The sequence below is a fragment of the Zootoca vivipara genome, chromosome 13 (assembly GCF_963506605.1).
Source record: "Zootoca vivipara chromosome 13, rZooViv1.1, whole genome shotgun sequence".
Classification (NCBI taxonomy): domain Eukaryota; kingdom Metazoa; phylum Chordata; class Lepidosauria; order Squamata; family Lacertidae; genus Zootoca; species Zootoca vivipara.
Window position 1 is genome coordinate 22,219,182 of NC_083288.1, and position 121,148 is coordinate 22,340,329.

The 121,148-nt window shown below is 45.7% G+C and overlaps 1 protein-coding gene across 5 annotated transcripts; it reads left to right on the plus strand.

Moving 5' to 3' along the window:
- Positions 1 to 13,178: 13,178 nt before the first annotated feature.
- MLLT6 (MLLT6, PHD finger containing) lies at positions 13,179 to 112,951 on the plus strand. Of its 5 annotated transcripts, none has more exons than XM_035134403.2 (20): positions 13,179 to 14,043; positions 33,416 to 33,495; positions 44,370 to 44,424; positions 47,697 to 47,806; positions 48,052 to 48,155; positions 48,985 to 49,078; positions 53,757 to 53,864; positions 71,807 to 71,905; positions 90,821 to 90,995; positions 91,923 to 92,525; positions 99,374 to 99,552; positions 100,567 to 100,684; positions 101,773 to 101,839; positions 102,377 to 102,516; positions 103,281 to 103,469; positions 104,326 to 104,414; positions 104,820 to 105,175; positions 106,990 to 107,098; positions 109,300 to 109,656; positions 110,211 to 112,951. In XM_035134403.2, exons 1-20 carry the CDS (start codon positions 13,935 to 13,937, stop codon positions 110,253 to 110,255), a joined length of 3,186 nt encoding a protein of 1,061 aa, XP_034990294.2. In that variant the 5' UTR covers positions 13,179 to 13,934; the 3' UTR covers positions 110,256 to 112,951. The 5 variants fall into 5 exon arrangements, with proteins under 5 accessions (XP_034990294.2, XP_060137435.1, XP_034990292.2 ...); XM_035134401.2 differs by having other exon boundaries at positions 13,180 to 14,043; positions 90,818 to 90,995; XM_035134404.2 differs by having other exon boundaries at positions 13,180 to 14,043; positions 90,818 to 90,995; positions 103,287 to 103,469.
- Positions 112,952 to 121,148: the final 8,197 nt, after the last annotated feature.

Consider the following 121,148-nt stretch of genomic DNA (forward strand, 5'->3'; position numbering starts at 1 on the left):
TTCTGCCCACCTCCGCAACCACACTCTGAGACAGGATGCTCTTTCTGAGACTTCAGACTCTTTGAACACAAACACATATATACACATATGCACACAAAACCTCTAAGCCACTGATCTTTTCCTGTTTCTTTTTTACTTGCCGAGAACTTGCAAGAGCTGGGTGGATTCGAGGAAATGGAAAGGAGCTGAGAAATGAGGCTGGTTTTCACTTTGCCCTCATCCTGCACCACCAAAACTCCTATGCCTTCCTGCTGATGCTCATCACCCATCAACCTGCACAATTGCCACATCAGCAGAGGGAGAAGGAATATCTTGCCAGTGAGGCTGGTCTATTAGGGCAAATGGAGCCTCCTTTCTTACAGGCTTGGGCTGCTTGTTGTTGTGGAACACAACAGGGAACAAAGCTAGAATTAGGACACCATGCACACTAGATACCGTCAAAGCACATTCAAAGCACATTTCACCCCTCAAAGAATGCTGGGAACAGTAGTTTGTGAAGGGATGCTGGGAAGTATCACTCTGTGAGGGGTAAACTACAGTGCCCAGAATTCTTTGAGGGAAAGAACATGCTTCAGATGGGATGTGCTTTAAAGGTGTAGCCAATGCTGGTCCTGCCTGTCATTGCCTGTGCTTCTACCTGTTGTTTGGGCTCCCTGCACTCTGCTCCACCAGCCACCATGGTAATCTTACCCCTCATAGACAGGGACTGAATAGAATTTATTGGAATATATCCGAGTGTTGGGAATGTCGTGTCGAGAAGACTTGGTGGTTGTTTCTCACCGGGGCCTGCTTCCTAGACAAAGTGCCCACTGAGGGCCCATTCATTAAGGTGGCCAGTGTTCCCTACTTTACAGTTCTCTATTTGAAAGGCTGCTTGGAGCAAGTCTGATTTAAAGGTCACCTAGAAGAGGGGAGAGCAGAGACACAGAAGTTACATATTCATGGCACCTGGAGACTAGGTCCAGAGAAGGTCACCTGGTCACAGTCCTTCCTACTGTGATGAGATGCTTCCTTTATAGCAATCATTTTTAAATTTACATCTAAAAGGTAAAGGTCCCCTGACAGTTAAGTCCAGTCGCTCATCTCGCTTTACAGGCCGAGGGAGCCAGCATTTGTCCGTAGACAGTTTTTCTGGGTCATGTGGCCAGCATGACTAAGCCGCTTCTGGAGAAACCAGAGCAGTGCACGGAAACACAGTTTTCCTTGCCGCCGGAGTGGTACCTATTTATCTACTTGCACTTTTTGGTGTGCTTTCGAACTGCTAGGTTGGCAGGAGCTGGAACCGAGCAACGGGAGCTCACCCCGTCGCGGGGATTTGAACCGCCGACCTTCTGATCGGCAAGCCCAAGAGGCTCCGTGGTTTAGACCACAGCGCCACCCGCTTGGTTCCAAATTTGAAGGTGCTAAGTTGTTCCAAATCCCTTGCTGTGTTGTTCCAAATTTTAATTTTAGAGGTTCCCCTAAATAATGCAGAAGTGGCAAAAATAAAATAAAACAAGTTATTGGAATGTTGATTCTGATTTAGAAAGATTGGAACTATCTGTGATGTTATGAACCTTACTTCTCTGTAATTATCCTAGTCCCACCAACCCACCCACATTCTCTCTGTCTGTAATGCAGTTTTGGAGTTCTGCTACTGTCAGGAAAAAAACCAGCCCTGTATTTGAAGGCCTGTTGTAGCTGTAGGGCTGTCCCAATTCATGTCTGGTTTAAAGAGAATGAAGCCTAAGAAGGGAGCCTGCAAGTTCCTTAAAATTCCCCATCCGCAGCCAGCAGCATATGATCAGCAGAAGACATCTGGTTACAACCATCTCCGGTGAGATGTATTATATTTCTATTTAAATTATAGTAATTATTTGTAAATTTGCATCCACAGATATAAAACAGCACACGCACTTTTTTATGCAGATCTCCACCATCTTTTCTGGTGGTAACATTTCTGTGCTCTTAGTGATACATAGTGTGGTTTAGCTGGGTTTTTGATATGCTGTTTGTTTTTGAATTGTGGAAGCAATCGATTTATAAATTTCAATTGCATTTTTATTTTTATTTAAATAAAAAAAAGATCTGTTTTAGACCCAGCTTGTATGACTCTTACGTACACGATGACGATCGGGATACATTTTTTAAGCGCTGCAAGCTTTAACAGGTTAACGGTATGATTCATCAACCAAAAGCAGAATCCGTGATTCATCGTTTGGCCTTGGTGAATTGGTGGGGCTGGCATGAAGTAGTCTCTGGAATGGGAGGCTTTGAAAGGGATCCACTGCTGTGCACAGAAGCACCTAGTCTGCCTGACTTCCCTCTGCCAGATCTGATGGAACCAAATAATTGAGGTCATAATTCACATCACATGCAAATATGTGTAGCTCAGTCCCTATGGCAACTTTTCCAAATTAACACAGCCTCAGAGGGGGGCCTGTTTTGGGCATAGAAACAGAGGGTGGGGATGGGGTGCTAAAAAATTTCCTCAACCAGTTATTTTCTCCTCCATTTTCACCCTACCAAGCTGCTTTCCCCCCAAAGTATCCAGGCACATCTTGTCTGCCTGCCTTGGGGACTCCAGTGGGAGAAGAAGCAACTTGGGCAGCGTAGCTTTTCAGGGGAAGGGTTAAGCACCACCTCTTTCTGCTGCTTCTCTGCTCAAAATGACTCCTTCGCGAAGCTGCTTTTCTTTCAGAAAAGTGGCTGTTGAGCCTGTTTCACATGCATTTGTATACCGTACATGTTCCATCAGTGCGGCAGTTAAAAGAAAGTTAAATGGCATGATCCTATGCATGTTTACTCAGAAGTCATGCCCCACAAATTCAATAGAACTTACTCCGCCTAAGTGTATGCTTAAGCCTCACAGAATTTAGCATCTTTCTGGGTTGCCAATTTAAGAGTCCTCTGCTCAGTGCCTGGCGTCTCCCCTTAGAGATGGAAGAGGTGTTGCCTCAGTCAGTGTAGAAAATGCTGAGTTAGATGGAGCAATGTTGTGACTCAATACAAGGCAGCGTACTGTTTTCATTTGTTTTGAAAATGGAGAGGTCTCTATTTAAGCCACTGCTGAGCTGGTTTGTTACTGTACTATAGTCTCTATTCCCAATGTGATGAAAAAGTAACATCAAAAGCTGAAAACCACCACCTTTCTGCACGCCTCTTGTCCTGTGTTCTGCTTCTTGGTCACACTGCAGTGTGACAGAGAGTTGGAGGAGGGGGATAGGATGCTTGACATTGTCTTTTATAGAAGTACATTGCAAGTGGGACTTTTCTAGGGAGATCTTCAAAATGGTACCTTCAAAATGGGCTTTTGCAGTCTGCAAAGGCGTTAACATTGAAATGATGATTTGCCGTATTAATGTGTCAGTAAACACAGTGCCAATTAACACGGAGTGAACTTACAGTGTGAAAGCCAAGCATCACATTTTAAGTGTAGTGGAAGTGGTTTGAGCACATGTTTGTCAGAAGAATGTGTGTTGGAATCTCTTTCGCCGCACTTAAAATGTGACATTTGCCTTCTTTCTGTATGCTGACCTGCTCCAACCCTTCATCACACTATGAGGGGGCGAGAATTTGACTTCCTTCCTTTTCTTTTGCAGTTGCTTGGATTTTGCTCTGGGAGAAATAAAACTATAGCATGGTTTCCTATTGTTGTGCAAGCAAACAAAAAAGGTGTTATCTGAAAACCAAGTCTTATTGGAGCCTTGAGGGATAGAAACTTGCCTTTTCTTTTCAATAAAAAAGGAAGGAAGCTGTGTGGGAGAAAGAAGTTACCTGAGATCCTCATAATGTTGATTTTGCAGTGGTTAGTGAATCAGCCCTGTGTATGAGCTTTTTGCATTTGTTTGTCCCATTATTGGATACCCCCCATCAAGCTTTTGCATACTTGCTATTGCAGATCAACAGCTGTCACTGTGTGTAAAGAGTTCTGGTGCAAAAGTTGACTTCTTATCCAGGATGACTGTGTTCCACATACCTGTCCCACCTAATTTTGGGTGGCACCTAATTTTTCATGCCAGGTAGAACAAGAGAAAGTCACATTTTTTCTTCTTGCTGGGAACCTTTTGAAAACACAGAATCCCACAGTGCACTGAATAGGAAAAGTTGTGTCTTATGTCACACTATGGAAGTACACAATTCCTTTTCCTGAGGTTCACAGCTTCCTTTCTTTTCTTTCTTATCAAGATTCTAGTCCCTATGGCTGTGGTGTCATGCCTGGAGATTTGTGGGCAATTGCTGCTAAAACATTAGAAGTTGCTGAATAAGATTTCTAGCAGTCCAAGGGCAGGCCCTTGCAGAGCCAGGCAGAGGCCCGGGCCAGGTAGATAATGTGCCCCCCCTTTTTTTCACCCTGGGGATCACTGAAGTTTTATAAATAAGTAAGTATATAATTAATTTTCACAAAAGTTATGCTGACAAATAATTTTATTTCAAGGCTTGAACCGTATCTGCATATAAAGAGAAAATGGAAAATATTTCATTTTACTGATTGTGAATATGCTTACCGAGGCCCCCTTTGGAATCGGAGGCCTGGGCCAAGTGGCCCATATGCGCCCCCCCCCTCTGTCTGGGCCCCCAGCGCTACAACCAGTGTTCTGCCAAGGGCAGAGGTTCTTTTTGAACTTGGGCAAGGCAAAGAGTGTGCTGGGCCTTTTCCTGGATAAACAGACTTTATTTACAAGGAACAAAAGGCAAAGCAAATGAAAAAGGACAGGCAGGTTACATCCCTTCAGTCACTGGGAACACCTCTGAACAGCAACTGCTGAGCAGCTGCAATGGCCAGTACGAAGCACTTTCCACCGTCTCAAACAACGGCGAGATTCGTGTGGCGGAATCTCCAAGCCCTTTTTATATCTTGCAGACATACACATTCTCAGGAATTACATAACTGACCTTGCACACCTGGCAAGAGCTGCTCCTGGCTAAGCAATAGATAAGGTGACTCTTTTCAGCAGGTACCTGAGCACAAGGTAAGAGATGCCACCAGCTAATTATGAATGGGTCCCAGACCCCAAAACAGAAGGTCTGGGCAGGAGAGGAACCATTGCTGTACAGTGGAACCTCGGTTTATGAACACCTCGGTTTACGAATTTTCAGTTTACGAACGCCGCGGACCCATCTGGAACGGATTAATTCACTTTCCATTACAGTCGTACCTCGGGTTACGAACACCTCGGTTTGCGAACAGTTTGGGTTACGAACTGCACAAACCCGGAAGTGTTTTCGCCGTGCGCGTGTGCGCAGAAGCGGCGCGCGGGCGGTCTGCGCATGCGCAAGATGGCGCTGCCCATCGCGTTCGGTTTACGAACTATTCGGGTTACGAACTGCGATCCGGAACGGATCGCGTTCGTAACCCGAGGTATTACTGTACTTTCAATGGGAAAGTTCGCTTCCGTTTATGAACGCTTCAGCTTATGAACAGACTTCCGGAACCAATTACACCCATGCTTCGGGTTAAGTATGCTTCAGGTTGAGTACTCCGCAGACCCGTCTGGAACGGATTAATCTACTTTCCATTACTTTCAATGGGAAAGTTCGCTTCAGTTTATGAACGCTTCAGTTTATGAACAGACTTCTGGAACCAATTGTGTTCGTAAACCGAGGTACCACGGTACACCGCTAACTCCTCACAATACAAAAGTATTGCATTCCATTGAGTGACTGTTATTAAAATAAAATAAAACACACAATTTGTTACGTGCTAAGTGTATACACAGGAATGCCGACAACAGGGGCAGACTTTGGTTCGGTTTTTTTAAAAAAAATTCAGCGGCACCCTGTGCAAGGCCAGAATTTGGGGTCCCTGCCTTGCTGTTCGACTTCTGTTCTGCTCAGTTCACTATGTCATAGTTGTGCCGCCCTATGGCACCCCCTAAGCTCAGCCTCCGGTACGCCGGAACTGATCGCACTGCATTAAATCTGCCTCTGATTTCTCTTTTCTATTACAGCCTGCAAAAAACTGATCAGATGACATACGGAGCAGACCTCTGATGTCAACTCAAAAGTGTATCCTTGAGTTAAGCAGAGCTCATTTTGGACTCACAGCTGTCCATGGAGGCACAGGTTAATTCTGTGTCCAGAGCGGCTGTCTACCAGCTCCATCTGGTACGCAGGCTGAGACCCTACCTGCCCGCAGACTGTCTCGCCAGAGTGGTGCATGCTCTGGTTATCTCCCGCTTGGACTACTGCAATGCACTCTCCCTGGGGCTACCTTTGAAGGTGACCTGGCAACTGCAATTAATCCAGAATGCGGCAGCTAGACTAGTGACTGGGAGTGGCCGCCGGGACCACATAACACCGGTCCTGAGAGATCTACACTGGCTCCCAGTATGTTTCCGAGCACAATCCAAAGTGTTGGTACTGACCTTTAAAGCCCTAAACGGCCTCGGTCCTGTATACCTGAAGGAGCGTCTCCACCCCCATCATTCAGCCCGGACACTGAGATCCAGCATCGAGGGCCTTCTGGCGGTTCCCTCATTGCGAGAAGTGAGGTTACAGGTAGTGGCACCTGCCCTGTGGAACGCCCTCCCAGCATATGTCAAGGCAATAAGCGACTATTTTACTTTTAAAAGACAACTGAAGGCAGCCCTGTTTAGGGAAGTTTTTAATGTTTAATGTTTGATTGATGCTGTATTGTTTTTAATATTCGGTTGGAAGCCGCCCAGAGTGGCTGGGGAAACTCAGCCAAATGGGTGGGGTATAAATAGTAAATTATTATTATTATTATTATTATTATTATTATTATTATTATTCATTCCCAGGTAAGGAGGGTTATAAGGCTGCAGCGGTAAATAAAATAAATAAATAAATTGCAGAGCAAGATTATAGGCAGGAGGGGAAGCAACACACACATGTGCATGATATATACATATTGCAGAATCCATCTTTTCTTAGCGCAGAACTGAGAGTCCCTTGATGCAGACATTTAATGCTGCTGTGGGTGCCCTGAGTATATCCACTGGCCTCAAGCTTCCCCCCCCCCAAGCATTTTTCTCCTGTTGTCATCGCCTTGACTCCCCCTGCCCGCTTCCCTGCCTGCCACATACTTTCCCCTCTCTTCTGTCCTTCCTTCACCACAGGGGCGAGTTATGTAAATGGGAACTTAATCCTTTAAAAGCAAGCTCAGCCTTGCAGTTCAAGTCCAAGTGTCTTTTCATGCAGCCAAGTAGAGAAAGCACTTCTCTTGAATCCTGGCTTTCCCTCCCCCCCCCTCACTTTTTGTGCAGCAGCCGCATACAACTTTTAAAAGTCAATATATATATATATACCGGTATATTTAATTGGCTATATATAAAGACAAAGACACACACGTGTGAACAGAGAGTACTGGATACACACCCGCCTTTTGAAACTTGGCAACAGAATACAGATGATAAAATTGAAAGTTTCCTCTCTCCCCGCCCCCCTCCGTTCCCCCCCCTCCCCAGAATGCAGCAAGGCTGAGTGAGCTTCCACCAATGTGGCGAGCATATTGTCTGCCCTTGCAACTTTCAAAGGAATGTAATAAAAAGGAGACAGGGTCCCAGCAGGCAGCTTCTGGCTTCTCTTCCCTTGATGTGACGCTTGAACAGGTGCAGCATAAAAGGTCCTAAACTACTGATTATTGGGCTGTTTGGGGAGGGTTCTCCTCTGTGATGTGAGCACAGAAGGAGCCTTAAGAAGACAGGGTTGTGGGGTAAAGGGGTGGGGAGGCTGGTTGTCTATGCCGCAGACAGCCTTTGCGGCTCACCTAAGGAGGATGCTACTGTCGCATGGCAGAAGCTTACCGAAACAGTAGGAATGGGCCGCATTGATATTGCCGCACAATAGGAATGAAACAGTAGGGCTTTGGAGTCCACATTCCACAGTTTCCACCGCAACGTTGGCCTGGCTCACATTGACCCCTTGATGACTGTGATACCAAATGATGATGTGTATGTGTGTGAATTGGTCTATTGTGAACATGATGCTGCCGACAGAACTTTCACATCAACGTAAATGCTTTTTGAGGGAATCTGTCCACACAGAGAGAGATCTGCTAGTCATCAAAGGCCTAGCCACAGTGCTCCTTATTCCCTTATTTACAGCATAACCCTAACCATGACTGTTAAGAAGTCCTGTTGAATTCAATGGGGTTAACTCTCAAGTAAGCAGAGTTACAAATTAGGAACCCTTCCATAAATAAGGAAATAAGGAACCTATTCCCCTGTCATCTTTCGATGTTAATTTTTTGGGGTGGTAAGAATGTGAACTTGAACTATCAGAAGCTTGGGAAACACTGATGAAGAGTGTTGGTGATGTGAGGAACTGAGACATGAGGATCAAATGTCAAATCAAATGTCAGCCCTAAAACTCAGCAATAGCCAGTGATGTACCTTGGGCTTTAAAATTTCGGCAATGACATCAAAATTTGGCGCGCGCGCACACACACACACACTACTGCATGCTTTCTGCTGTTTGTCATTGTTGCAGAGCTCGCTGCGGCGCCCTATTGGCTTGGCACCGAGTGCGGACAAACCAATCGCACTCCCCTAAAAATTCACCTCTGCCAATAGTACCAGCCTCTACAGCAAGGATCTTCCAGTTTTGTAGCAGGGAAGAGGAAGCTGTGTCCCTCCAGATGTTGAACTACATCTCCCCAACAACATTCTTGACCATTGGCCATGCTGGTGGGGGCTAAAGAACATCTGGAAGCCTGTAGGTTCCCCTAACAAGCAAGTGTAACTTTTTGGTTGATCGAAAAGGTGTTCCAAATTAACGGGGAAGTAAATAATTTTTGTACATTGGTTTTCATTGAAGCTCACCTGAAAATGGGACTCTCAGTTTAGAGAAGGCATTTCCTTTTCTTGCTCACAGCGGAGGGAAATCCTCGTTAAGGCGGTGTCTACTGTGACACATTCACACGTCACCCCCCCAATCAAGTAACACTTTTTATGCAGAACTAGTCACAAGCAAATGCATTTTAATTGAACCAGTCAATTCAAATGTAAACAGTTAATTGACTCTGAACTAAGGTCCAAGCCGAGGGCTCCCCCCCCTCTAGATGGAACTCGCTGGAACTCAGTTGGGCGCGACTGCCATTAATTATAAGAGAACATGGTGAGTTCCAGCACCACTTTTTCTAGAAAAATAGCACTGGCCGAGCAACTAAAATTAGTTGCTGACATCCTTCCCGTAGGGTGGTTGGTTACTTCCATCTGCTTGACAGGTTGTTAACTCAGCCTGTTCCTCTGGAGGAAGGGAGGGAGGGGAAAAGAGAAATGTGGTACTTCCACAAGTTCTCCCACATGAACTTCCTTGCCGACTGAATCTTTTAAAAGGCTGTTTGACAGGTGCACTCACTTTTCAGGAGTTAGGCAGGTGACAACCAAACAGGGCCTTTTCACTGACAAGGCCTGAATTATGGGTCACACTTCTTAGACATGTTCCCCTGTATCTTTTAGGTGCCTTGCAAAGTCCACCTGTTCTCTTGGGCTATTAATGTTGATGGCTTTTTTTTTTAAGTGATAGCTAGTCCTCCCTTTTAATTACACTGGCTTGCATTTTTAATTTCTTCAGTTTACTTGCTTAACTGCTGTTTTGTTGAAGTACTGTATATTCCTGCGTATAAGACTACTTTTTAACCCAGGAAAATCTTCTCAAAAGTCGGGGGTCGTCTTATACGCCGGGTCGTATTTCTTATACTGCGAGTATATCCCAAACTCTATATTTTAACTGGAAAACTTGGGGGTCGTCTTATACGCCCAGTCATCTTATACACCGGAATATACGGGGTAGTATGATTTTACTAGCCACCTTGAGATGTACACAAAAGACAACAATCCCCCCCCCCCAGATTGATAAAAATAATAATATTACAATCCCCAGCAAGTGTGTTATTATTTTAGTTCAGGTATGTACTGGAGGGACTGGCAGTCCCCCTTCACAGGGAACAGTGGGAGCCGCAACTCAGTGAACGAAATAGGGATCTCCTCACAACTGGTAGCACCCTTAACAAACTACAGTTCCCATAATTATTTGGTGGGATAGCCATGGCTGTTTAAAGCGGTATCATAGCACTATCAATGTATAGTGTGGATGTATAGAAGCATAGAATTGTAAAGTTGGAAGGGACACCAAAGGACATCTAGTCCTACCCCCTGCAATGCCAATGCAGGAATGTGTCCTGAATTGTAAATACAAATGTACCAGGCTGCTCGTTATGATGCATAAGTCTCAGGAACAGCTGACCATATATCGCCTCTCATTTTCCTTCTTTGTACTAGTGCTGCAGCTTTGAGATAATGGGCTTCTGGCCTGCTCCAACTGACAACAGCTGTCCAAGCTCTTGGGTAAGCGGCATTCCCATCCCCACCATCTAATATCTTCTGCATGTAAGTCAAAAGCTCTACTACCTTTACATTAAGTCAGCAGAGTGGTAAACGCCACCAGCCCCGGCACCGAGGCACCCACCGACTGGTGGAGTTAATTTTCTGCCCCACTGAGGTGGTGATGGCCATGAGTTTAGATGTATTTCCAAGGCCATTAGACAAATTGAGGGCGAATCTATCATTTGGCAACAGCCATGCAAGCAGTTGAATGGAGTTTCCACATTCAGAGGCAGTATACCTAGTACCCCACCCCAGGCTTCTGATTGGCCAGTGTCGGAAGCAAGGTGATGGGTTGGAAGGGCCATTGGTCTGGCTCGGCAGGTCTCTTCTTGAAGTGTTAAGGGAAGTTCCCCTGCATTCAATGATGACGTTTGCTCAAGGGAGCTTTGTGGTGGATTCTGCCCCCAGGTTCATTCTTCAGAGCTAGAGGCAGGCCACCTGCATTTTGAACCACAAGCATGAGAATTGCTTGGGCCTGTCCCCAAAGAGAGAATCACTGGGTGGTATCCAAGGTTAGTCATACTCCTAATAAACCCATTGAAATTAATAGACATGACTAACTAAGGCCCATTAATTTCATTGTGGGCCTACACTCGGTATAATTAAGGTTGTGTGCATATTACTGTTTACTTTGGCTCCAGTGTGCTCCCACTGCTGGCTTTTGAATCTGTGTACGCATAACATTACCCACGATGCCGAGCTATCCTGCAGCTCCTTGAGAAAGGCTCCTGCTGTTTGCTGTTTTCCCTCAAATGAGCTTCAATACCTTATGACCTATAAAGCTCTACTGTATCTGGTTTGGGCCCAGGCTACCTGACGTATTGCCCAGGTGCTAAGATCCTCTTGGTCCCATCGACACCAGAAGTATAATTGGTGGTGACACGAGAGAATCTTTTCTGTGGCTGCTCCTATGTTGTGGAATTGCCTCCCAATAAGCCTCTCCACTGGAAATCTAAGACCTTCCTATTCAGACAGGCTTTTGAAAATTAAAGCGCTGCCAACACTAATCGCTGGGCTGCGGTCAGGGCAAACTGGATTTGAACTGTTGGTTTCGAATGTGTTCTGCTGCATTTTAATTACTGTTTTCATTTTTATTACTTTGTACTTTACAGAGTTTTAAGTGTTGTATCCCTTGAATCCAAACTTGGGGGGGGGGGAAGGAGGGATTAGAAATACACTAAAAAAAAATACTAACAACCCAAAAGAAACACTTAAGCCACATTCATTTGGCAGTTAAGCTAAGTGTGTACATTTCAGACAGTGGGAGTTTTAGGCATGGAGAAACGAAACAGGTGATGCGCTTCAAGTGAAGACACTCTTTGCCCCTCTCTGGTGCATACAGCAATGTGCAAATGTGACTTAAAATGCAGTAGGATGGGGGAGCGACCCTGCTGTATTTTAAGCTGCTAATGTGTTCATAGCCTAGGTAAGTGGTTCCAGTGTGTCAACCTGTACTTACCGCTCAGACACTATTCGCCATTTATTTTATTTACTGCATTTTTTACTTTGCTTTTCGGACAAGTATTGTCTCCAACCTGGATCAAGAATAGGGAGGGGGAAAGAGAGAGAGAGAGAGGCCCTGCCATCAGTCTTATGAACTTAAAAGACAAGAAACACAAAGGCAATTGAGTGGAGGGAAAAGATAGAGGGAGATCAGTTCTTCAAGGCCAGAACAAAGCTATGAGGGCATTCATATCCAGCTCAGGCCACGCTGATCTCTGCTTGCTGGTATTCTTGCTTGAATAGCAAGTTTCTCCTGTTGTTCTTCTGAAATCTACCCTCCTGTCCCTTAAGCCTTGGAGATCTAACTCTTGCTCTCTGAGAACAAGGCCTTGCCCTCTTCTGTCAGCGCTTCTGGTATCTGAGGAGTGCGATCAGGTCCCTTTCAAACATAATCCAAAAGTTACAGTGCTGTAAGAAAATTATTAGGTTTTCCATTGTGACCATTTGGTTGGTTGGACCTAAAGGTGTTACCAAACTTTCTTTGGGGTTCCCCCCCCTTTCCTAATGACTCAGCAAGGCTACCTCCAACTCTGCTTTGAAGAGCATAAAATAGATTCACGGAATCTCCAGATGTCCTTTTTATTGTGCTTCCGGGGTGAGTTGTGCTCGTGATCCTGTTTTCAGTGCTGCTTGAGTGCCTGCAGAAGTTTCAGGTCGAAAATACAGTTTTGTTTCAAATCAGTGCACGACCCGCAACCTCCTCCTGAAATCCTGTAACTTGTTATACCTTTTAGGGTCCCTCTTGAGTCTTGACTGTGTTTTTTGTGGGAGTTTTTTTTTGGGGGGGTGTATTCTGCAACGTCACTGTCACGGTCATAGTGCATTAGTTTATACTGGGCTGTCCACAAGACGTTCCATTTCATTAGCTGTACTGCAATGTGTCTCCAAAATCATTGCATTATTGCTGCCTGGAGGGAGGGGCCTTCTTTGCACTATAGCATAACAAAACCTATATAAACCGGAAGAACATTTGCAGTACTGTATTAAAAAGTTGCAGAATTTCAGTAAGCAGCTTGGAAACGAAGCATTTGTATGTCCGCCTCTCAAACTTTTGCGGGCACAAACAATAATGAAAGCAGGCTTATGTATAACCGCCCCAATATCAGAATGAGCTTGAATCATCAGTGAACGCACACTAATAAAAGGATGTCTGGAGGACAAGTTTCAGTATATATACCGGTAGGTTTCGAAATCCACACGCTCCTCTTGTTGTTGGGGGATCAAGTTCTCCTCACTGGCCGAAGGGTGGCGCTGGCGGAACCCTTATCTGTCAAAAGAAGGCAACGTTACAGATAATAGGATTTAAGGGGGTGGTGGGAGATATTCCCCCCCCCTTTTTGGTCCTTTGCTTGATCGCTCCATATTGAACAACGACAAAAAAAAGGAAAAGAAAAAAAGAAGGGAGGGTGGAAATGTTGCTCGTGCACTTCAGATGCCAGATCCGTTCCCCTGGATGAAGAGAAAGGAAAGGAAGAAAAGGCGGCGGTGTGGGTGGGGGACCCCGAACACTTCAATAATTGCAAAAGGGAGTTGCTGGCGGGGGTGGGGAGGAAGGAAGCAGAAAAAAATACCTCCCTCCCAAGTGAGGCAGCTGTTCCTGAACCTAAGACTTTGCAAGCGCGTGGAGCCATGATTGCTGGGTTGTGGGCTGCGTGCCGCCAAGGCGACGTTTTGTGCGTGTGTGCGTGAGTCTAGCGTGTGTGCATGTGTGTGTGTGATTGTGTGTATGACTAGCAACCGCGTCTGCTTCAGCTCAAGCAATGCCGCCGATCTCCCGTTTGCAAATAACAATGTGGCATTTTTGTCCTGCGGGGAGGCTCCGGAGTCCCCTTCTTTTTTTCCCTCCGCCGTCCTAGCAAGATTGTTGTCTCTGAAAGGCGGATCGGGTAGAGAGAGAGCGAGAGAGCGAGAGCGAGAGCTGGGGAGGGGAGGTGGAGGGGGGGGAGGAGAGAGAGAAACAAGCCCGGAGATTATAAAAGAAGGGGAAAAAGGACGAGGAGTGACTGCGTGTTTGGAAACAACAACATCAACCATCACCCACAACGACAACAAACAGGAGGGTAGTGAGAGGAAACCAGTTCAGAAGAAACTTATGGAAGAATGAAGGAGATGGTGGGTGGCTGCTGCGTTTGTTCTGATGAGCGGGGCTGGGCTGAAAACCCCCTGGTGTACTGTGATGGGCATGGCTGTAACGTGGCGGTGCATCAAGGTAAGGAACCCCCCCCCCAAAAAAAACCAATCCCTCCGTCCGTATTGACACCTTTTCCATCCCTCCCCTCCCTAACCCTCTCTTTCCTTCCTTCCTTCCTTCCCTCCCTCCCTCCCCAACCAAGCCCCACTTTGCATCTTAACTCTTCGGGGCTTTGCCAGACTAAGATGCATATATCTATATAAACCTATGTGCGCGTATATATCTATAGCTCTGGCGATGGAGTCAACAGAGAGAGATAGAGAGATGTGGTGGTTAGACAGGGTAATTTCCCCTCCATTCATCTCAAGCCTTGGCAAAGCTTTGAGCAAATAATAATGATAGTGGTAATGATAATAATAATAAAAGATGTTTAGGCATGGAGTTGCAAAAAAAGAAAAGAAAAACGGGTGGGAGGATTTTAAGTGTGCGTCGTTGTTGTTCATAGTAAGTAGTGTGATTTCTATTGTTCTGTATAACGGTATTCTTGACAGGGCCTTCTTGGGGAGGGGGATGCAGAAGCGCAACCTTAGGAAGAAAAGGGGGGGGTCGGAGCTGTGTCTGTATCGCTGGGAGGGCAGCTTTCTTTTAATTCTGCTAGTGCCGGGAGGGGGGGGGGCAGATCTTAGGCTTCCCCTCCTCTCACTGATGTGTGTGTGTGTGTTTATCGCGTTGTTTTGTGTTTTTATTTATGCGTTTTTAATTGCACCGGCCTATAAAGGGATATGTGTGTGTGAGAGAGAGAAAGAGGGAGATCTAAAACAGCAGCAGAGACAGAAAGGTCAGACGGGGGCGGGCGGCTTGTTGTGTGCATGTTTGTATTTGTATTATTATATTATTTGACGTAGCTTCAGAAGAATCGTATGGCCGTGACCTCTGACGGTCTCCCTCAGCTTCCTTCCGGATTAGCAGGGGTGCTATTATTAGCCACCCTGCTGTCACTTGTGTGTGTGTGTGTGTGTGTGTGTGTGTGTGTAGAAGGGGTGCTCTAGCCTGCAGTTTCAAGGTAAGCTAGGGAAGGGAATGTATACCAGAGAGAGATGTATACCAGAGAGAGATGGAGCAGAATTTGGGGGACACCCTTTCTCTGCAAAAGAACACATTTGAACAAGGAAAACAGTGTGTGTGGTTTGTGTGCCTCCGGGCTACTACTCTGTCTGTTAGTAGATCATTAACACTGGAAACAGAAGGGCAAGGAGGAATCACCTCAGCTGCACCCAGCCCCATAGATCTAGGGCTGGTGCTGAGCCTGGCATTATCTTTTTCAAAAGGGCTTTGCTTTCTAAAATAAATGAAAATTAAAGAATGACCAACAGTTGTGGGAACGTCAAAGGCTCCCTTATACCGAGTCAGGCCATTGGTCCATCTAGCAAGTGTTGTCAACATTGTACTTGTCAACACTGTATGGGCAGCTAGTCTTTGCCACCTGTACTGGGAAGAGGCCAGGAATTGAACCTGGAACCTTGAGATACTCTACCACTAAGATGCAACACTTAGGCTTACCCCACAAGCATCCTGTCTCTGATCCCTAATCCGAGATCCATGAAAGCTGCCTGTTGTTATTCCATAGTGCGGAGGAAAGGCACTCTGTCCATGCTCACAAGCACTGTCTTCGCACATCAAAACTCAGGTGTTTATAGACAGGATTTTGAGGTTTGATGGAAGTTGATTTTCTTTACCATGACATACTGAGCTTGGTATGTTTCATGTTTTATCTTGTTCCAATGAGTGGTAGCTAACAGTCATATTCGGAGCAGACCCATTGAAATCAATGAAGTTCAGAGACTTAGACATCATATTAATAACACCAGATGTTACCCAGCGTGTTTTGCTTTTATATAAATTTTACATAGCTAGTTTTATTTCTAGTGGCTTTGAATGACAGAAAAGTAGGAAATAATTAAATTTTGTTTATCTGTCTATCTATATAGGTAATTCATTAATATATAATTAATATTATATCTTTTATTTTTTAATCCTGCCTAAGCATTTAAATTCTGTGCAGCAATTGAACATGTTTCCAAGCCGAGTCTTGGTTTTGAAGATAGTTTCTGGGACTCCGTTTGACATTTAGCCTTAAAATGAAATCCCATTCTTTCACTACCTTTGATGCTGCCTCTGGAATCAACTGCCCATTAAAAACAATTCATGCACATAAGCAAGTGAGGAAAGGCACCTTGCAAAAGGGAAACTGGTGAAGGGTTGGGGGGGAAAAAGTTAGCCAAATCAGCAAAGGATTGTAGCTCAGAGATAGAGCCTGCCTTGTAAATAAGCCCATAAAGTTAGTAGCCTGCAACAAAATTCAGTTGGCCTCTAGAAACTTGCATTTCCATGCTGGCTACAGAGGAAGGAAGCCCCCTCCATCACAGTCTACCTGGGGGTGGGGGGAAACACCTCAGGCTATGCTGTTAGTCTCTTAAAGGTAAAGGTAAAGGGACCCCTGACCATTAGGTCCAGTCGTGACCGACTCTGGGGTTGTGGCGCTCATCTCGCGTTATTGGCCGAGGGAGCCAGCGTACAGCTTCCAGGTCATGTGGCCAGCATGACTAAGCCATTTCTGGCGAACCAGAGCAGCACACGGAAACGCCGTTTACCTTCCCACCGGAGCAGTACCTATTTATCTACTTGCACTTTGACGTGCTTTCGAACTGCTAGGTTGGCAGGAGCTGGGCCCGAGCAACGGGAGCTCACCCCGTTGCGGGGATTCGAACTGCCGACCTTCTGACTGGCAAGCCCTAGGTTCTGTGGTTTAACCCACAGCGCCACCCACGTGCTGGTGGTCTCTTAGCAGGCTACTAAAACAAACAATCTAACCCCTGCCTTCTGCCATGGTGGCTGACCAAGGAGGGATGGATTGACCCTTTCCTTCTCTGCCAGCCTATGCACTTGCCTTCATGGAATTTCATTCATTCGCCTGGTTGGATTTCCTGATCACCTATGGCTACCAAGCAAATGGTTAAATACAAAGCTGAGGGGACCAAATGCTTTGAGAGGACCAATTCAGTTCCAGGCATCTCTAAGACTGGAGAACCGCTACCAATCAAGGTACCAATCAACCAGTAGCATTGAGATGGACCAATGGTCTAATTTGCTATTAGGCAGCTTCCTGTGGCTCCTACCTTGCAAGTTGGTGGGAAGGGCACAGCACCTGAGCCCAGTTTCCCCAAAGGCTAGCTACCTTGCCCTTTGTCTTTCTTTTCCTAAGAAATCTGCAACTGCTTTGTCAACAAGGACCCTTTCAGGAAGACTTAAAGGTTGATACAACTGTTTGCTAAATGCAAGAGAACAGAATCTATAGACCAGACCAAAAAAAGCAACTAGGCTGCATTCTGTAAACACGTTCTGTGCTCGTTCTGGTCTGGTCATGGGACAGATGCCGATGTAAGCATTATGCTGCTGTGCCACAGGGAGTCAGAGATGCATTGTCTTGAATGCATGTCAAGGAAATAAACAACAATCTGACTTTTAGAAGACATTGGAAGGGGTGTTTTTATAGGGAAGTTTTTAAATGTTTGATGTTTTATTGTGGTTTATAATTTGTTGGAAGCTGCCCAGAATGGCTGGGGCAACCCAATCAGATGGGCAGCATATTAATTAATTCTTCTTCTTCATCATCATCATCCCTGTCCACGCCCTCTCCGTAGGAGGGCAGTAAGGTGGGACAGAATCCTACTCACTGACAGGAATGCTTTGCTAGGCAATAGGAAATACATTGCCTGGTTTAGGAATAGCCAGTTAATGGTCTGTGGTCTGCTTTTGGTCTCCAGAACTATTTCATCTAGCCAGATTGTAACCAATATATGGTTAAAAAATGCCCATAGTTACTTTCATAATGTAAATAAAAATAGAAATAGATTTTAGGAGGAGGAGGAAGAAAAAGAAAAAAATGTGTAGTACAGTGATTAAACTTTGGGGACTAGAACTCAGAGCTTCACCTGGCCACGAAGTTCACAGTTTGGTCATTGAATATGAAGCAAGTTTTACAAAATATTAATAGTTGTTACATTTTCGTTTAATATAAGGCAGGCTTGCTTACTTTGTATGCCCAGAAAAAGAAGCTGTTTACTGACTGATACTGGCTTCCTCAAACTCGGCCCTCCCATGATCCCTTGCTAGCAGGACCAGTGGTCAGGGATGATGGGAACTGTAGTCTCAAAACATCTGGAGGGCTGAGTTTGAGGAAGCCTGGGCTAATAAACAACTACATAGGAAAATGAATGTAAACACAAGAACAAGCTAAAAGGTGGAGTCTTTGCTCCAACCCATAATAACTGGAGATAATATTTAACTCTATAATTACCAATTGCTACTACTACTACGATATCACGACTTTCAAAAAAATCATCAAGAAATTACACCAACTGTCTTCCACTAGACACGGATGAGGATATAGCTCACGCGAAAAGGAAGGTGTACCTTTCAGATATCACAATAACTTCTGAACAGCTGTGGAATGTTTTGTTTGCTTTTGCTATGATAAACTCCCCATGATGCTGTTACAGTGAACAATTAAGACAGCACACAATATTCCTTTCTTGGAGCGTTGGTTTAGGGTATTTCCTAGTAAGGCTGGAAGATAGATGCTCTTCCTTACACAAACAGTTTTGGGGGGATTTTGTGTGTAGGGGAAGGAACATAGCTGCCAAGTTTTCCCTTTTCTCGCGAGGAAGCCTATTCAGCATAAGGGAAAAAGGGATAACTTGGCAGCTATGGGAAGGAACAGGGTTAAGGCACTTCAAAAATTTGCTTCCTCGCATCAAAAGGTTCAACAAGCATTCCCTTTCCTTTTTCTTTTTCTTGTCAAGCCTCCGCTCTAATTGTTCATTAGGTCATCTCAATTCGCAGAGTTGGTGAACATCAGGGAGAGTAAAAGACCGTTTGCAGCCGTGAGAGTGACTTCAGGTGTCAAGTGTGTGTTTACCTCTGTGTCCTTGGGCAGCTGCTGGGGCTCCAGCAGGACTCTGGCAAGACCCACTGACAATGCCTGTCTCAAGAAACACTTTAACTATTTTTTTTCTAGCCTAGCACTCCAAGTCTAGCCACCATATACATTTCCCCTGCTCTGGAGTATCATTGGAGATTAAAATGAAGGCTTGACCCAGCTATCCAGAGCACCAGGTTAAACCCACCAGGGCCCACTGACAGAAGAGGGGAGCCCTAGAGACCACTTTCCCTGGGCTTCACTTAAACCTGGAGCCAGCCCTCGTATGTGCGACCCCCTTTGTGTTTCCTTCCGTGTACCAGGCTGCACACGGTTATTCCTCAGGACCAAAGTAGATCTGATGGGGATAACCACACTTGTTTATTCATGGGTCTGCCCCATTCAAATTTGAAATGGGGATGGCTTTTATATATATAAATATAAAGAGAGGCTTAGATGTGAGACATGTAAACAGCAAATGTAGTTTGTTTATTTGTTTTGTTTAAATTATCAACATTATTAATTGCATTTATATCTTACCTTTCCCCCAAGGAGCTCAGGGTTCCCCCACTTAATCTTCACAACAACCTTGTGAGGTTGGTTAGGCTGTGAGACGGTGGTGATTGGTCAAAGATCACCCAATGAGCTTTGTGGCTGTGTGTGGACTGGAACCCAGATCTCCCAAGTCCTAGTCTAACACTCTAACCACTACACCACACTAGTTGCTTGTATTATGTCTAGGTTGGGTCTCAGGAGCACCCATAGCTCAGGCCATCTCTTTGGTGTGCTACATTGAGCTACTGTTGGTGAAACAATTTAATCCCTATATGTAGCACAAATCCCCTCATTTTTAAATAAAGGGTAGCATAGTTATGAGTTATATAAGACAGTAACCACTGCAAATGCTCACACACAACATATAAGTTTGAATCTAGGGGATAATGGGCCTTTGACCTTCGCTTGGCCTTCCATAATCTCTCTGGGCTGCCCCACCTCCCCAAATTTTCATGTTTCTATGTATTTGGTAGCATATGAAATGTTTTCCTAGTATTGTGTGAAGTGGTCCGTAGTGTCATGGAAAGCATAGAGGACACAGCAGTCAAGAAGCTAAACAACAACTTGGTTGTGTTTGCGGAAGAAAAACAGAGCAGCTGTCTGAAACATTCGATTCCACACAGGCACAACTAACTCCACCTAGTGACTAAACTGTATAATGACACTATCCACACAGAGCGGAAAGACCGGACAAAGTTAGGAAAGAAGTCAGGGGTTTGTTTAACCAGAACAGGGGCTGAAGGCTTTAAGAGACAGTTGCAGCAGCCCAGTGAGGAAGGCCTGGCCTGCGAGGGACTTGATGTCTGGCTAATTTAGCAGCTTCTTCCAGGCCAGGAGGTTGAGAGTGGCAGCCAGAGCACCTGAGAACTAGGAGAGAACTGAAATATGTATGCCTTTGCTCTATAACTCTTGTCTATTTTATGGTGTTTCTAATGTAGTGTTAGGTGCCTCAAAGGCTTCAGTTAACAGGCAGGTTATAAATACTCTCAACTACATAAATAATAATGTAAAAGAACAGGTGCCTCTTTTCCAGCAGCGACAGCATAAAGCTCCATGGCCTACTTTGCCAACTCTGTTTGCGCCATCTGCCATGGGCAGGAGGCTGGGATAGGGTCAATTTGCCAGGGATAGGGTCACACACCACAAGGTATGTGACCAGACCCTCCAAGTCTCCCTATTTTCCAGGGACTGTCCTGGATTTACAGAAGCCACCCCAGTTTCTGATTTGATCTCGGAATGTCCTGCTTTTCCTTAGGATGTCCCTATTTTTATTATAGAAATGTTGGAAGTTATGGAGTTATGCGACCTCCGAGCCAAAGAGATAAGTAACTATATACAACCTTTAGAAGACACCTGAAGGCAGCCCTGTATAGGGAAGCTTTTAATGTTTAATTACTTACTATGTTTTTGTATATGTTGGAAGCTGCGCAGAGTGGCTGGGGCAACCCAGTTAGATGTGTGGGGTATAATATTATTATTATTAAGGACATCACTGTTTTCATCGGAGAAATGTTTGAGGGTATGTGTGACAACTAAATGTTAAAGAAAAGAGAACACCACTCTTGTACTTTCGTCTCCTCAAAGCATGTCACACATGATATTGTGCATGCCCCCGGCTTAATTTTTTCATATATTTAGTTTTATCCGGAGCTAAGACTTATTCAGAGCAGACCCATTGAAATGAATGGGCCCAAGTTAGTCACATTCATTATTTTCCATGGGTCTACTCAGAGCAGGACTAACATTCTTCACAACCTAATAATTTCAGAGTCTTTCAATGCAATCCTATGCACATCTGCTCAGAATAAAATCCCATTGAGTTTAATGTAACTTGCCCCCAGGTAAATGTGTATAAGATTCCAGGCTGAATAACATGGTTCTTGGAGAGGGCAGCCTGTGAATATTTGTTTGTTACATCACCGAAATGTGCATTCGAATAATGAATATGTTTAGCCCGTTTAGATTGGCACATTTCGTTTCTGATCTAAAACGTCACAAGAGTAATAAGAAACACAGCTGCACTTCACAAGCAAGTGAGGCTCTCCTCTCTCTCTCTCCCTTTTTATTGTTACATTACCCTCATTCCCTGATAAACTGGTGTTCTGTTTCATGCATAAATTTAAAATTTATTAATCAGGCAGCCCAATACAGGTTGTTGCCAAACAGAAACGTACATAAGAATTATACATAAGAAACAAACACTTGACCTTTACAAAAATTAAACGTAGATTGAAAAGCAAAACCTTAAATACACAAGGGAATCTTCATGCATAAAAGATAACCAACAGGTACAGACAGTAAACAGGACATGAGAATAGGAGGCCAAGGGATGTGGAGCTGAGAACAGGCAAAGATTTAAGCCAAGTGGAAAGTCATGCGAACACAGGGGGTCATGGGAAAAGCCAAGCACATTTGCCTGCTGGCACTAAGAAACTATGTGCCGTGATTATGCTCGATAAGCAAATGCATGGGCTGATGTCAGGTTCCAAACCGTATTCCTTTCCTCATTTGTCACAAGCAAGCAGGAAGGGCGGTAGCTCATTGGCCGTAGAGCACCAGCTCGGCATGCCTTGGGTCCCAGGTTAAATCCTTGGCCTCTCTAGATCCGGCTGGGGAAAATTTCCCATCTTAAACTCCAGAGAGTTGCAGCCAGCCAGTGTGGACAATATGGAGCTGGAATGGAGAGAGTATAAGGCAGCTCCCTATGTTCCTAACTGTTGCCATTTTGCTGCCCCTGCCTACCTCTTTTATTTGTGGCATCTTTTATGAACGCCCTTGATTAAATTGTCAAATTAGACATGTACACATGTCCCTATTTTCTGGGCAAGAGGTGTGGTTTCCTGTTATGAGACCGGAAATTCCATGTATCTGGGAATCTTCCTTCCTTCCTTACCCGTATAAACAGCACCATTATGGGCAAATTAGACAATTGGCTTTTTCACAGAAGCCGGCAGCAAACCTATTAGTGCTCCCTACAATCTCATATTAGTCCTTTAAAATGGGCAGTCGGCCACATTTGTTGTGTATGACTCAGTTGGAACTGTGCTTGTTTCGTAAGTGCAGGATTTGGGTGCTGTGTAAAGAATCCGGTACTTTTTTCACCTGAGAAGCCGCTAGTCCTTAGCACTGAGAAAACAGCCTTGCCTGCTAAGATTGCAAAAGCTGGAGCCTGTGGCTGAGTCGGACTTCCAGCAGGGAGAACCTTGATGAGATATTTCCTTTGGATTGTTAAAAAAAGGTTGTTTAAGGTCAGAAACCAGCTCCTCCCTCCCCCTCCCCTCAAAATATTTGCCGAAGAAATACAGCAAGTGCTTTGTCTACATTGAATGGGTGGGCATGACTTGTTAGCTGATAAAAGAATTTTTGGCTTATTAATCATCTGCCTTTTAGCCAGTGAATGGAGGGAAGAAATTTCAATACATTTGTATTTTGCCAAGCACTCAGTATAGGTGTCTTGTTAAGTTTCTGACATACTGATTGAAGTGTAAGGTAACTTACAATTAAGTCTACAAAAGCTAATATTCATTGTTAGAAAAGCTTTCTTTAGTATGTCCTTTTTCCTCTTCCTATTATAGAAAACATGCCGTAACCAATAAGAGTCTGTAGGTGGGGTGGGGTGGGGTGGCCCCTATAGATTAATCAGGTAAAGCTTTAGTCGATAAATCTGCTAATGAAACCGATGGATCAGGCTTTCAGGGCTAACTTATTTCTCATTTGCTCCAAATATGTGATGTCATGGTTAGAGTGTTGGACAAGGACCAGGGAGACCCAGGTACCAATTATTTGGTAATAGTAAGATGAACACTGCTTGATTCAGCCAAAGCCCATCTAGTCCAACATTCTGTTCTCACAGTGGACAACCAGATGTTTATCCTTGTAGGGAAGCTATAAGCCATCAATGGCCGTCTCCTTCATAAATTTGTCTAATCTTCTTTCAAAACCTTCCATGTTGACTTCTGGTGGGAGTGAACTCCATAGTTTAACTGTGTGTTGTGTGATAAAGTTGCTTCTTTGGTCTGTCCTGAATTTTCATTGGATGTCCCCCGGAGAGGGAGAAGTTTCTCCCTATCCACTTTTCCAAACCACGCATGATGAAGTTCAGTCTAGGTGACCCCAGGCACATCGTTTAGGAGGAGAAACTGGGAAAGCTCCTTGAAGGATGGATGGGATAAAAATATATATATATACCATTAGTGCATGTTTACGCATAGGCAAGTCTCGTTTTCAATGAACTTACTCCAGGTATTTGTGTCCAAGGTTGCAGCCTAAATATCCCCATTTATCAGGGTCAGACCCAGCTTTCTGGTTTTTGTTCCAGGTAAATTGCAGCCCCACGCTTTGCCTTTTGGGATGCCTTGTTGCAGCGTTGTTCACATGAGATTCCAGACTCTGAGACACCGTCCATCCATGCTCAGCTATCACCCTGGGGTTTTGACAGCTTAAATATCTGGGAGTAGTTTAGCAACAGTGCTGTATATACAACTTGCCTTTAGTACACAGTCATGTTAATGAATATGCACGGACATTTAAAGGCGGGAGCTGCCAGGCTTCAAACTTGAAGGGGATATTTTATTTCTCAGTCCTGAGGCTTACCAACCAGAATCAGGCGGAAAATAGAGATTCGGGGTAGGCAGAATGACATACCATTAGAAGTAAGAGGCAGGATACCCAAAGCACCTGTTCAGTCCAGGAGGGTTTTTTTTTTTTAAGCACCAGAACTGAGCTTTCACACACAAATCTACTCCTAGCTTTCTGCTAACCTTTCTTCATTTCAGTAGCTTACCATAATTTAGATTTTTTTTAAAAAAGCATTATTGTTGCTGCTACTGTATTGCTAAACAATTAGACACAGAAATCCTTGCTGATCCTATTGCAAATCATGTAGAGCTCTCCCAGCAGACCTGAATTTGCCCTCTGCCCATTCATTTATTCATGCATCCATTCAACCATCCATCCAGGTGGATAGATTTCATCCTCACCTTTCCTCCAAGGAGCTCAAGGCAATGCGCATGGTTCTTTCCACCCTGTTTTATCCTCACAACAACCCTGTGAGGCAGGTCAGGCTGAGAGTTGATGACTGGCCCAAGGTCACCCAGTGAGCTTCATGACTGAGGAAGGGATTTGAGCACAAGTCTCTCAAGTCCTGGTCCAACATTCTAACTGGGGCAGGCAGCCTATGGCCCTGCAAATTTTGTTGGACTACATTTCCCATAATCCCTGATCAATCGCCATGCTGCCTGCGGCTGATGAGATTTGGGAGTCCAACGAGGAAAGGGAGCACATGTTCCCTTTTTCCTGTTCAAGTATTTCTTTAAAGGGGAACATATATCCCTCCTCTTAAAACCAGTACAGGACAGGCTGTGACAGAATAAACGGAAACAGCATGCAGAGCAGACTGGCCTTCAGCAATTTGTAATGATGGTGGTGGCAGAACCTTGAGCAGTGATCCTTGTTATGAGCAAGGGGAATTACAAGTATGTCCCTGTTTCCATTTGTGAAACATGGGAGGGGTATGATTATTTGCAGACATTATCGTTGTCACTTAACCGAAGTCAGAAATGGAGTGTCCAGGAATACTGAACTACCCACAGGCACTGTTTTGAGTTTGTGAAAAGAGAAGCTTATTGTCAGGTCTGTCTCAGAGCAGGGGGAAGCGGTTGGTCCTCACCTGCATTATTCTGGGCAAGACAGTCCTTTGCATTGCTACTCCATCACTCTGCCTCCTCTCCAATGCACACAATACAGTGGTACCTTGGTTCTCAAACTTGATCCGTTCCGGAAGTCCATTCCAAAACCAAAGTGTTCCAAAACCAAGGCACGCTTTCCTATAGAACATAATGCGAAATGGATTAATCCATTCTAGACTTTTAAAAACAACCCCTAAAACAGCAATTTAACCTGAATTTCGCTATCTAATGAGACCATCGATCCATAAAATGAAAGCAATAAACAATGTACTGCAGTCACACAATCAATCAATCAATCAATCAGCAGCTGTACTAGGTTCTTTGTGACACAGTCACAAAAACAAAACAAAAGTGAGCCGCAAAAACAAAAACACAAAATAAATAGCAAACACAGACAGACCTCAGCGTAAAACTCAAAACGGAAGTGTGGCACTCCAATCGGAAGGTTAACAATCAAAACGGAGCACGTTCGGCTTCCAAAAAATGTTTGCAAACGAGAACACCTACTACTGGTTTGCAGTGTTTGGGTTCCAAGTTGTTTGAGAACCAAGGTGTTTGAGAACCAAGGCACCACTGTATTGTGTGCATTTATTGTGCTCTTCAAACTTGTATGCTTGGGCTACAATCCTAGGCATACTTACCAGGGAGTAAGTCCCACTGAACACAGTGGATCTTACTTTATTTTTTATTTTTAAAAAGATATTTACTGTATTGGCCTGAATATAAAATCCACCCGAATATAAGCCACACCTTTAAAATGGAGGGGGGAGGGGAAAAAAAGCTCCCGGGCTGCTTTCAGGGGGTGGGGAGCAGCGTCGCTTTGCCCGCGGCCTTTCCCCCTTCCCCCTTCTCTCAGCCGGCATAGGGGAGGCTTGGGAGCCACGGTTGGGATGGGCGCCGTTGTCCTGCACCCCCAACAACCCTTGGAGCCTTGGAAGGCAAGGCAGGGCCACGTACCTAGGGCAGCTGTTTCAGCAGCGATATCGTAAGGTCGCAAATATAAGCCACACTTTAACTTTACACGGTTGGAATTGGGGGGGGGGCCGAAGTGTGGCTTATATTTGGGCCAATACGGTATATACTACTGTACTTTATTCTTTGCATTTCAGCAGTGTACATAAAAAACAATCCACAGAACATGGGGATTTTAACATAGTTAAAATGTGCCATAAAACCCAAGCACTACCTTAAAATGCTTGACGAAAGTCTTAGTCAGGCATCCCCAAACTTCGGTCCTCCAGATGTTTTGGCCTACAATTCCCATCATCCCTGACCACTGGTCCTGTTAGCTAAGGATCATGGGAGTTGTAGGCCAAAACATCTGGAGGGCCACAGTTTGGGGATGCCTGGTCTTAGTGATGCACCTAAAGTTCAGCAAAGAGGGTGCCTGTCTACGGTCAAGGTGGGAGGGAGGGAGTTCCACAAGCTTGGGCCCACTACGCTCAATGCATACAGACATAGGACTGTGCTGCAAAGTTCATCCATAGTCTTGAATTTCTGCAGTGGTATAGCACCATGATTTGCAAGACTGCACTGATGCATTTGATCCTATGAGCTTTCTAAAAGAAATAAAACAGCTCTGCAGAGCACATTGTCAGAACATTTATAAGGGGCTCCTTCTGTATTCATTTTAATGCACTGCCAATTTGAAGCTGTCTCTTGATGCTGAGTGCTTATGCTGCCTATCTCTTAAATGGGACAAAAATGGACCCACTTCACTGCTCCCAGATTAACGGGCGAGCAGGATATCACACAGATGTCCACCAGGTTGAAAAAGAGTTCTCTGCGATTCAGAAGACCGCCTAACGAAACTGCTATTACTTTGTTTGGAAAACTGGAGGGGAAAGCTAAGGTGTCAAATTAAGTACAGGTAGGAGGTAGCTGTGTTGGTCTGACGCAGTCAAAACAAAATAAAAAGAATCCTTCCAGTAGCACCTTAGAGACCAACTAAGTTTGTCATAGGTATGAGCTTTCGTATCTGAAGAAGTGTGCATGCACACGAAAGCTCATACCTATGACAAACTTAGTTGGTCTCTAAGGTGCTACTGGAAGGATTTTTTTAAATTTTGTGTCAAATTAATTTGTTCTTGATATGAACTTTAGGAAGTATGCTTCCTAGGACTGAAGCATTTGTGGCAAAGGAAGGAGGAAGAGAGGCCCTGGGCTTTAGAAACATCAGAGCCATGGATCTTAAGGGAAATTCCGGCTTGAGTTTGAGAAGCCAGCTTCTTAAGTTCTCTGGCACAGGTTCTGTGTATGTAGGTAAATAATGAGATGCACAATTCTCTGCCCTAGTAACGAAAAAGGTACAGTCGCTGGAGGATTGCTTACATGTAGAATTCTTGGTCTCAGTAGACAGAGAGTGAGGTGGCAAAGGATGGGAAATCTGTCAGTTCCAGAATCTAATTATGCCAGTCTTCAGTTCTCCACATTGCCACATCAATTCATGAATATATTTTTTTAAGTCCTCATGAACATTCACCAGCATTTTGGTGCAAATTTCTCCCCATATACACATTTTTGTGTGTGGCATTTTGCCTAAGCTACACATTTTTGCAAAGCAATTTCCCCAGATATAACGCATTGTTGTATGCTTGCTTTCACTATTATATGCATTTTTATGCACACTTTACCCCAGTTTTCGTACACATTACATGGCTGGAGACCTGTACTGCAAAAATGGGAGAAGTGTGACTTTTGAAGGTTTGCTGCGTTTCAGTTTGTATACTGTTTCAGAAAGAGCAAATTAGGTAGGTTTGCCTTTAAATGTGAATCAAATCAAGTTTCCCCACCCCCCCACCCCCATCGATAGTGGTGGCACTTGCAAAACGTTATTTGACTTATTTGGCTTTATTTCAACATGATGCTAAGGCATGTCCCGTGCAATCATTCTGCATGGTCAGAAATTGCATTCTAATCTCTGCATCCATGGTGTGAGTCAAGCAAATGTGCTTATATTCGGTGAATTTGGGTGTTTTGCTTTGCTTCAGGAAAGGGCCAAAGTACTCAGCAGGACATTGAGCCCTTCATCGTGACTGCTGGGAATACCCGCTTAATTTAAGCCAGAGCGCAATTTAGGGAGGGCAGCCAGGGACAGACCCACAAACACACTCCCTCACATGTTTCAGATCACGTGGAACCGATATCCCTTGGCCAGCTTTGCTGGTTCTGCACTCTGAATGACTATTCATATAAACAGCGAAGTGTACTTGTGCACTAAGTATGCATGCCAGTTACCCAAGTCACAAACCCTTCTGAAAAAGAAATGAAAGCGTAAATTTCTGGCAGCAGTGCCATAATTATTATGGGGAATAAAAAGAGTCACGGCATATGTTCTTAAAATAAGCAACCTTTTTTGTGGTAACTTACAGTGCAATTCTGTAAGTGTCTGTTCCTAAGTAAGCCTATTGAATCCATTTGGACTTACTCCCATGTAAAGTATGTATAGGATTGCACCCTTAGTCTTAAATATATCCAAGAGAGGAGCTTTAAAGCTTGTGGAGAAACTCTCTTTCTCTGCCTCCCTCCCTCTCCTATTAATATGTATATGAAATAGTTCTCCTGAATGTCAGTGCTAAGTTCTGGGTGACCTCAAGCTATACTCGAAGAGAAAAGTGTGACTGGGCATGCGCAGAGTGTTTTCTTCTCCCTGTTGTGTTGTGCACAGCTTTCAGAACAGAAACCAAGATGCCCAGACTGCCCTGAACACCTCTCATGTTACATAAAGCTGTAAATTCCACAAAGACCTTTTGTTTTTGATAAGCAAAGTTTTAAAATAGCAATGCAAATATATATATATATATATATATACAGGTGAAACTCAGAAAATTAGAATATCGTCGAAAAAGCGCATTTATTTCAGTAACGCAACTTAAAAGGTGAAACCAATATATGAGATAGATGCATGGCATGCAAAGCAAAATATGTCAAGCCTTTATTTGTTGTAATTGTAATTATTTGTTGTTAGGCAGGTCAATTATAAATGGAATGTAATTAATGAAATGTAATAGCGATATTTATTTTTGTATTATTGTAACTATTTGTTTTATTACTGTGGAATTTCCAAAAGAAAGCATTTGTAAAAATTAAAATTAAAATAAAAAAACAGTAAGTTGCATCACTGAAATAAATGCACTTTTCGATGATACAGTGGTACCTCGGTTTATGAACACAATTGGTTCTGGAAGTCTGTTCATAAACTGAAGCGTTCATAAACTGAAGCGAACTTTCCCATTGAAAGTAATGGAAAGTGGATTAATCCGTTCCAGATGGGTCTGCGGCGTTCGTAAACCGAAAATTCATAAACCGAGGTATTCATAAACCGAGGTTCCACTGTAATCTGTTCCAGACGGTCCGCGGAGTACTTAAACTGAAGTGTTCATAAACTGAAGCGAACTTTCCCATTGAAAGTAATGGAAAGTGGATTAATCCGTTTCAGACGGGTCCGTGGAGTACTCAACCTGAAGTGTACTTAACCCGAAGCATGGGTGTAATTGGTTCCAGAAGTCTGTTCATAAACTGATGCGTTCATAAACTGAAGCGAACTTTCCCATTGAAAGTAATGGAAAGTGAATTAATCCGTTCCAGATGGGTCCGCGGCGTTCATAAACCGGAAATTTGTAAACCGAGGTTCCACTGTATTCTAATTTTCCGAGTTTCACTTGTATATATATTCATTTTCAATGCTGATGTACTTTTATCAATTGCATTTCCCCTCATTTATAAGTTCGTATGCTTTCTTTCCTGCCCCTATCCTTCGTTCTCTTCCTTGCCTTCATAACATATTCCTTTCATCTCTTCCTTGAAACAGGAAGGAACATAAACAGGAAGGGATTTTAATACAATTTCTCAGTGGCGCTGGATTATTCTTGCCTCTCCTGCTAAAGTGGGACCCAAGACCTTTTCGCCTGCCAGAACTCTTATATATAGCTCTCTGTTTTCCATACTTGTCTGGACTCCTGGGCTCTTTTTGGGGAGTTGGCCTTTCCCTCCTGATTTCAATGCGTCATCTTATTTTTATTTTTTAAAAAAACCACAACAACCTTCTTTTGGCTCAAGTTAAGTTTTGAGCCATAGATAGAGGCATGGAATAAATTTACATCTGGCCTGGGTTGTTGTAGGCTGCTGTCCAACAACACCAGGTCTGCCAGAGTGTTGCAAATCACAAGGAGAGAGTGATTTATTCTCTAGCTCCCAGCCCCCTTTCCTCACTACTTTGTTTGCTGAATTACACCCCCAAAAAATCCATCTAGATAAGTGTTTCTCAATCTTGGGCCTCCAGCTGTTTTGGGACTACAACTCCCATCATCCTTAGCTAGCAGGGCCAGTGGCTGGGGGTGATGGGAGTTGTAGTACAAAAACAGCTGGAGGTTGAGAAACACTGCTCTAGATAGACCTTCATTCTGTTCCTGTATACAACAGCGGCCAACTTTTGGGAAGCTCACAGGTAAGGAGCATAGCTCCAAGTTTCTCCCCTTAGTGTTTTGTTCCCAGCGTCTAGTACAGTATTCAGAGTTTATATACAGTATTTCATTTTAAACCATTCCTGCTGCTCAAACTCAAGATATTGTTCCCAACATAGGATTCCATGTAGCAGTTCCAAAGAACACAATAAAACAGTCCTCATAAGTTGTAGCTCTAGGGTGGGGGAACTTTCTCAGCTTGGGGGGCCACATTCCACCATAGGGAGCCTTACGAGGGCCAATGGTGGGCGGAGCAATGGCAATACCTCTGCACAGCAGGCTGTATTCCAGCTTCTCACGAGTCATAGATTTTTACACACACACACAATCTCCCCACCCTCCATCCTGGAGAGCAAGAGGCAGTGAGAAGAGATGGAGGGTGGTGGTGCTGGGGAGCCTTCTTTGTGTTGGTGCCCTGCCTATGTAATTCCCTCCCCAGGAAGGCTTGCCTGGTGCCAACAGTGCTGTACTTTCAGAATGAGACCAAGGTGTTCCTTTATTCTGCTAGAATGTTAACTTTTTTGGGGTGGGTGGGTGAGAGGGATTAGCTGCTGTTGCTGCTGCAGCAGCTTTGTGCTTTTCCATTTGGATTGTATTTTCTGTATTATGCTTTTAGTTTTGTAAGATCTCGTGGCAAACTGCCTTGAAAGCGTGCCTGAATGCTCATGTTTATAGAGACTTTCCAACCCATCTTTATTGGTAGGAATTATGTCCTTTGGCTTGTCTGCTTCGGGAACCACAACGCCTTAACAGTGCAATCTTAGGCATGTCTATGCAGTGGGAATTACACACAAACTTCCAGGTACATGTGTGTAGCAGCCTTCCCCAACCTGGTGCCCTCCAGATGTTTTGGGCTACAGGTGCTTTCCAACTACCTCTCTATTGAGCACACATCCTGATTTGCCTGCAGGGAGATTAAGATGAGATTGGCTACTTATTGAGCATTCATTTCGATGTGTTTGCGGGAAGGTTGGGTGACGTTGCATCGAAGCAAGCGTTACCCCCGCACTTTCCAGATCATTTCCCCTGTCAGTTGAAAACTCTGATCTCTTGGGGAAGCAGGTTTGTTATGTGAGATTTTGCAAGCAACTCTGATTTATAGAATTGTAGGGTTGAAAGGGACCCCAAAGGGTCCTCTAGTCCAACCCCCTGCAATGCAGGAATCTGCGCAGTCTGAATTTGCTGGCGTGTTATTTAATCCTGCATGAAAGCAGTAATAATCCGAAAGCAACCTACAAATGTGGCCCGTGGTCAGGGGTGACAGATGTTTTAGGGGACAGCTGGGGTGTGGGATTGCAGCCTTAGGCCAGCTCTACTTGGTCCCAAGTCTCAAGGCAGTGTAACAGATTCATAGTGCCACCCTATGCCTGCCTCCTCAGTCTAATTTACTCACAGGAAAGGGTGCACAAAATTGAACTATTCTTCCACATTTCTAAGCAAATCCGTGGCATCTCCCATTTAGCCCTCCCCGCCTGGTCAAGGGTTGTCATGTTTTGCTACCAAGGAGTGTGGTGGAGTCTCCTTCTTTGGAGGTCTTTAAGCAGAGGCTTGACAGGCATATGTCAAGAATGCTTTGGTGTTTCCTGCTTGGCAGGGGGTTGGACTGGATGGCCATTGTGGTCTCTTCCAACTCTATGATTCTATGTTTCCAGGTAGGGCTTCAAGGAGATGACTAGCAAATTCCTTCCTAACCAAGATACTTCTAAGACAGGATTTCCCAAACTTGGGTCTCCAGCTGTTTTGGGACTACAGTTCCCATCATCCCTGACTGCTGAGCCAGGGATGATGGGAGTTGTAGTCCAACAACAGCTGGAGAGACCCAAGTTTGGGAAACTTGTGTTCTAAAACCTGTTGCCAAATTGTTTCTGAATGGTTAAGGTCAGTAAATTTAAGCTGAGTGGGAGCAGCTGCTTTTAAGTTCAGATACTTTTATGTTACCTCTTACCTTTTTAAGCACTGTGCCAGGTTCAAAGAGTCTTCCCCCCACAGGATCACTTAACGGACAGAAACGTCCCTAAAAGAAGCAGATTTTATTCTTCAGATGGAAGGTCTTAAAACTTAGGCAGGCAAATCAATGGGGCAGTGTACTTCTAACCCTACCTTGCTACAACTATAGAGCTCAAATCTAAAGTCTGGTTGTAGGACCTTAGAGCTGAGCTGCCTTTTTAAGATGCAGGTTGTCAAGAAACCGTGGACTCACTGAGGGGTAGAATTTATATGGTTATTTTTTGAGGGGAAGGGATACATTGCTTTGATCTAGCAAGCTCAGGTCTGCTCTCAATTTGCCTTAATTGACAATAACTTTTTGGAAACACTACTCATAACAAAGGGAAAGGCAGGCAACTATGTTCTCTACGAAGCTTAGCTTTGCAGAGTGCTCCTACCAAAGCAGGGAGAGTTGGCAGATTTGCAGCCTGGTAGGCCTGCACAGCTTATGAAGCTACCAGGCTGAATGGAGCCACTAGCTCAAGTTGTGGCCTGCCAACTGCTTGAAAACCTCCTGTTTTGTGGTGTGGGCAGGCCACAAAAAACAGAAGGTTTACTGAGCTGTCTTCTATGGAGCTGGATATGTTTGGCTCAGTGCATCACAAGTTGTGCAGGCCTACAGCATGAGGTTTGAGAAGTCCAGCCGAGCCTCTTAATAAGGGGAGGGGAGGGTTGTGTTGAAGGGGACCAGCCCAGATGTGCAGCTGGAATGGGAGCTTCTAAACATATACACAGTACATACCCGTACATTTCACTCTTTGAATTTTCCTCTTCCCTCACAGCGTGCTATGGAATTGTTCAGGTTCCCACTGGACCGTGGTTTTGTCGAAAATGTGAATCCCAAGAAAGAGCCGCCAGGGTGGTGAGTATGTCAGAAGAATTGCCCTGTGTTGGGTCAGGCCCAAGTTCCATTTAGCCCAGCATCCTGTTCCCGACAGTGATCAGCAAGGTGCATCTGCGAAGCTCACAGAAACAGAACATGAAGGCAGCAGCCTGCTTATGCTGTCATCTGGAACGTGGAGGTAGATTGCCTCTGAAGGTGGAGGCTCAAGGCCAGTGAGCACTAGGCACCTAAATGGTTGGCACTGGTGCCTAGATAATTTGCCATTTTCTCCGCACCTATGCAGACCTGGTTCTGGGGTCACTATCTGAGGTGGGCACAGAAGTAGCACTCCCTGTCTGTATTTATTTATTACCTCATGTGACCCCCTGTATTGCAGGAGCACCTATATTTCTCATTTTCTCTCTAGCTCTATACATTGAGTAGCTAGAGAATAGTAGCTGAGTAGCTATTATTCTTAAAAAATAATAATAAAAAAACCATGACTTTATACAGAATGTGCTAGGGGGTGTTTAAAATTTCAGCGGTGCCCTGTGTGAGGCCAAAATTCAGGGCGCCCCCTCCCACCTCTTGCCTTTCATTCTGCTTATTTCACTACATCATAGCTGTGTTTTTAAAGGGGGACAAATGGTCTTTCCTTTTCCCCCCTTTGGTCATTTAATTTTGCATATCCGCAATAATGTCCCTCCCACCCTTAGAGTTGCCAACTTTTCCCATTGGCTTTTGCTCTTGTGGCTTTGATCTGCGTACATGAGTAGGTAGCAAGCTTTTCACAGCACGGAGAGATGCAAAGCTTTGATTTCCCCAAATGAAATGGATATTAAAGACACAGGAGTGGCACAGGACTTTTAAAAAAACCAGGTGGCAGCTGTATCCACTGCCATAGGAGGCTGAGCAGACCAGCTTAATTCTCCTTAATCTTGGTGTTGTCCTGTTAGGGAGGAGAGCAGGGGAGATGATGGCTTTACCTGACCTGAGCACTGGCTCCATCTGCTGTTTAGGGTCCCTACACTCTACCCCAGGCATAGGCAAACTCCGGCCCTCCAGATGTATGAGACTACAGTTCCCACCATCCCTGACCACTGGTCCTGTTAGCTAGGGATGATGGGAATTATAGTCCCAAACATTTGGAGGACTGAAGTTTGCCTATGCCTGCTCTACCCCATCAGTTTTGGTGGCAGCCACTGCTGCCTAAGCCATTGACCACACTGGCAGGGGATGATGGGAGTTTTAGTCTCTTCACACCTGGGGACCTAAGGTTGAAGAACACCAAAGTCAGGAAGCTAGATAAGAACTTTATTGTCTCCCTTAAAGAAAAACAGAACAGCCCACAAGGGCAACCAACCCATTTACAAATCAAGGTTATTTGGGTTCCAGTTTTCGAAATCCTTATAACACCGAGAAGGGATAGTTTAGTCGGTAGAGCAGGAGGCTCTTAATCTCAGGGTTGTGGGTTCGTGCCCCACACCGGGCAAAAGATCCCTGCATTGCAAAGGGATTGGAGTAGATGACCTTCATCCATAGCTGCCAAGTTATCCCTTTTTTAAAGGGATTTTCCCTTATGCTGAATAGGCTTCCTCGCGAGAAAAGGGAAAACTTGGCAGCTATGCCTTCATCAGGCATCCCAAAACTGTGGCCCTCCAGATGTTTGGGCCTACAACTCCCATGATCCCTAGCTAACAGGACCAGTGGTTGGGGAAGATGGGAATTGTAGTCCAAAACAGCTGGAGGGCTGAAGTTTGGGGATGCCTGACCTTCATGGTCCCTTCCAACTCTATGATTCTTTGATAAGAAACACCTGACTCCACCTGGCTACAACTAAGTCCAGTGCCACCTAGTGACTAAACTATATAAAGACGATGTTTATGCACACTGAAATGGCAACCTCAGCTGACACCTTGAAGTTTGATGCCCTCTGCTAGGAATTTGAGACGCTGTTTCCCCCCAATTCTGGCAGAAAGGCTCCCAGTGGGAAAACCGTCTGAATCAGAGTAAATGTCAGTCAGGTATTCTCCAGGTTGACGTTTGCTCTCATTTAGCGCCAGAGAGTGAGTTTTCCAGGGGAAAGTAGTGGGGCAAAACTGTGCCGACTCGTTTCTCAAAAACACAGTGTAAGCGAAATAATTCCCCGCAGACGCCTGCTTTCTAGACACGAGACAAGCGGAAGTGTGAATGAGATGAGCCCTGAGCTATTGTGGCAGAGTGGGCATAACTTTCACCTGTTTGGAAGGGTGAAAATAAGACTGCTCTGTTTGTTATATTTGCTTGGGTGACTTCCCATTTCCCCCAGTTCAGTGGAGCCTTGCAAGGGGGAGCAACCGAGCTTGGAAGGAACAGATGCACACGGACAAGGCATCCTGTGGCTCGGATTTCTTCTGAGTAAATAAAAATTGGTTCCATCTGCTGCTTGTCACATGACTAAGTAACGTGATCCACACACCATTGTTGATGAGATTTTTTATTTTTTTTTATTTTTTTTGGGGGGGTGAAGCGTTAGTTAAATGATAAGGTGCCCTGGAGGGATTTTGATTAAACATACATTGGGTGGAGGAACAGAGTGTGTGGCTCAGGATTAATGCAAGAGCAATCCACCTGAGAGTCTTTTCCTGCAGTTGTTGGGGGTCTCTCTCTCTTTTTTGCTTCATTAAACTATGTAGCTGTTATTTGGTGCCTCTAGCTTACTGCATTCTTTTCAGTGGGGATGCTAGCATGCCTAGCTTATAGAGAGAGTTTTTAATAGTGTTTGCACATGCTAGATCTGATGTACATAGATTTGTGTAAAAAAGCTGACATTATGTGTAATCACTTCTGATGTTCTTGCAAAGCTTGATTCATTATCAAAGTGCTCTCTCTCTCTCTCTCTACTTAAAAACAAAACAAAAAAAGCCCTTAAGAAGCTTTCATGTCTTTGAGTGGGTACAGAAGTACATAATTTAAGCACTAAGCCTTTGTAAAAGTTCACTAACCACATGTTCTTTTTAGATGTATCATATTCTTTCCTAGACTGAGGTTGCGGGAAATCAGTGCTGTGTGTTTGCAGTGCTGTGTTGATTGGCTGGAAATGGGTGATGTCAATATTCCTTCCCCATCAAAGCAATTTTTCAGCATTTAAAAAAGGGATTCTGCTTCCCCACTGCTTTTAAAGAGGGGGATTGAATATAATGTCATTTAGGGCAGTGTTTCTCAACCTTTTTTGGGCCAAGGCACACTTGTTCCATGGAAAAAAATCACGAGGCACACCACCATTAAAAAAGTTTAAAAATTTAACTCTGTGCCGCCCTATATTGACTATATAATTATGACTGTAAGAAACACTTGCCAATTGCTGTGTTGGTTGCAATCTCCTGTAATAAGACTTCACAAGCCGCTGATTTCTCTGCCAGCAAGTTTCAGGTTGAGCTCATCCAGCCAGCTTCTTTAAGTTTGTCTAAAACCACCCTCCCGTGGTGGTGGCTGTTGAGAGCTGCGCTCGCCCCGCGTCGTGACCCGGCCGGCTTCCTTTCCGGCGGGTCAGTGTAGTGTACATGACAATGCAAATCGCCCTTCTCGTCGCCGCACGTCGCGGCACACCAGCCAGCGTCTCGCGGCACACTAGTGTGCCGCGGAACAGCGGTTGAGAAACGCTGATTTAGGGACGTGGGTGGCGCTGTGGTCTAAACCACTGAGCCTCTTGGGCTTGCCGATCGGATGGTTGGTGGTTCAAATCCCCACAACCAAGTGAGCTCCCGTTGCTTGGTCCCTGCTCCTGCTAACCTAGCAGTTTGAAAGCATGCCAGTGCAAGTAGATAAATAAATAGGTACTGTACTGTTGTGGCAGGAAGGTAAATGGCATTTCCATGCACTCTGGTTTATGTCATGGTCTTCCATTGCACCAGAAGTGGTTTAGTCATGCTGGCCACATGACCTGGAAAGCTGTCTACGGACAAACACCAGCTCCCTCAGCCTGAAAGCGAGATGAGCACCGCAACCCCATAGTCGCCTTTTACTGGACTTAACCATCCAGAGGTCTTTTTGTTGTTGTTGTTTAGTCGTTTAGTCGTGTCCGACTCTTCGTGACCCCATGGACCAGAGCACGCCAGGCACTCCTGTCTTCCACTGCCTCCCGCAGTTTGGTCAAACTCATGTTTGTAGCTTCGAGAACACTGTCCAACCATCTCATCCTCTGTCATCCCCTTCTCCTTGTGCCCTCAATCTTTCCCAACCCTTTTACCTTTACCTATTTAATAAATGGCACAGTTGGGACTCTTGCCTAAAACCATGGCTATAAAACAAAGTTCAAGGCCCATCAGTATTATTGTTATTGTTATTACTATTATTTTCATTTCTATACCACTTTATATTTTTAAGGGAAAAAATCTCAAAGTGGTTAATAACACATTTAAACATCAAATAAATAAAACAATCCTGAAGAAACATTACTGAAGAAAATGTCAAATATAAAGTATACCTTCAAAGCAACATAACTAACAAGAAACTAAAATATTACCTTAAAGATTTCAAAAGAAAACATTATAAAGGTCAACTACAAAATGCACATTTAATACAGCAAAGTTAACAACCACAAAAATTACCTAAAACAATTCAAAAGAAAACATTACTTGTGCCCTCCATCTTTCCCAACATCAGCGTCTTTTCCAGGGAGTCTTCTTTTCTCATGAGGTAGCCAAAGTATTGGAGCCTCAGCTACAGGATCTGTCCTTCCAGTGAGCACTTGGGGCTGATTTCCTCCAGAATGGATAGGTTTTTGATCTTCTTGCAGTCCATGGGACTCTCAAGAGTCTCCTCCAGCACCATAATTCAAAAGCATCAATTCTTCGGCGATCAGGCTTCTTTATGGTCCAGCTCTCACTTCCATACATCACTACTGGGAAAACCATAGCTTTAACTATACGGACCTTTGTCGGCAAGGTGATGTCTCTGCTTTTTAAGATGCTGTCTAGGTTTGTCATTGCTTTTCTCCCAAGAAGCAGGCGTCTTTTAATTTTGTGACTGTTGTCACCATCTGCAGTGATCAAGTAAATATAAAATGCACATTTAAAGCAGCACAATTAGCAAGAGAATAAGTTGTTATCATAAGCACAGAACATATCTGCTGCTGTTGCTGCCTATTGTGGTTCATGGTAGGTAGAAGCTGTGGAAGCTAAGGTTTGATGACCCGAGTCTGCACTAAGAGACAACCAAAATGGTCCCACCCTCCCAGGCCAGGTGGGAAAAGGCATGCAAGGCAGGGAGCAGGTCTTCCAGGATTCACAGCCAAGCTGGTCAGCACTATGGGTGAATAAGAATTAAAAGACCTTCAGCATAGTCCTATGCATATTTATTAATACAGTGGTCCCTCGACTTACAGATTACTCGACATCCGTAGGTTTCGCCTTACGAACGGCTGCACGCTTACGAATTTTTCTACATCCGAACGGAAACCGTTGGCGACTTTAAATGCGGTTTTTTCGACTTACGAATTTTTCCGAATAATTTTTTTTTTCCTATGGGAAGCCGCATTTTGACTTCTGAACTTTTTGACCTATGAATGTGCATTCGGAACGGATTAAGTTCGTAAGTCGAGGGACCACTGTACATCTCTCCTGAACCAGTTGGACTATCTCCTCAGTAAGTATGATGGGATATGCAGTTAGTCCCATTAAGTTTAGCTTCTGAGTAGACATACACAAGATAGAAAGTTTTTGCATTTAGATCGGGAACCTGTAGTTTTTGGACTACATCTCCCATCTGCCCTATTCATCATCTATGCTGGCTCTGGCTTATGGATGCTGGAACCCAACAACATATAGATGGGCACAGGTTCCACATCGCTAATGAAGAAGATCCTGGGTTCAATCCCCAGAATATTGAGATTGGGCCAGAGAAAATTCCTGTCTGAATAGTCAATATAGACTATAGTGGTCTGATTCAGTAAGAGGGAATTTCTTGTCTGGCACTTAAAAAAATTTAATAGGGCGGCCAGCTTTCCTGAAGCATGGCACAAATGGCAAAATGGTACTGAATCGCCATTCAGTTTGCTGGCCAATACATTTGTCAAATGCTTTGTGAAAGCAGGAGAAAGCCAGGCTTGAGCTTTAGGAGAGAAAAATAGTGAACCCTGATTTGCATGTGTTCTTGTACACACCCTTGTGTCCTCTTTTATAACCTGACACTTAGCATACTTCCGTACAGCAATACTAGGGTTGCCATTTCAAAAAGTGATTATTGTTATTTTTGCCCAAGTTGTAAAAATGTAGGTTTTTGAGCTTTTTAAAAGTAAAATTGCCAGAAATGGCACTGCCAACATGGGTTGTCATACACCCATATTTTCCTGGACATTTTGCCGATTTCCAGCTAGACACAGCTTCCAACAGCAGTATTCTGGGTACTGTATGTCTGGGAAATTCCGGATGTATGGCAACCCTAGATACATCCCCTGTTCTCTTTATGTTGACCTTCAATTTTTAATTTTTCCATTTTTAAGTTGCTGGACTACTTTGATTTGGGTCAATCCTGTGCAGATTCTCTGTGTGGAAAGTAATGTTTTTAAAAACAAGCACACCATTCTCAAGTGATACAAGATGCTGGGATTCTGGGATTCTGTACTTGGGTACCCATCCCCAGCTTTTAAAAGTAGGAAGTGGCACCTGGCCTCCTTTGAAGATGAGAGCATTGGAGATGTAGGCTGAACTTGTGAAGATCTGTTTCCACAAAGATTTCTGCAGGTTCTTCCAGGGAAGGGGTGGATTGCAGACAGTACAGGTAGTGCTAGCCCCACAGCTGCTTGGATATACCCCCCCAAAAAAAATCCTAGAGCAGGCATCCCCAAACTCGGCCCTCCAGATGTTTTGGGATTCCAAGTCCCATCTTTCCTAGCTAACAGGTCCAGTGGTCAGGGATGATGGGAATTGTAGTCCCAAAACATCTGGAGGGCCGAGTTTGGGGATGCCTGTCCTAGAGGCACAGCGATTGCACATTCCACAAGTCCCCAGCCATAAGGTGGTTATGGCCTCACAAATGACTATGTATTCATTTCTTCCAGAGCTATGTGTTGGCAATAGTTTCTGGGGCCAAGCACTAATTCAAACTGAGCCCGAAGCTCAATTTGTGCTAGGGCTCAGTCTACCATCACCTGTATTCCTGGCCAGTGTAATATAAAGAGCTGTAATACTGTACATGCACAAATGCCTCTGGGCATGTGCAGAGTGCTTGCCCCTGCATAACCACAGCTGGATCCCAAATGTCTGAGACTAAACAGCTTCCAAATGTCCAGATGGGCCGAGTCCCAGCTGCTCCTCATTTTAGGAATTACACACTCATTCTCATTCTTCCTTGCATTCCCAAAGCCCCCTCGGGGATGCTGTGCTCCATTAGATGAAGGAAGTGCTAAAGCTCTGTTTGCTTTGTAAAGGAATTGTCTAGCTGGCCCTTTGAGACGGACTGGCTGGAGGGCAACTCGTGGGAAAGGGAGGGAGGGAAGTTGGGGGGGGATCATGTGAAGGCTTTAACAGTCATGTTACAGCAAGGATATTAAAGCCTTCCAAGGGGTGGGTGGGCCGGCTGGCTGGCAGAGCTGTTTAACCCTTCCTGCTAATGATCAGAGCTTCGCTAATAGTGTGGTGGGAGAAGTGCTTTGATCCAAAAGGGATGGAGGGACCTTTTCAAGTGCAAATTTCCCAATGTTAAGACCCCCTGCCGCCTGCTCTTCTTCTGTCTCCCTGAGTTCTGAGTGCATCCTTTGCAATAGCAGGCCTGAATCCCTAGACCTCCATCCCTCAAAAGGCAGCCCACCAAAGATCTTGAGACACTAGCCTCTTCCTCCTCATCTCACCCCCATCACTGTTACTTTCCCCCCTCCCCCGCCGAAACCAGCTTGTGTTGTATTGGTGGGGTAGGTTGTTTTGGGTGTGGGTGTGTGATACTATGCATATGTTTGCATGTGCAATTTCAGAAAGACACCTTGCAACCAGGATCAGGTCCAAAGGATAGGGGAGATTCCCCCCCCCCGGGAGTAATAGCTCAATGAGTGCCCCACTTTTTAACTTGGGTAAAGCCAGTCCCCTTTCATTAAGGCTGAGCCACTTGAATAAACCAGAGGTCAATATACCACCTTGATACTATGGAGCACCAAGGAGTTATCTGAATTTAGGGGTGTAGTGCAACTTCTGGACAGGAAAGTCTGTGACGCGGGAAATGGAGTCTATTGAAAAGGTACTACAGAGACATCTCCGCAGAAGCCACCTTTGGAGCTGGACCAATCACCACCTTTAATGCAGGCTATTTCCCATCCATGTCGCTTCTGCACATGTTCAACCGTAAACCTGCTTTGCTACGGTTATATATATACACACACACAGTATATATATATATATATATATATATATATATATATATATATATATATATATATACCGTGTTTCTCATATTTTAAGGCATCCCTACAAAATAAGGCATGGCAGGATTTTCCTGAGGTGGAAAAATATAAGGCATACCTCGAAAATAAGCCGTACTGGGTGGTGGAAGAAGGTCTGTGGCAAAGAAGGGTTGCTGCTGCCGCGTTAACCCCCAAGACCTGGCTGCAGCCTCAGCGCGCAGCGCATGCAGCCCCAGAACCTGGCTGTAGCCTTTGCGCGCGGACACCCGGGACCCGGCTGCAGCCTCAGCGCGCAGCGCGCGCAGCCCCAGGACCCGGCTGCAGCCTCTGCCTGCCGCGCGCGCAGCCCCAGGACCCGGCTGCAGCTTCTGCCTGCCGCGCACGCAGCCCCAGGACCCGGCTGCAGCCTCTGCCTGCCGCGCGCGCAGCCCCAGGGCCCGGCTGCAGCCTCTGCCTGCCGCGCGCGCAGCCCCAGGACCCGGCTGCAGCCTCTGCCTGCCGCGCGCGCAGCCCCAGGACCCGGCTGCAGCTTCTGCCTGCCGCGCGTGCAGCCCCAGGACCCGGCTGCAGCCTCTGCCTGCCGTGCGCGAAGACCCGGTGGGAGCAGGTCTGTCGTCTGTACAGATACCGGTACCGGTACTTATTTTTTAATTAAGACATCCCTTGAAAATAAGCCATGCTGTGTTTTTTTCAGGAAAAAATTAATATAAGACATGACTTATAATATGAGAAACACGGTATATATATATATATATATATATATATATATATATATATATATATATATATATGAAGATTCTCATATAAATGCATATTTAAAGACATATTTTCAATGTGTTTTGATACTTTTTTTCGACCAAGAGTTGTACCAGAACATTCAGGAAGTGAGAAAGCTACAGGTTCCGCACAATAGTCCAGGAGATGTGGATCGTGTGAAGCTTGCATTGGAAAAGATAAAATTCCTTCCCTAGTTGTGTTAGAAAGCATTCCGTGTTGTTATATTATAGAATGGAGGGTCAGCAACTGGTGGCCTTATGTTCCAAATCTGCCCTGCTAAGGTTCGATTTTTTTCTAACTCCCCAGTTGACAGGCAAGAGGGGTTTGTGTTGGGAACAGCAGCTGTGGCAGCAGAATTTGCCAGTACAGTGGTGCCTCGCTAGACGAATTTAATTCGTTCCACGGGTCTTTTCTTATAACGAAAAATTCGTCTAGCGAATCCCATAGGAATGCATTGAATTTTTTTTTAAAAAAAATTTGCCCATAGGAACGTATTAATTGAATTTCAATGCATTCCTATGGGAAACCGTCATTCGCTAGATGAATTTTTCGTAAAACAAATTCGTCTAGCGAGGCAACCTCCGCTAGAAAAAACCTTTTGTTAAGCGGAAATTTCGTTAAGCAGGGCATTCGTTAAGCGAGGCACCACTGTAGTCCACTTCAGTGGGATAGTGTGAAGCAGGAGGTATCTCTGGCAAAACTGGATATTCTAGAACCATAGAAACTAAAGGGAACCAAAGTCCAACCCCACCCACCTTGTTCCATAGTTCACATACCACATGCAGAGATTTAGCCTTTGCAGTATAGGCCACGCAGCATCAGCATATCGCACGTGGGCTCATTGCCACCATCTCAAATGATTTCTGACTTTTTTTAGATTAAAAATCATGCCAAGGGAAAGAGCAGCCTGACCCAATCCATCAGCTGTTAAAGGAGCCCACTCTTCCTTTTTTCCTTTTGCATCATGTCTGTTACGTGATGTGCCTGTGGGCAGGGAAATTTTTTGCGGGGAAAATATGTGTGGTGCTTACAAAATTGGAGGTGGTTTATACAACTTCATTACTGTTGTTGTCAGTTAATGATAAATTATTCCATTAGAGATAGCCCATTTGCTCAGTGATATGGCAATGGGAACTTTCAGGGAAAGTTGAGCTGGAGGTGTAAAAACAAAGGCATGGCTAATAGTTCTTTCATCCGAATTTTTATAATTCTTTCCACTTGTTCTGTAGCTGTCTTATTGTGTGTGTGTTTTCTCAGCACTGCCTGTATTGTTCATCATATTGCCATGGTTGATGCAAGTGAAAATACCTATGTAATAGCCAAAATCAATCAATCAATCAATCTATGAACAAGAATGCCTTCAGTTTGAATCTAGGCTCTGCCATGATCTCACAAGGTAGCCTTAGAGAAGCCATTCTTCCCCCACCCCCAACAACAACTGCAATATGGGAGACAGTCATATTATCTTACCTGACAGGGTTATTGTAAGGGTAACAACGATGTAAACACCATACCTGTGCATTTAAAGCATGCACCTCTGCAGAGAATCCTGTGAACTGTTGTTTGCTAGGGGTGCTTGAAATCATAGCTCTGTGACAGGTAAACTTCAGTTCCCAGAATTCTTTTTCTGGGTGTGTGTGCTTTAAATGGATGATGTGTATGTAGCCTAGTATGTAGCCTAATATCTGGAGTGTTCTATAGACATGTTTAAGTATTATCATTATTACCGTATATAGAAGTCCTAACCTTGCTCTTTAATTTTCAGAGGTGTGAGCTGTGTCCCCACAAGGATGGAGCATTGAAGCGGACTGATAATGGAGGTGAGCATCCCATTGTAAGGTGGCAGAGACAGCCCAGAATTTATACAGGAACTCAGTTGAGGAGGGCATGCTCACCTGCTTTTGGGTAACGTTGGGTTAATGGCTAGTGCATATTTAAGGTCCCTGGTGAAGCTCCAAAAACTGAACCTGTAGCAGGTTTCTCCTGGACCAGCCTTTCTCAACCTTGGATCTCCAGATGTTGTTGAACTACAACTCCCATCATCCCTAGCTAGCAGGAACAGATGATGGGAGTTGTAGTCCAACAACACCTGGAGATCCAAGGTTGAGAAACACTGTCCTAGACTGAGTGCGGGGGCAGAGAGACTGAGGGATAAGGAACCTGGAACTCCCACCATTCCTGACAATTGACCACGCTGGTACGGTGGTGTCTCGACTTACAAATTTAATCCGTTCCGAATGCACCTTCATAGGTCGAAAAATTCGTAAGTCGAAAAGCGCCATTGGAAACGCGATTTCCCATAGGAATGCATTGGAAATGGAAAAATTCGTAAGTCAAAGCAACCCCCATCTAAAAATTCATAAGTCGAAAAAACCCTATCTAAAACCGCTGCGGTTTCCATTCGGATGTCGAGAAATTCGTAAGCGTGCGGCCATTTGCCCCATTCGTAAGTCGAAAAATTTGGTTGTCGCGTAAGTTGAGGTACCACTGTAGTTGGAGGACCACAGATTATCCAGCCCTGGTGTGGTGTGGTGTTTCAGTGAATGGGACTGCACAGTAATAATGATAATAATAATAATAATAATAATAATAATAATAATAATAATTATTATTATTTATTTATTTATTTATTTATTTGTACCCCGCCCATCCGGCTGGGTCTCCCCAGCCACTCGGGGCGGCTTCCAGCAAAGATTATAATACAATAAAATGTCACAAATTAAAAACTTCCCTAAACAGGGCTGCCTTCAGATGTTTTCTAAATGTCAGGTAGTTGTTTACCTCTTTGACCTCTGATGGGAGGGCGTTCCACAGGGCGGGCGCCACTACCGAGAAGGCCCTCTGCCTGGTTCCCTGTAGCTTTGCTTCTCGCAGTGAGGGAACCGCCAGAAGGCCCTTGGCGCTGGACCTCAGTGTCCGGGCAGAACGATGGGGGTGGAGACGCTCCTTCAGGTATAGTGGGCCGAGGCCGTTCAGGTATACGGGGCTGAGGCCAGTTAATTTACTGTGACTGAATACCTGACAGGCCTTGTGCCATATATGCATTACCCTGCTTACATGTGTGTTTAAAAACCCTTCAGATCACAGGAACGAATGCATCCAAGTTTTCAGTGTTGCTTTCTGGTTTAATATGAAGCTGCTGTGCATATAATCCAGGCTTTTTAAAAAAAGACTCCCCTTCCCCTGTCCCTCATGGAATATCTGCTTCCTCACATATCAGGACCTAGCAGCTGGTTCATGGTAGCCCTGCAGGCCTCAGCCTTTAAGGTTTTCGAACCAAATGTTGACACAAACCAGTCAAGACTGACTCCAGGTTACCACGGACTCTTGTAGGGTGCGGGGAGGGAGGCCCTTTTCAAGGAACTATGGCTGCACATATTCTGCCTTGGTGTGGCGCCCAGTGAAGTGAGAGCCAAGATGGGGATGCTAGCTCTCAGTAGGCCTCTTAACAGGCCCGGGCCTCAGTAGGCCCCCAACCCCTTCCAGACACAAGATGTGGTAGTGATGGCTACCAACTTGGATCACTTTAAAGCAAGATTAGACAAATTTATGCGGGAGAAATTTGTCTTTGTTCTGTCTCGAGTTGTTGGAGAGTGCTGTTGTGCTCAGATCCTGCTTGTGAGCTTCACATAGGCATTCGGCTTGCCACAGTGAGAACATGATGCTGGAGTAGCTGGGCCACTTGCCTGATTCAGCAGGGCTATTATGTTCTTAAACATAAGAACATAGTTTCTTGCCACAAAATTGCAGCCTTACACACACAAAACAAACAAACAAATACATACACACACACAAACCATAATGGTTATATTAGAGCTACTAGCGAGGAAAAGATTATAAGGGGTAAGGGTTGTGGGAAAGGAAATATGGTTATTTAGTGGTCTTGGGAATGCTAAGGATGCTAGCCTAGTTTTCACTGAGGTGATAAGCCTGTGTCTGGGCTATGCAACTTGTGACCACACGTGGGGACTTGCAGGACTGACTGCTCCTTTGTATACCACCAACCGCCCTTTTCATTTTCTGCACATAGAAAATTTCCATGTCAGGGAGAGGTCAAGGCCAGAACCCTTCTCTCAGGCATAGCTTTCAGTATGGAAGGATTTGTTTGTATTTGTATCGAAGGGCATTGTGAGGTTAGCCTTCACCAGGAGTCTGAGGTATACAAGTTTTCTTCCACAGTGAAAACTGAGTCTCCCAGTCCCACCCCACTGCTGCCTCCCACTGGAGACAGAAGCCATTACTCTATATTTGCCTGATTCAAGCCTCTCTGTGCCTTTCCACCTATGTCAGTGATGGGCAACCTTTTGAGCTTGGTGTGTCAAAATTCGCCAAAAAACCGAGCATAACTCAGGTGGTGTGTCACTTCGAGAAAAACACACCATAATTTCACGATTTTTATAGTTTAAATAACAAAAATGTATAATTGTAATATATAACTGTATTTAACAAACCAAAAACTAATTATTTAACCAAACCAAACCAAAATCCCCTTATTTATCACAAAGTGCCCAGAGTTGTTGAGCTTTTTGGGGAAAGCTGCTGACCAAAGTTTTGGAGGTTTTTTTGGGGGGGGTGCAAAAGTTGCTTTGCTTTTTTGGGGAGGGGATGCCCCAAAGCTGCTGCGCTTTTTTGGGGGAAAAGAGAACAGAAATAAATGACGAATAATACCTTCGCTGGAACTAACACGCAGCACCGACATAGTCTGCCAAAGCGCCAAAAAAACCCAGCACAGAACGGGTTAAAAAATGAATGCTGTTACACCCAATCATAGTCTGCCAAAGCGCCAGAAAAAACAGCACAGAAAGGGTTAAAAAACCAATCTCTGGCTACCAGCAACAGCAGCAGCAGCAGCAACAACAACAACAAAGGATCCAGGTTTTAACAGCAGAGACAAGCTGTAGCGGAGACAAGCTCTAGTGGAGACAAGCTGTAGGAGGAGCGGGAGAACAAATGGGGGGGAAAAACCCAACAACAACAGCACGAATGGGCCGATGGGGCGCATGCCAGCAGTGAGGGCTCTGCGTGTCACGTCTGACACGCGTGTCATAGGTTCGCCATCACTGACCTATGTCTTGTCTTGTCCTTGACTTAGGCTGGGCCCATGTCGTCTGCGCTCTGTACATTCCCGAAGTGCAATTTGCTAATGTTCTCACCATGGAGCCAATCGTCCTCCAGTATGTACCCCACGACCGGTTCAGCAAGGTAAAAGAGACATGCACGTACAATGCTTTCCCTCAGCACCCCCTGTTTCTGCCTCTTCCACAGAGGACTGTCCTATTATGATTTCCCCATCTCCTATGCTCTCCTGTGATTTTTAAATTTATCTGCTGACAAGTTGATGTCACCCCAAAAACCATCAGATACATTTATTTATTTTTTGGCTCTCAAAGTATGCTCACCACAGTGGGTAATGCATGCTGTCTATGTTGTGCCTCCTATTGTTGCAGACTTGCTACATCTGTGAAGAGCAGGGCAGGGAGAGCAAAGCAGCCTCTGGAGCTTGCATGACTTGCAACCGTCACGGCTGTCGGCAAGCCTTCCATGTCACCTGGTGAGTCCATGATTGTGTCTGTTTCATGGTCACTTCCTTCCTCCCTGGTCCCTGTTTCCAAACCCACCAATTTTGTCACATCAGTTTTGGATTCATAGTCATGAGATAAGCCTGCGCCAGTGAGTTACGATGAGGGACTTCACAGATTCTTTGGTTGCTTCCGCCGGGAACTTTGAACCTTCTCGGTTGCCTTCCTGCCTGCCTTATCTTCCCTCTTCAAACCGTTTTAAACAGCTGTATGAGAACATTTTTCACTTACTATTTTATGAAAGCCACATGGACATATCATTGGTATTTTTATGTTCCCCCCCTAAAGAAATAGATAATGCACATAAATAAATATCTGTTCCCTCACCCCAGCAATCATAACACTTCAAAGAACTGAGTTTTGGATGTGCCATTTATCCAAAGGTTTGTCAGGATCATCATCCACACATGAACTTCATACAGACCAGGAGTAGGGAACCTCAGGCCTGGGGGCCAAATGTGGCCCTCAGCTCTCTCTGTCTGCCCTTGGAACTCACTTCTCCTCAGGCCACACTTCTCACCACCCCTACTTCATGCCCTCCTTGAAGTAGGGGATGTGGCTGCAGAGGCCTGAGGCCTGAGGAGAGTCCCAAGGACCAGATTGGCCCTTGAGTCTGAGGTTCCTCACCCCCAGAGTAGATTATTTATCCTAATTATATGGTTTTATTTGCCCTTTCTGAGAAGCTAACAATAGAGCAGGAGAACAATAAGCTTCTGCGCTTGGTGTGGAAAGAGGGGGGAACCTGGCTGTCTGTGCTGCCCTGGGCTCAGCTCACACAACCAACTTGTTTCTACGTTTCAGTGCTCAGATGGCTGGGCTCCTGTGTGAAGAAGAAGTCTTGGAAGTCGACAATGTGAAATACTGTGGCTACTGCAAGTACCACTTCAATAAAATGGTGAGTCCCTTGTCATCATCAAAACCCAAAAGCACAGAGCAGGTGCTAGGATTGAGCAACAACAACAAAATAGATAGTTTTATTCCAAATCCAAAAGCATGGTAAAGAACTCACTTTGTTTATAAAATATCCCTGGTTCAATCTCTGGCATTAGAGGATGGAAGATTTGTCGGTCAGTGGTACCGGGGAAGAATGCTGTATATACCATTCTAAACGTACACTGACTTCAGTGTGGAAAGTCACCCCCCAAGTAAGCAGCACTGGACTAGCTGGGCCCAGTGGTCTGACTCTGTCTTTGGTTTTCAGGTGCACCCAGGTGCTCACTCACAAAATTGCAAATGATACAATGAAGAAGAGAGACACCCCTGTTCCAACAAAGGAGAGAGATGGGGTTGCAGCTACAGCAGAAGGCATGGCCAATGGCACCTGGGTTTAAAGGAAAGGTTGCAGGTGCTGGACTATTAGTTGACAGTAAATGGTTTTGACTGACCCATAAAGCCCTTAATCGCTTCAACCCTATGTAGCGATGGTAAACAATAGGTTTTTTAAAATACTGTAATAGAAAGGCTTTGCTTCCGGTGATAGTACGCATACATGTATTTTGTCCAACAGGTTTTGGGCAGCATAAGTTGCATGGAGACTGCAAAACCTGATTCACCTCTGGTAAATCGGGATGCATTTACATTCCCCTTTCAAGCCATATTCATCTACCTGAATCACCACCACTCTACATCATTAGTGTTTGTCTCTTAAGTGTGCATCAACCATACATTTAAAGCACATGGTTCCTCTCATTGTGGGGTAGTCCAGCTCTGGCTTTCTAATGGAATGGGGCAGGTCTGCAAGTAAAAAAAATCATGTCTGCCCTAATCATGTCTAGTTTGGCCCTAGTTAATCCCTAAGGCAAAGCCTAGCACAGATTAAGACAGCCTGTTTTTCTAGAGGGAGCTGGAAGAATTGACTGTGAATGAACTGCTACCGTAGGTTCTCCCCATACCAGGTTAATTAAGATCCCTTCAATTAAGAAACTTTTTTTTAGCATTCTAGAGGTAGTCATGGTGGGCTCATTGCCTGTGGTACTACCCCAGCTTTGCAATGCCCCCCCAATAATAAGCTTTACTTTATGTTTATTCATTAAAACATTAAAACATTAGAAATCCCAGGAGAGTTTGCAACAATAGTGGTAAAATCTGCACAATGAAACCAGACAATATACTATGTCCACATAAGATAAGATAATACTGTCAGTTTGTGGGTGCTAGACAAGTCTAAGTTCCTGGACTCGGTGAGTGTCAGAATTTAATCAGGGCAAATTTTACCGTATAAGCCAGGCCAGTTTCCAGACCAGGAAATTGCCTGGGGTGATGAGTCCTTAGGAAACAAAACAAAAAAAGGGATGACCCATTAAGAAAGTCATTAAGAAGGCAAAGGCTCTGTGCCAGAAGGCAAGTGTATAGGGCCCCTCCTTTGAACAAAGGACAGGGTTTAGAGTTTCAGAATTGGCTAGAATGTGACTGGGAGGAAAAAGATTGCAGCTATGGTCGATGTCTGTTTGAATCCAAGGCTATGGGTGAAGCAAGTGTTAATGTTGTGAGCCCCTCTGTCGTAGGCTCAGGTTGTATAGATGTGTAAATAAACCATATATCATAAAGACACCACAGTTTCGGCTGTGTCTCATTTCCAAAAGTAAACATGGACCCTGGGTAAGCCACCTGGAGCCCCCGGATTCTTGCATCGCTCAGAGATTGAGATGGCATGCAACTCTGCAAATACTGAAAGCTAGGAAGTAACGGCAGCAAATGCCTAAGAAAATAATGAGTCTTCCAGACGCTCCTAAAACCAGTCAGGGTCAGTGCTTGTCTGATGTCTACGGTAGGAGGAGTTGATTCCAAAGGCTGGGTCCCACCACAGAAAAGACCCTCCGCCTGATAGTGTCCAAATAGATTTGCATGGGCTGAAGCAACCAGAATAATTTCAGTGAATGGGCAGATTTATGTGTTGAATGCTTGAATCAGTGAGTTGCTTTTCATCCCAAAGAGATGTAACAAATGTTGACATTTTACAGGAAGTGCTGTCTGTGTGCGTGTTTTAAAGAAAGAGGCTACAGCCTATTTATGCAAATATGTATTTGATAGTGAGGCAGCACCCACAGCAGCAGCCAGGAATGTCAAATGCTGAGATCACCCTGGTTCATTGGGTGCCCCAAATGGAAGGTGGGGAAGGAAGGTCCCAAGGCAAGCTTACAGGAACTAGAGCTATCAGAAAGTCATGAGCATTTATCAGCAATGCCACCTTCAATGATTAATAACACCAGCCCCCTCTCCAAAGCCAAACTAGAGAACTCCACACCCTGCTTTTTGTTAATCATGGTGATGTACACTGCTTTGCTGATTACCTGAAGCAAAGATTTGGCTGTCTCCCAACCGTGAGAGCTTTTCTTGTGGCTGGCAGGAGACAGCAACATGATTTCATTTTCATTTTTTCATTATTAGTATTAATAACTGTTTATATAGCAGTGAGCAAATTTGCTCTTGCAATCGCTTATCTTCTTTGTCTTTTTGACAGCCCAGTGAGGTAGGTACGCAGAAGCCACTCCCAGGGCACACCTGGAGCCCTGGGCTCAACCCCAGCAATAGATTAAGTTTCCAAGCCAGGGAGATGGAATCTGAGAAGTGATAGCAAAAGGAAGTGCAGTCCCAAGTTTGTGCAGAGAGACACCATTTCCGTGGGGCTAAGGAAAAGGCTTTCCTTGTCAGCAGGTTAACTTGCACAAATTGTTGAGTCCTGGACTACTGTCTATGGATGCTGGCCTTAACACTGTTTGGAAGCTTAGACAGAAAATCCAAATGGCACCCACACCACCCACTAAATCTGCCAGGAAGTTCTCTAGCACTCATCTGGTTGAAATATATACAGAAGCTGGGGAGGGGGGGGTGTAGCTCCCATCAGTTTTAATTAAGCTTATTCAGGAGAATTGCCAGTGGACCACATATCAGGGGTCATATCTGTCTCACTCTGCTATTCAAAATCTGCCACCTTATTTTCCCTCTTAGTAGATCTGCCTCTGATCCATAGGTTTAGACCAAGGAACTGAGGGCCAAACTAGACGTGATGTAATTAGAACGTCTCACTTTAATTTGGTAGTAATTAGCAGCCCCAGGCAATTGCTTTGAAGATCAGGATAGGGGAACGGCACTCTTGGAGAGAGTGTTCTTAACTCTTCCATCCCCTTCCCCCCCCCCAATATAAATTCTGCTCCCATTCACCTCATCAGATGGAAAAAAGAAGAACAGCATTAGGAGCTAACAGCCATTTCAGGGCCCCTCCAGGCGTCCTTTTATTACACATTCATGATGATTTGTGCTCATGATGCTCTCATGGTGGTTATATGAGATCCCCCTTTCAATACTGCTTGTGCCTGCAGAAGTTTTGGGGCAGCCATATTGCTTTATTTCCAATCGACACATTTCCTGTAACTTCCTGCTGGAATCCTATAACCATGACCACAAACGTTTTGGGGTTTTTTGTCTCATCTTTTGTTGTGGAACGACTCCTCCATATAGCAGTAAGTGTGGTAGCTTTGGGGAAGCATAGCAAAACAACTAATAAAGCATAATTAATCCACTACTAATGCATTATCGACCTAACGAGGGACACAGGTGGTGCTGTGGGTTAAACCACTGTGCCGCTTGGGCTTGCTGATTGAAAAGTTGGCAGTTTGAATCCCTGTGACGGGGTGAGCTCCCGTTGTTCGGTTCCAGCTCCTGCCAACCCAGTAGTTCGAAAGCACACAGTGCAAGTAGATAAATAGATACTGCTGTGGCGGGAAGGTAAATGGTGTATCCATGCGCTCCTCTGGCTTCGCCAGAAGCAGCTTAGTCATGCTGGCCACATGACCTGTAAAAACTGTCTGCGGAAGCAGACAAACGCCGGCTCCCTCGGCCTGAAAGCGAGATGAGCACCGCAACCCCAGAGTCGTTTGTGACTGGACTTAACTGTCAGGGGTCCCTTTACCTTTACCTAATGCACTATCATTATGTCCAAAATGTTTTGCAGAATACACCCACAATAAAACATCATTCTGGAGGGGCCCTTGGTGTGTGCTGTTTCCCTTGGGGGGGGGAGCATGGAAGGGAAAGGGTTAAGCACCCTCACCCGGAGCTGACTGGTGCCTCTGATTAGCTGATTTGGAGCTCTTTTGCAATAAACCTGCTTCCTCACAGGATCAGACTTTTTGCAACAAGGAAAGTGACAGGGAAAATGCAGTGGAAAGCATGGGGTAACACTTGCTTTGAGGCAGCATCGTCCAGCCTCCCTACAAACAAATCAGAAGGAAGGTTCCTTAAATAGCCAGTGATGTCTGATCTCCCTACAAACAAATCAGGACCAATGTTCAACAAACAGTCTGTCTGGAAGTGCCCTAAAATTAGTTTATAGCCCCACTGGCTGAAAATGAGCTCTGATGCCTTTGAGGAACTTGGGTCTTGCAACCTGCTGTGCAAAAATAATGTCAGTGGAGACATCTGAGAGGGAAGAGGTTATTCTAAACCATCAAGCCAAGATCCAGTAAGGGGGACCGTTCTTCCTACTACTTGCTCTTATTTTCTTTTCTTTTCTGCTCCTTTTCCACCCCTCCATCCTCATCCATCACCTGCCCCAACTTCCCATTTGTCTCCAGAAGACATCGCGCCATTCCGGAGGTGGCTCCTTCATTGCTGGAAGAAGGAGCCGGTCGGTGTCACCTACTCAAGAGAAGCATGTTTCCCACCACGAGAAACCAAAGAAGGTAAGAAAAGAAGAAAATAAAATGTTAATAATCGCTGTGCAACCTGGGGTGGGAGTGAACAGCAAAAAGAGATTAATATGTCTATAATATGTCTTTTAACCTTCAGCCTTTCTAATTACAAGCAGATCAGATCAAACCAAACACAAAGGCATATCCAGTGCCTGTGTATTCCACAATTCTTTGTTCTTGCATTCCAAAATTATTACTGGACCCAGAATTCAGCATCTGGACAATTTAAAGTTCTTGCTGAAGTTACTTCCAGATGACAACAACAACACACTTGCCAAAAGAAAAAAAAGAAGAAGAAAATGAATGCTATCCTAACACAAGCAATGTTCAATGGCAATTGTACACTATCCAGTTCCTTTGCAAAGAAGAAAGCAGTCCTTTTGAAAGACAGTTAGCTATCTCTCCACCAGCACTAGGCCTATCTCTGTTTTGCTCCCCCTGTTTCAAAACACACAGCTGTATTTGCCTATACCTGTATTAACACTTGCACTCAAACAAGTGCACTCAAACAGTGAAGCAGCCTTTCCGGAAGTCCAGAATATGATTGCATAATGGTGACAGTTAAGAAGTAAGGGCCACACAGCTATCCAACCCCATGTGTGAATCTGCAACACCTCGAAGCCTGAGCTGGGAATGGAAGAAAAAGAGGAGGGTTGGGATTCTGCAGTGCTTTAAGAGGTTTGAGATGAGGAAAGAAGGAACCCTGTAGATCAAATAAAATACAATCATGCAAAAGAGGAGGGGTCTCTCTGGTGCCCACAGGGTCCTCTCTCACGCTAGTCTCTAGGCTGGTAAGAAGCCTCTCACAAATGTGCCCATGGGCCCCAAAAGGTCAGAGACCCCTTTATTAAAGATGAGGCTGAGGGGCTGGCTGAATTCTGCAGGCAAAAACAGCCCAACACCTACAAGGAATAAAGTAGAACTATATTCTCCACTGTCTAAGGCAGTTGTCTTTGGTCTTTTCAGACGAAGGACCCACCACTAGCCCACAGATGCAATTGGGGCCCCATTTCTTAATGATTTCTTTAGCATATATTTGTGTGGTGGTTGTGGTTGTGCTTCTGTTGTAAACCACCTTAGGTTAAGCCGGAACCCAGTTAGTGGGCCCCAACCCAACCAGTTGAAGATTGCAGGTCTAAGGTTATAGGGCAGACATAGGCGAACTCTGGCCCTCCAGATGTTTGGGACTACAATTCCCATCATCCCTGACCACTGGTCCTGTTAGCTAGGGATGATGGGAATTGTAGTCCCAAACATCTGGAGGGACGGAGTTTGCCTATGCCTGTTGTAGGGGTTTGATGTAACACTACTAAAAACACCCCAGAGAGTGTGAGAGAGAAATATCTTGAGGGCAGGACAACATAAAAAGATGACTCAGCAAGCTGTTTTTAACATGGAGCTTTTCCCTTGGTGCGCCAGCATCACAAACTCGTATCCAGACATAGATTTACAGCAGGATAATAACTGTGTCGCTCTTTTGCAGCCAAAACAGCCCAGAATCTTTTCAGGTGCCACAAGACTCTTCCTTGTTTTGCTGGACATAGATGAAATTAACAAGATGCCCTCCCTTCTCTTAGCCTTGAGAACCCCCAGGGAAACTGTTATTTTATTGGTTTTACCCAGGCTTCTCTAATCACTGTGCAGAGATAGGGAGAAGCACAGTCGATTTCACCAGCACTTTTTAATCACTGCATGCCAGTGCTGATGTACACATGGTGAAAATGATAAGGCTTCCCCCCACTGCTGCCTTAGAGCAAGACTGGAGAACCCTGATGAAATGGATGCCAGTGTCGTGGGTCAGTTTGCCTTCTGTGGTGGATAGTGGGGAGTGTTGTTAGTTTCACTCTTTTGGAACAAAATAATGGTGGAGGGGAGAGGAGGGATTACATACAGTCATCAATAGCACCAGCAAGCATTCCTTTATTATCCCAGGTGAGGCAGTCGTGCAACTGTAATATCGCCCCTAAAATTATTTTGCAGCAATTGTAGTGGAAGTCTTTCCAGCACATGGGGCACCATGGGAATGCCACAGTTTGAGATGAACAAATGAGCTCCCAGTACCAGAGAAAATTGCTGGTATGAAAAACCCTATGTCACATTTCTCTTCCTCTTCTAAATCTGTAAAGGATTTAACTATTAGAAGACAGACAGTGAAATCCTGAACACGCTTAACTGGGTGGGGAGTAATCTCCATAGAAGTCCAGTGGGACCTATTTCTCAGTAAACATTATTTGGACTTATTTCTGAATAAATATTATTTGGCTTGCACCGTAAATAATTCCCCTAACCTTATCCGAGAAGTCTGTAACCAGGATTTAATTTTCATCTCTACATAAAGTTTTTCAGGCTTGTAAAGAGAATACTTAAGGCTTCTGCTCTTGTATCCACTGCTGCGGAGAAAACATTTCCCAGCTGTTGTCCATTTCTCAATCAGTTGTTGCTACTGCTGCTATGCAGCAACACTGTGTAGAAAGAAACATACTGTACAATTCACCTATACTATTGTATAGTGCCCTACACATATCTTACCCTCTTTAGCAAATAAGATGTGGCTAGAACAAACCTGAAACCTTTTTTCAGTGCCAGAAGAAAAACACAAGAACTTGTAATATTAGAAAAGAGCGTATGCAGAGTGCCTTAATAAAAGCATCTCTTCTCCCCACCCCCATTGCACCCCAACTCTCTAACCTGGGATTGAAGCAAAGGATTTCTAAGTAAGACGATATGGTTTATTAGCCCAACTTGAACCCTAGCATCTCACTTTGGAGAAATTAACACTTGCCTGGTACGGTAGCAGAATCTGTTTCAGTGTCATTTGCAACTGGATTTTTTTTTTGGGGGGGGAGAGAAAGCTCACCCCTGTCAAGTCATGTTTTATGTGACCAAAAGCTCAGAGTTCCACATGGTTATTAGTTATGCAAAACTGAGAGGCGCTGGTTTGTTTTTAGCCCTGCTGCCTTGATCAGTTGCAACTGTACTGGCTGTCAGTCAATCAATCAGACAGTCATTCCGTCCGATTTCCTAGTATATGTACTAGGCCTTTAATGCAGCTTAAAGGGAGGTTGGCTCGGGTGCACTCCAAAGGCAGCTGCTGTCAAGGAAAATGGTGGAAACAGGAAAAGAGAAAGAGAGGCAGGAGGGAGATGAGCACAAGGTAAATGGTGGTAATGGAACAGAGTATGAGCCAAAAAGGCAGGGGGGAGAGGAAACCAGGATGATTGGCAGGTGATCTGGAGAGCAGCTGACACCAGGCAGGCTATGGAAGAGAAAGGTTCTATATTTGTACAGACTCGGAAAAGGAGAAGGGGGAGGGAGAAGCAAGATCATTTCTTTCTGTTAATCTATATAGTAGTGGCAATCATGCTCCAATAAACAGATGATCGAGGAAACTGTTGGCAAGGTGCAGTAAAGGTGCCTGTCCTGGGATCTATAATGAAGCTAGGCAAACTGCAGGCCTACAGAATAAAATAAAAGAAATTGGGGAAGTAGCCAACCACATATCCTTCCCTACATCCCCCACAAAAGCCTGGAAAATCCTTTTTCCTAGAGGATAAATTATAGCCACAAATTATGTGTATTCTCCCAGGAGCCAAAGCTAGTGTGCATATAACCTAGAAACAGCTTCCCCAGTTCAGCTGAAGCAGCTGCAGACTGTTGGAGGAGGGAAGAGGAGAGATCTAGGTTAACCCTGAACAGGTCATCACCACCTTGCCTTTAAGCAGGTCTAATCTCGCTGCTAATTGAACAAATACAGTGGTACCTCTACTTACGAATGACTCGACTTACGAATGTTTCTACTTACGAATGGAGCTCCGTCCGCCATCTTGGATGCTGTTTAGATAGGATTTTTTCTACTTGCGGATTTTTAGATAGGGTTGCTTCGACTTATGAATTTTTTCTCCCCATGCATTCCTATGGGATTCGACTTACAAATTTTTTCTACTTACGAATGTGTGTTTGGAACGCATTAAATTCGTAAGTAGAGGTACTACTGTATTGATAATAACTTTGCCTGCCTACCTCTTCCAAGTCTATCTGACTTCCATTATCTTAGGCTTCATCCACACAGGAGTTTGATATAGATTCCAAGCTGGATTTTTTTCAAGGCGTTGTTCACATGGCATTCTTCGTATCCAGCGGGCAGCCTGCAGTTTTTCAACAGTTTTTTCCCCAGTCCAGGGAAAATCTGGAAAAGGAAAGTAAATCCAACTGTGGACACACTGGAGCACATTGGGCGGGCTGGTTGTGGGGCTATCTACCACCATACCCATCTAAAAGCAACAGGGTTGGAGGGGATTTTCAATGGGAAAATAGGAGGAGAAAGAGTTTGTGCTGTTTTTTCTCCCTCAAACTCAGTCCTGCTGGTTGCTTTGCATAACAAAAGGTGCCCCCCACCCCAAAATCACCAATCTACATGTAGGGCGTAGCTTCTCCTTGTCACTTCAGCTGTCACACAACTTGAAAATTCCACCATCTCCACCCCTGCTTTTGTTTAGAATCATAGAATTGCAGAGTTTGAGAACCTTACGCAAATTAGCCTGCTGGTTGCTTATGCAGACTCATGTTTAAAGATAAGCCTTTGCCATCCCAGGGCGCTCCAGATGTTTTGGACTATAATTTCCATCAATTCCAGCCAGTGGGCTACAACTTCTAAGTGATGGGGAAAGGTTGTTGTGGGGGGAGTTTTGGCCCTCCGGGTGTTGTTGAACTCTACTCCCATCAGCCCCAGCCAGCATGGTCAATGCCAGGGAATGATGGGAGTTACAGTCCAGGAACATCAGGGCAGGTGCGTAGCAAGGGAGGGGCGTAGGGGGCGGGCCACCCCTAGCTCCACTCTGGCGGGGGCAGTGCGCAGGGGCAGCGCTCCCGGCCCCTGGCCCACCCCTCGCCTCCTCTGCCCGAGCAGAAAGAAGCAGAGCACGCTATGGAGCGGTTTGCCGCCGCCGGTGCCCGGCAACCCGCTCCATAGTGCGCTCTGCTTCAGAGCGTGCCGGCCGCTCGTCCTGGCGTGCATGTATCATGACGCATGCGCGCTGCAGAGCAACGTCCTGCCCCCAGGGGGTGCCTCCCCAGGCAGCCAAGCAGCACCGTTCGCCACTGCATCAGGGCATAGACTCAAAGGTTCCCCGTCCTTGCTGTAGAGAGGGGGGTTTATATGGCTGGAAAGGGTTAACTGGTGGCCCTGTAAAGGATGTTGGTCTACATCCCTCATCAACCCTGACTCATCGGCCATGCTGAGAGGGGCTGATGGAAGTTGGGAGTCCAGCAACACTCTGGAGGGCTGTAGGTTCCTCATGCTCACAAGAACATAGAAATCATGTTCCTGGGATCAGATCATGGTCTGTCTAGTCCTGTACTCTTTTTCCAACAGCCAAACTTTTCTAGGAAGCATGGAGGTGAAGCCTGTTGCTTTGCATCCAATATAATTAACTGACATACATGGCGTGTGGATTTATTTCTGTCTGCCAGTGAAGAGGAGATTAGGACTGGTCACTGGGGGAAGAATTCTGGATGACGCCAGCTTGTGGGACAGAGGCGGTGGGCTCTCTGTTCTGTTCCTCCCAAGTTAGGATAATTCAGCTAATTAGCAGGGCTCCACAGCCTTGTTTCAAAATCATGTAGTTTCAAATTTGTTGGTATCTTCATCACATAGGCTTTTCCTGCAAGTACTTGTTTTTGCTGTTTCCAATGAATGTGTTTTACATGTGGAAAGAACAAGCCCATTTTGAAACATAGAATTCTGCCCTGAATGTATATGCCCGATTTTATCCTGTATCTCAACATTTGTGGGAGCTGTTACAGTACAAACATGCAAATGAACGGAAAATGCCAAAATTGGGGGAAACTAAGGTTACAGACAGGGTCGTCTTAAGCATATCTGGTGCTGTGGCGCCGTGGTGCGAAGATCCCTCCGGTGTTCTCCCCCCCGTTTCCCAGTGCGGCTGTCTGGTGGGCGCAGCAGCGTGGCTTTAGGGCCGGCCCTGGTTACAGATGCTTTGGGTTACAGATGCTTTGGGTTACAAACTTCGCTAACCAGGAAGTGGTTGCTCCAGGTTAAGAACTTTGCCCCAGGATAAGAATGGAAATCTGTTGTCAGCGGCGCAGCTGCAGCAAGAGGCCACATTAGTGAAAGCACACCTCAGGTTAAGAACCATTTCACGTTAATAATATTAAGTTCTTAACCCGAGGTACCACTGTATTTGAAATTTGCCTCTTCAGTGCCTTTGTGCCATTTGGCAGTACCTGGCAATATTATAATTGGCTGGACCAGCTTCTATCAGTCTGAAAATATGGGAGCTTTCAAGTGAGTGCCTTAATCAGGAAAAGCTGTAAGAACAAAGTGTTTTGTCTGTAACCTGAAAGAACCAACAGAAATAGGCCCATTTTTTAAAAAAGTTTGTTAAAAGTTCTGTGTCTCTCTTCACTTCAGTAACTAAAATAGTTACCATAAAAAGTTTAAAGTTTCAATAATGCAGTTTTCCTCGTTGTATGCTGAGCACACACCACAGGAAGATATTTTTATACCCCACCCTAGTTTCACAGAGCGCTCTCTCTCTCCCTCCCTCCTTCTCTCTCCCCCCCCCCCACTTCACATAGAAAATTATAATGCCAGGGAAAAGAGATCGAGCCTGACCTTTTCCCTACTTCTGTTCTGTCCAAACGAGAGTGTGTGCAGGGAGCTTTTGTGGTTTTCTTTGCATGGAGGAGCATTTAATGATCATATGAGCAATCTGAAATATTACTGCCAAACACACATTCCTTACCTAAGCAAAAACTAAGCAAAGATCACACCCTTGCATTCTATAACTCCCCCCCCACTTTTCACCCGAAGCATTATAATGCCAGGAGTGTTATTAAGATGTGCTTGCGGATAAACCCTGTAAAAGATTTTAGCCGGAGGCAAAATGTATTTATTCAGAATACAGTATTTCTAAAGTGCCCTTTATTGAAAACGATCCCAAGGCTGGATGCAACCAGAATAAGATACTGAACTTTAAAGCCTTAAATACAGCAAAACCCAAGCTACCAAAATATCAGTAAGGATAAAAACACAGTAAATATCAGCAACATTTGGTACAGTACTTTGAACTGAAGTGCATGCCAGTTGCTTGATTTGCAAAGGAAGTGCCCTCCAAATTGGAAGCCAAGTTATGTTCCTTTAATGCTACCTTCTTTTTTAACATGCTCAGAGACACTCTTCTTCAGAATTACTCCACATGTTTCAGGGCTGAGCTTGCCTCTTTGTCTGGCCCAGAAACCTTCCATTCTGTTTCCAGAAGCATGGGAGGCGGGTGCACGTTTTAATTTTGATAAGGGAAACAAACTTTCCACCTGCTCAGGAGCAGTATCTGGTCTAGCCTATTTTGTATGTCTAAAGGGGGGAAAGTTTCCTTCACTGTGCGGTGCAAGTTTTCTGTCCTTGGTTTGCAAACCGACAGCATGTGTGTGAGTGATGGAGGGGAGGGATATATATTGCACATGCCCAGACACACTGTCATTCATCTCATTCCTACTGGCGTCCCAGGGCAACGTTCTAACGCCGTATCCCGGCTGAAACCATGCACATGCTCAGAGGTGCTCTCGTCTCTTATTATTCTTTCACATTCCGAGGCTGAGGCTCGGTAAGAAGAGAAGGCAGAGCTTTACCCTTGACCCGTGTGCTTCATTGCTCAGAATAAGGAAGTTATCCTGCCAGGCGGGGCAGACAAGACTTTATCGCTCCCCCCCACCTCCCGCCTCCCCGCCCGTTTCGCTCTCGCTGCAATGCCCAGGCCGGGGGTGGGCGGTGAGGGGTGAAATCTAGGGAGGATATTGTGGGCAAGGCCCTTTCTGGCATCTGAAGGGATCCTATTTCACTCGCCCTGACGTTGGAGATCTACAAGTTAGTATGTGCAACGTGGGCACCGCCTTCCGTTGCTTGCAAGGCGAGAGTTTCCCCCCTCCCCATTCCTTTCCTCCTCCTTCTCCTCCTCCCTTTCTTTTCTTTTTTCAACACCCCCCCTTTTCCACTCTTCCCCGCTCCTCCTCATTAACTATCGGGCTTTTCCTGTGCCTGCCGAAATGCCACCCCCGCCCCCCACCTCCAGCTGCTCGATACTCCCAACGCTGGCTTGGAAAGAGAGACTTTCTTCCTGTTGGTGAACTTTGGGCAATGAAATGAACTTGGCAACCCCAAGGCGATTGACAAACCCAGGCATTCCCAGAGAGCTTTCTGCTGGAAAGGAGTCTGGAGAGTCGGGAAGGTAGGGGTGGCCTTTTATTTCGAGGGGATCTATCATAAATTCAGCGCACCCCCCCCCCTCCTCCAGTCCGACTTTAATCCCCTCGCCAGTGACAGTGGGGTTTCAAACTTTTGCAGACATTAGCAAAAGTGGGCAAGGCATTTAAAAGTTGTGTGTCAGTGTGCGTGTGGCAGGGCTGCTGGGGGCTGGGGAAGAGGGGGATCTGAGGAAAAGGGGGGTGGGTATTAAGAGTCAGAAGGGAGAAGGTGTGGGGGATTCAGTTGGCATAAGAGAATGACTGAGTGGATTTGAGTTAAGAGTCAAGACAGGGCCATTGACATCCCAGGGTCAGTGTTCAGGACTGCTTTTGTGTGCCAACAAGGAAGACAATGCAAACTCAGGGTTTCTCATTGGCTTCTTTTATTTTTATTTTTATTAAATGCTCGTTATTAAATGCTCTCTTTGGGTATTTTGTACAGAATTGTAAAATTGCCCCAGAGGTAGTATGTGGGACGGGAAGAGAGGCGTGGGGCAAGCGAGAAGCAATGCAGATTTATGCAAAGTTTGCAAAAGAAGCTTTAAAAAAAACAAACCCCATATCCCCACTGTGATGTCACATCAGCCTGAAATATCTATATTTGCACGCAACAGTTATTGTGTTCTTCAGAACTATCCACCACCATTTTTTTAGTCTGTGAAAGGTCAACCCTCCAGGTGTTACATTTCTTCTTATGGCAACCAGTATGCAGTAAAGTGAATCTTCTGAACTGGATCTGTTCAGATGACTCGAAACACAGAATGCTATGTCCTCTTTTTGGGGGTGGGGGACATCTTAAGGTTTTTTTTTTAAAGGCAAACAAAGTAAAAGCTAAAGTGAAAACAGAGACTTTTTTGTAAACAAGGCACTATTTATAAAACTGGAAATCAACATACAAATTGCAAATAAGCCTTAAATTATTTATTTATATTACTATTGCTAAATTGATTTAAGGCTGCAAAACTGTACACGCTTTATTGGAAGCTCTATTGAACTTGGTGAGACTTTTCTGAGCTAACATGCATACCTAATAGCATTGGGCTTCATATATGACAGCTGGAAATACTGTAAACCAGATTTGTTAATCTCCTCTTATAAAATTCTAATCTAAAGTTTGCTTGTTTTAATTTTTCACAGATTGATTTTTTAAAAAAGTAATATTTTTCTCTGTTCTTTTATGCAAAATTTCTTGGTTTGAGGAGTTGATCTGGTATTTCTTTGTTCACATGAAACTGCTATTCCTGTACCTGCTTGTAGAAAAGGAACTGACAATGGAATCCTGTGTATGTCTTTTAAGAAGCAAATCCCACTGAATTCAGTCAGACTTATTCCTAGGTAAATGTAGATAAGATTGCACCCCGAAGCTTTCATTTTAAGGAAATCACTATTTTAAATAAATTTCTGGGCCCAAAAAGTGCAGTACTGTGACTCATATAAATTACAAGTACAGTGGTGCCTCGCTTAACAAACGCCCCGTAAGACAAAATTTTCGCTTAAAGAAAGGATTTTTCTAGCGGAGGTTGGCTTGCTAGACAAATTCGTTTTACGAAAAAATTGTCTAGCGAATCGCGGTTTCCCATAGGAATGCATTGAAATTCAATTAATGCGTTCCTATGGGCAAATTTTTTTTAAAAAAAAATTCAATGCATTCCTATGGGATTCGCTAGACAAATTTTTCGTTATAAGAATAGACCCGTGGAACGAATTAAATTCGTCTAGTGAGGCACCACTGTAAATGTATAGGTAAAGGTAAAGGGACCCCTGACCATCAGGTCCAGTCGTGACCGACTCTGGGGTTGCAGGGCTCATCTCGCATTATTGGCCGAGGGAGCCGGTGTACAGCTTCCAGGTCATGTGGCCAGTATGACTAAGCTGCTTCTGGCGAACCAGAGCAGCGCATGGAAACACCGTTTACCTTCCCGCCGGAACGGTACCTATTTATCTACTTGCACTTTGACGTGCTTTTGAACTGCTAGGTTGGCTGGAGCTGGGACAGAGCAACGGGAGCTCATCCCGTCGTAGGGATTCGAACCGCCAACCTTCTGATCGGCAAGCCCTAGGCTCTGTGGTTTAACCCACAGTGCCACCCGTGTCCCTAAATGTATATGTAGTTACCTATTATTTAAGACTTTTTAATACTACTTTCTGATTGGACTTTAAATAATAAGTAAATCAATGCATACAATGTAAGGCAAACTAGTGACATGGGGGCTGCATACAAATGATGGGGGACTTCAAGGACAAATGAATTTGGAATCGGGCAAAGAGGCCAGGGCAGACTAGCACCCTGCTTTTTTACCCGAGCTCAAAGTAAATTAATTCAATAAATATAGAGCAGGCAGGTAGAAACCAGCTGGGGTGTGTGCGCTATGCAGGGTATTGTACTGAATCTTACATGTATGACTATCTGTCAACTGGGCAGAAGTCATGGATGTTTTCTCTGTGCAATATGCTCTTGATCCTTGGGAAAAACATTTGTTCCTCAAGGGCAAGGTAGATGAGCTGTAGAAGTTGAGAGAGGCAGGGGGTTGGTGCATGAAGCCTTTGGGAAATTGGCAGTGGTTAGCCAGAGAATGGATGTTGGATTAATTCGCTCAGATATGGAAATGGGAGCAAAAATTTGCCACAGTGTGCATGTTCGTTGGAGGTCAGGGAAATAACACAAGTGAATATGAGTGGTATTCACTATGATTGTATTTTAGGTCTGCAAATGTTATATAAGTAATCAACATTATATTCTGCATAGTTTTTTTACTTTTCTGTTCCATTTAAATTGATTACAGCCATATTGAATAATGAGACAAATAACATAGGTTTCCATGGGAACTGAATTGTAGCAGAGTGGAAACAGTGCTGTTTGCGATGAACACAAGATAGGAATGAGGCTCTCTGTGAAGGAGGGAATCACTCTGAGGAAGAGGCATTTGATCCCCTAGAAGAGGCCAATTACCTAGGGGATAATGGTGAAAAGGGTGAAATCTGTGTTGGATATCATTATGAAGGGGACTGAAAATAAAAATAAAACTGCTAATATCATAATAAAGGTAAAGGTAAAGGGACCCCTGACCATTAGGTCCAGTCGTGACCGACTCTGGGGTTGCGCGCTCATCTCGCATTATTGGCCGAGGGAGCCGGCGTATAGCTTCCAGGTCATGTGGCCAGCATGACAAAGCCACTTCTGGCAAACCAGAGCAGCACATGGAAACGCCGTTTACCTTCCCGCTGTAGCGGTTCCTATTTATCTACTTGCATTTTGACGTGCTTTCGAACTGCTAGGTTGGCAGGAGCTGGGACCAAGCAACGGGAGCTCACCCCGTCACAGGGATTCAAACCGCCGACCTTCTGATCAGCAAGCCCTAGGCTCAGTGGTTTAACCACAGCGCCACCTGGGTCCCTCATATCATAATGCTATTATACAAATCTGTAGTGTGACTGCACTTCAAATACTGTATTCAGTTCTGATTGCTTCACCTTCAGAAGGATATTGTAGACCTGGAAAAGGTTCAGAAAGCGGCAACCTAAATCATCATAGAACTAGAACAACTCCCTTATGAGAAATGGCCACAACATCTGGGACTTTTTAGTTAGGAAAAAAGGCGAGTAAGTGAGGATATAACAGAGGTGTATAAAAGTACGTAAGGTGTGGAGATAGTAGAGAGGGAGACATTTTTCTCCCTCTCTCATAATTCTAGAAGCTAGGGTCTACCAAAGCCAAATGGGTGAATATTCAGAATGGACAAAAGCAAGTGCAGTCGTACCTTGGTTTTTGAACAGCTTAGTTCTTGAACGTTTTGGCTCCCAAACGTCGCAAACCTGGAAGTGACTGTTCCGGTTTGCGAACAATTTTTGGAAGCTGAACGTCTGATGCGGCTTCCGCTACTTCCAATTGGCTGCAGGAGCTTCCTGCAGCCAATCAGAAGCTGTGCTTTGGTTTCCGAACATTTTGGAAGTCGAACGAACTTTGGGAACTGCTTTACACAGTGCATAGTTAAACTATGGCATTTGCTACCACAAGATGTAAAGATGGCCACCGACTTGAATGGTGTAGACCAGTGGTTCCCAATTAGGAGTCCTGGGACCCCTGGGGATCCACGGAACACACCCAGGGAGTCCACCGCCTCATCCCTTGCCTCCCCCCTCCCAACTAATTTTTTTGTTATTTTTTGCATGGTAATATCACAAATTTTAGCACTGTGTGATTTTTCAATATATTGGCCAAAAGCGGTTTTGAAATCACACCACAACAACAATTTTGACCTGGCAATATTCAGCGATATATGCTCCTTGTGCGAGGGAGAGCAAGGCAGCTGATTTCAAGGCACCGCTGATATCCCACGATGATCTCAGCCGATAACGTGGCTGCTCTGAGCTGCCTTACCGTGATACTACCTTCCCCTGTCACTGAGTTGGGGCAGCTTTTCTCAGCAGGAAAGCAGCAGCAGCAGGCATTTTCACTGGCTGCCACGGCTGGCTTCCACTGTTGGCTGCCCCATTGACTGCGGCTTGTTGCACCCCCATCACCTCCCACTCAAAACATACAGTGGAGGTGACTCTGCTTCCTCTCCCCCCCCCCATCTGATCTCCACAGCTGCTCCTTCCCTCATCCCCACGCCTGATCTGCAATTTCAGACATTATGATATATCAGAATATTATGATGTTTAGCTGCTGATATATCACGATGTTGAAAACCAGATATCACTCAGACCTAGTCTATTTTTTTATAGTATACCTAAAATCCTTTGCTTGTTAGGAGCTACCCCACATTTTGTTTTTTTAAAAATGCTTTGCAGAGATAACTACCATAGAGTTTTCAATTTTTAAAAAAAGTAGGGGGTCCATGGCTTGGCTTTTGAGAAATAAGGGGTCCTGAGTATTTAGCTAATTGGCAATCACTGGCGTAGACAAGTTCATAAAGGATAATGGCTACCTGCGCTGTTAGAGGCAGTATGTCTCTGAATACCGGCTTCCCAAATGCATCTAGTTCAGGCATCCCCAAATTGCAGCCCTCCAGATGTTTAGGCCTACAACTCCCATGATCCCTAGCTAACAGGACCAGTGGTCGGGGAAGATGGGAATTGTAGTCCAAAACATCTGGAGACATGGGCATACCCAGCGCGGGGCAGGGGTGGGCAGTTGCTCCTCCCTAGAAGCAGGGCTGGTGGGCAGAGGCGGAGGCGGAGCACAGCCCAGCGGAGCGCGAGTTCGCTGTTCCCGCCCGCCGTGCTGTGCCCTCCCTCCAGCTCCCCGTCGCGCCCTCTGGCAAGGCCAAGCGCGGCGGAGAACCAGAGAGCACGGCGGGCGGGAACGTCGAACTCGCGCTCCGCTGGGCTGTGCTCCGCCTCCGCCCACCAGCCCCGCAGGCAGCGCTGCTCTTGGCCGGCTTCTTCCTTGGTGCGGGGTAGGCTGGCCCCGGCCGGCCGGAGGGGCAAAAACAGCAGGGGCAAAAACAGCTTCGAAGGGAAGCGCTGCTGCTGCTGCTGCTGCTGCTGCTGCTGCTGCTACTGCTATGTGGGGCTCGTTCCTCAATCTTCCCGCCCTTGCCCGGAAAGAAGTCCCCAGTCGCAGCTTCCTCTCATTTTCCTGCGTGCCCGTGGCATGCTTTTAGATGACACTTTGGCATGCTTTTAGGTAATTTTGTGCAGGAGTTTAGTGAGCAAACCTCCCTCCCCCCACCATGTCGATGCAAGGGAGCAGAGCATAATAATAATAATAATAATAATAATAATAATAATAATAATAATAATAATAATAGTTTGTTTACGCTCACCACGTTAAACAGCAGCAACTGACTATGCAAAAAATGGCACACATGAAAATGACGCTTGCTTAGATTCCCTTTTGCTGACATTCTCAATTTTTATGCACTGAAAGTTTGGGATGTAGAAAAGGACTCCCGTGTGTTTTCTGAAATTCACTCCCACTGCAAGCTTTCCTAGGCTTGTCAGTCAGTAACATCTCTGAACACAGTGATGCAGTATTGTGAGTACCTGTCCATTTCATTTCTCTCCATTTCCTGATTTTTCCAATCTTAAATTTGGTTGTTTCTTTAGCAATTTGCAAACTTTTCCTTTAAAAAAAACCCCTCAAAAAAACTGCAGCCTTTCAATGCACATTTCTTCTAAAGCTTCTTGTGTGACATTACATTTTTGCAAGTAATTTCTGCATTTTGTATGTTATTTTCACCAATATATTCATTATGATGCACATGTTTCCCTATTACTTGCATTCTCCTTTGTTTTGGAGGAACACTGCAAAATTTGGATACATGTGGCCCCTCCCCTACTGTGCATTGCCCCCCTGCCCCCCCCCTAGTTTTGATCCTGGGTACGCCCCTGTCTGGAGGGCCGAAGTTTGGGGATGCTTGATCTAGTTGGACACTGCAAGAACAATGGGCAATTGGTGTCATCCCACAGGGCTCCTCTTATGAGACCAGTGCTTTGAATTATAAAGGTAAAGGGACCCCTGACCATCAGGTCCAGCCGTGACCGACTCTGGGGTTGCGCGCTCATCTCGCATTATTGGCCGAGGGAGCCGGCGTATAGCTTCCAGGTCATGTGGCCAGCATGACAAAGCCGCTTCTGGCAAACCAGAGCAGCACATGGAAACGCCGTTTACCTTCCCGCTGTAGCGGTTCCTATTTATCTACTTGCATTTTTGACGTGCTTTCGAACTGCTAGGTTGGCAGGAGCTGGGACCAAGCAACGGGAGCTTTGAATTATACCTGGAAACAAATTGGAATTCAGTGAGGATGTTTTCAGCACTGAAGAAATGTGATCCAACTGGTGATTCATTGATTTGCATAATTTATTCTGCTTACCATGAGCGCAAAGAGGGGAAAGAGCTGCCTGACCAGTGGAATGCTTCTCAGGCCTCTGCCTGGCTTTTGGTCACTGAGATTTTGCCAGGCATTAGCCACACACTTTGTCAAGGCTGTCCCTGGAGCTACAAGCAGTGTACTCCACTCTGAAGGGGGGTGGGGACCTGCTGTCAGGAAATCCAAATTCTGGGCCAAGAAAAGTTGACATTTGCAACTTGTATAAATCATGCAAATGGAGGATATTTTCATGGTTTGCTTTTGCTTTTGCTAGAACCAGGAGGTGTGAGGTCACTGATGCACCAGTCTCCACTCTTGCAAATCTTTTTCAGCTATCTCTGGTTGCAAATATTTCCTCAGCAATTGCCCACATATTTCCATGTAGATCTTAAAATCCATAAAGACCTAGACAGCTGCATTTTAAAAATGAAACTTGAGATTCTCAGGAAACTGGATTTCTATACCCACTACGCAACCTGCATTTCTCTTCTGTGATCTTCCAGAATTGCAGCATACAAAAAGGCCTGACCAGGAGCTAGAAATTTGTTTTACAAAGAAAAGGTGTTCTTCACAACACATGCGGATTTTGTTTGTAGCACAGGTGGGCAAACCATGGGCCCAACCTCATTTTATGCAGCCCCCAGTGCCTCTTGTAGCTGTCCCATTCCTCTTTAACTGCGCAGGCCTACATTTCCCAGTATGGGTTTGAATCATTCCCGCAAAACAGTGACACTCTGAAGGCAACCTAAATTTAGCAACGATCGCTTTATGTCCTTCTAGCATAGATTGCAATTAGGAGACACACCTAATTCCTGTGCAAAGCTTGATTGCTTATTTATTTAGCGATTATCGAATTTTATACCTCATTTTTTTAGAAAATAGTCAAGGTGGGCTATAATCGGTTTAATACAGTGTTGGATTTCAGACACAGCATGCTAATTTATCAAGGCAAAGAACAGCAGAAGCACCACAGGTTTATGACACAGGTGCTAACACCTGCAGAGACAATGTGGGTTGGGTAACAGATGCCTTGTAAGACTACTTAGGAGGGTAAGAAGAAAAGCAGGATGCACACAGCAAGCAGCCTAATACCCAGTCTTCTGATGTGGGATTAGATGCCATCCTACCTCTTTTCCGGCAGACATGCCTAAGTATCCCACTTCCTTCCATTCTTTTCCAACTCCCTTTCCTCTCCCAGTTCAGCCACTGAAGCAATTTACTCATCTAGCTCAGTAGTATCTGAGTGGTAGCATCTGTCCAGGGCTTCAGGTACAGGACTTGCCCATCATTTCCTTCTACCCAATCTTTTTTTAACTGGAGAGGCCAGGGCGTGAACTTACATGCAAAGGATGTTCTCTTTCACTCAGCTACATTTTCTTTCTCCCAATCTACATAAAAGTTGTGAATGAATCAGGACTGTTATAGGAACCTGAACCTTTGACACGCAGGGCTATCCTCGTTAAGCCACGAGAGAGATAATTAATAATAATAATAATAATAATAATAATAATAATAATAATAGTTGTTGTTGTTGTTGTTGTTTAGTTGTTTAGTCGTGTCTGACTCTTCGTGACCCCATGGACCATAGCACGCCAGGCACTCCTGTCTTCCATTGCCTCCCGCAGTTTGGTCAAACTCATGTTCGTAGCTTCGAGAACACTGTCCAACCATCTCATCCTCTGTCGTCCCCTTCTCCTTGTGCCCTCCATCTTTCCCAACATCAGGGTCTTTTCCAGGGAGTCTTCTCTTCTCATGAGGTGGCCAAAGTATTGGAGCCTCAGCTTTATGATCTGTCCTTCCAGTGAGCACTAATAATATATTATTATTATTTATACCCCGCCCATCTGGCGGGGTTTCAACTCTGGGCGGCTTCCAACAAAATATTAAAATACAATAGTCTGTCAAACATTAAAAGCATCCCTAAACAGGGCTGCCTTCAGATGTCTTCTAAAAGATGTGGCTGGAACTAAATGTCACACACATTTAGACCCACAACCTCTTCCTGAACCCCGAGGTAGCAGGTGCTTGCAAATTTATGCAATGTGCCCCATGAATGCAAACGTAAGCCTTTGAAATGTTAGGGAGAAGCTGCCCTCATACAGAATCATATGGACAAGTGGTTCTTCCAGGGGACCTGGCATGTTATGTAACTAATGATAATGACACTGCAGAAAGAGGGGTTTTGATATTGGGTGCAGATTTTGTAATGCTATTTTATTCATTTCAATAAATGAAATCAAGTTTCTAGTCCCTGAAGCAGGAAAAAGAAGTGTGCGTAACGGTTAGTAAGCAGAGTTCCCAGTGATTCACTGGATGGTGTTTGAGGACCTCCTTACGCCTCCCAAGAAATGCATAAGCCATAACAAAAATCAAGCAAATCTTTTCAAAACCATTTAGTTAGCTGTTTTCAGGATGTAGTGGCCAGCTTTTCTGGGCAGTGAAAAATATCAGATAACCTTTGCTTGAGATTTAGTGATTTCTTTATTTTTAAGAAGAGGCAAAATTCAGGTGTCCTCTGATGAAGCTGATCCAGGAGAAGAAGTAATTCCCAGGGAATAGCTGGAGGGCCTTGTATGATGTATATGCATGTGTGTATATGTATAATCTTAATCTGAACCTGATAGGGATTTTTGTCATGGTTCTGCATGCCAGATGTTGTCTGCAGCCGGAGGAGCGGATACTCCAGGCAGATGTTTTTGGTGATGAGCCAGAGTTGCTGTAGATGGTGGGGGAAGGAAATGGCTTCTGAGATATACACTTTAGGCTGTCATCCTCGCTTGATGCCTTCCCCTTACAGCTTCCTTTCTCACCTGCTGCTAGAAGGGGGGAAAACATTGTCTTTTGATCTTCCTTTTACAGAGTCGGAAGGACAAGGAAAGGCCTAAACAGAAGCACAAGAAACATTCGGAATCACCCACAAGTCTCACACTGTCCTCCACTCCCATTGTCACTGAAAAGGTAATGAAAACCCCATGTGAGGTGTTTGCAATGGAGTACCAATACAGTGGTACCTCGCAAGATGAAAGCCCTGCAAGACGAATTTTTCGCAAGATGAATGCGTCTTGCGATCTGATGGTGACTCACAAGACGAATTCATTTTGCGAAAAATTCGTCTTGCGAATCGCAGTTTCCCATAGGAATGCATTGAAATTAAACCAATGCGTTCCTGTGGCCGAAAAAAGAAATTTCAATGCATTCCTATGGGAAACCGCAATTCACAAGACGAATTTTTCGCAAAATGAATTGATTCGTGGAACGAATTAGATTCGTCTTGCGAGGCACCACTGTATTTGTTTGTTTGTTGTTTGTTTGTTTTGGCAAGTCCTATGATATTTTAGCCTCTTGAAAAAGTGTAGGAGTTGCTTTCGTGTTTTGAGACCTCATGATTATGAAGATAAGTGTGATTATATAAATGTTAGATTCTCAGAAGCCAGAGGGGAGAATAAGCAGGGTTTCAATAGACACACCAGTAGCCATGGGAAATACAAAACATTATAGTATGGGCTGGGGGGCGGGGGAGAAACACAACTGCTGTACATTTTAACCTCACTTTTCAGGTTGCAGAATTCAGTTTTTCTGGGTGCACAAACAAGATTAAGCTGTCCTATGATCTTTGGGTGAAGGGTGGTATATAAATTTAATAAATAACAATAATGTGTTTTATACACAGCCATCCCTTGAGAGTGGAAAAAATAGATCAAGCAAGAGAAGAGAGAAAGATGTACAGGTCCTTCGTTGCTGCACCCACTCCGATTTGTTTCAGGTCCTAAATGCACACATTCCCCCAATGCTCTTCCCTTCACTTCTCCACCACAAGCAAGCTCTGAGCCCCGAGAAGCCCATATTGCAGCTGTCTGCTGCTGATGACATAATCGCTAAGCTAAAACCCTTGAGTGATTTCAGAAGCATGTCACAGCTCGTTCTTGAAGAACATGTTTCACTTCAGGCCTTCTGTAGTATTAATAATCTAATCGCAGAGCTTTGCTTCGCTCTCTCTCTGTCTCTCAAGCCTGATTGTAAACCAGGTGAAATGACTGGGGATACATTTTCTAGGGCCAAATCTCACATTACTTAATCTGCATCAGGGTTAGCCCATTAGGCTAAGTAGGGAAGTGAAAAGCCTGCCGGAGGAATTCCATTTCCAGCTCTGTTTTCCAAGCCTCTGGCAGCAGATTTTCTATGGAAAAATCAATCTCCTGGCTTGAATTTCAGGCAGTTCTGTTTGTGCTATGATTGCTTCAATGCTGCCAATTGCTTGGTTCAATAAAAAGCCCCATATCTGTTCACACATAGGTTTTTGTTCACATGCGTAATGCATAATAATTGGGCTTTGAGGCTGGAGATGGGCAGTGTTTTTTTTAAAGAGCTGAAAGTGGTCCAAGAGAGAGGAATCTGTTTCTGTAGTCATTGCACACATACTTCTTTTGTCTCACTGTTACCTCTGGCCAAGCAAGTTTTGCAGGGTTTTGAAACAATACAAACTCCTGCAAGACCTGTTTACCGGAGCTAAAAACGGGATGCATGTGTTTGCTGCAGGAGCTGTTATCCCTCTTTCGAACTACTTGATCTAGTTCCATCCTTAAGATAAACATTTTGACTTACTTGTACCAGATTGCACTGTAGAGTGGGCGTGGTAGGCTGCTTGAGAGCGTGCATATTTTAAGTCATGTATTGAGATGATGTTGCCGGATTTTGTGAGATTGTAGGATGTGGTTTGATGTTCGGATACCACAAAAATGCAGCTGGTATGAAACAAAGTGATTAGCAGTGCAATCTGAACTCCCTCAGGAAGAAGGGCAGGATATAAATTTAATAATAATAATCTTATGTATGTCTACTCGTGCATTATTGGAGGGGAATATTGGGTTGTCTTTGTTTTTGTTTTTGTTTTGTATTTTGTGTTTTCTATATTGTGATTTTATGTTGTGAACCGCCCTGAGATCTACATGTGTAAAGTGGTATGCAAATCTGATAAAATAGCGGTGGGAAGTCTTAAGACTCTGCCTCTGTGCTTCCCAGAGTGCCAGCTGGTAACCCACTCTGGACCTTGCCAGCTCTTGGACCTATGCTCCTTATAATGTAGCTTAGGGGTTCAATGATTGGGGGCACCAACGGGCTAGGAAATCAGTTTCCTACCTTGAAGACCATAGGAACAAAATAATGCCTAAATCAGCAGCAGGACCTTGATGTATGGTTCTCATTAGTTTGCTCTAGGCCTCATCCATATAGTGTGGATCATATAAACGGGACCCTTAGTAGAGCTTGCTTTCACTTCTTGAAAACATCATTTGTTTAACCATCAGAAACCCCTCTGCTAATGAGTAATTCCTGGGGAAACTGTCGTCTGCCCTGCAATCCTATCCTGCTTAATTAAACTAGATTGTTTTAATTGGATCTAGCCTAGCCTGAATGTGGATTTATATTCTTGTGGGATTAGTTTAGTTCAACTGTTGTTCTCCAAAGGTTTGTCCAGAAGGGGCCTGGTCACCCCCTTTCGCCTCTCCACCTTGAAACGATGTCTATTTCATCGTTTAATAGAGATTGTGAGCAGCCACATGGATTGGATGAGGAGCTCAATGTGTGTAAGCCCCCATCACCATATTGTTAATGTGGAACAGATAGACTAAGTGCTTGGTAACGTCTTGATGTTGGAGGTAAATATCAGTCATGGATAATCTGTGGGAAAAAAATATTTAGTGGAAGCATGTGAATAGAGTTTCCAAGGTCATTTTGTGGTTAGAACCAATGGGGCCAACTGCAGAGTTTTGTAATGTGTGAACACTGAGGGCAAGGGATTAGAAACCACATGGTATACCATGGGTAGCCAATGTGGTGCCCTCTAGATGTTGCGGATGACCAGGGACGTGGGTGGCGCTGTGGTCTAAAACACTGAGCCTATTGGGCTTGCCGATTGGAAGGTTGGCGGTTCAAATCCCTGTGACGGAGTGAGCTTCTGTTGCTCTGCCCCAGCTCCTGCCAACCTAGCAGTTCGAAAGTACGCCAGTGCAAGTGGATAAATAGGTATTGCTGCAGCGTGAAGGTAAATGGCATTTCCGTGCTCTCTGGTTTCCGTTATGGTGTACCGTTGCGCCAGAAGCAGTTTAGTCATGCTGGCCACATGACCCGGAAAGCTGTCTGTGGACAAACGCCGGCTCCCTTGACCTGAAAGCGAGATGAGTGCCCCAACCCCATAGACGCCTTTGAGTGGATTTGACCGTCCAGGGGTCCTTTACCTTTACCTTTGTGGACGGCCTCATCGTAACATCTCTGCTAGTTAGCCATCCTGGCTGCGGGATGTATCAGTGGTCAGAGCCAACATTTCTGCACACTCAACCCTTTCCTAAATTCAAAGCATATTCTTTGTTCAAAAATACTTACCAGCTAATCACAAACTGAATTTTAACAGTGGAACAAGAACTCATTTAAGTTATGCGTCTCATAGCATCCAGTGTCAATGACTTCCATTAGTGAAATGCACACTTTCAGCCTTCCTGGGAATATTCTGAAGTTTGGAGAGAGAGAGTGAATAATCCCCCCATGTCTCTCTCTGCTGCTTGTAAGCCTCCAAAGTGTCTGTCCCTTAGACATTGTGGAGCATAGAGTGGGCTGAGAATCTTCCCATGACACTTTCTCCACTCTGCCACCTGCATGGCTCCAAGAATCCTGGAAGGAGTTAAAATTGGCCATTAAGAAAATTATGTAGCAGTGTAAGACAACCTGTTAGGAGGCCCAGAGCTGGAACTGCAAACAGCAGGATATCTCACCAGGTCAGGACAAGGGTGAGGCCACAGAGATATGTGGGAGGCCCAGGGGTAGGTTGGCAGGGTGGGGCTGGGGGACTGTTTGAGACAGGTCAGGATTACACGGCATTAGTGAAATTTCTCTTTGGGGGCCTATCAAGGGTTCAAAATGAGCACACCTAAAGTAAAGCAGCATAGTGCATGTAAGACAATACCTCTCAAATCCAACGGTCTGAGGATAGTTTAAAATAATTGTGTGCTGATTGTGTGACCGCTTGCACAAACACACAAACTAGGCTGTTTTAATTTACCGTATTTTTCCATCTATAAGACGCCCCCTATTTTGGGGGACTCCGATTTAAGAAAATGGGGAGAGATACTATCTATGTATAAGACGAGCCCCAATTTTGAACCTTATTTTAGAGTAAAAAAACCATAGTCATATGCACTTAAAAGTACGGTAGTTTAGGAGTTTTGGTGTTTCTTCTGTGCCATCCATGTACATGGCACACAATAGCATGGGGAAAGATGACAAGATACCTGCCCCAAGAAGCTTACAATCTTCACAAGGGGGGGGAGCAATAGAGGCGGCGGAGGGTAGAGATAAAGCTGTTCAGGGACGACTGTGAGTAAGCAGGAATGTGCTTACAACACACTTAAGACTCCCTTTCAATTCGGGATGAGGACTAAATGATTTATTTTTGCTACTAATAAGCAGTAAGAGTGCAATATAATAACGAATCATCGTTGTTGTTCTTTTACATTTCTGCCCCGCTCCCGCCATATCCAGGTTAGACATAACATTGTTAGCAAATTAAAGTGCAGAAACATGAAAAATACAGATGGAAACAATTGTTCGAATCAATGATGTTTACTCGTATGTTACAATGTCCTGTTCGGAGATACGGTATTAGCTGGATCGCTTGAGGAAGGGGAAGATAACAGACTGTGTTTAGGGAACAGGCACACTTTCATCATTGGGGAGAGCTGCCCCCCTCCACCTGCAGTTTTTTAAACCTCAGAATTGATTATTGTACTATCACAGCTTTATGGAGACATTCATGCCTTTCTGGCATCGAACGCAAACCACATCTTGGATCTCTTTGCATGCTTGGAAATTTAAGGAGCAAAGACTCCAGTGTTTAATAGGCCTGGAAACAAAGGCTCAATAATGAATGTGCACATGCAGAGGCAAGCAGCTCACCCACTCGCTCAGCCACAGCTCTTATTTTACAGCTGTTGCTATATCCACATGATGTGCACTGAGTATCCCTTGGGATACATTCATGTGCAGGTAACATGTGGCCAAAGTTCAGCTGCAGCTTCCCATCAAGAAATTGTCAGGCTGCAGGTGGCACATTTCCTCCTCCCCGCCCCCCCAGCGCTACAGGAATCGAAACATTTGCTTCCAAGTAAATGCATCCACTCACGACCTGATGAGCCCTTGGTGAGGGGAGTTGTCACCCTATGAAGGATACTTTGAACATCTGAATTAGCGGACCGCACTTTCAAATACAGTTTGAGGAGTCTCTGTTTACCATCAGGTTCATGAACATCTCTGGAGAGTGGTGCTGCAATAGCTGTGGGTGTTTATGGTTTGGGGGGGAGGAATAATGGCTTTGGGAGTGAGAAGGTGGTTGGGGTGGTGGTTCTTGGGCACGGCAGCTTCCGTGCCCTCCGCCCCCATCGTGGATGAGGTGAGACTTGCAAACTGAGGTTGCATCCAGTCTTCCTGAGAACTCTGTCCAAAGTGGGCATGATAGCCGTTTTAGGGTAGTGGGCCCTGTGCTGGTCTTGAGTCCCCAGCAAATGCCTGATTTTACTATTCAGGCGGCAGCAGCAGGGCTAAGAGAGAGTGCCAGCCCTTTGGGCAAATTTGCAGCCTTCACTCAGCCAGCAGTGGTACCTCTGGCAGGGCAATAGGGGCAAGGGTTGCAATATTTCAAAATGGGAAGAAGCAAGATGCAGGGCAAAGGCAAAACCACTTGGACCTGTGTCTAGGAAAACACAGGACAAAGGGAAAACTGTTCATACCTATGCTTTCTAGGCACAGGACAAGTGGAAGTTGCCCACGGATAGGGCAATAAATGAAAACGAAGCGGCCAGAGCTCCAGTGCTGTAACTGAGGGCTCAAAGACAGCAAAACGACTCAGTTACCTGAAGAAATTAAATAATACTTTAAGATGCTGAGAGTGCCTTGGTGTCTAGAGGGGTGGTGTCCTTACCTGGAGAAAAATAATGGATTCATCCTGATTACATTGGTGGAATATGGACATCATAGTGGGAGCAGACACAAATGACATGCATCTTCCCCCCCCCCCCCCCCCGCTTGTCCCTCAGCAGCTGGTATTTGGTATTCAGTGGAGTGGCTGAAGTTTAGCCATCATGTCTAATAGCCATTGACAGACCTGTCCACCGTGAATTTTGTCCAGTCCCCTTTGATCTAAGCCCACAGCTATCACCACGTTTGTGGCAAGTTTTATACATCAGATAGGCACTCATGCAGAAATTTACCAAACACAACAGAGAGACCCAGTGTTCCCCAGGCAGCAACATTTTATATATTGGTTTAACACTGTAGTCTCTATACAGTGTATAAGCAGGTTACAAAAGACACAGCAGATATGAAACTATTAGGCCTAAAAGACTCTTGTAGGTCAAATATTTGATACATACTACTGAGCTGAAAGCTGAGCTCCTCCTGCTGCCTCCCAAGCATTGAAGTTCTGTGTACAGTAATACCCTGGAGACTCTTGGCTCTGTTGCTGTCTACCCTGGAGATACTCATGTCTGCTGAAGTCACATCCTATCCTTTTATAGGATCTAGAAGAGTATTACCCAGAACTTGGGAGTGAAAGCCCACCTCTCCTGAGGCACGGGACTCCCATCGCCCATTGCTAAATGCCACTCAATGCTATTAAGACGTCGCAGAGATTGAGGAGCTTCGCCTGTTTCCTGGACCAATGTGGCAGTAGCAGCAACAACAATGTCCCAATGAGGAAAGGCCCAGCTGGGCAGTGGACTTCACTACTCAGCCCAAAGCAGGCGTTCCCACTGGAGCTCCATCAGCTTCCTATGGTTATGTACCGGTTGGTCATATATGATGCAACTATGCCTACATACATGGACTGTTCCAATTATCTCTTGTAAATAATAGTTGAAGGACAAACAGCAGAGGTGTTAACTGGGTTAAATTTTCATTTGTACCATTCAGGAATGTCTCCAAGACAAAATCCTACTGGCTCACTGTATCCATAAGGACAAAGAGCCCTTTTGTACATGGGCTGCTAAGTAAGAAATAGGCATATAAGTCCACCTTATGAATTATATTTCTGTGGCACATGCTGCCATGATAAGCCTGGGTTGGCCCAGTTCCCTTCTGTTTGTGCCCTGGCCCAAGAAGTAGAGTGGGGTAGATGGAATAAGTTCTACTACAGGCACAAAACCTGGGAATTCACCTGTCTAAGATTTAAACTAACCAGTGAGTTGATACAACTTCCCATAATGCCAAGACTGTTCCAGATGACAGTGATGCCCTTCAGATTCCATGGGAAAGCTGCAAGTTTTCAGATATGTACAAACAAGGTCTTGTTCTTATTTGAGAATGGAATCATAGAATCATAGATTTGGAACGGACCCAAAGATGTCCACATTGACGATGATGTCAGTGTTCAGCAAGTGTTTGGGGGGTGGAGGGTCCCTATGAATCCTCTGTGCTGGGCACATTGATAATACCATTAAAATGCAAGTTCAGTATTTTGTTTCAGAGTTTATGCTGTGTGACAGGATACCTGGCCTACCACTGGAATGAAATGTCAGCAAACTGGGAGAGTTGTGAGCTACTGCCAGCAATTCACTGCTATTTTAGTTGCCTTGTTGGCTAACCTATTGACTGATTTGGTTGTGGGGAAAACAAACCATGTGGACAGATGCTTTATGGACTTCCGTTTGCAACACATCCCTGCTGTGCTGTGTGCAACAAGCTTCAATAAACTGCCCATTGTTCACCCTGATGCCTCTAAGTTGTTGTGCCTGAACGACAGATCCCTCCCATACTATCCCTGAGATGCAAACTCTCCCATCACAAGTGGATGGAAATAGTTTTAGACTCCACAGGGGGAGAGCATGCTCTGGTTTAGAACTGGGCTCCTCTCAGGTGAGAGAGGAGAATGAGATAGTCCATTGGGTGTGAGGCACGACTCCATTAATGCTTCAGAAATGGGTAGAGTCTCTTGCCTGTGTATGCTTGGCAGCAATCCTTTTTGGGTCGTAACATTGAGTGTGGGTGGTTTTGTGTCCGAGTGGTTGGTAGACAGAACATTTGAGGTAGTGAATGATTGCAATGGTTGTGAGTGAGGTTGGCTAAGTGCTTGGGTGAATAAACGTGTGTTGCATTACGCTGCTTTGTCATGCTCTCTGGTTTTGTTTATAGTGATAACTGTTTCTATATGTGGATGTTGTTTGTGCGTTTGTTCTGTTATTATATAAATAATCTGAGATTGTTTTTTATTGTACTTATTGTGTTTATATATTTTTCTTCTACAGTATTGTGAACTGCTTTGAGGTCTTTTACTAGTAAGCAGTCTTTAAAGGCAAACCATCATGGTCACTGAGAAAGAGACTGTGACAACAACCAACATTACTTAGGGGGGAGGTGTCTTCATTACACATAAACAACCATGTTCCCCTACTCCTCCCTCACACAGTGGTACCTTTCCCTCTAGGGCTTCCCTCCCGCTTCCTTTAAGGTGGTTCATCAGGCCAGGCACCTCCATGATACATGGGATTTTTTTTGTCCCTGATGAAGAATCACTGCCCTGAGGTCTCTGATCTCTAAGGAGTTACCTCCTAGCCATCAATACCTGGATAACAAATCCTTATTGAGTTCATTGTCTTACTTTTTTTTTCTCTCTGTCCCTGCAAGGAATTAGGGGGTCACCATTTCTGGAATGGAGTGTTTTGATGAGGGTGTTCAGGAAAGATTGTAGCTGCTTCTTCGTGGTTTTCTCCCCTTTTCTCTCCCTCCCTCCCTCCCTCTCCCCCTCCCATGTGTTCTCTTGGCTTATACTAGTGCAATTAGACTCTCTCTTTCATCACCCATGGAGTCGCCTGGTTCACGGAGCTGTCTGGAACTGACATGCTAAGAAGATTATTCTCAAGGTCTCAGTGAAACTTAAAACCTGGCTGCTTAGCTTGGGTTGTAGACAATTAACCCACTGTTTCCTTTAAATAAAAAGAAAGAGGGAGAGGGAAGCCCCATCAGACTTTTATTGCATGTAGTCAATGAGGGAGAAGGAAAAGAGTCTCATCAGAGATGAGGCAGCCTGCTCCATTTTGGGGAAATAAGGTGAGAAAAGGCCAACACCTCACCCCTCTCTACAAACTCATACATGTAAATAAACATGGGGCATGGTCCATTAGGCAGTTCTGCACAAGTCCCATTGAAAATGTCATAGAATCATAGAGTTGGAAGGGACCCCAAGAGTCATCTAGTTCAACCCCCTGCAATGCAGAAAGAGCTGTGCAAGAGTGCAATAGTTCATTTCACTGCAGCTTAACAATAATAACAACAATTTGTTATTTCTACCCTGGTTTCCCAAGCCACTCTGGGCGGCTCCCAACAGAATATTGAAAACACAACAAAACATCAAACATTAAAAACTCCCCTAAACAGGGCTGCCTTCAGATGTCTTCTAAAAGTCAGAGAGTTGATTATTTCCTTGACATCTGATGGGAGGGCATTCCCCAGGCCGGGCGCCACTACCGAGAAGGCCCTCTGCCTGGTTCCCTGCAACCTCACTTCTTGCAGTGAGGGAACCTTGTGTTAAATGGTAAGAGAGGCAGGTGCCTTTTAGATTTACCACCTTATGTACCAAATTGGCTTGGAGCCAATGCTGCTTATCTTACCTAAGGAGGTAAGTAGCCTTTTGTGACAGCAGAACCTCAACACACACACACACACACACACACACACACACACACACACACACACACCCTATGCGTTAGTGACTGCCAGCTAAGTATGCAACATCCCATTGTTTTGTTGTCCTGTCTGGCAAAAAAACCAAAACAAAAAAACCTGTGTTTGAGTGAGGGCTGATCTGACCAGTCTTGGCATGAATGGTTTTAATGATCTTGTGAGTAAGGAATGATATTGTGCTCCAATGAATGCAGATTGATGTGTCGGTGGCAAAAGCGATACCTTGAAAGCTTGCCAATAAACACAGCAAGGTTTGTGATCTCAAGGCATGTAGTTGGAAGTACAACCTGCCTTCTTGTCTGAACCCCCCCCCCCAATCTCATCCATCAGCCTTTCAAAAGTGAAGGAGAGAAATGAATTCAGCTTTGGCACCTGCACCTATGGATCCTTCCAAGATGTACAGAAATAAGCCTTCTCCCTGCTAAACTCAATGCTGGAAAAAGGGCAAGCATGCAGCCCTTGGCTTCCACAGCCCAGTGCCAACAATGCTGGTTGTCTCCTTTTGATTGGCTGGGAAAGAGAGAGTTGGTGGTACCGTTGCTAAGGCAGCCAAATTTGTATTCTGTGCCAATATGCAAATAAGTAGGTGATTTCAAAGCCTATTAAGCAAAAAATTAGTTCAAGCTTTTACTTTTTAAACAAACCAATCTGGTGGGAGAGGGAGATTTCCCATCTCATTACTATTTTTATTATTACTGTATTATGTTATTATTTTTCGCAGATTTGCTTCTGTTCCTCACTCGTTTTCTTGTCGCATCTTAGAAATGGTCTCCTAGTGCTGGAAAAGATTTAAAAAAAACAGGATGGCAAAAAACGATTGCTGGGGTTGCAGCATCTCCTACATACGAGGAAAAGCAAAAGTGTTTGGGGCTGTTTAGAAAGGAAGGAGGCAAGATTAAGGTTTATTACATTAAGTGTTTCATAGCCTTGAAACATTTTTTCAGCTTCATAGTTGCTACATGGTACTGAACTTCCTTCACAGTTTTGAATAACTTTTAAGAGAAATCCTGTATCTTTGTAATAGCAAGGCTCCACAGTGAGGAGGGTCAAGTTCTGCAGCAAATATAGCTTTTGCCCCCGGACCTCTATTCAGAGAAGAGAGAGACCCTTGGAGGAGAAAACAGCCATCCCTGCATTAATCCATTAATCAATAAACTGCTCGGAATCTGGAAATGCTAAAAGGAATTACTGAATTTTCCTTCCTTCAGCAGGACCAATAGGCTTTGCATCCACAGGCACTGCCTCCTTTTCTCTTATTGCTGATAACAAGGCAAGATAGCCTCTTTTACACTTGGGAGAATCCATACCCTGCTTTCTCTCTCCCTGCATTGTAGTTGAATTGAGGTCTTAGTCTACGCATGCGGCAGAATGAGATTACAAATGAGAAATAGCGTTTATGAATGACACAAAGCCCATATTAAAAAAATAAGGTAAACCTGATTTTATGATTCTCCCTGCAAATGGAAAATCGGCACATGATTGAGGAGCAAAGTTTTTTGCCTACCATGTTGATTTTCTATTTGCAGGGAGTTTTTAAGCATACAGGAGCTTTCGAAAATGGGGTTCCCCCCACCTTCCTGAAGTGGTGCAGTCCACTTTGACGCCTTGATCTGCTGCCTAAATCTGCATCGTTTCATTCCTCTACCCCACTCTGGACACCCACCCCAGCAGCTGCAAACATTCTGATTACTTGTTGACAGGCATTCAATACATTGCCACAGATGGAGACCCTCAACATCTGGCTCTCCAAATTGAAAACTTTCTCTCTCTCTCTCTCTGCCGTTTGCCCCTCTTGGTTTATGATCCCTCCCCAGCCTCCATAATCCAGGTCAGGAGGCTGTGACGGAGGAAGAAGTATTTTAATTGGATGCTCTCATGCCATAGGCGGAGTTCCCACTGGGTTTCCTAGTGTCACCAGAGATTGCAGCTGACCTAAATCCTTTTGGATATAAAGAAATTTTAAGGAGGGCTTTAATTTCCCGACTTGAGAGGTGCTCGCTGTTCGAGCATGCCTGCAAGTCATATTTCCCCTAACTTGAAAGCTCTGTTCCCCATTCTCAGATATTTGTGGGTTAGTCATGAGAGGGAAAATACTCTACACATGCACAGTGGTGCTTTTATCTTCATTATTGTTTCATACCTCTCCGGGCATCTTCCTTACACTGGAAAAGAACTTCTAGAACTGTTACCCTAGCTCAATTTTCACCCTTTTTTTATCTTCCATTTGCAAATATAAGAATTGGCTTGCTGGAGTGTTTTTAGTCCAGCATGTTGTTTACTGCAGCGACCAACTGGGTGCCTTTGGGAAGCACACAAACAGAGCACAGTTGAGACACACCCTGTTGTGTGTTCCCAACACCGAATAATCTGATATCATTCCTCATGCCATGGAGGTTCAGTTTCACTATTGTAGTTCCTGGTTATGGATAGACCTAGCTATCCTCCGGGAAGGAATTGGTCTAATGCATTTCTGTACAATCTATATATTGCTTTGTATTTTTTAGTTGTCTGTATGCACTCATCAGCGATGGCATGTTTTCTACCAGTTGCTTGTATGGGGTTTTCTGTGTATTTGCAAATGCTGCTGAATAATGCATCTCATTTCACACTCTGTAAGTGACAACCTTGTTGGGACGCGGGTGGCACTGTGGCAAGCCCAAGAGGCTCAGTGGTTTAGAGCAATCAGAAGGTTGGCGGTTCGAATCCCTGCAACGGGGTGAGCTCCCATTGCTCGGTCCCAGCTCCTGCCAACCTAGCAGTTCGAAAGCACACCAAAAAGTGCAAGTAGATAAATAGGTACCACTCCGGCGGGAAGGTAAATGGCATTTCCGTGCGCTGCTCTGGTTTCGGTGTTCCATTGCACCAGAAGCAGCTTAGTCATGCTGGCCACATGACCCGGAAAAACTGTCTGCGGACAAACGTTGGCTCCCTCGGCCTATAAAGCAAGATGAGTACAGCAACTCCAGAGTCGTCTGTGACTGGACTTAACGGTCAGGGGTCCCTTTACCTTTTTAAGTGACAACCTTATTTTTATGAATAGTATTGTATTGGTCAGAATATAGGGCACACTCCCCCCCCCAAAAAAAATCTGGGTTGTATAAAACTTAAGTGTGGCCTATAATCATCCTGTTGTAGATAGAGAGGTTGTGATTTAAGAGCTCTTCTGGGTATGTGTGTCTATATTTTTTTTGGGGGGGGGGGCTTATATTTGGACCAGTATAGTAATAATAATTTAGAAAAAGCTTTTAATTTGCAAGGTGATGTACCAACCATACCTTCTTCCTCTTTACAACATCCATACTGACACACTGTTCAGCCATAGAATACCTCTGCAACAGGATGTATGTCTGCTCTGTGTTCCTTGTTGTGTAGGCAGATCTTGCTCTGCTATCATTTATTTATTTAAAGTAAAATAATATTTACCCTGCCCTTTAGCTAAAAAAGGCACCCAGAGCATCTTGGAAAGATCAGTAATAAGGTATCCTCTGTCCTCGGGTTTATGGTTTAAAAAATAAGCTACAAAAGGGAAAACGGTTTGGAATGGAGGAGGAATATAGCAAACCCAGGCACCAATTCTTAATTACAAAGTTTGTATAATGACCTGCTGGGAAGGGAACAGCTTGAGGAGAGGGAAGCCAAAAGTTGCAACCTAATGGAGGAACCTGATGGAGTGGGTTTCTCAGCAGAGCTGATGGTGGAACCAACCTGCTTCCCTTTTCCTCCTCGGCCGTATCCTGATAGGCCTGTTGGCTGAGCAAGGCAGTTGCTGCAGCTGCACATTTTGGAGGCCAGTTGTCCCATTATTAAGTTTGTTATTTATACATTTTGGGGTGGGGTGGCCTTTGGATTTTCTGCCTGGTCCACCCCAAAATTGGGACCCATCTCTGTCCGAAAGACTCCTGCTGGATCAAATTAATGGCTAGGAGCTTTTGTGGTCCCTGGGCAGGAAGAGACTGTCAGGAGCCTCTTAATACCGTGTTTCTCATATTTTAAGACGTCCCTATAAAATAAGCCATGGCACGATTTTCATGCTTTGAAAAAATATAAGACATACCCCGAAAATAAGCCGTAGTGCTACCGTAAGTGCAGTTCTGGAGGGCCTCGACAAAATACCCAGCAGCGCGCTCCGTGTCGAGCCCCGAGCCAGCGGGACCCAGCTGAAGCGCCGACAAAGCCTCAATCGTCCTGTGCTGGGAAACGTTGTGGCTGTGGGGTGGTGGAGGTTACTCTGGCTACCCGGCGCTGCTCCTTTCACCCTCCGCTGTTTGTGGCGTGCAGCAGCAGCAAACTGGAAGGGCCAAGCAGCGCCTCGTGGTCTGCAGAAACGCTCACACAGTGCAGGATTGTTTTCCAATTATCTCGGGACAGTCGCTCCACCTGGAGCCATAACTTGCCTTTCTCTTTTGCCGTGTAGCGCCAGCGATTATTCCCCTCCTCCCTTTCTGCCCGCTCTCTCTCCCCTCCTCCCTTCCTTTCCCCTTGGCACGGGACCCGCTGAAGCGCCGACAAAGCTCCCGGCAGCGCTGCGCAGAGCGCCCCGAGCCGCAGCAGGAGTGGGTGAGGGTAACGGAAGTCGGAAATGGTGTGTCTGCCGCGCGCCTTTCCTCTATGGTCTCTACGGGTGCCGCGGAGGAACATCCTGGTGGAATTGCGCTCGCCCCTGGCTTTGCATGGAGCACTGCCGAGCGGGCGAAGCCTGGGACGCCCCGGGAGGGAGCAGGAGGCGGCGGTGCCTGCGGCGGAAACAGGAACAGGACGGCGGAGAGGCCGAGAGCCACGGTGCTCCTCCTGAGGCTCAGGGCGCTCTGCGCAGCGCTGCCGGGAGCTTTGTCGGCGCTTCAGCGGGTCCCGCTGGCTCGGGGCTCCGTGCGGCGCACGCTGCTGGGCGCTTTGTCGGTGCTTGAGCAGCAGCAGCAACTTACCGGTTAGTAAAAGAAATAAAATAAGACACCCCCCGAAAATAAGCCATAGGCTTATTTTCTTGAGTAAAAATAAATATAAGACATGTCTTAAAATGTGAGAAACACGGTACTTTCCCTCCCCTTTGCTTCCTTTTTAGTTTGGAAGCCTGCAGGCATGAGCCGTTTCTACTTCACCATCTGAACCTGCCCTTACAACTGGGCCAGGCAATTTGGTCTGTCTAGCACAGCCTAGATCAGCTTTCACCAACCTGCAGATCAGCTTTGGAGCTGATGAGGGTTGCAGCACAAAACATCCTCAGGGCACCAGGTTGGTGAAAGTTGATCTGGCAAAACATTGCCTACCTCTCCCTGACATGCTGCTTTTGTATGTGTGTGTGTGTGTGTGTTAGATTACTGGTAGCAGCAACAGTCATAGTATTTAATGGGGAAGCATCTGATGATGTGAGCTCTCACCTGCATCCAATGTAACACTTCTCCCTGACATCCTAGTTCTCTATGTGAGGAGGGCCTATGGAAAGATTCAGACATCTGACCAACACAAAGTCTGAAGTTGTACAACATAGGCAGTAAACCACTCAAATCTATGCACCATTCTGGACACAGACAACACCCCTTTATTTTGGGCTTGGGTCTGTTTGCTCTGACAAGACAGACAGAAGTCCCCTCTGACAGGCTATTGCTCTCTTCCCAGCAGCTTCTTGCATTTCGCTAGCAGTTTCACTGTATCCCTTTTGTCTTGTTTGCAGGAGACGAACCCTCAACTGGGTTTGATTGTTTATTGTTCTTTCCCCCTCCTCCTGCTGTCAGAGTAATGCTAGTCTAATCCGAGGCGCACAATTCAGCTGCTGCTGTGGATTTTTTTTTTTAATGCTCTCCTCCCCACTCCACCAGCATCCAGCTTCCTTGCTTCTTCCTCCAGTCTCCATCATTCCTTGTAGCAGCTCATCTCACAAGCCAGAATCTAGCAGATGTCCCTCTGCTTTATGGGACAGATCCTGCCTCCAAGTACAAGGGACGGGAGTGCTGGGTGAAGGTGGCTGTGAATCAGGTATACTCTCTCTCCAGGTGGTAGCTTGTGGTTATGGGTGCTCTGCCTGTCTTTGTGTCTAAGCTCTCGTTGATTGTTTGATTGCTGTCTGAATATTGCTGAGAATGTGTCTTGGGAGATTGGAAGCGATTCGCGAAGAGAGAAGGGTGAACTAGCTCGATCTGGGGGTAATGCTTCTAAATGGTTGAAGCAAAGTCAAGGAACTGAGGGTGATCAGGGTTTTTGTGCCCCCACTGAAGAATAGATCCACAATCTACATTTAAAGCACATTCAAAGACATTTGGAGTGCATGACTTTTCCCAGAGAAGCCTGGGACCTGTAGTTTCCCCTCATAGAGCTACAGTTCCCAGCACCCTTAAACTACAATTCCTAGGATTCTTTGATAGGGGAGAGCCCTGTACTTTTAATGTGCATTGGATATGCTTTAAGCGTATGGTGTGAATAAGTTGTTCCAGTTGCTGTCAGATGCCTAGCCGGCTGGCCATCACCCAACAGGCCAAGGGAGCAAAAGAAAGAACTAGAGAGGGCAGAGAAAAAGTTTGATCAGGTGTGAGTGAGGAAGTCCTGGCTTGCAGACAGACATGGGGGTGACCTGCATTAGGAAGGGGTTTATATAGAACTCCCACTGGCATCCAGTCAGAATGTAAGGCTGGGAGCCAATCAGGACACGGAAGGTCCTTGTTCCAACAGGGGAAGTTGGAGAACTTCCCATGAAGGATGAATGGCCGAAGTCTCTGTCTCTAGGGATGAGTACCCTGTTTCTCATATTTTAAGACATACCCATAAAATAAGCCATAGCAGGGTTTTTAAGCATTCAAGGAATATAAGCCATACCCCGAAAATAAGACATAGTGATAGGCGCAGCAGCAATGCCGGCCGCGGCAGGAGGAGGAGGAAAAAAATAAGACATCCCTTGAAAATAAGCCATAGTGTGTTTTTTTGAGGAAAAAATAAATATAAGACATGTCTTATAATATGAGAAACACGGTAGAACTCGACTCCCACCTAAGGAGACAGGCACTATTTGTATAGGATAGCAACAAGTTGGTCTCATACATTGGGTGCCTTTGTTTGAACTTAAATTGAAAAATCTGAACTTCTCACCAGCAATTCCCTAAAACATCTGGGTTCCTCTACTTAACTGCTTGCTGTTTGAAATTTTAATGAATTTTCCACTCAGGATTCATTTTCTAAGTCAGGTTTTTGCCCAGCATTAATACATTATTATTCACTCCATCACCTTTTGGCCTGACGGATTAAAAAGAAGGCCTTTGATGTGGATTCTGGGTTATTTCCCACCCGCGTATGACTTTGTATGTGTTGTGCATGGGTTCCAAAATACTTTTGCAGGGAGAGGAGTTGATGATTGGAAGGAAATTATTTGGGCTTCTCTTTCAGAGGTTTGGTTAGTGAGGTCAGGGTGCCGGCTGAACCTGTTTGGGATAGGGGTCATTTTTGCTGTTCCCTAGAGGGTTTAGCATAGTAGACTGCTGCTCTTGCATTGCCCCATCTCTTTTCTGCTTCCCCTCCATTTGGCAGGTGTGGTTGTCAAAGATCCCCCCCCCCCACCGAGTTCGTAAATCAGAAGGGTTTAACATTTTAACATCCCAGGAGTTGCTGGCCTGGAGAAGGCACAGGCCTCCCGCTTTAGATTTTCACCCCTCTCTTTTCCATGTACTTCTGGCACATCTGGAATGCATTTTAACCTCCCAGCTGTTGTACGGTGATAGCTTGATTACACACCACCGGGGAAATGCAGGTTTTGGGTTTTTTTCTATCGTGTATCAAAAGTTTTGCACTGCACACTACGTTTTTTTAGGGAAGTAATCTGGAAGAATTCTTGATTGCCCACAGGGGGCCACCTCACAGTCTGGATAATAATTGCTGCAACTTAAAAAAAAACCACACACATCAAGTTTCTAGTCCTTACTTTGAAAGCTCTTCAACTTTTGCTTTCCCCCTTAGGCCCTTACAATGACTCGTTGCTCTCAAATGAAGGCTGTGTACACATGGAATTCCAAGTGGATTAAATGCAGCCCATGTATGTGTGTGCTTTTTGCTTTGCCTGCACAATGTCATTCTCATTGGAGTGGCAGCCTTTACTCCCTGCCCACATTTAATACGTATTTTCCCAATCTGTAGAATAGATAATGCAGTAAAGGGGGGCAGGAAATCTAAAATGGTGTGTTACCCAAGTGTGGACATACTGAAGCACATTGTGTAGACGGGAAGTGGGGTTTTTATGTGTGTGGTGACCTTTTGCTGAGTATCATCTATGCCAGGCATCCCCAAACTTCGGCCCTCCAGATATTTTGGACTACAATTCCCATCTTCCCCGACCGGTTGTAGGCCAAAACATCTGGAGGGCCGCAGTTTGGGGGTACCTGATCTATGCCCACACTCTCTGCTTCTGTTGGTGAGGCACTGCTTGTTGGACTGCTAGAGAAGCTGGGAGTGACATACTTTTTTTAAAAAAAAATAACTTGCTGTTTTGTGCAAGTCTGGTATATCAGAAAGCTTGTGTTTCAGAAATAAAAATAAACAATTGGGTACGTCATATTTCTGGAAGTCGGCTGTTTACTCCTTGTACCAACTCTGATGGTTGAATGCTTATCATTGAATTATCTTCCTAATGATACCGTACTTTATTGTATTATTCTGAAAAAGACTGGTGTTACGAGTCATTAGACCTAAGAAATAGCAACTTTTCCTAAATGTAGCCACAATTTTGGCTACTAGCATAATTGAACTATGTCAGTAATAGCAACCAACTTGGATGGCTTTAAAAAAAAAACCAAATTCATTGAGGATAAGTCTATCATTGGCTACTAACCCTGATGGTTATGTTGGAGGCAGCAATGTTTCAGTTTCTGGAAACCTCTGGAGAGGAGAGTGCTGTTGCACTCTGGTTATGCTCAGAGGTTTCCCATAGGCATCTGTTTGGCTTCTGTGGTAGTGGAACCCTGGAATAGATAGGCCACTGAACAAGATGGACCACTGACTGGCCTGATGTTCTTAACAAGAATTTTAGGGTTTGAGCTCCTTCCTGACAGTAGTAGCACGTTCCAAAAATGTCCCAAGTTCACATGTATTAGGTGTGTTGTATTCAAGACAATGTCAGCTCAATGTCTCAAATCTCTCTCTCCTTATGTCTCTCCTTATGTCATTTGTCCATTTCAGCAGACTTCCACCAACCACCACGAGAGCAATAAAGAAGCCGCAGAGGTCATTCGGTCGGAAGTGAAAGGCAAGAAGTCTTCAAGCCATGGCACAAGCCACAAGGCCAAGAAGTCAGGAAGTGGGAAAAGCTCGACGGGTTTTGGCACATCCTCTTCCAGTGGGACATTTCCACCTGCAGGTGAAGCATGGGAAGGAACTGGGATCCAGTAGGATCAGCCATGACAGTGGACTTCAGTCCATTATTATCAATGAGTCTGTTATGAATAGAACTTAGTTGAATGCAATCCGATGGTAACTAGCTGTATGAATGTGAGTGCATGCAATTAGACATGCTGTCTTCTTTTCAAAGGGACCGAGGTGGCGCTGTGGGTTAAACCACAGAGTCTAGGGCTTGCTGAGCAGAAGGTCGGCGGTTTGAATTCCTGCAACGGGGTGAGCTCCCGTTGCTCGATCCCAGCTCCTGCCCACCTAGCAGTTCGAAAGCACATCAAAGTGCAAGTAGATAAATAGGGACTGCGGGAAGGTAAATGGCGTTTCCGTGTGCTGCTCTGGTTTGCCAGAAGCAGCTTTGTCATGCTGGCCACATGACCCGGAAGCTGTCTGCGGACAAACGCCGGCTCCCTCGGCCTATAGAGCGAGATGAGCGGCGCAACCCCAGAGTCGGACACGACTGGACCTGATGGTCAGGGGGCCCTTTACCCTTTACCTTTAAGTCTTCTTTTCAGTTGATGCATGTGTGTGAGAGAGAGAGGGGTGGTCCCCAGATGTTTTTTGGACTGCAAGTGCCATCAGCCCCCAGCCCACACCGCCAGTGGTCAGGGATGATAGGAATTGTAGCCCAACACCATCCAGAAAGAACCACGTCCACCTGGTGGGTTTTGCCTTTTCAATTGCAGTCTTCATCAACCATCCAGCAAGTGAGAAGAGCATCTAGTTTTCTCCCCAACTGTGAGTGGTGAGGCTTTCTCCAGCGGTGCCTTCTGCACCTTTAGGCATTTTGCAAGCAAACAAATGAACACGTAGACTTAGATCTGTGACAGCTATAGCTATGATGCCTCATCTCTGCCTACTTAAGGTTTCAAGATTTCCCTTGATCCCCTTCCAGGTACCTCATGCAGCTCCTTGCCCTTCTCCCAGGACTTTGTAACCTTCCCAAAGTTGGAGCAGCAGCAGCAGCAGCCAGAGGAAGAGAAATACCGCAAGCCTGTCTCTTCCTCCTCGTCTTCCGCTCATTGCTCCCCATTGTACGAAGGGCAGAAAAACGACGTCTTTGAGCAGAAGGTGATCTTCTCGGGTTTCGGCTCCATCATGCGCTTCTCCACTTCGGCCGTCAGCCAGCAGAGGGGGCAGGACGCTTCCCCCGTGGACTACAAGGTCTCCAACTCTATTGGGGGCACCTCTGGCGGGAGTGGCGGCAGCAGTGGCAGCAGCCACAAACGGGTGCCGTCCCTCAACGTTGAGGAAGGAGAAGTCCTGAAGGAAAAAAAGCACAAGGCCAGCAAGAAAAGCAAGCATGGGCCAGGGAGGCCCAAAGGGAGCAAGAACAAGGAAGTCCTGGGCGCCCAGCTGGTTGGGTCCACGGCTACGTCTTCTTCGCCCTTCTCCGGGGGGTCCCTGGTCAGCTCCAGCATCGGAGGGTCCTCTAGGTCTTTCAGTCATGCGGCTGCCCTTCCGAGCCTCAGTATGGAATCTCCGCTTCTGGGATCAGGTAGGTACCACAGCCTCTAGGCAGGATGCTACATATCCTATTGGTTTTGGCTTCTGGTGCAGGGTTCTGAGGCTCTCAGCTTGAAAAAGCAAAACAAAAGAGTGAAGGCAGGTATTTACATCTATCTATCTAGAGAAATAGGGATGCGGGTGGCGCTGTGGGTTAAACCACAGAGCCTAGGGCTTGCCAATCAGAAGGTCGGTGGTTCGAGTCCCTGTGTCCAGGATGAGCTCCTGTTGCTCTGTCCCAGCTCCTGCCAACCCAGCAGTTTGAAAGCACGTCAAGTGCAAGTAGATTAATAGGTACTGCTCCGGCGGGATGTTAAACGACATTTCCGTATGCTGCTCTGGTTTGGCAGAAGCGGCTTAGTCACGCTGGCCACATGACCCGGAACCTGTATGCCGGCTCCCTCGGCCAATAAAGCGAGATGAGCGCTGTAACCCCAGAGTCGTCTGCGACTGGACCTAATGGTCAGGGGTTCCTTTACATTTTCCTTTATCTAGAGAAATATTGAGTGGTCGCAGTGGGTTCTTTACCCACAGGGCGAACCTGACCTTGCAACTCTGTAAAATGCAAACAAACACACAAGCAAGTTGAACACCCTCAGTCTCGCCTCTGCCATCATGTGTCAGATGAGCTGTCTGCTTTTATAGGCAAATCTCTCTCTCTCTCTCTCTCTCTCTCTCTCTCTCTCTCTCTCTCTCTCTCTGTGTGTGTGTGTGTGTGTGTAGGTGTTTGTTTGTTTGTGCGTGTCGGAGATGACATGCATGCTAGCCAGTAGGCTGTCGTCGCAGTCCAAATATAAACCATGCCAGAGAAACTGTGATAAAAAGTTGCAGAACTTCTCATTCCCCCATCGCCATCGGTGTTCACTGCAGCGCTGGGAAAATGTGTGTGTGTTTTGAGGGTAGCAAAGGTGCTATCAACCCTAAGTTTCCAGTCGCCATCCAAGTCCTTAGTAGCTGTGAGGATAAGGTTTGCAATGTGGATAGTAATACTGAGAGAACAGGATACTAGACTAGATTGACCTTTGGTATAATCCAGAAGGGCTCTCCTTACCTTGCGATATCTCAGGCTTTAAAGCAGTGTTTCCCAAACTTGGGTCTCCAGCTGTTTTGGGACTACAACTCCCATCATCCCTAGCTGGCAGGACCAGTGGTCAGGGATGATGGGAATTATAGTCCGAAAACAGCTGGAGACCCAGGTTTGGGAAACACTGCTTTAAAAGACACATTCACGAAATCTCAGAGCCGCTTCCTGCGCTGTTGGTGGCAAGGCACTCGTGATGTGTGTCAGTGTGATTTCTTCTGCAAGTGCAGCAAGCCAGCAAACCACAGCGCATCTCAACTTCCTGAGCCAGGTGCTTGCAGCAGAAAAGATGTTTGCACTGCTAGTCTCAAAAGCCAGAAGGGTGCTGAACCACAAGCAGGACTTCCAGGAGCTAGGAGGGTGGTCCTTCTGAGCTCTGTGCTGTTCCTTGAACCCTCTTCTCAGTTAACAGAAACAGAACCTGTTTTGCAGCACTTGTGCAATGGTGGAAATGTATATAGAAACATGGCCTAGAGTTGGGTATGTCCTTGTATAATGAGGGGTTTGTTTTTCTTTGCCCCAGAGAATATGTTTGTTCTTCCCAAAGTCCTTCAGTGTTACTCCAGTTGTGCTTTCAGGCAGTAGCTGTGCTGGTTGTTGCTCACTTGTATTGCAGACTCTTTGTACCTAGGCCTATTCATCATGTCAGCCTTGGCCTCTTCCTTTATTCCAGGTGTGGAGAAGACTTGGCCTTCTGGATATTGCTGAACTACAACTACAAATCAGCAAGTGTGGCCAATGGCCAGGAATGATAGAATAGTAGTTCAGCAACATCTGGGGGAGGCAAAGGTTCCCCATACTTGTGACGGTGGTTGTTGTTTTTTAACACTTTCCCCTGTGCTGTGAAACCCACAAAAAGCCCCCCCCCCCAAGCTGCTGCTTGACATGGAAGGGAGGCTGTCATTGGCACCAGTGGCAGCATCTTTCCCATGCCAAATAGCAGCTGGGGAGGGTGATTTTTTTGTAGCAACCGTGTAGGTTAGTGAAAAATAAAACAGGGCTCTAACACCTTTAATAGTTATCAGTGGAGACTGAACCACCAGGGCAAATAGGGCACAGCCCCACCTGCCTCAGCCAGCTCCCATCTGCCTGTGTTCTTATTTGCATCCACTGGGGGGGGCATTTCCTGCTCCATAGTATTGTAGCAAGGAGGGAGATTGGAGCAAAACTCTTAATTCATTGGCTCTGCCTGCCATTGACTCTGGCGCCACCTACTGCTGGCCTCCTTCCCTCCCACTCTTAGCGGTTGGGCACAGGGAATTTCAGCAGATGTTGTTCGGCATGCATTCTGCAGCTGCTGAAATTCTCTCTTCTAAGCAATTATTAAAGGTACAGAAGCCTTGGCCTCACTTGCCCATGGTCACTCTACAGCAGGCATCCCCAAACTTCGGCCCTCCAGATGTTTTGGACTACATTTCCCATCTCCCTCGACCACTGGTCCTGTTAGCTAGGGATCGTCATTGGGGGTGCCTGCTCTAGGGTGACCTTTCTCAGCTTTGGTGCCATTGGACTACAACTCCCAATATCCCTGACCGCTGGTCCTGCTAGCTAGGGACAATTGAGAAAGGCTGCTCTAGGGCCACGGACTTACTTTTCTCCATGTCCCTATCCCGATTCTACAGCCTCCCCACCCTGTGATGAACGCTGCACACAAACTAGGGCTAACCCACATGACTCTGGTGCCCACATCCCAAGCCACATCCTTGTGGCAGAGCTGCCCGCCTTCCAAGCATCCCGGCATTGCGGCGGAGTGGAATCACAGCACCTGCACTTCATTTCCCTGCCAAGTAGCGATCCCATTACACGCTGAAGGACGTTCCCAAAAGTGCTTCATCAACACACCCATTGTGTGTGTGTTTGAGACTGCCGGGAAGCGAGGCACTGTAAAAAAAAAACCTTTAAAAACCCCGCCAGCAACACCTTCCTGGCACTGACACTGCTGGCAAAGAAGGGGCAGCATCAGCAAAAAAGGGTTAAAGGGGAAGGAAGTGGGAGGCCTGGCCTGGGCACAGATGGTTTGGCATGCTCTCATCTCTGTGCGGGCTTGCTATTCAGGTCACATTGACATAGGAGGCGTAGCTGAGCTCTGTGTCATTCCCTGTTGACGGCCTTTTGCTCTCATTGCTTTGGGGCAGGGAAGGGGCCGGCAGAGAGGAATAGAAAGAGAAACCAGGATGCAATTATTTCTCAGGGAGGAGCTGCTGCAAGCCACACACACCTCCCTATAATCGTAACCTCAGGCCATAAGGATTTCCCCCCCTGTTTCCCTCGCTCCCTTGAGTTCAAAGGAAACAGCCTTTTCGTGTGGGTCTGCCTGTCAACCCGTAATCCAGGCCTACTAAGGGTGAATTCCCCCCCACATACACACCTTAAGCAGAGTGCAGGAGTCGCAGCCAGCACCAGCTCCCTGATGGATGAACTTGTTGCGATAGGCGTGTTTGCAAACGTGCTTTTTGTTGTTGTTGTTGTCGTTGTGTTCACACAGTACATTTTTGGTGGCCAACAGAGATGTTGCAAGTGTGCACTTAGCAGGTGTGAGTGTCTAAAACAGAGCTTTCCGAACTTTTCATGTTGGTGGCACACTTTTTAGACACGCATCGTCTTACAACATAGTAATTCAGTTTTACTAGCAAACCGGAGGTTAAACTAACCCCTTACCAGCCCCGGGAGGAACGTTCACATGACACACCTACACAACACACTAACATATTGTGACACACTGTTTGGAAAGCTCTGGTCTAAAGAGTGTCCCTTAGAGTGCTGGTGGCATCATCTTAAATACCTACCCATTTGCTACAGGTACCTACCCATTTGCTAAATTTCTTTCTCTCCCATTCTCTCTCTCATCCCCTCCCAGTCTCCATTTTATGCTTCTTGTGCTGGTTGCTTACCTAGGCAAGAGCCATCCAGGTGGGTGGAATGTAAATGTAGTTTTCTCATCTGCCTATATGGAATCAAGAAGTAGGTGTGTTCTCTTCTCAGTTCAACAAGGTGGCTGGGCTGTGGCGGGCTGGATCTAATAGCTAGAACAATATTAAATCTGCAAATATTGAAGGCAAGAGGGTTTGGTAGGCAATAAGCGGAAAGAGAAGGTTCCTAAGGGTTTCCTAGATTTTGCCCTCCCACCCAAGGCTATTGCTACAGGTTGCTTCAGCCTCATGTGGCTCAAAGTTGTGAGGGACATGCTGCAAGGATATTCCTAGGTGGAATGTGCTAACACTTGGGAGATCCCTGAAGCATGCACCAATGTCAAACATGTTTTTAGCATGGACAATACAGGGACATGGTGCATAAAAGTGGCCATCACAGGAGACCCTGGGATCATACCTCATTCTTTGAGTGAAATTAAATCAGTTGGATTAATGCTATTGTGCATGTGTAATTTATTACTAAGGAACTAGGAGAGGGGCAGGTCAAATTTAGAACTCTTCAAGCAAGTGACTATGAAGCCTCAAGGATTGCAGACATGATACTAACTATAGTTTAGGGATTGTAAATGGGCACATAGATTCCTCCTTTCCCTTGATCTGTGTTCTCAAGCGCATGCTACAGTTAACAACTTTAGTTAAAATTAAGCTGGCAAAACTTAATTTTAAAAAGCACTTAAAAGCTGTCAGCATCTGAATAACATTTTTGGTAATGCTTCCAAGTATAACAGTTTTTGCCTGTGTCCCATTAATTATCAGAGCTCACCTTTTGTCCAGACTTCTGTATTACAATAATAGTACAACTTAAATAGTTTTTAATAGAGTTTTTGAATATTCGGGTTTTCCAACACATCACATACACCATCTTGTAGTCCTTACAGCAGCCCTGTAAAGTAGGCCAGGATGCAGCCCAATAGTTCAAAGTGTGCTTTGGCTGTACATTGTTGGGTTGAATGATGTGCATGCCAAGCTCCTGGTTTACAAAAAGAATAATAGAAGTGTAGAGTTAGATGGGACCATGAGGATCATCTAGTCCAACCCTCTGCAATGCAGAATTTTTTTTGCCCAACATGGGGCTTGAACCCACAACCTAGAAATTAAGAATCTCATACTCTACCAACTGAGCTATCCGGGGGGCACCAGGGCTGAAACTATCATGCAATGTAATCCTATGTGTATTTACTCAGAAATAAGTCCCACTGTGTTCTGTGGGGCTTACACCTGGTAAGTACTGGTATGTTTCGGATTGTAGCCTGCATCTCAAGGCACAAGATCTGAGAAGCCAGTCCCTGACTCTACCCCAGGAACTCACTAAAAAAAAAAGAAAAAGCAAAATTTATAGACTGGCTGCTGGGTTGGGAGGGTGTGAAATTGACTAAGAATTACCCCTCATTTTTACTTGAGGCTACTCAGTTTCAGCTTCCCACCCAACCTGCAAGGAAGTCCCCTTTTTGCAGACTGAGCTAGTATTACAGTGAAGATTTATGTATGGGGTTGGGTGAGGAGGAAAACAGAGCTTGCAGTGAATTCTTCAGCCGCAGTGTGAGCCTGGCTTTCTCTCAGCACCACAACTGAATTGGCAGGCATGCATAGCAGTGAATCAGCTCTAGGCTAGGTTGTCATTTATGGCTCTCTGGCCATGGTTCATGCAGAATGTAGTTCTTTTTCTGAAGAAGAAGAGGAAGAAGAGGAAGAAGAGGAAGAAGAGGAAGAGGAAGAGGAAGAAGAAGAAGAAGAAGAAGAAGAAGAAGAAGAAGAAGAAGAAGAAGAAGAAGAAGAAGAAGAAGAACCCCCACCACTACAGAAATGTTCTCCACTGTTTTGTTTTTGTTTTTAAAGGGTAATGGTGGTGGCATTATAGAATCCTAGAATTTCCATTTACAAGAAAGGAGATTCTGACTAAACATCAGGAAGAACATTCTGACAGCAAGAGCTGTTTGACAGTGGAGTGGTCCTCCTCAGGAGGTTGTGAACTCTACTCCTTGGAGATTTTTAAGCAGAGGTTGGATGGCCATCTGTCATGGGCGCTTTAGTTGAGATTCCTGCATTGCAAGGGGGTTGGGCTAGATGACCCTTGGGGTACCTTCCAACTCTACAATTCTATAAATCTGTTCCAATGTCAAACAGCTCTTATAATATTATTTTTAGTCAACTGTTAGAAAATTCTTCCTGGTTTATGCAAAACTGCTCTGGGGACGGAGGAAAGGCTGTTGGTGATGCCAGAGGAGGTCAGTCATGCTGTATACAGCATCCTTCTGGGAACTGTTTTGTTCTGAGATTGATTCTGGAGAGAAATCGTTCCATTTGGGTTAGATGCAATGAGGGCATTTCCAGATCAGTCCCATTGCTCTACAAACCTTACACCTGTCTTTGCCCTTAAAGTCACCAAACGAACTGGGCATTGAAGGCAGAAATTGTATAATTAAGTCATCAGTAATCTCATGAATACTGCCCAGAGGGTTTCTGTCTATTCCGGAAAGCAAAAACAATGTCCAGAATCAAAACATTGCGCTTTATTGCCTGAGAGAATGCCTTATCTGGATCCCACACACCAGGCAAGTAACAGAGGTGCATTTGTTGTGCTCTGTGCTATGCTGTGCACTGGAACAACCCTCAGCCACAGTTGGCCCAGTTCTCTAAAATGGGAACAATACTGGCGTGCCCTAAAGGGATTGTTTTTGGAGGATGCAGAAGGAAAGGAAAGGATGTCAAACCATCCTGAGAGAGAGGAGCAGAGGCAACGTGGGAATTTGAAACAAGCAGCTATAGACATCCTTTTCCTTGGTGCCTGGCCATCTCTTTTCAAGTCTTGCTTTCATTTTTTTCCTGCAGGGATCTATACAAGTAACAAAGATCCGATTTCGCACGGAGGCGGGGTGCTCCGGACAGTGTGTAGCACTCCTCTTTCTTCCAGCCTCCTGGCTCATCAAGGCACTTCGTCGCTTCCCCAGCTCACCCGCTCTCCCTTTGCTAGTGCCATCCCAACTTCTTCTTCCGTCTCCACAACCCAGGTAAGCACTTCAAGCATCAGTGCTCTAAGTTATTTCTGTGCACTGAGGAGGGGTTAAGTTCCCAGTGCTTTGCGCCATCCACTCTGGCATGGGGCACATGGGACAACTGTGCTGGCTGGGGCTGATGGGAGTTGTGGTCAAAAAAACACTGAAGAGCACCAGGCTGGGGAAGATATATGTGTGTAAAAGGGTAAAGAAGTTAAAAGGCATCAAACAAACAGAAACAGCCTACGGCTTGACTGAGCTCTGTGGAGCGTGATTTGTAAAATGTGAAACAAACACTTCTCAGGGTATGGGTAACTCCCAAGTCCTCATTGTTCAGGCACGCTGCTCCTGCTGCTTGCCGATTTTGCTGCTTTATAGTGGACCAGCTTGTAATATGCAATACAGAAAACCTGCTGGCGAATAGCAATATTCAGTGGTTGGGTGCACTTTACCATGCTAGGCTGCATGAGAAATGTCAAGGGTGCCGTTCTTCTTGGTCTGCAGCCCTCACGGTAAATGTAGGCGCTCATTTTTTTATTTGCAACTTGTACATTCATTAACTGGACTCTGAAACCACTGCCATCTCCTGAGTAAAAACAAAAAAAAAATATGAGAATGCTATTATTCTTTGATGTTGGAGAACTGAAGCAGCAATCCAGAAAGCCCTCTCACAATTCCATCCTGATGATGATTCAGCAGCCAAAGCCAGAGCTCTCCCCATTATTCTAGGCTCTGGCTAATTTACATGCCTCCAGGTACCCCACCACCACCACCAATTTCACCTGCGTATCCTGCAGAAATAAAATGGTTTTATTTTAATGAAATGTCCCTTCAGCCACATGAGAATGAAATGCTTTGGAGCTTCTTTTTAAGACAGAGGCCCAGACGTCATCTGTCTGCTGCCTGTCTCTTCCGCTCATCCATTCAGTACCAGCCTAAGCTCTGATCAGAAGTTTGGAAAAGATGACTCTTAAAATGTAATGCCTGTTTTTCTTTCCCCTTCTTCCTTTGTTGTCCGTACTTCCGCAGGTGTTCTCACTGGCGGGATCTACGTTCAGTCTCCCTTCCTCACATATTTTTGGAAGCCCCCTTACTTCTGGGCTGTCAGTCAATCCTCTGCTGAACCAATCTGAAAGCAACCGGACAGGTACACAAACTGGAAAGTTTGAAATGATCTGATTATAGAATGTCCTTCTGAAAGTCAAGGCTGCTCTTGTCTACAAGGTCATCCCCTTCCCTTCTTCCCTCTGCTGCTTAGTTCCAAAGTCTTTAGAGCTGATGAGGTTTCCACACACGAGGGAAAGTGTGATGGGTAAGCTGGGGGCGGGAAGCTTCACATTTACTCCTTAAAAAAGAAAATGAAAAATGAAAACATGCCATTTACAAAGATCAAGCTGTTTGGTGTATACATACAGCAGGCAAGCTTCAGAAATATGACCTGGAACCCTTGGGAAAATACGTGCGCATGTGCAGTGAAAGAGAGAGACCATGTTATGGAGACACAGTGACTGCACTAGCCTGCCATCTGGTGGCATGTAGGAGTAACACCATTCCTTGAGACAGGAAGTGGTTATGTTGTTATGGCTGCACTGAGCATTTTCAGTTTTAACAGGAAGGTTTAAGAGGCTTTGTTTTGAATCCACAGGTGTAAGACCGCGTATGTTAACTGTGTAACTATTGAGTGTAGGAGAGTTGTGGGTGTGCAGAAATAAATGGGAGCTGTGTTTTGAGAAACTCCAACTTGAGGAGAACTTAGACTTATAAGATCTGTTATTATAATAAATAATATCAGGGTTGAATTCACTTGGGTAAAATTGTGTTAATGTAGCAAATTACCCAGAGATTTTGCAGGCTGATCTAGATACAACGATAGACCTGCTTCTATAAACCATGGTCTTCCCTTTTAAAACTGGTGGCCTTTTTTAAAAGAGCAAAACAGAGGCATAGCGAGAGCTAAACTTCAATCCCTACTTGAAGCTTACTTCCCTAGAATATGCCCCCCCCCCCAGATGCCCTCTTTGATATTGGATGTGGAGTGTCCTTGGAGAAAGGGCAAAAGGGAAGAGTTTTTAGGCCTTTAAGCAGCAGGTTTTAGTACAGAATCTGGGTTTGAACAAACAGTAGTGCTGCAACATGTCTGGTCAGGTCTTCTGCCATATCAAGCGTTTAGGGTAGTGTTGGGGAGGTTGTCTGTAAATAATTTTTTTAAGCCACTGTATATATTTCCACTTCCAGAAGCAGATTTGGAAGACTGTAATTTTGTCTGCCGAGGGTCATCACCACAAGAAAGTCTTTCTTCCATGTAAGTTTATTTGCCTGAAATGCTGCAGGGCGGGGGGGGGGGAGAAGGGAACAGTGCACTGCTTAACTAGCAAGGGTAAGATGATGATGATGATGATGATGATGATGATGATGATGATATCCAGAGATAGGTTTGCACCACACAACAGACTAAAGGGAAGACAAAACCAATGGGGGCATGACAGGGTAACTAACATGTTTCCTTTCTCAAATCCTCATTGCATGTGGAGAGAGTAGCTTTTCTGCAAAGATACCCTTGAATATGCAGTACCTGGTGAAATTTCAAGTGCAGTGAATTGGCAGGGCAGGGGGTGTTGAAAAGGTCTCTCCCTGTGGCTGGTGATGCCAAATAAGCAATAACATGGAATCTTCATAATACATGCCGAATTGAACTTTTTAAATATCTCACAGCCTTCCTTCCAGCTGATGTGGAGTTCTGAACATGAAACAAATGGACTTAATAGCTTGTTTTAGGAGGTGTGCTGACTGTCCTTCCCCTTCTGACGACACTTTTCCCACCACCCTGTTCCCTCTGCAGGTCCCCCATCAGCAGCCTCCCCACTCTCTTTGACCAGACAGTATCAACGAGCAGCGGGCAGCTGGAAAACGTTCCCCAGGCTACGCCAAACATTGAGCAGCTCCTGGAGAAACAGGGCAATGGAGAAGCCGGTGTTAACAGTGAGTCGCAGGAGACCTCATGGAACTGGTTGCCTTTGCTCAGGGGCTAAGGATGGGGGCAAACCTCACTCATGTATACTTCTCCCATCAGGCTATCTCCATGCTGCAGAAAACTTCCCCTGCTAAGGCTTGCTTGGGGTGGGGAGGTGGCATTCTGATGCCATATGTCGACAAGCAAAGCACATGCGCAAAGAAGAGGTTCCTCTCTTTAAAAAATAGAACAAATGAACCACTTGTCCCAAACTGTTGGTTCGTGCAAATGTTGGAAGATCGGACCTCACACCTCTCAGACCTTTTGACCTCGTTCCTGACCATCATGGAGTGTAGGGCCCCAGGTTGCAGGTGTGTTATGATGGTTAGAGCAGTGGATTCAAACCATGGAGACCTGTGTTCCAATGTGTCCCCCATGCCAATAATGTTTTATGACCTTGGGCCATTTACTTATTTCTCAGCCTACTTCATGGGGTTGTTGCAAAGGGGGAAAGGGGCGGTCCTATGTGTGCTACCCAGCACTTCTTCAAAGAAGGGTGGGGTGAAAACATAATAGGCAAATGAATGAGGGCTCCTTTCTGTGCAAATCAGATGGCAGAGAATTATGGGCAGCCTGATGGCTTCATTGATTGTGCGCCTCACTTTACTGCCTCCTCCCTTTCATGTATGCTCTAACTGTGTCACTGTTGTTCCCTCCCCACCCCTCTCCACTCCCGCCCCTTCTTTGTTGTCTCTCCTCCCCCCGGCCCCCTTCCCAATCACGTTTTCTGCAGTTGTAGAAATGCTCAAGGCCCTTCATTCGCTGCAGAAAGAGAACCAGCGCCTCCAGGAACAGATCATGACTTTAGCGGCTAAGAAGGAGCGCCTGCAACTTCTCAATGTCCAGCTCTCTGTCCCCTTCCCAGTGGTCACCACCAGCAATGGCCCTGCAGGCCAGGCCCAGTACATCCTGGCCGCCAATGGTATGGAGATGAACTCTCCCCTAAGCCCTGCATGGCTGCTTCTTAATTCCTGACAAGGACTTTTTCCAGTCATGGCATCCCATTTATGGGATACTGTCCTTTTATGTCCCTCAACTTCCTTTTCATTAATCTTAACTAAGAGGGTTTTCAGCTCCTCCTCTACAAAACAAAACTTTATGGTTTCACCTTGGCCTTTTTTGGCTCCTCAGCCACTTTGCAGACAAGGAGAGTCAGAAATCAGCATATGGAATTATATATGGTGGTTTCTGCACATGCTGAAGAGGGAAGTGAGAGGCAGATGAGGCTTCTCAACCTGGGCAGGTAGCCCATCTAGGAGAAGGAAAACTCTGATCCTAAGCCACCTCTGCCTTGCAAGTTATCTTTGAGAGAAGAAAAGGCTAAGGAGTAAACCCTACACAAATCTGTGGTGAAATCCCTAAGATGGTTGGATGGTGCCTTCTGGCAACTCTTGCAGCCAAGCTGGTGCCAAATGTATTGCTCTGCTGTCCTTTGGACCACATCAGTTAGGCCAAGACGAGAGTCTTGTCCGGACAGCCCAGGACCTCCATACACACTTCCCAGGCTTGTACCTGGTCACTTTGGTGCAGCTAATGCAGCACCTTGACTTCATCCCTGGAGGCGCACTCCATTGTATCTTGAGACAGTCAGATGCCAACAACATATATATCTCAAAAGAAAGAGGCACAGACCCAAGACATTCAGTGTGATCCAGAAGCTCTTAGCCATCACCTTGGATAGGGTGGGCTAAGCTGGGCTAAGTCGGAGATACAAAGTGCTCTGCAGCTGTGGAGATGTCCTCTGGAGAGGCTTTCTGATTTTCTCTTTTTCCCTCTAGCATGCAACAGCGACTCATTGAGTATCAGCAAGAGCCCTCCTTGCAAGAACAGCTTTGGCATCGAAAACTCACTCTCCACTTCCTCTGAGGTACGGAGCATCTCTTTCCGTTCTCCCCGCTGTTGCTTATTGGAACTTTCACCCCCAGCCGGAAGCGGCTCCTCCATGGCAGATTTGGAGTGCCATGGAGCATGGCCGAGTGGCAGGCAGACCAGCCAATGGGGAATATCTCCTGCAGCACCAGCTGCCATGAAATCAGTGGGAGCTGTGTGAGTGTGGCAGCACCTTTGCGTGGCTTCCATTCATTTCAGCAGGGGCTGGCACAGAGACCTCCCACAAGGGTTACATCAAAATGCAATCCCTGTTGCCAGCAGTTTGGACCTGGCGGATGCCTTTTCCTTTGGTGGGATGTGCTGGATTCAGTCACAGGCAGCCCTGGATAGGATCCCTTGCACACCAGAATGATTCTCCCTCCTTTCTCCTCCCTCCTCGCAGGATCCACACTCCGGCTGCCCCAGCAGAAGCAGCTCCTCCCTCTCCTTCCACAGCACGCCTCCCCCGCTGCCCTTGCTGCAGCAGAGCCCTGCCTCCCTCCCAATGACGACTGGGGTGCAACAGCCGCCGCCAGTGAATGGCTTGGCCAGGGCAATGGGAACTGTCCATGGGGGAGGCGCCCCTGCCAATCACAGCCTGGTGGACGGTCTGCTCGGGAGCCTGGCAGGAGGGCAGCAGGTACCCATCAACGGCATCCTGGGAGGTCTGAATGGAGCAGTGGCCACCCAGGCCCAGAATCCCCTCTTGGTGCAAAGCAGTGGGCCCCCAAACCTGCAGCTCTCCAGCAGCCAAAGCAGGTAAGGCTCAGGAAGGAGGGGAGAAGAGGGAGGGAGGAACAGATGGAGGCGGGTTTGCAGTGCCAAAAGGGGCTCTACTTGGCCAGAGTTCTGCCACAAATTCCAGTTTAAATAAAGAAAAGCATTTTATTGGTGAAAGCTTCAGGGGAGGTGGCTGTCCCCACCTACTCTGCCAGGCTCCCAGGCCTTTGGCTTTCACCCACACCTGCTGTTCCTGGTTGGCCTCACACATTTAATCACATGTGGTGTGTTTTGCAAGCTTTGTTCATACCCCTGAACTATATCATCCAGGCAAGGCACAAAACGATGGGAAGGCATCAGTGATGGAAGCAGGAGATGCAGAGGTGTGCACTCACCTTAAAGCAGGATGGAGAACATCAGGCCCAGGGCCAAATGCAGCCCTCCAGGCCTCTCTATCTGGCCCTCAGAACTCTCCTCAAGCCACACCCCCTCACTGATCCTGCTTCACACATAGAGTGCTTTTGCCTGGCTGGGATGTCTCCTTGAACTCTGGTCTGGATGGAGGATAGAGAGGGGTGGGGTGTGGGGTGTATGAACTTGCCTACTGTACAAACGTAAAGCATAAGCCTGTTGCCCCACCTACTTCTGACCCTGACCCTGACCTTGCCCACTATTGCCATGTGGCCCTTGGAAGGTTGCCCAACAGGGAATGTGTGAAAAACATTCCTCCTGCCTTGAAGTGTAGTCCAACCTGCAGTTTGGAAAGATCCAAACTAGGGCTACATGCACCTTGCAGTTCTGTGACTGCAGGAATGGTACCTGGGTGCAAGTAAAAGGGAAGAGAGTTTCTAACCTTTAAGGCATATAAGTGACCAAAGGTGGGGGAAGGAGACAGAATAAGGGAAGCATGACAGCAGGTGAGCAATACTCATGCCTTCTCTGGTCCACCAGTTTGTCTGCATCAACAAGGCCTGGTCTCTTGCCATAAGGCAGTGGGGAAATGAGCGCTCTCCTGGGTCAGACCAAAGGCCTAGCTAGTCCTGCATCCTGTTCTTACAGTGATCAACCAGGTGCCCAAATGGGAAGCGTCCGAGGGCAGTGCAGTGAGGTTGTATAAGAGCCACGTCGCACGTTGCCCTCCTATACATGAGGTTAGGTGAGAGAGCATGCCTGGCATGCCTCCTAACGCAGCCAATTTTCAGTGCCATTGGAAGGTGGCAGAGTGGGACGCAGGCAAATCTGACCCAGGTGACACAGTGAACCATTAAGTTCTTCTCAAGCCCTCTTTGACCCAAACAGCACTCCTCTTGCCTCAGCTCTTGTTTGTTTTGGGGAGGTTTAAGCAGGACCCAGGTGGCGCTTTGGTTAAACCACTGAGCTTGCTGATCAGAAGGTCGGCGGTTCGAATCCCTGTGACGGGGTGAGCTCCCGTTGCTTGGTCCCAGCTCCTGCCAACCTAGCAGTTCGAAAGCACGTCAAAATGCAAGTAGATAAATAGGAACCGCTACAGCGGGAAGGTAAACGGCGTTTCCATGTGCTGCTCTGGTTTGCCAGAAGCGGCTTTGTCATGCTGGCCACATGACCTGGAAGCTATACGCCGGCTCCCTCAGCCAATAATGCGAGATGAGCGCGCAACCCCAGAGTCGGTCACGACTGGACCTAATGGTCAGGGGTCCCTAATGGTCAGGGGTCCCAATTAACTGCAGGTGTTAATTGGGGAGAAATTAGAACCAGAGGTGTCAGTTGGCTTTTCTGTCTTGAACACCAATGTTTTGGGGTGTGGGCCCACTGTTTCTGGAGATATCTCTCTAACCCACCCCCTTCGGTGCTTTGTCCCTCTTCCCTTTCTCCAGCATGGCCAGCACAAGCCACCTGACTGAGCAGCAGCAGCAGCTCCTCAGCCAGCACGAGCTCCATCTCCAGCAGCTGCAGCAGCTCCTGACTTCGCAACCACTCAACCCGGTAAGTACCTCTGCTCTGGTTGGCTCCTCCTGCTGGCCCCGCCCACAGTTGTAGCAGGCAAGGAGGCTAAGCAGCTGATGAGGTGCCTTCATAGGCGTAGCCAGGGGGCAGAAGGGGGCAGCTGCCCCCCTCTAGAAGCAAAAAATTAAATGGTTAAGGCAGCAGCTGAGCGAAGAAGGCAGGCATCCCGCCGGCAACACAGCCGCCCAGAAGGGAAAGGGCTCAGCTCTCGCTCCGACTCGCCCAGCTCCAGACCAGGGAAGGGGGCTGCAGTTCCCGAAGCTGCCACTGGGGGCGCGGGGAGTCCTCAGGCTGGAAAGAATTTGCGCTTCCCTCACGGGCACACACACTTTCTGTTTCTCTGCCCCCCCCCATTGCCTGTCTCTCTCTGTTTCTCTACCGCTCTCTGCCTCTCTCTCTGTCTCTCTCACTTTCTGTCTCTCTGCCCCCCCCCCTCTCTCTCTCACACACACACACACACGCACACAGGGGCGTAGGCCGGGGGGGGCAGTCTAGTGTCTAGAATAAGCCCATCGCCAACCCTTCCCATGCACCGCTGCTTTCCTTCCTTCCCACGTTTGGGCTTCGTTTCCCTTTGTAAACGAGAGTTTAAAAGTATCGCTGGATGGCAAGAGAGCTAGGATTGGGCGAAAAGCTCAGCCTCCGTTTCTCACAGCTCTTACGATTGGAGAAGACTTGTAGGCGCGGAGGGGCCCTCGGCCTGGCTTTTTGGTTCGTCGATTGAGAGGAGCAGTAGCTGTGGCGCGAACGGGAGTGTTAGGGTGGTTAGTGTGTTTGGGGTGAGCGTCCTTACTCAATTCATCAAATGATGTGACATAAAAGTTCCTCCCTCCCTCCAATGAAGGAATAAGGCAGACCCACCTCTCTTTCCCCTACTGTTGCTTTAAATCACAGTTGACTTCAGGGCAGCATCCCCAAGCCCTTACTCCACCTCTCTTTCCCCTACTGTTGCTTTAAATCACAGCTGACTTCAGGGCAGCATCCCCAAGCCCTTACTCCACCTTTCTTTCCCCTACTTTAAAGCCTTTCCCTCAAACTCATAGAGCACTAAGGGGGCTTTCCCCCATGCTTTCCCCATGAGCTCTAACCCCCAAGGCAAGCCAGCTTCAGAAGGAGGGAGGAGGAGGAGCCTGCAATGGACCTCAGGATTCACATATTGGACATGCCTGCCCTAGAATTATAGTATTGTAGGGTTGGAAGGGACTATGAGGATCATCTAGTCCAACCCTCTGCATTGCAGGAATATGCAGCTGTCCCATCCTTTTTAGATTTGCTCTCAGCCCTCGTTTGCCCTCCTACACACACACACACACACACACACACACACACACACACACACACACTTGTCTCGGGTGCTAGTCTTACTCAGAGTAGACTCACTGAAATGAATAAAAAATCCAGACTTTAATTTCAAAGGGTCTGCCCTAAGTAGGATTTAGTTGGATGTAGCCAACGACCAAAGTATCTTGCACCAGTTTACCTGAGTGCATTATTCTCAGGCTGGGGTGGGGGACTCATTTGTTTATAATTGCTTAATCATATGGGACTAAATTGCATTATGTTGTAAGGAACTTTTTATTAAATCTTAGAATTGTAAAGTTGGAAGGGACCCAAGGGTCATCTAGTCCAACCCCCTGTAAAAGCAGAAATGTAGGAATCGCAACCACCTTAAAATTGTGGTTTCATTCGCCTTTTCCGTGCTGAAATGTCACAACCTGAATGACCACGGCTTGCCCCCCCCCTAGATATGATCCTGGCTACGCCCATGGGTGCCTTGGCTTCTTACACTTGGGAGGTAGGGGAAAGGCTGGGGTGGAAGTTCCAGGAAAGGATGGGAAAAGCCTGGACCATCTGGGGGGGGGGACACACAAAGATTGGGGTGCAGAGGAATTATGAGAGAGGTTCGTAACAGTATGAGCGGTGTAGAGACAGTAGGCAAAGCAGTGGCTCTTGAACTGCGGGGTGGAGATCCCTGTGGGGGGCACCTCAAGAAACAGATGAAATCCCATAGTGTGGCATCCTGATTCAGGCAGAGCTTTCCTTCCTGCTCCAGCCCATGACTGGGGTGGCAGACCTAAGTTATGGGAGCACTCCTTCCCCTAGTTCTTCTCTCCTGTTGGCCTGGAGGGAGAGCTGCCAAGATCCTTCTGCAGCTGACCTTTGTAATTTTGTCTTCCCAGGAGCAGCAGGCTTTGGTATTCCAAATGATTCAACAGATTCAGCAAAAGAGGGAGCTGCAGCGGCTCCAGATGGCCAGCTCCTCCCAGCTGTCCATGACTGGCCTCGGGCCGGCTACCTCCACATCCCTCCTCCACTCCAATGCCCCTGCAGCTTCAGTTGCCAACAGCAACCTCCTGGCCTCCATTTCCCCTCAGCAGCTTAATCCAGCCAGTTCCTTGATGGCTTCCCCATCACTCAGCACCAGTGGGAACAGCCTGATGTCAGCTGCAGCAGGGGCAACTATCCCACCTGTCCTCGCCGCACAAACCAACCCTTTCCTCAACCTGCAAGGTGACAACAGCAGCCAGAAAGGAATGGTGGGTATCAGGGCATTGCCTGCCAACAGCTTAGCTGCTGTGATGTCACAGAATGTTCACAGGTTTTCTTCCAGCTAGGGGGGAGAGGGTTAGCTGTAGAATGATCACAAAGCACACAGCTGCTTTGAGGAGAGCAGGAGGAAATCTACATAATCTAGGGACAGGTTGGATTCTTTCAGAAGGAAATGAGAGGTGATAAGGGGTCTGGGTGAAGGGGCGATGAAGGCTGGAAATGCTAGTGGGAGAGGCTGTCTGAGACAAGGGAGCTGATCAGGGAAGGTGGCTGAAGGAAGGAGGGTTAGAGTAGGCAATGAACTAAGACACAGAGACCTCAGGAAGCACTAGATGGAGAAGAAAGGAGTAAAGAAATGTGAAGATTTCATAGGAAATTGAAGTGTGCAGGTGAATGGCCTTCAGGCTTGCAGGGCTGTTATTGTGGTGGATGCTGCAATTTCCTACATTTTTCTTTTTCTTTTATTGCTTTTTCTTTTATTCTTTTATAAACGCAACTAGTTTAGACTGTCCTGTGCTTCTTCCTTTATCTTCATGTTTAGGGCATGAATGAAAAGGGAGGTGCCCCAGTTCAGGACAAAGGTTAACTTGGGCGATACTGGGCTGCTCTCTGCTATAGGAAAGCAATCTGTGCCTGAGCCACGGATCCCGAGACGTAGAGCAACCACATGCAAGACTTCAGAGGGAGTCTTCCTGCCATGGGCAGAGCAGTGCCAAGCAAAGGTGAGCCAGGAGTCTACGTTCCTCGGTTCTGAGCACGTCGTACTGAACCCTTCCAAAGGAGGCAGGTTGAGCGAACAACACCCAGCTCCCTTGTCAGCTGTGTCTGTGATGCTGCACTTATTTCACAAGATGTTGCACTCCCAAGGGGAAATGGTGAAACGGTCTGCTAATCAGATACCTGAAGACAGCCCCCTCGAGGGTAGGATCAACTAATCGGACTGTGGCCACCTGGTCCTGGAAGAAATACTATCTTTGCAGAGCAGGGCATTTTCTAAACCAGGGATAAGGAATCCAGCAAGGCGCAAGGTAGCGGAAAGGTCCAGCTGCGGCAACAGGGTGGAGCTTTTGAGGTCTCTGATGCACAAGAGGTTGAGATTCGGAAGGCGTTACTTGGAAACCCCACGCAAGAATCCTGCAGTGAGAGCCTGGAGGTCTTCAGAAGTGCACACAGATGAGCCTTTCTTAGCATTTCTGCTGGGAGAAAAAGCCACTCGGTTCTCCCAAATCTCCCACAGCCAGAGGTCTTAAACACTGACCTGAAGGAAACAACCCCTTGCTTTCATGTTTGAGTATGACCCTTCTCTTCCATACCCTTCAGGAGGCTTTGTTAGGTGCCCTGCAGTTAACAAGGCCATTGCAAACAATCAGCGCTCACCAACAGGGTGCTTTCCAGCCCCTCCAGAAAAGAACCTTTTTCTACTCCGTCAGACCAGCCACCCAAAAGCCAACAGCAAAGAGGCAGGGTGGAGACTTCATCTAAGGGCAGGAGCTGTTCCTTCCACCTCCAAAGCAGTTCCGTTCTGGTGAAGAACATCTTCCGGCCCGCTCAAAAGCTCTAAGCTAAATCAGGTCCTAGCTGACAAGAGCATTGGTCTTCCCACCAGTGTGAGCCCTCTCCCATCTCCAGTTTGTAACTAGATGCCTCTGCAAGGGCATCAGCTCCATTCTCCTTTAAGTATTTTTTAAAGGATGTTGTGATGAGGGGAAATGGGGATCCAAGTCAGATATCCTGAGGAATCCCACCCATACTTGCCTCCAGGTCATTGTGGGCACATCCCAGCCACCTCTTCCAATTTGCACTATTTTCAAACGGTGCTGGGCATGTGGTGATGACCACAGGAATGGCCACTGTTGTTCAAATTCATCCCCCCCCGGTGTGTTTTTTGCTTTTGTTTCTTCTTTTTCTTTCCCCCCTTTTTGAAAAATACCTGCCCCACAGATGAGTTGGATGCTTGAAGTAAAGAGGAAGGGGGGAGCGGGGAGAGAAATTACAGCATCTTTTCAAGATTTCATCCTTTGGTTTGTTTCGTTTCACGTAAACAGATATACCTGGCTCCACATTGTGTGTGTGTGTGAATGTGATGTAGGGGTTTGGTGTGTGGGTTTGTTTTTTTAATTCGTTCAACAGAAAACTACTGGAAACTGACAAGAGCAGCACATGGAAACCAGGCAGCTTCTCATCATGGCAGCTTTGGCACTAATTAAGGAGTAGCTAGAAAATGGAATGACGCTTGACATTTCCCCCACCCTTTCAGCAGAGCGTTCACAGACAGAAATCCCCATCAACATTATGCACTTACTGCTTGGACAGCAGACTCATCTTGGAAAGGCATCCAGGCCAGCACTTCTGCCACATTCCAGTTCAGTTTTGTCCTTCACTGTCATTTTGGTGTGGATCTTCTTGGCTCTTGTCCAACTGCCCAACTGTGGCCTTGGATCGCTGGTGTTTTGTTTTGTTTTAAATTGTCTGTATTTTAAGAAAGCAATTGCACAGATCAACTGTTTGATTCAGAGTTGGAAGTCGGGGGAGGACCACATCCAGCCCCTGTAAACAACTGGTTGGTGTTGTCCTCAGACTCCTGTTGGGAATCCGTGGTGCCACCAGGCAGCTGGATTGGGGAAACAGATGCCCAGCCAGCACCTGCAGAGTTCCTCATCCAACCATGCCAGTGGACTTTTGCCCTTCTAACTGGTTTGCGGTGATATATTCTTCCCAGCCATACTAACTTTCCTCTTCCTGGAATTGCAGGTTTGACTTTTTAAAGTTTCCTGCCAATAAATGCTGGATTTGCACAATTGTTACCCACATACCCACGGACTCCCAACTAAATCTGATTCAATATGCAGGGGGAGGCAGGAGGGAAGTACCTTGAGGTGGGTTCCTGAAGTGGCCACGTTGAACTTCCCCTAAAAGAAGGCAAGTTGAAGAAGCACACAGGTGAAAATAGGCAGATGTGAAGGGGCAAGTTCACAGTCGGGAATGGTTTGGAGAAGAAAGGGACTCTGTAAGCAGAGGAGGGAAGGGTCAGGGCATTGGCTGGGCAGGAAGGCAGCACAAGGCTTCGTGCATAATGGTCGGGAGAGACAGACCTGTACCTCTCTAGTGATGGCACAACTACACAACAGTACAAGAAAAAAACATGATTCCCATCCCCTGGTCCCACTCCTAACACTGAGAGGTGGGGGCATAGCTGCCAAGTTATCCCTTATTTTAAGGGATTTTCCCTTATGCTGAATAGGCTTCCTCGCGAGAAAAGGGAAAACTTGGCAGCTATGGGTGGGGGGGGAGGGGCATATTCAAAAACAACCAAGCAGAAACATGAGCTTTTTTTCCTCTTTCTTTTTAGTGCTTTTCACCCAGTTGGGCTCTGAGGCCAGAAGAAGCCCGACTGCAGAGAAAATCAGCGGTGTGTGTGTGTGTGTGTGTGTGTGTGTGTGTGTAGCATAGCATAGCATATGAATGGGTGAGTTAGCAGGCATGAGAAGGCTTAAGCAGCCCTCTACCGCTTGTCCACCCTACCCTGCAAATGCCTCCCCCACCTACCCCTGCATTTGTGTTAACTGGCAGGCACATGCTTGGGAAATGCGTGCCAGCAGACTGGCATGGGTAGGTAGATTTGGGGTTCACACATCACATGCATGTGCAGTGGGGGAGAGAATCCCACATTCACCCCATTACACTTTCAAGGTTTGCGTTCTGAAATCTCACCCCCTCCACTAGCAGTTTTGTGGGATTATATTTATCCTCAAAATCCAGTCCCAGCCCTGTCTTGACTTAAGGAATGCTATGTGCCCAGTCCAACCCACGAGGCATGCTTTGTGGCTTCGAAGACTCACCTGGAAGTAAGGAAGTATGGGGGATTTTATCACGTTTTAGGCGGGCCACCATATATTTGGTCATCGGAAATAATGCCCTGAAAAACATTAATCTGTGCTCTGGGTTACATCTGAAAGGAGCTAGTGAGTGGAAAGATGGTTTGGGCAGCTGGCATTCAGTTTGGGATGCTGCGGTTCAAGTAGTAGTGAGCTTGTCCCGGCAGGCAAAAGATTTATCTAAAGAGGTGTCAATACAGGAATTTTGTGGGGAAGGAGGACATGCATTCAAGTATGCCAATTCTGTCCATTGTTGTTGTTGTTTAGTCGTTTAGTCGTGTCCGACTCTTCGTGACCCCATGGACCATAGCACGCCAGGCACTCCTGTCTTGCACTGCCTCCCGTAGTTTGGTCAAACTCATGTTCGTAGCTTCGAGAACACTGTCCAACCATCTTGTCCTCTGTCGTCCCCTTCTCCATTAGGTGTCCATTAGGCCACCACAAATCATGCAGCCTCCCTCCCGAGTCCAAAAGAAAATAACTGGCAATAGCATGTTCAGGTCAAACGGCAATGCCTGAATGATGCACACAACCCTGTGCAAATGTAGCAGCTTGCTTACGGGTGCTCCTTGTCCTAGGATGCTCCTATGAGCTCATAGGAGCACATACCAACCTAAGAGTTGGTGAAGGGTGTACTTGGGGCCCTGCGTTTATTCCACACATCTATGATCTGGCAAATAGTTGTGGCGGTCTCTTTAAAAATTGAGGGCATCTTTTTTAAGTCACTAAGCAGATGGTAGATCAGATGAACTTAAATATGGATGGGAGGCAGAGAGCTCACCTGAAACATAGAGGGAAATGCAAGGCGAGTTATTCAATCAGTTTAATTTGTTGTTCAATGGGTCTGCCAAAAGAATTAGAACAGGGGTGTGGAGGAGTTGGGCAGCTCACTTTGCGGGGGGAAACACCACATTTTAAAGTCCATCTGTTCTCACCCTTGGTTGTGAAAAAAATACGTTCCAGTTTTCTCATCTTGCATAACCTGTTGAAGTTGCAGGGTCATGCTGGCCAGACTCTTTTTATCTAGGGAAGTCACTCATCTTGGAAGTGTGGAAATCTGACTGGGAAGAAAGCTTACTGGCTTTACTAAATGTTTGGATCGGAATAGATCTCAAGCTAACATTTAGACAGTCAGTAGAGAGAGACTGTGTAGGTAAAGAGGCTTGTGGGGTATGGGAGGAAGCACTTATTTCTGGAATCATCCAAATGCACCTGCTCTTTTTTAAAAATGGCAACTATCACCTCCATCCTGTCTGTTTCAGCCACAATGTTCTCTCCTACAAAGCTTACCGGTTTGGGACATGACTTTCTATCAAGAGTTATGAGGGCATTCTGACAGTGGTTGGAGAACACAGCCATCATGGTAGTCACTGGTAGCCTCATCTTCCATAAGATTCCCTAGTCCTCCTTTAAAGTCATCCAAGTTGGTGGCTCTCAGTCCATCTCGTCACAGATCTCCAGCATTTCATGTAGTTTGGCAGTTTGCTACGTTTGGCTGTGAAATTCATCCATTTTTTTAAGAATCAAAAATGCTTCAATCTTTCCTCATAGGGAAGGTGCTCCTGCAGCCGATCAGTCATTTGGGTTGTCCTTACTGCACCTTTTCCAGCCAAAGCACCTGTCCAACAAACTTGGGAGTTCAGGAACAGTGTCCCAGGAATGAAACTGACTTGAAATCCTAACTATTGGGGTTTTAAAAGCAGAGGTTGGGTGGCTATCTGTCATGTATGATTTAATTGAAATTCCTGCTTTGCAAGGAGTTGGACTAGATGACCCTCAGGGTCTGTTAGGTTAGAGCCGATAAGTGATGAGGCTCAGCTGTCGGACTTGGCTGATAGCCCGGAACTGGAAGGGAGGCATGTTTTGATAAGGGCTGAGGAACTGGCTGGGAGGGGTGAGCAAATGCCAGAAGCTCATCAAACCTCAGAAGAGAGTTTGTCCGAGCCTGTTCCTGGGTCCAACTCTACAATTCCATGACTCCATGATTCTAACACAGGCATTAAGGTCAATGTGAAAAATCTGTACGTAAGGCAGACTAGTTGTGGTGCTTTGAAAAAGCACCGGGGCAAGAGCACTGGAGTCTCTTCCTTTGCAGGAAGAGGACAAAAATAAAAATTGGAGGAGGAAAAGGAGTAATCTCCACATTTGGTTGCACTGGGGTATATTTCTTTATACCCATCTTTTGATGCTAATGTCTTGTTTTAGTACCTTGCCTGTGCCTAACACCCCTCCCCTCCTTGGTAGTTGTTATTTTTAATTAAAGAGGAAAAGATGTATATATATATTTTGGCAATTATGGTAATGTAGCTAAAATATATTTTTTTCATGCTGCTTCACTGTTCTTTATTATAATAAATAATAATAATTAATATCAAAGACTTTAAGAATCTAAAATAATTGGGGCTTTCCCCCTTCAAATTTAACTAAGCATAGAGTGATATGTGGCAATTTTCTCCTTCCTCTCTCCCCACACTGGGTGTCCTTCAGTTGTTGTTGGAACACAACTCCCATCATTTCCTGACTGTTGGCCACGTTGCTGGGGAAGATGGGAGTTGGAGACAAACAACATCTGGAGGGGACACAGGGCAGCCACCCCCATTTTAATGCAAGCACTGATCAAGGCGTTGGGTTTCGCCAACCAGGCCAGAGTGGCCCATGTGAGAAAATGTCAGCAGAATGTGCACTTAGAGAAGAAAGGGAATAATGGGAACAAGAGCATTTCCGGAGTCCCTCAGTAGAGGGCAGTGTGCTAAAGCAGGAGTGGGACATCTGTGGTCCTCCAGGTGTTGCGACTGGGGCTCTCAGAGCTTGGCAGCATCTGGGGACCCACAGGTTGCCTTTTCTTGCATTGAGCAGTGGAATGCAGAAGTGAATTTTTAAATAAATAAAGAAATAATGACCAAAAGTTATTCCAGTGCATTTTGAGCTGGCAAGGCTTTTCACAAGGGAACTATAAATTTACTTTATATTTTTTTAAAGGTCCTCCATATAAGCAGTCCTTTTTTAAAGAACTCATTTGTATTTCTTTTCTGCAAGCAGATACAATCTTCCAGGTGGAAAGGCGCATTTACAACTTTAAAACTATGTAAACCTCTGTGAAGTTTAAAATTAAAGGCTGTACCCATTGCTAACCAAAGAAGGAAGAAAAAAATCATTAAGAAATAAAGAGATGTTATAGTTTTGGGGTATCGGTCATCCTTGTTTCTATTCTGGATAGTTGTGATGTGCTTCTTGCTATGTAGACTTTGAGTCCAATTCCAGAGACAGCCTTTTCTCCCCAGCTATGGAATACTCTCCCAGGAGACATAGGAAGCAAAAATAGCTGTGTTGTTGTTCCATAAACTGCCGAAATCCGCAATTGGTCAATGCTTTTATAAGGCCCATACTAAAATGTCACAAAATAGTAATAAGTTCTCCAGAATGCTTCATCAGGCAAGATGTTACCCGAAGCAGGAGGTTCTTCTGAGCTTCCTACTTTGTTATCTTTCAGGGCCAGGCAAAACCCTTTTAACAATTGGGAGTTCCTATTTAAATTGCTGCTTCTATAACACTGTTGTCTGTTTATTCATTCTGATGGTGCTGTACTTTTATTGATTGTATTCTGTTGTATTTATGTGGTGTCACACTGCCCTGATAGAAGGAGGTGGGGGAGGTCTTCTGGGAGGGCAGGATATAAATTCTTCTACAAATAAATAATTTCCAGCCTTGCCAACTGGAAATGGTAGATGACTTTTGGATCACTTTTTAAAATAAAAGATTCTTTTTCAATACACCTTTGAGGGTTGTCCCTTCTGCCTTCTGTGGTCTGGTAAAATACAATATAGGTGTTTGCTTGCTGCAGAAAGAGAAAAGAAGAGAAAGAGAAAGCCTACTGTATTGTTTACAGGTAGGTAGCTGTATTGGTCTGCCATTGAAACAAAATAAAAATAAAATAGAAAAATTCCTTCCAGTAGCACCTTAGAGACCAACTAAGCTTTCATGTGCATGCACACTTCTTCAGATACTGTATTGTTGTCATCCATCTGTCTTTGAAGACAATGGAGGAGTTTGTGGGTGAGGTTGTGGCACCTGCTGTGGCTGTAGAGACCACTGCAGGAGAGACATGTTTTGTTGCAGTTTGGGCAGATGAGAGCAGGGGGCTGGACTAGATGACCCTCATGGTCCCTTCCAACTCTACAATTCTATGATTCTAAGACTGGTCTGTCTACCCTCTGGCAGCCTCCGGGCAGAGAGGGAGATGCCCACTGCTGGCTTCAACCCCACCCACCAACAGCACATAGCCCACAACAGATTATGCACTCAATGCCCTTGCATGTGGTGGTTCTCTTCAGGAGAGGCTGCACCACCCCACCCCCCACTATGGTGAAGGTGATACTGGCATGTAACTGGCATGTAACACAGAAGCAACATGCAGAAATGCATGGAAGATGCCTGTCTGATTAAATGGGGAATTCCATGCACACTGGAATTGCAGCAGGTCACCCAATCTCTCCAGATGTGCTCACCGCATTTCTTCAGACAGGCATCTTCCATGCATGCATTGTTGCATTTGCAACAGAGACTCCAGAGTGGGGAAATTGAAAGATCCCACTCCTGTAACAATTTGATCATTCCCTCCAGACAATGTAATTAGGATGTGAGAAAGCAACTAAAAACCTGCACCTGCTTTTGCGCGCGCGCACACACACACTCATAGCCTCTTCCCTGTAATTCTGCTCATGCTTCACCACATACATTGTTGTCATATTCATACACTGCACAAACGTGTAAAAATGCTCCAAGGGGTCCCTCAGAGGAGCATGACTTGAATCAGATGGCGACTGGGAGAAATGTGCTACACATATGTAGATTGTATGGAAAGTAAGAGTACAGATGGCTCCTTTTTCTGTCAATTTCCTTCCCTGCTTACCCTCTGACAGCCAAATAAAATGTAAGAGAAAACACGCCCTCTGGATTTGTAAGGGAAGCTGAGAGCACTGCCTCATCTCATTCAAACAGCAGTAATGACTTTGGACCTTGAACCCAGGCGAAGCGGTAGAGTCCAAAAGGGTAGCAGAAAACTTACGTAATATAGGTAAAATAAAGGTAAATGACATACACAATATAATACATCATATAACAGCCCAGTAAGAAGAGAACACAAGACGACATGGGCTTCCTGTCTGAACATCCACTTTCTGTGGGGTTGTGTGACTTTTCCTCCTCATGCTGGCTCCATCTCGGTTCCCTTGCTTGGGTTCTGTTGCTCAGCTTTGAAGAGTGTGAGATCAGATATTTCTAGGCTGTGTACACTCGCCCATTTCCTCTGCATCCAATGCGCTCCCACTGTAAGTTTGGGAAGCAGTATATATACATACCATGTTCACCACAATCCATATCTGTATCCTGTCTTTTCTTGTGAAACCAGCTTCAATCTAAATTGAAGGAAAAAGCAAAACCTAGCTGTGTTTCAGGCCAATAATGTGTACGCAGCCCTAATCTCCATTAGATGTTGTTAACAAGAGAACGTAACTATTCAATGTGGAATGCTATGGAGAAATCATAGGATTTTGCTGGAAATATCACAAAAGCAGTATATGACCAAGCTGTTTGTTGGGCCCAAGAGATTTTGCTGCCTTAGGCGGAACAGCAAATCCCCTGCCAGTCAAGGCTGGTCAAGTTATTTGGGCACCTGCAGCAAAAAATCCCAGAAGTGCCTTTCCCTGGGAATAATGTTTGGTGTGTGTGCACAGGATTTGAGCTGGTTTACCTAAACAGGTGCAATGGTATTCCAAGGCAATGGGGTTTGAAAAAGCCCATCTAAATCAGAGCACATGAATGTTCTAGGCATGGTTTGGCTGGATATGATGACAAAGGAGAGCTTTCTAAATTGCAAATAACTTTGAGCCTAAAAAAAAAAGAATTCTGAATTTTAATTAGCACATTTTCCCATAAAGTTTTTATTTCTGCCTTTCGGTTTTGGTACCTTCAGACTATGCCAGAACTGATGTTGACAGCCACACTTCAAAAATATGCTTTACTGCGGCTGAGATTGCAGTGTGTGATGCAGTTACAGAAGTTACAAAATCATGAATACGCAGATGCCAAAGAGGCACAAAGAACAGGTGGCAGATTTGCAAATTAGTTGGGGGCAAAGCCCCTCTCTGCAAAACATCAGGGATGGATGTTAAACTGAATTGGCCAACATTTGAATTTGGAACATTCCTATTAATATTTAGCTGTGGGGAAAAGCAGCATAGTAAAACAAGCAGGTGTGTGTACTTTTTCTATTACAGTAATATATAAAAGAAATCTTTACTGAGTGAGGGGAGCAGGCCAGATGCGTTCAGTTTCTTTTACGGCGTTTTAACAAAGAGACACTTCTCACTTGGGGAAAGCATGAGTTTAAACGTAAAACATTTACTTTTTCCTATTCACAGGGGTTGGAATGGGATTAAGAGCAACAGGGAAATCTCAAATGTCCAAGTGCTGCTTACTTACCCTTTGAGCAAATCCAGGTCACACAATTAAAGTTGATTGGAGCTCCGCAAAACAAACTTCTTACTGTCAAAAACCAGACTTTTTTGCAATAAGATAGGGAAATGCACTGCAAAGTGTGGAAACTGCAGCAAGGAGCTCCGAAGGAAGACTGATTACCAACACTGCCTCCCCGCCCCATTCTCATTTTGATAAACTTGTATTTATCCCGAAGAAGGGCCCTTACATTTTGTAAAAAAATGTAAAACCACCCAGAAGCCCTTTTCAGCCGAGTTGAGGAACTTCAGGCCCAGCCCAGAGAACAAATGCAGACCTCCAGGTGTCTCTTTGTGGCCCCCAGCTCTCTCTCCCCACTTGCCTTCTCCCAAACCTCCCTGGAGTGCTCTTGCCTGGCTGGGATATACAGTACTCTCAAACTCTGACAATGCCTCTTGTTTGGCAGGGACGGCCCAACCCTTTTCGCCACCCGAGGCAAAATGGGAAGGTGCTGTCCAGTGTGCCTTTTGCTCCCCCCCCCCCGTTGCTCCCGCCAAAGCCCTGCTTATCAGGGTCACGTGACTGCAGCTTCTGGTGAGATCTCACGAAAGCCCCTCAAAATCATGCAGAGGCCCTTGGAGGCCTCCATGAGGTCTTGTGAGGCTCTCATAAGATCTCACCGGAAGTATTCTCACTCTGGGAGAGAGGCACCCATGGAGGCATTCCTTGGATTCTGCTGCCTGTGGCACAGTGGCATAGCTAGGCCTTTTGCGTTGTAAAAGGGGTTTTGCTTTCCCCCTAATTCCTGGTATCCAATTCTTGCAAAATCCAGAAACTTGCTCCTGGTAAACCTGAACCTTCTCCCTTGAGGCTCCTCAGTTTTGCTCCTGCTTCCACCCACTAAACAGCATGCTGCCCCACAAGGGAGAGAAGCGTTTCCTACCCGTTTTTAAACCATGAGGCCCCACGTCAGGGCAGCAGTTCCATTTGTATTTGCCACATATAGATGCTAAATATTTGGAAATTAAACTCTAGTTCCCATTTGTGGAAGACAGGCATGGGTCGTTGGACCCTTTAATTAGTTCTCTTTCCCCCTCCTATAAAAACTATGCAAGACAACTCTTTTTTAAAGTTTAAAGGACATATAACGT

What these genes read in the sequence shown, in the direction of transcription:
- MLLT6 (XM_035134401.2), top strand. Translation starts at nt 13,935, where the DNA reads ATGAAGGAGATGGTGGGTGGCTGCTGCGTTTGTTCTGATGAGCGGGGC. An exon ending in AAGAAAGAGCCGCCAGGGTG is followed by an intron (nt 33,496 to 44,369) that starts GTGAGTATGTCA and finishes TTTAATTTTCAG; the next exon opens with AGGTGTGAGCTGTGTCCCCA. An exon ending in CTTCGCAACCACTCAACCCG is followed by an intron (nt 107,099 to 109,299) that starts GTAAGTACCTCT and finishes TTGTCTTCCCAG; the next exon opens with GAGCAGCAGGCTTTGGTATT.